The 144,179-nt window shown below is 42.6% G+C and overlaps 2 protein-coding genes across 2 annotated transcripts in view; one reads left to right on the top strand and one right to left on the bottom strand.

The window, feature by feature from the left end:
- Positions 1-55,540: 55,540 nt before the first annotated feature.
- Positions 55,541-106,186, bottom strand: MAP3K21 (mitogen-activated protein kinase kinase kinase 21). The gene is given in 12 exon segments (XM_032608445.1): positions 55,541-58,334; positions 59,863-60,648; positions 63,482-63,579; positions 64,499-64,649; positions 66,625-66,747; positions 74,301-74,541; positions 83,219-83,394; positions 84,209-84,357; positions 90,197-90,227; positions 90,230-90,341; positions 90,343-90,377; positions 105,273-106,186. Coding segments are annotated over 12 exon segments (3,162 nt in total). The 5' UTR covers positions 106,105-106,186; the 3' UTR covers positions 55,541-57,906.
- A 15,960-nt stretch (positions 106,187-122,146) lies between these two features.
- The window catches only part of PCNX2 (pecanex 2), a 279,402-nt gene continuing 257,369 nt past the window's right edge, over positions 122,147-144,179 (top strand). The window contains exons 1-4 of the mRNA XM_032608446.1: positions 122,147-122,325; positions 140,598-140,803; positions 141,981-142,101; positions 142,783-142,819. Of these exons, the coding sequence (XP_032464337.1) occupies positions 122,173-122,325; positions 140,598-140,803; positions 141,981-142,101; positions 142,783-142,819 (517 nt within the window). The 5' untranslated portion in view covers positions 122,147-122,172. The remainder of the gene's footprint in view (positions 122,326-140,597; positions 140,804-141,980; positions 142,102-142,782; positions 142,820-144,179) is intronic.

Raw genomic sequence — 144,179 nt, 5'->3', positions numbered from 1 at the left:
GTTTCATTATAACAACATTACTTTTTTAAATGTTCTTCTTCTGACTTGAATACCTAACGTAACAGTGATCAATCTTTTTATTTCTTTTTTGATGATCAGCTGACAAAGTGATTCGTTGCACCTTTAATATTCTTGAAAACAAAGTATTGGAGACCATCTGACTTGCAAAAGCATTTATTTCTAGTCTTTGGTGTCATTTCCTTTCTTAGTCTCTGGGACTATACCAAAAAGGATTAACCTTAAGTTATTCAATACCTACTAATTACACCTGGCATTCTTTCCCTTGGAGACATTTATTTAACCCAGTCTAGTGGAGAGGTTAAGAAACTTGAAATTTTGTTCATTTCAAAACATCGCTGTCATTTTTTTGAAAAAGAAATACTCATTATGTGTTTTTAAAAGATTTTCTTCAGAACACTGTTTAAGATTTACCTTCTGGAAACTATGGAAAACCTTCGCTGCGTCACCTAAATGCCAAATCCAATCCCTGTTATCAAACAAATCAGCAAAACCAGAATAACTTGTGCAAGAAAAATTGTCCTTGACTTTCCAATTCAATTAAACTTTACTTATATGCATTTCTACGTCTCCCCTCTTACTTCCGAATCCAACTCTAAGAGAGAGACAGACAGACAAGAGATAAAGACACAGACCTCTGTTGCTGGGAGAGTACAATACCTCTCCCTGCCATCTTTATTCCTTAGGACGTCCTCTTTTCTTTGCTCTCAAAGACTCTTCTTCAAAAGCAATAAATTCTTCCACAAAGACCAGAGGATGGAAGAGATAAGGGCATGCAGATAAAAACAGTCAAATATGTATATGTATAGCTGATTCACTCTGTTATAAAGCAGAAACTAACACACCACTGTAAAGCAATTATACTCCAATAAAGATGTTAAAAATAAATAAATAAATAAAAATAAAGGGGAAAAAAAACCCAGAATCTCTATGGCTCCACTCAACAACGTAGCTGTATTCAAAATATTTATGACATTGGCCCAAATCAATCACTTCTAGTACCATGCTTTGCTCTTAAAATAAATATGCATAATATACGAAAAGACTAGAATCCCCACCAGGATGGTTCTGCTTTAATAAAAGAGGCTGTGTCAATTATACCCCAATAAAGATGTTAAAAAATAAATTAATTAATTAAATAAAATAAAAATAAAAGAGGCTGTGTGATACTGTTATTTTGACTTGTCCCTTTGATTATATCCTAGAGGGTTTTAATTTTTATTTATTGTTTTAAATTTTATGTGGGATCCTAGTTCCCTGGCCAGGGATCAAACCCGCATCCCCATGAACTGGAAGTGCAGAGTCTTAACCACTGGACCACCAGAGAAGTCCCTACCCTAGAGGTTTTTAGATCCCCTGGGCAATGCACCATGGTAAATTTCAGGGTTGGTTATGGGCGTGTGGTTCTATATGGCAAAGTGGGCAGAGGGCAGTTTTAAAAGCAGGGGTGGTTAAAGAAGACTGGTACTATGCTTTCTAAAGCAGATCACTTTTAGATGGACTATATAAATGGAAGTCACACTGGAAAATGATTTCCAAGACTCTCCTGGAAAGTCTCCATGAGTCCCTGCAATCACACCTCGCCGTGGTTGGAAAGTACTGCCCCTCTTAATATCTATTCTTCTCTTCGTTATTACTAACAGAATCCCAATTTCCCTTGGGGTGGCATTGTACACAGCTAAAATATTCACCTGGCCAAAGCGCTTTGCATTATGACCCATTTTTGCTGATGAAATCTAAGCTAGGGTGGCCAGGGGTTGGCCTTGTCTCTGGAGCAATTGTTTTTCCGATAAAATGGGACCAACTCAGCTGGCATACCCCCTGGTCTTTCACTTTCCCCCTCCTTTATCTTTTTGGAAAGCAGACACACCCTTTGGAGGTGTAGCAGCCATCTTATAACCAGCAGAACAAAGCCACGTGTTCATAAAGGGGAACAGATTAATGGACAGAACCTGGATCTGGGTTGACAACCTTGGGAGCTGCTCCAGACCCATGCTGCCTACATCTAGATTTCACTGCATGAGAAAAATAAGCCCTACTTGTCTAAGCCTTTGTTGTCAGGTTTTTTATTTCTTGGCCTCAAATCCTAACTGGAACAAAGGACCCTTCTCTTACTCACCTTGGGCGATACATGATTTAATTTTCTGGCCTCAAAGATTTTTGCTTTAGGGAATTGCTGTAGGGAATGCTAGTACAATCATATTTACACAGTATTATAGGTATTCATTTTTCTGATCAAAATAAGATAAATTTATAAAATAAATGTTTTGAACACCAATCAAAACATCACAAGGTTTTTGTAGGCATCACATCTTTGTAACTTGTTCCTCGAAATAGTAGGTCAGTAAATATTTCTCCAACTGTCAACAGTGTCAAGGGTGAAAAGGCCAACTCTAACATTGTTTTTTTGCTCAATTATAGGGAATTTTAATGCATGTTTAAGGGTGACTTGTGAAAAGCTAAATTCAATTCTAACTATTCACGAAGTAGTTATAAATCACGATATCTGAGACGCTGCGAAATAAAATACAATGAAATATAATATATGAATAACTAGGGAAACATCACCTGAAATGAGAATGGTAGTTTGTAATTGAGGATTTAACACATTTATGAAAATTTACCAGTGAGCTTCATCTAGTGCTATCCCAAATGATAAAATTTGAAATGAATCACAATAATTATTCATTGGGGAAATGGCTAAATGCATTGGTAGAAATCTCAAAATGATGCAAAAGGAACACTCTCAGATATATAATCATCATCAATCATATCCCCGAGCGTTTCAGATGTATTTTGTCATATAATCTCTCAACAATTCTAAACATGGAATATTATTATTTTCCCTGTTTTACAGACAAGGAAACTAAGACACAGATGAATTAAGTAACTTGCCTAAATTTACACAGGTAGTAAGTGACAAAGTGAGACTGAAACCAAACCAAAGTAATCAGTTCCACTGATGATACGGCCGAGTCACCCCCAACTCCCAGAGATGACAACTGTCAACGCTGGGTATAACATAAAAACAGCCACCTGAATGTTGTGGAGAGTAAACAGAACAGGCAGCTTTCGGAGTAAGGCCAACACTTGGAAGAAGGAAATGGCATGGAGTTCGTTTCCCATTTTTTATGGCTTTTAGCTTGATGGCAGGCTACAGGTGCTACGCAGGGCAACTAAAACCCAGAAAGAAAACCCAGTCTTCTGTCTACTCAGTATTCTGTGATAACGTATATGAGAAAAGAATCTGAAAAAGAGTGAATACATATATGTATAACTGAATCACTTTACCGTACACTTGGGACTCACACAACATTGTAAATCAACGATACTCCAATAAAATATTAAAAAAAATAAGACCATAAATTTTCCTTGAAACATTTTTGCTGCATTCTACAAGCTTTTATATGTAGTATTTCCATTAGCATTCAGTTTCAAGTACTTTTAAATTTAATGCTATACTTTCTTCTTGATTCATCCTTGGTGAGTTGTTATATACGGCTGTTGAAAGAGAGAAGCAGTGTCTTTCCTGCTAAGCTGGAATGATGTAAGCCTGGGTCAGTTGGAAATCTCTCCACAAGAGGAGGGAATGAGGCTGACGGAGAGAGAAATGGAGGGCTTTGAAATGGTAAGAGATGGAGACTAAGAAAGAAGGGAGAGAGTAAGAGTGAGAGGGAGAGAAAGAGGGAGAGAAGCGGGGGTGGGTGGGTGGAGAGAGATTGATTCTAATATTGTAAAGCCTGTGAACACTCTAAAACCATATTGTATGGGCTTCCCTGGTGGTGCAGTGGTTGAGAGTCCGCCTGCCGATGCAGGGGACACGGGTTCGTGCCCCGGTCCGGGAAGACCCCACGTGCCGCAGAGCAGCTGGGCCCGTAAGCCATGGCCACTGAGCCTGCGCGTGGAGCCTGTGCTCTGCAACGGGAGAGGCCACAGCAGTGAGAGGCCCGCGTACCGCAAAAAAAAACAAAAAAAAACAAATAAAACCATATTGTAGATTTTCTGGTTATATACGATCTCATACATTCCCATTTTCTAAAATTCAGAGAGCTGTTTAACAGAGATTAACATAAAAGTAGAGGAAAGGGATTTTCCTGTAACACCAGAAGTATTTGGCCCTATGGGGCCTCTACAGGATGTGGCCAAGCTCTAGTACCTCAAATGCTGCAACACATTAACAGCATCCTCAGAGGGATGCACCCAGAAGAACTCTATGGGGAGAGACCCGTGCTTGAGAATTGGCAACTGTAGAAACAGTGTCAGCAGCATCAAGAAGCAACATAAGTGGTTAGAAAGGGTACAGGAAACTTTGGAGGAAGTGAGCGGTATCGTGTCTTTGGCACACATGGCAGGACTCCTGACATTCACCAGTCACTCATCCTCACAAGTTTATAATCACTGATGTACCCAGCTACAGACACGTCACTAAGAGGGGGATGGGCAGGTTTCAAAAGAGAAGAGGAGAAAATGATCAGACCCCATATGAAAGCTTAAGTGAGAAAACTTCTGAGGCCTCGGAGAAACAGATGGGAGCAGGTCATTTAAGGGCAACAGCATTTGTGGCGGTCATAGCTGTAAATGTGACCCTGCTTTTACTCTCGGACTGAAAAGTTCTGGGAAAAATGAGTTACACAAAGCTTCACTTTCCCAACTGGCAAAAAAAAAATAATAATAATAATGATGATACCCACGCTAAATATGAGAGCAATGTGCTCATCTTGAATCATGTGGAGATCTAAGACTCACGGAGCTACCAGAATTAACATGAGAACAATAAAGCTAGAAACAGGTGCTAAGCTTGTATCCTTGGGAGGCTTGTCAAACACTGAGCTGGGCCCAAGGTCAGGAGAAGAGTCAACATCTAGAGGGAACAGAACAGTCAGACCGTGAGGAATGATCCAAGGACAGAGCTGGCCGGGGCTGGCAGAAGAAGTGAAGTCCCCACTTCTCCAGACAAATTTACTGTAGCAGGGTCACATGAGAGTCCCTCACAAGGTGCAAGGGCAAGGGCCTCAACCCAGAATCTGAGTTGAAACAGGTTTACTTCCAAGCCAACTTGTAGAGGAAGAACTCTATAACTCTCTGACCTAAGAGTTAGAAGATGATTTCCTAATCTCGTCTTTCTAGATCTCTACTGAAGCTATAAAGCAAGACTATTTTTCTATTTTTGATAATGAGGATAAAATGAAAGAGGGTGAAAGCACTTTGAAAAGCTGAATGCTTTTAAAAAATAAGAAATCTTTATAAATAAGCCACTAATTAGTGTAGTGGGACAGTACCCTACTACTTGGGTGAACACTATCTCCCTCCCCTTTCTCCATCTCTTTCCTCTCTCCTCCTGGCCAAGGCACTTTCCTTTCTCTGTCACATTATATAAGCAACACTTATATAGTTGGTGCATTCACACACACAAGCATAACACACACACACACACACACACACACACACACACACACACACACCATGGCTGACACTCGTCTAATCCAGTCTGCACTGGTCTAGGAGTGGCTGCTTGTGGCTGATGTCTGTTCTGATTGACTATGTCCTTGAAGTGCCGGTGGTCAATTTTTAATGTCATCCTCATTTGTATGTATTGTGAGATATAGATATAGATATAGCTATAGATATATAGATATAGATATATGGGGTTTTTTAATTGGAAAAGAGATGGACTATTACTATTAAACTTACTACTACCCCAACATATGCCCCGCCCTCAACCTGAGACCTTTTGGTTTGGAGTTGAGGAACAGTTTACTGCTCAATTTGTTCTAGAACATCCTAAACAGAAGAAGTATTCAAATAAATAGTGGGACTGCAAACAGGATTGATATTTCTGGTACTCTTTTACAATTTACTAATTGTTGACAGGCATTTAGGCCATTGACAGGAGGACTTTAAGAGAAGCTAGTGATTCGTGGGTAATCTCTCCTCCGCTGGCTGCCCAGATCTTTAAGTGGAAGTTGAAATTTCTTTAGAAATGTATTCTTTAATACTTGCAGAGATGTGTTCTCTTTGTGTTAGAATATGAACTTTTGTAAGATGTAAGGATGAGAATGTTGTATCTTTGCCAAGATATAATGCTGATAAAGGGTTCGATTTAAGGAGTTTAGTTAATTAAATCATTAACGCATGTGAGAAAACTCGTAATGACTCAAATATTTTGGATCAGGGAATTCAACAGCATTTTATGATGCTTTTAATTAGAGAAGACACTGTGAAAGATATTTCAGTTTACAACTACCACCATAGTCAGTAAAATAAAATAGATCCTGGTAGTAAGAGCAAGTGTCCCCATGTTGTCATGAAAAAGATAATGGCTCCAAACAGCCAGTTAGTTGTGGAAGTGCTCTTTAAATAACTACCAGTTGTTATTTTCCTTCTGAAACCTTGTTACTTTGAAATGTAAATGAGTAATTAATGATCCAATGAAAGAAAGATTCTTGTCATTACAGAAATTCTCGTTGTAAATGAATTGGGCTTCAGCTACTCCCAAGGAAGATGTTATGTTTTTAACAAAAATGTAGGGAACTTGATTTTACTTAGAAGAGAAACTGAGTTAATTCTGAATATACGCTGGCTTTGAAAAAAATTATAATAGAAGGAAAGATATAATACCTTAAAACAGTTTGTCAGGGACTTCCCTGGTGGCGCAGTGGTTAAGAATCCACCTGCCAGTGCAGAGGACACAGGTTCGAGCCCTGGTCCGGGAAGATCCCACATGCCACAGAGCAACTAAGCCCGTGCGCCACAACTACTGAGCCTTCTTTCTACAGCCCACGAGCCACAACTACTGAGCCTGCGTGCCACAATTACCGAAGCCTGTGTGCCTAGAGCCCGTGCTCCACAGCAAGAGAAGCCACCGCAATGAGAAGCCCGTGCACCACAACGACGAGTAGCCCCTGCTCGCTGCAACTAGAGAAAGCCCGCGTACAGCAACGAAAACCCAACACAGCCTAAAATAAATAAAAAACAAAACAAACAAAAAACAGTCTGTCAGCCTGAAAGAAGGAAAAGGAGCCAATCACACAAATTACATAAATTGACTTAAGAAAAAATAAAAAACCTCACAGACCTAAAATGAGAGATGGAATCAGTAATCGAAAACTTCCCAACAAAGAATAGACCAAGATGAGATGGCTTCATTGGTGAATTCTACCAAACATTTTGAAAAGAATTAATCACAATCTCTCCAAACTCCTCCAAAAAGTAGAAGAGGAGAGTTCTTTCCTAACTTATTCTATGAGGCCAGTATTACCCTAATACCAAAACCAGATAGAAGTATCACAAGAAAAGAAATTATTGACCAATATCCCTTATGAATACAGATGAAAAATTTCTCAAGAAAATACTAGCAAACTGAATCCAATATCATATTAAAAGGATTATACACAGGAACCAAGTTGGATTCACTGCACCATGAATACAATGGTGGTTCAAAATAGAAAATCAATCAATGTCATAGGCCACATTAATAGAATAGAGTAATAAAACATGTGACCATCTCAATTAACACAGAAAAAGCATTTGACAAAATCCAACACATTTTCATGATAAAAACATTCAGAAAGCTAGAAGTAGAAGGGGACTTCCTCAAGATGATAAAGAGTGTTTATAAAAAACTCACACCTAACATCATAGTAAACGGTGAAAAACTGAACGCTTTTCCCCTAAGATCAGGAAGAAGCCAAGGATGCCTGCACTCATCACTGCGGGTCAACATTGTAGTGGAAGTTCTAGCTAGAGCAATTAGACAAGAAAAAGAAATAATAGGAAAGGAAGAAGGAAACTATCTCTATTCACATATGATATGATCCCATATTAAAAGATCCCAAATAATCCACAAGGAAGCTACTAGAACAATAACAATAAACAAATTTAGCATAGCTGCAAGGTACAAAATTCACACACCAAAATCAGCTTTGTTTCTATACACCTGCAACTAACAATCTGAAAAGAGAATTTAAAAAGCAATTCCATTCATAATAGCATCTAGAAGAATAACATACTCAGGAATGAATTTAACGGAAATTTATTTCATTTAACTTATTTTATTTAAATTTATTTCCTTTAAATTTATTTCAGTTTTCACTTATAACCTGAAAACTCCAAAACACTGCTGAATGTAATGAAAGAAAATCTAAATAAATGGAAAGACATCCCATGTTCATGGGTAGGAAGATTTAATATTGTTAAGATGTCAATACTACCCAAAGCAACCTGCTGTTTCAGCTTAATCCCTATCAAAATTCCAACAGAAAAAATAACAAACAAACAAATAAATGTACCTAGTAATTTCTGTTAGTGATAAATGCCATTGACATAACAGAACCAGGCAATGTGATGGGACTGACTGGAGAAAAGGGTAATTTAAAGTGGACGGTCAGGAAGGGCCTCTTGAGGGTGGTATGGAAGTCAGAGTGATCGGAAGGGGTGAGCCCCACAAATATAAGTGCAGATTCTCAAAGCTGATTTCATTACAACTCTTAGGAAAAACATGGCTTCCATATTGATACAACATACATGACTGAAAATCACGGTGGATAACAGAAATAAAGATCTAAGACTTTAATTATTAGTTCGCTGAGCTTCTTACATTTTCAGTTAACGGGAGGGAGATTGTGTAACTAAATCAAAATAGTGGATAATCTAACAGGCTTTGGTGAGCAGTTAAAATACACACACACGCTCATGTATTAAAAGCACCTGCTGTGTTCACATACAAGCACCTTCCCTTTGGCTTGGACTCCATGGTGAGCTGCCAAAGCACCAGATGAGCAATGGCAATGATTCAATGGTTATGAATATTCTCCAAAATACAATGCATATAATGACCACCAGAGTGGTCTAAAATCTGGAAAGCCTGAGGGTCATGCTTAGTCACCAGGCAGCTAGTTTTTAATTAATTAATTAATTAATGGCTGCATTGGATCTTCGTTGCTGCGCGCGGGCTTTTTTTAGTTACGGCAAGCGGGGGGTGGGGGCTACTCTTTGTTGTGGTGCCCGGGCTTATTGCGGTGGCTTCTCTTGTTGCAGAGCACGGGCTCTAGGTGCACGGGTTTCAGTAGCTGTGGCTTGCGGGCTCTAGAGCGCAGGCTCAGTAGTTGTGGCTCATGGGCTTAGCCTGCTCCACGGCATGTGGGATCTTCCCAGACCAGGGTTTGAAACCGTGTCTCCTGCATTGGCAGGTGGATTCCTAACCACTGTTCCACCAGGGAAGGCCCAGCTATGCCAGTTTTGAGAATATGGTACTGACAGGCAAAAGTGATGTGCATGCCAAGGGGATGAAATTCATTTATACATGCTTGGTCAAAATGTTATTAGAGAGAATTGATCCATTTTAGCAAACACTGCTTCCAAACTGGACGTGTCCCACTTGGAACCTTGGCACTATGTGTTGTTGAAACAGGCTTTGACCTGAAGTGGCACTGAGTGTAGATAGCTCCAGAATGCAGAAGACATGTAAGCCAGAGCTCTGGGAAGCCCCACCTGCACACAGAAAGCCAGGTATCGTGTACCTACTTCATACTTCATCTCCCAGCACTGGCTTCATGGCCCAGGACACAATGCTGTCAGGGACAGAGAAATGCTTTGTGCTTCCTTTGGGGCTCAAGTTACCTAGGAAACGGGCAAAATAATTTATTCACGGACATTCTCTCAAGAAATTGAAAAGGAATAATTTCCAAACAGGATTTAAAAGATGGGAGATGTGTTAGGACAGAGAACAGTGGGATTTTATGACAAGCTCTGCAGGTTTCTTTGAAGAAAGATGTTTAATGTGCTATGTATGGTTCATCACCTTCAAATGACCCCTTGTCACAGGCAGGGAAAACAGTTCACATGCATACCCTACTCCAGTCACGGAGACGAAGTGCCGTTCAGAGAAAGTTTCAGATGAGAATCTATGTGCGCTACTTACATTGAGCTAAATGCTGCTTCCAGAAAGATCTCATATAACAATCTAAGTTTTCAAAATATGTATATTGATGATGATGATTTCTGTAGGACAGGAGTGTGGCTGAGACCAGGAGTAGAAATGAAGACCTGCATATAAGATGCCTAAATACTTGAAAGTTAAAAGTGCTACCTTGATCTATATACCTTCATTAGACCCAGGAGGCCAGGCTCAAATTTAGAATTCTCAGACTCGTGGAATTTTGCTCTAGAAAGTGATGGCACAGGAGAGCTGGCCCCTGGCCCTACTCACCTCTCTTCTCTTCCATCACCAGTTCTGTCCAGAACCAGAGGTGCCTTTCATCCTTGTGTCACTGCCCAGCTTGTTTATTTTCGGCTCCACTTGTACATCAATTTCTCTGCCTAGAAGAGAAGCCAAGGATACTTCATATTTACCACCCAGGAAACTCAAGGAAGAGCAAGGTATCCAAGTAATTGAGTTGAAACAGATTTGCAATAAGGCTAACATTTGACTCTGTTTGATCTAAGAGGAAATCTTCCTGTGTTCTGTTTTCTTGCCTTCAATGTAAAAAAAAGGATCAGATCACTGTTACTGTCAGATTGTTTTATTATTCATCCCAAATGTAAGAAGGCTTAGATTATTGTGAGAGGTAATAAAATATGGCAGGGACAGGAGATAATGATAGTTCTTATTGCTAATTATCTTCCGTGTAACTGAACTTTAAATAAACTTATTGGGATTAAAAACAATTACTTCAGGACTTCCCTGGTGGCGCAGTGGTTAAAAATCTGCCTGCCAATGCAGAGGATACAGGTTCTGAACCCTGGTCCGGGAAGATCTCACATGCCGCGGAGCAACTAAGCCCTCGAGCCACAACTACTGAGCCTGTGAGCCACAACTACTGAAGCCCATGAGCCTAGAGCCCGTGCTGCACAACAAGAGAAGCCACCACAATGAGAAGCCCGCGTACCACAACAAAGAGTAGCCCCCGCTCGCCGCAACTAGAGAAAGCCCCCGTGCAGCAATGAAGACCCGATGCAGCCAAAAGTAAATAATAAATTTATTTTTAAAAATTAAAAGAAATCTGACACTTGTTCGTTGACCACAATTTTAAAATGAGTTTAAAATTTATGAGGCAGTTATTCTCCCTCCCTCCCCCCCAAAAAGGTAACATTATTTTGGTCTGTGTCCAAAGGACAGAAAGTAAGATTATAGATCAGTATAATCTTAAGCACAGTATAAACTGTAAACTCCCTGAGTGGTCCCTGTAAGCAGTTCAACAGGGGTGAGGATGGGGTGGAATCCTTTATCCTAAATAATTTTCGAATTTAAGTCATCGTGACCACATAGGACTGGATCAGTGGTTCTCTTAAGAACTCAATTTCAAGGTCTCTTTATTTTTTTTTTTCATTTTTACTGTCGCTGTGTCCTTGTAATTTCCACAATTTTACAATGAACTGCTCTAATGTAGATTACTGAGCATTATATATAACATCTACTCTAGTCTTAGTCAATATGTTTTGGTAAATTCACAATAAAATGCACTTAAAATCTTGATTGCTATATAATATAAATATATGATATATAAAAATATAATTTAAATACAAAATAATATTAAAAATTCTAGAATTATGTAAGAGAGAGTGAAAAAGGAAACCAATATTAAGCATATTTCACTCTCTTCATTTTCTCTGGGTTTCCTAACAACGATGGCAAAAGGAAAATCCACAGATTGTATAGATGCTATTATCATTTTAATGAGCACATTAATTTTTCAGGATAGACAGACATTCTAATTTTGGGCACTGAACTCAAAAGAGGAATAAATCGCATTCATTTTATTTAAAAGTTTTAAACAATATAAAGGATCATGTGCTTTTATTAGCATGTAATTGACATATATATATATTAATTTCAGGTGTACAGCATAATGATTTAATATCAGTAACTATTGTGGAATGATCATCACAGTAAGTCTAGTTAACATCCACCACCATCCATAGTTACAAACTATTTTTCTTATGTTGAGAACTTTTAAGACCTACTCTCTCAGCAACTTTCAAATACATGATACAGTGTTATTAACTACAGTCACCCCGCTGTACGTTACGTCCCCAGGACTGACTGACTTTGTAGTTGGAAGTGTGTACATTTTGACTCCCTTTACCCATTTCAGCCCACTGGCTACCTCCACCTCTGCAACCCCCAATCTGTTCTTTGTATCTATGAGTTTGTTGTTCTTCGTTTTCTTGGATTCCACATAAAAGTGAGATCATACGGTGCTCGTCTCTCTGTCGAACTTATTTCACTTGCCATAATGCCTTCAAGGTCTATCCATGTTTTCCCAAATGGTAGGATTTTTTACAAATGGCGGTGTCTTTTTGAAATGAACCTCACTCACTGTATCAGCTTGGGCCACTTTATTAGCTGTTGGTGCACGAGGAAGCTCTCTACCTTTAGCAGTGCTAAATTCTGGATACAGTTCCCTTTGCTGCTTTATATTCTCTCCCCGAAGAGCATTTATCCTCTTTACCATTATTATTATTTTATTATTATTATTTTTTTTAATTTTTCTTTTGTGGTACACGGGCCTCTCACTTGTTGTGGCCTCTCCCGTTGCGGAGCACAGGCTCCGGACGCGCAGGCTCAGCGGCCATGGCTCACGGGCCCAGCCGCTCCGCGGCATGTGGGATCTTCCCGGACCGGGACACGAACCCGTGTCCCCTGCATCGGCAGGCAGAACACTCAACCACTGCGCCACCAGGGAAGCCCTTTACCATTATTTTTGATCTAACGATGCATTTTAATTTGGGGATCTTCTTGGAAATTTTATTTTAGAAGGCTGAAGAGGTATTCCATTTAAAAGTTTTATTGTTTTTGTGGTGTGCCTAAAGAATAAGAAACATATCAGGGAAAATAAACCCCTCTTTTTTGCTCCCTTACTTCTGGGCACTTTGGGATTTAAAGGTCACTTTGATCTTCCTGCCATGACCATCACCATCATTTTTATGTTCAGCTCAGTGTTTCCCTCTCTGTTTAGGAAAGCATGTTGCCTGGGTATAAGAACTTAATCTTTTTGGTTTTATCCTGAAACCTTCCCTTTTTCATCCAGATTCATTTTCCTAACTGGCTGGGGAAAGCCACAGGCTCTGTCCTTGAGAAACACAGGGCCATATGCTGTTCATCTGCTCCCAGGAAGCGGGAGTGAGCGCCACCCTCGGGGGGGCTGGGATTCTGGCACCAAGCAGTAGCCAAGAGAAGGCCACCTGCTATGCGAGGAAAAGCTCTGTCTCCATAAAGACTTCAGGGGAAGATCCCGGCAACTGCCTAGTTGGGAGTTGTCCTCGAAGTGAAGGCCGTGGGAAATTCTCACTTGCATCTGAAACTGATCAGTATTCTTTCTGCAGTGTCACCTCCCACCATCAAATGAGGCCACCAGTTCACGCATGACCCTGTTTTCTGAAATGTAATCGCTACTGATCTGTAAGGGATGCTTTTGCAACCATGAAAAAGAGCGATGAAATACCCAAATGATTGCTTATTCATTTCACATGCTCTTTGCGCCCTAAATATTGAAACCTTGTTTACTGAATGCCTAGCATAGACTAGTTTCCTGCTACATGGTTGTTTCCAGGGACCCTTTATCCCCACAGCTGTTGCAATATATCAAGAAAGGCCAACCTGACATGGTTTGAGCAACTTTTCTCATTTCCCTCTCTGGAACATCAGAGCCCTGGCAGTTGGAAGCAGCAGAAAGAAGCTAAGCGATTTCCATTCCAGTACAGAATACCTCCCAAGGATGTGGCTTCATTTAAATTTTCCCCTAAGGAAGTCCATTTTGATTGCTGGTAATATTATAATATGTTACAGTTGAAAGAATCAACAAAGTGTCCTTTTCCTTCTGGAGTCTAAAGTATATTGAGATTTTCCAAGTCAGAGCACACTGTGGGATCTTAAAAGTAAGTCATTAGCCTTGCGCTGGCTCACTTAATCAGACTGCCTACTCCGACGCTGTAGTCTTCAATTGAGTGGGAAATGAAACTTGGCACCTTCAACAAAAAGAACACCATCAATATACTCATTTGTGTGCCAGGCACTGAAATCAATATTCGCTTGCTAGATTCTTTCAGTCCGCTGAAAATTATACCTATGTATCCTCTGTTTGCTTATTTCTCCTTCAATTTGATATAAGGTTTTGGAAGAATTAAAATAGCTAGCTTTCTTACGGTTTCTGCTACGTCATCACGAAAGAGAAGCTGCACCACGTGCACAGAGCGGAACCACAGCGTGGTAGGTCAATCCAAACAGCATGTCGGTTCTTAATCTCCGATAAAGTCATATGTACTTGCTTTGGTGACAATGTCATCTTCTTGACCCTTCTGGGAAAATTTCAGTTAAGCAATGAAAGGTTTATCTAGGATACCTACCATACTATCCAATCTCTAAGAGGATTGCTCAAACGGAAGGACAAAAGTAAGTCTTCATCTGTTTAATCCCCCAGTTCCAAGCATACAGTGACTTGAAAAGAAACATTTGTGCTTATGTACACATGCTCGTGCACACACACCCACACAGACACATTCTTCAAGGCTTTGTGGCTGGCTGATGGGAGGCTTAGCTCTGCTGCTATAAACAACCTCCTTGCTGATCACTGTCTCCGTGGTATCCATGTGCAAAAGGTTTTGTTTGCAACTGGGAAGAAGGAAGAGTTGAGTGAACAGCAAGTCTCAGGGAGGGGGAGAGGAAAGAGGACGATGCGGGAGCCAAGATCCATGGCACCTGTTGGCCTCTCCCTTTGCACTGAGCTTCAGAAACTATAATCAGGAAGGATGAGCCACAAAGGTAAGCCAGCTGTTTTCATGGGAGATTTTTGGAAATTTTCAGAAAACAGCAACAGAGATTGAAGGAGCTGTTTTTTATATAGTTTATTGAAGACTGTGGGCATACACAGAGATGCTCGGGGGTCTATGTAACATGAAGTATGGCACTGAGATGGCATTTCTCCCTACACAGAAGCCAGAAGAGGTCTGGCACCCCAAGGGCTGGCCATCTGGCAAGCACCGTGAGATCATTTTCTTGGCCTCTTATAATTGAAACCATGCAGAGGTGCTGTGGTGAGTGGAGAGAGAAGGAGAGAGAGAAAGGATTGATTTTGTATAAGGAACTGGCTCACACAGTTATGGAGGCTGACAAGTCCCGAGACCTGCAGTTGGCAAGCTGGAGGCCCAGGAGAGCCGATGGTGTAAGTTCCATTCTGAACGTTGGCAGGCTTGAGACCCAGGAAAAGGCCAGTGTTTCAGTTCTAGTTGGAAGGCAGGGAAAAAAAAAAAAAAAGCCCTGATGTTCAGATGTCCCAGTTTGAAGGCAGTCAGGCAGGAGACCTTCACTCTTACTCATGGAGGGTCAGCCCTTTTGTTCTATTCAGGCCTTCAACTGATTGGATGAGGCCCACCCACATCTGCTTTACTGTCTACCTGTTCAAATGTTAATCTTATCAAAAAACAGGATCACAGACTCACCCAGAATAATGTTTGATCAAATGTCTGAATGCCTCGTGGCCCAGTCAAGTTGACACATAAAATTAATCATGACACTGCATATAGAAAGTTGGGGGTCAAGAGGTCTTTTTATGTCTTTAACAGTGTCAGTCTCTTTTCCTCTAGGCTGGCAGGGTTTTTGCCAATACACATCTCTCAAAATGTGGGTTCTCCATGAAAGTAATTTCAGTAAACTTGCATGTGGCAAAAGGCACAGCCATATACCTTTCAAGATATGCCTCTTTCTAGCCTTCATTATGGGTACGTTTGAGAAATCAGGCTTCTGTGGAACCATGTCCATAATCTTTCTAAGAGCCCTTCTGTCCAGATGAATGGACCTATAGGTGCCATGTTAATCCTTTCAGATGTCTTAACCAAGAGTGTTTCAGGCAGACCCTTGATGTCTTTTTACTCCAAGGCTGTGTCATGTTAGTAGGAAGAACTAGTAGATTTTGTCTTTGCCCTGAGGCTCTGTTATAATGATCCCAAGCTTTGACTTTGTGAGAAATTTCTCATTTTGTAATTCTGCCTCACAATTTCTAGACTCCCTAAAATTCTTCTCCGTTCTATTTGCAACTAACCAGTTCTTCCCTGAACATTTTCCTCTTACCTATGGTACTTTACCATGTGCACCTGGGAGCAACCAAGTCCTGTTCTGATATTCTCCCTTCAAACTTCCTCACCCAAGACTAAAGGTTCCATAGGTACGTTTTCTTTTTTCCAAATTTCCACCAAGTAGTTTTATCGAATGCTTTCCCAAAATGTAATGGGCATTACCATTTATTCAGCCTCCTGGAACCGTTTCCTCGATTTCTGCCCCTCACTACCAAAACTCATTCCACAAAATTTTAGGTTCATGTTAGGGCAACACCCCAATTTTCATATGAGTTGGCAATTACCACAATAAGGATGCATTTTTTAAAAATCTCAAAACTCACTGGCTGAAAAAACAATAATTTGTTTTTATAGTTCCAGGTCTGCGAGTTGGCTGCAACTCTGCTGATCTTGGCGGGACTCCAGGCTCCAGGTTCCAAGGGTTAATGTGGACTCCATGCAGCTCTCATCACTCTCAGACTAACAGCTACCCAGGGCATGTGGTCTGTTTTATTGTCTCATTCTCAGACCCAGGCTGAGGGCAGGTGGGTACTTGAGGCGTATTCTGCTCATGGTGGGTCAACCAGAGTGCAGGAATGCCAGCCCAAAGACACAGCCATATTTTAACCCTCTGTTTGAGCCATGTTCACTAACATCTCATTGACCAAAGCAAGTCACATGGCAAAACTCAAAGTTAAGGAACAGAGAAGTGCACTCTGCTAACCTGGAAGCCAGGGTGAGTTTGCCAATGGATAATATTACTACAGGTAACTGGAAAGTTGGGACTAATTATTCAATCTACCTCAGTGCTAAAGAGATTTTCTCTCTGTGTGTGAGTCTGTCTCTTTGGGTCTGCCTGTCTTTCTCTGTCCCTCTCTCTGTCTTTGGAAATATTAGGAACTTACAGGTCCTAGACTACTGAATTTCAGGTTCCTGAGACATCCATGTCATTTTGCTTTGTTTAAAGTGTGATTATTCTAGACCAACTTAACTTTCATCAATGCATCACCTGTGGTTTCTCTTCTGCCATATATGTACCTTTTGCAATATATGTGAACCAAAGCCAACGAGTTTAATTCTATAATATTAGAAAATAACTTTTCTTTTTTTTTTTTCGCGGTACGCGGGCCTCTCACTGTTGTGGCCTCTCCTGTTGCGGAGCACAGGCTCTAGACGCGCAGGCTCAGCGGCCATGGCTCACGGGCCCAGCTGCTCCACGGCATGTGGGATCCTCCCAGACCAGGGCATGAACCCACGTCCCCTGCATCGGCAGGCGGACTCTCAACCACTGCGCCACCGGGCAAGCCCCTTTTCTTTCTTTTTTAATGATTTATTTATTTAATTTTTTACCACACTGTGCAGCATGTGGAATCTTAGTTCACTGACCAGGGTTTGAACCCGTGCCCCCTGCATTGGGAGCGTGGAGGCTTAACCACTGGACCACCAGGGAAGTCCCAATTTTTCTTTTTTATTGAAGTATAGTTGATTTACAATGTTGTGCTAGTTTCTGGTGTACAGCAAAGGGATTCAGTTATACATGTATTCTTTTCCATTATGGTTTATTACAGGATACTGAATATAGTTCTCAGTGCTATACAGTAGGACCTTGTTGTTTATCTATTTTATATACAATACTTTGTATCTGTTAATCCCAAACTCCTAATTTATCCTTTCCCACCATCCCCCATTGGTGACCATAAGTTTGTCTTCTGTGTTTGCAAGTCTACTTCTGTTTTGTTCATTTGTATCTTATTTAGATTCCACATATAAGTGATATCATATGGTATTTGTCTTTCTCTTTCTGACTTACTTCATTTAATATGATCATCTCTAAGCCCATCCATGTTGCTGAAAATGGCATTATTCTTTTTTGTGGCTAATATTCCATGGTATACATATACCACATCTCCTTTCATGTGTCAGTGGACATTTAGGTTGCTTTCATGACTTGGCTACTGTAAATGGTGCTTCAATGAACATTGGGGTGCATGTATCTTTTCAAATTATAGTTTTCTCCTGATATATGCCCAGGAGTGGGATTGATGGATCATACCGTAATTCTATTTTTAGTTTTTTAAGGAACCTCCATACTGTTCTCCATAGTGGCTGCACCAATATACATTCCCACCAACAGAGTAGGAGGGCTCCCTTTCTTCCACACCCTCTCTAGCATTCATTATTTGTAGACTGTTTGTTGCTGGCCATTCTGACCGGTGTGAGGTGATACCTCACTGTAGTTTTGATTTGCATTTCTCTAATAATTAGCGATACTGAGCATCTTTCCATGTGCCGATTTTAGCCACCAAAATTCTAAAGTTATAAGTCGCCTTTTTCACCCTCTGCCAGCACTCATGTTCGTTCCCCAGCCATTGTGTTCCACAGCCTTTCCCAGATGGATCCACAAGTTTCTCTCCAAGAGTCTCTGACTATCCTAACTTCTGAGTCATCTAGGGCCAGCCCGTGGGATTTGGAATGATGTCACTCTCACAGACTGGGAACACTGGGGCTCCATTCCACCTGCTAGGATCCTCCTGAGAACGAGACTTCTGTGTCCCCAGCAATCGATTGCTCTTAGTCACAGCTGTGCCTGCCTCTGCTTCTCTCCATCCAAGGTGGCCTGGACTGGGGGGACCGGGACAGAGGGTACTAACTGAAAGGGACACAAGGGAACCTTCTAGGGTGACAGATATGTCCCAGCATCACAGGCATATCCTATGTAAAAGTCATTAAGCTGGGCGCTTAAGATACGTTTTACTACATGTAATTTATTCCTTAATAAAGCACTGGAAAAAAAAAAAAAAAGAAAACGAAACAAACCAAAAATCTGCATTATTAATTTCATGAAAAGTAAAAACATATTAAAAAGAAAATGTAATCATAGGACACTCCCTGTCATCTGGACCTAGCCTGGCTGTGAACAATAATGGATAAATACACGATATATGGATTCAACCAAAAATCTATATTGGCAGGATGGGCAGAAGGGCAGTGTTTGTGTATAGCAGAGGATTGGGGGGGGGGGTGAGCAAAGAGAGCTAAATCCTAATATTTTGTAGTAGGAAGTCAATAGATAATATCTAAAGTCAAATAAACAAATACACAAGAACAAACAAAACAGAACAAAATGGCCTGGACCTGAAGGACCCCTTACCCACCTGCTCACATTCTAGTTGGTTCTATGCAGGTGCCCTTCTAGGCATCCTTCTCCTCCTTGGCTGGGTTAGTACCTCATCTTGATATATGAATTTTTTGACTGGGGTCCCGCTGGCCAGGCTCACTTCCCACCACTTTTCCTCACCAGAGCGGAGGTCCTCTGACCAGCCGCCAGGGATATTTTGCCACAAGCAGACAGACCTAAAAGGATCAAAACTGATATGTGTCTGTATCTCAAATATTGGACCCAACAGATTTCCTGACTGTTCTTGAAATTCCCCACACCCACTTCACTCCTGCCCTCTGGGGTGGCCAGCCTTCCAGCTCTGCCAGTTTCTCTTTGACAGATCTTGTTTTTCAAGTCCAGTAGGTCCCACATGGTTGACTCATTGCTTAACAAAGTCATTATTTACCCCCATGAAGGCCATAGTTCTGCTTTCAGCACTCCCTGTCATTTTTAAGAAATGTATTGAATGTCTTAGGTTGTTCTAGCAAAGGATTTTGGATTTTCTAAACATAAAGGGTTTGAAGTTCCTTCTCCCTGGAAAATAGCTAACTGTGGCCCTAGAGCATTCAGGAATAATCTTATAAATGTAGCCTGTGTTATTGGGGTAAAGAGTGCTAAGTAGCATCACTATGGGAATGAAGACAGACAGGCACAGTGGGAAGTGTGGACCCCCCCCCCCCCGTGGAGGGGAATGATGACAGGAAGGGGAGAAAAACAGGGTATTCCTTGGGTGCGATTCAAATGTTATTTTGTGTCCAGAGGGCAAGTGTAGCAGGTGGAATGTTAATAGAGCTCAGAACTCCTGTGGTTTCCATTCTTTGATGAGTGGGATGAGAACAAAAACATTAGCCAGTTATATTTTCCCTACTGAGTTCAGCACAGCAATGAATCTAGGTAGTGTGGGCCTGCGGTTCATATCATTTGGGACATCTCTTTAAGAAAACACTTAGCAAATTAATGGGGCTTCCCTGGTGGTGCAGTGTTAAGAATCCACCTGCCAATGCAGGGGACACGGGTTCGAGCCCTGGTCCAGGAAGATCCCACATGCCGTGGAGCAACTAAGCCCCTGTGCCACAACTACTGAGCCCACAAGCCACAATTACTGAAGCCCATGCACCCGGAGCCCATGCTCCACAGCAAGAGAAGCCACTGCAATGAGAAGCCCGCACACCACAACAAAGAGTAGTCCCTGCTCGCCCCAACTAGAGAAAGCCCAGCAACAAAGACCCAATGCAGCCAAAATAAATAAATAAATAAACAAATAAAATGAATTAAAAAAATTTTAAACAACAAAATTAGTTTGAAAGCAGACAAATTCACTGAGTTGTCACAGAATCACTCAGAGGCCACATGAGTTATCAGTGCTTGAACTAGTGGTTGGAAACATGCATTTTCAACCAATTTATTTTGGGCCCATTTACCTTGCTCCAAAGATAAAATTAAAATTCATAAAAACATTGCCAGAGGCACACCAAGACACATCTGAAACAAGACGATGCCGAAAGAAGCAAAATACTCCGTGATGACTCTCCCCCAAATTAGCAATAAGCCCCTAGAAAATTCCAAAATTTGAACAAAGCTACTAAAGCATAAATTATTTGAGGAAAACAGCATAAAAGTTATAAGGGAGTAAAAAAATGAATGACTGAAAATATTTCTTTTTACCAATTAATCATTTTGGGTTTTATTATTTATTTTGGTTTTTTTTTTTCTTTAAGTAAATTCTGTTCTCTGTCCAGTGCTCATTGAGGAGAAAGGGAAGAAATGGCAGAAGCAGAGTGGAGAGTTCGAGAGAGGGACAGAGATAGGGGTTGGGGGAGAGACAGAGAGAGAAGAGGAAACGCAAAAGGCCGAAGAAAGATGTATACCATTTGGAAAGTGAAGCAAAAATTTATGAGAAATTCCACACACATACCAACATGCACACACAAACTTATTTGATAATAGAAGCCAGGTCTCATGGGGCTACAGATGGATTTTATTTTTTTAAATAAATGTATTTGCTTATTTTTGGCTGCTTTGGGTCTTCGTTGCTGCACACAGGCTTCAGTAGTTGTGGCTCGTGGGCTCTAGAGCGCAAGCTCAGTAGTTGTGGCGCATGGGTTTAGTAGCTCTGAACAATCTTCCCAGACCAGGGCTCGAACCCGTGTGCCCTGCATTAGCAGGCAGATTCTTAACCACTGTGCCACCAGGGAAGTCCCACAGACGGATTTTTCTTTCCATTTTTCACCTGGCATTTAATGGAAACAGCTATCTGGCCTGCTGGCAGATGCCCTCCTGGTACCTGTCCCACGAAGTTCCTGGGCATGAACTGTTCTCACACAACACAGGCCCAGGGCAGTCGGGGGGCAGCTGCTGACCCCAGCGTGTCCGGCCATGAAACTGAACAACCAGCAGCTCGCTGCTGCCCCAGGAGAGCTAGGATTTACTCCCGAAGGTGTCTTCTTGCCCCGCTTTACACACAGCAGCTTCCACTGTTAAAAGGATATGCCTGCTGAGCACAAATGACAGTGGCAGGACCACATTTCTATCTCCTAGCGTTTTACAAATAGACTCAGAACTGGCAAAGGGGACTCTGGAGCTGGAAGGCCTGTTGTGAGTCTGTCACAGTGATGCAGGTGGGAGACCAGGAGAACCTCAGCTGCGGCAGTGGCTCTGGGGAGATTTAAAACACATGAAGGGCGCAAAACTAGCAGAGCTTGTGACAGCAACCAGGGGACAAATTGAAAAAGCTGTTTAGATATTTAGCTTCTCAGGTATCTATTGCTGGATGACAAGCCACAGAGAACAGTCTGAAGATGAAGGAACTTGCTGACTTGATACAGATGCTATAAGGAAAGCCCATTTTACAGAAACAGATCCATAGACATAGAAAACAAACTTATGGTTACCAAAGGGGAAAGGCGGGGAGAGACAAATCAGGAGTTTGGGATTAGCAGGTACAAACCACTATATATAAAACAGATAAACAACAAGGTCCTATTGTATAGTACAGGGACTATATTCAATATCCTGTATAAACCATAATGGAGAAGAATATGAAAGAGAATACTTACATATACATATAACTGAATCACTTTTTCTATGCCAGAAATGAACATTGTAAATCTAGTATACTTCAAAAAAAAAGAGAAAAGAAAGCCCGTTTTTTTTGTTCTTTTAATAAATTTATTTATGTATTTATTTTTGGCTGCGTTGGGTCTTCGTTGCTGCGCGCGGGCTTTCTCTAGTTGCGGCGAGTGGGGGCTACTCTTCTGTTGAGGGCAATGCATGGGCCTTTCCAAAAAATTCTGGGGGGTGATTATTTTATTGCTCAGGTGCCTCCCCCAGCTCCTTCCCTTTATTTATAATAAATAAATAATATTTATTTATTTCATTTTTTCTTTTGGGCTTCAGAGAGAACAGGTCTCCTGAAGACTGAGGCCTAGACCCTACGTGGTGCTCCTCTATTCTCTCTCTGAAATTAAGGTAAATTACAGTGTAAGCCACTTCTCCTTCTATCCCACTCACCTGAGCCACAAGAAGGAGCTAAAGAGTACATGAGTCTCACCCCAAGATGGAGGAAGTAAGGCATCACCACCTGGGGGGCTCAGCCATGGATGTGGTATTAACTGGCAAAATCCGGAACAGAATTCAGTCAGATATTAGAAAGAACATTTGCAAAAGAAGGTTATAAAAACAATTTCTCAGTGTATCTTGTGGAAATGATTTTTTAAAAACTTACATTGGCCATCTGTATTTAGATGAATGGGTCTGAGTGTAATAGTTATAAATGGCAATACTTAGTATGCTAATATTATATGGATCATGAAAAAAAAATGTTCTCTGAGATAATAAATAAGTAAATAAATATAGTTTCTCGGGCTTCGCTGGTGGCGCAGTGGTTGAGAGTCCGCCTGCCGATGCAGGGGACACGGGATCGTGCCCCCGTGAGCCATGGCCGCTGAGCCTGCGCGTCCGGAGCCTGTGGTCCGCAACGGGTAGAGGCCACAACAGTGAGAGGCCCGCGTACCGCAAAAACAAAAAACAAAAAAAACCCCCAACAGTTTCTCTTTTTCCACCAAGCGCTCTATACCCTGGGTCTATATTCCTCTGGGACGCCAACAAGTGCAGGACCCAATTCACTAGTTCCACTCGGCATGAGTTCCTCATCCTCTGTTGGCCAGACCTTGCCTTCCCCAGAAGGAGGTGGATTCTCGGCCTGTCTCACCGGGAGCCACGGAATCTTGGCTTCCTCAGATGCCGCTGTTCTGACTTCACCCATATCCTCAGCCTTCTCATCCCCAGCACGCTTCCCACTGCAGTCCCTCGACAGTCGGAAAGTCCACTGGTCACACAAATGTTAGGGTTCTGGTTCCTTCGTAATTAATAAATTGGCTTTCCGCCTTTCGGATCAATCTTCTGAGCTTAGTTAATATATACCTGCTTCTAAGAGCCAAGTGGCAAAATTAAATATCCAAGCCTGCGGGCGGAAGGCAGGGCCTGGCAGAGCTGCTGAGCTGCGGAGGGCCTCCGCGTGAGGTCTGTGGGGAAACACCAGGCGGTCTTCGAGACACCGCTTCAAGGACAGATGCAGGAGGGCAGTTTAAATTTTTCTGCATGCTTATGCTTTCTGTTTACAAGTGCACGTTGTTCCATCCGCAGTGCAAATTCCCCACAGGCAGTAATCGGCCCTAATGGATCTTAAATTCTCACTGAGGGGGAATGACTGTTCACTGGAGACCAAGTTTTGTGTTTCTAGTTGTTCTGACCCAAGAAATGCAGTGTTCATGTGGCCCGGCAGATGCAGACAACAGCAAAGAGGACCTTCGGTCTGTGGCTCTGGTGAATTTGGTCCTCCATCAACACCGGCCTTTTATGGAGCACTTCCTGTGTGCTCAGCTCAGAGTTTATCTCAGTTAAGTGGCAGAAAATAGAGGAGGCAGAGCTGGGATGTTGATGATGGGCTGATAAGGGGAGCTGAGCTTAGAAGGCAGTAACCACGGCTCCGTTCTGTAGCATCCAGACAGAAGCATCACACGGTCAAGTGTAATACAGGAAGAAAGATACCCACGGCTTTTTTTTGTTGTTGTTCTCTCAGTTTGGGAACTCCACTTATGTGTGTATTTTTAAAAGTTGAATAACATGTGATTACCACGCACACATTAAACAATAGGAAACGTCTAACCACAATCGCTGTGCTCACCTGTCTCCTGTGAATATCCTCCCTCGTCAGGACAAAGATACCTGGTCATTCTTCTAATGGCAGCACGGCATTCAGGGGGCTTGGGGTCCTTGGCTAAAGGCACAGTGGACTCTCCTGTCCAGAGCTCTGCTTCCCCTTCCTTTATCATTGATCACACTGCTTGAATGTAGGAATATCACAGGGTCAGAGGCCCACGTGTGCTGATAGGCATCTGAGGCTTTGGCTGTAGGTTTCGTTACCCCCAGACCTGGGTTCGCCTCTTGGTGGGTGTCAAGCCAAAACACACAACCAAGCCAAAGATCTGGAGAATAAAGGATTGATTACTTGCAGCAAGGAAAGAGAACACACGGGATCTTATCTAAGGCAGTGTCTCCTGCCAACAGCAAAATTGGGGAAGTTTTACGCTAAGGGTCCATGCATATTCATGAAGGGGCTGAGGCCTAGACGGAGGCCAAGCTTTAGCGGATTGAAGTCACCAGGGTCAGAAAAGGTCAAGCTCATCACCCCTTAGGTTCCAGTTGATCGGGTGCTTGAGCTTCAGGCTAATCCTTACCATTGAAACAGGACTGGGTGTATTTACACCTGCTATATTATCCTTGCTATTGTTACTGCTCTTGCCTGGTCATAGCCTTTTGTTCCGACATTCTTTTGTTTCCTTAAGATCCTTAATTACCGAGACCTATTCAAGGGCAAGCACTGTGGCCAGGCTTAGATCACAAAATGGCTTAGGCCCCAAATGGCTTCTCTTATGTCAAGAAAGCCATGTCGGGTTCCTTTTCTCCAGGGACCCCCTACCCTGTGTGCTCACAGTTATGAGTTCAAGGGTGGCCTGCCGGCCCAGAAGCCTGGGTCATGGTGTGCTGTTTCCGTCTGCCCTCGGTGACTGCAGATCAATGAATTCATAGTTCAGGGGCCTTGTCATCCTCACTTTTTACTTGTTTCCTACTTCCAGTTATTTTCGTTCCTTAGTTTGGCCCCTGCTCCCCACAGGCCCTGCGAACTCCTTCCCAAATCCTAAGGCTCAGTGGCCAACGGAGGAGAGTTTTATTTTTTGAGTGGGCAGCTGATCTAGCCTCCACCTAAAACTGAATTTGAAATCTTCCCAGGGTTGGGGGTCTGAGTAATCTAAACACAAAGTGAGACAGAAGGTTTTATCGTAATCCATTTTCAGTAAGCGCAGTATTAAATATTCAGCTTTTCAGACACAAATGGGCAGAGCCCAGGCAAGCCCAGTGATAAGACATTTTCGGACGTTAATTATGTTTCCTTTTTACTGAAACTCTCACAAGCAAATTCTGTGAGATCAGATGGAATTTTCAGTAGACTTTTCCAGCCAATTTTGTCATGTTGAAAAGCATAATGATTTTCAGCTTGCCTTAAAGCTCCAGTGAGATAATTACCTCTCACTGACAAGGTCAATGGACAGCTCAGGATCTGTTCATTTAATTCTAAGACAATTTCAGCTGCTAATACTGAGCTCCAAAGGAAATGATAACAAAGGGGTATCGTTTGTATAGGAAAGTACAGGTTTCTTTCAGTGTAATGAAGTCTGCATGGCCACAACCCTCATCCTTACCCAAACCCTTCAACTCACCATTTACCCTGGAGGCAAAGGACTGTTAGAAGAAACTGATTGTCACGTTTCATTCCCTTGCATGTTGGAGGGAAAGGAAGGATAGATAGGACTGCCATGGACTTGGCCTTACCTGGCCCATGTTCTCAGACTGATGCTGAAAACTCGGCCTCTGTGCACCAGTGCTGAATCAAATCTCGGAGACAGAGTTTTGGGTGAAGTAGAAAAGAACAGCCTTACTGCTTTGCTAGGCAAAGCGGGATCCAGTGGGCTCGTGCCCCACAGTACCTCTGTGTCCCAAACTGGGAGGATTTGGTGAGGAGTTTTATAGCAATGTTTCAAAGGCAGAGCTGCTATTAAGGATCCGGGTGTGTGCAGGGCCTGCATTTTTAAAATCTGGCCCCGGGTGGTCTCCGGATGAGCTTCTCTGGCTCTTGAGGAATAAAGAATGCTTCATCAAGTAGTTAACATCTTCCATTTGTTGGGGGTTTTAGTTCTGCAGAAGAGCGCAAAGCTATTGTTACAGTATATCCCTTGAGGGGGAACCAGGACCCTGCCCCAAGGCTGCACTATTGTTTCTTGACTGCTTCTCCCTTGTCTCTGCATCCCCTCCCTTCCCTGATTAGCAACTGCTCCAATCTGCCCTTTGGGACTCAGGGAAGGTCAGGGAGGCTGGAGTCTGTTCCCTACAAACAAGAAATGGGGGACACAGAAAGGCTTCCATGTCCAGGAGCCCCACAGGGTCCTGCTCAGTTTCAAGATCTACACCCAGAGAGCTGATCAGGCCCTGGGAGGAGCAGGCATGTTGAAGGCCAGCGGGCATCCACTGGCCCCCACCAACGCCGCCCCGGTGTGATGTAACAGCTGCTGCCCTTGCAGATTTTTTCTCAATCCAGCCAGACTGATTGGGGAAAAACAAAAAGAGTGGTGATAATGTCATGAATATGTATTTGCTACTCCTCAGCCCACAGAAGGCAGAGAGGAAGATGCCAGAACAGAATATGGGGCATGGAGTCCAGGTTTGCCATTTACTCTCTGTGATTTGGGGCAAAATACCTAAAATCTCTGAGTCTCAAACGCTTCATCCTTTTTTTTTTTTGTTTGGCTGCTTTGGGTCTTTGTTGCTGTGCAAGGGCTTTCTCTAGTTGCGGCCAGTGGGGGCTACTCTTCGTTGCGGTGCGTGGGCTTCTCACTGCGGTGGCTTTGCTTGTTGTGGAGCTCCGGCTCTAGGCGCACGGGCTTCAGTAGTTGTGGCCCAAGGGCTCTAGAGCACAGGCTCAGTAGTTGTGGCGCACGGGCTTAGTTGCTCCGTGGCATGTGGGATCTTCGTGGACCAGGGCTCGAACCCGTGTCCCCTGCATTGGCAGGCAGATTCTTATCCACTGCGCCACCAGGGAAGTCCCCAAATGCTTCACCCTTAAAATGACTAAAGTGTGTACAGTTGGGAAGGATTCAAAGAGATAATGAAAATGAAAGTACTTTATACAGTTTAAAAACACTCTGTGCATGTCAGATTTGTATAATTGTTGCTAAGGAAAACATCCTTTGCCAACAGTTCAAAGGCTGCCAACAGCCAAGTAATAACCTTCTGGCTCGAAGGCCAATTCCAAAGGAAAGCTAGTTTCCTCCCTGAAACAGGTTGTAGAAATTTAAGTTTATCGAATTAGTCTTATAATATGGAGTCAAATACCACCCAGGCAGCCCCTGTCTCATGAGGGTGCTCAGCTCAAGATTTCTTCTGGGTGTTTTAGTCTCAAATGCGTAGGTGTCAGTCAGGGTTAGGGGTTGGGGGGAGTTAACTTACAAAAAAGACTAGGGGCTTCCCTGGTGGCGCAGCGGTTGGGAGTCCCCCTGCCAATGCAGGGGACATGGGTTCGTGCCCTGGTCCAGGGAGATCCCATATGCCGCGGAGCAGCTGGGGCCATGAGCCACAACTACTGAGCCTGTGCATCTGGAGCCTGTGCTCCGCAGCAAGAGAGGCCGCGACAGTGAGAGGCCCACACACCGTGATGAAGAGTGGCCCCCGCTTGCCGCAACTAGAGAAAGCCCTCGCACAGAAACGAAGACCCAACACAGCCAAAAATAAATAAATAAATAAATTTATTTTTAAAAGTCTATAAATGCACCTGGAGTATTTACTTAAAACACGTGCGTGCACACACACACCCACCCGATACACTGGGACGAATGTGCACCGCGTGGAGAAAGACATGAGCAGATAGATTTATGTTGAAAGGCAGAGGCTCAGGAATTTGGTTAACTAGCTCTTCCTCATATCCATTTTATTTTTCTCTTGGGGAGTTTTCTATTTCTGTCAACCACTGTATTTTTGGTGGAGAGGCACCATGGGTAGAGTGTATGTTATTCTCAAACTTAGGGGTTTAGGTGACCTATTGTTTATCAGAGGGAAGGCTTTTCATGAGCAAAGGAAACAAAGCATGAGAGAAAACAAACACACTATTGAAATGGCAGCTTCAGCCAAGCTGCAGCTGTGTCTCACAGCGCCCAAAGCTCCAGAGGTTTGTTTAAGGAAACCGAGGCTTCAGCAGGAAATAAGGAGTGTCCTGGGAGCACCAAGACAGGATAAATCTTTGCATCACTGTCGCTCCTCTATGGCCTGAGCGAGGAACCACTGAGTGGAGAGAAGGCATAACCAAGACCCCAAGCAGATTCCAGAGTGGAGACGGGCAGAGACAGAGCCAGCAACCTGGGTGTGAGAGCTAAACGTCCTGCCTTCCACGCTACCATATTTACAACTTAAGCTGATGGTAATCAAAGGGGGTTCAAGTGAACATAATTTAACCCATTTCTGGTTCCTGTGTGATATTTGTGGAAAGGGTAAATTTATCTGAAAGGCTAAATCTATTCTGTCTTTGAAATCCTATTTAAGGCTTAAAATATTAGGAAGACAGAAAGTACAATAGCCCAAACTGCATAAAAAGTTAATTAAAAATTCTCACCAAGAAATTCCCTGGTGGTCCAGTGGTTATGACTTTGCACTTTCACTGCTGAGGGCCCGGGGGTCGATCCCTGGTCAGGGAACTAAAATCCCACAAGCCACGTGGTGTGTCCAAAAAAAAAAAAGAAATTCTCATCCAGGTTGTTAACCGTACAAAAGGAATGAATGCTCAGTATTGAAAACACTGAAAAGTCATTTATTGACTCATTCAACAGATATTTCCTAAGCATCCATTAGGTGTCAAGTCCCAGATATTTTAAAAATGCTTATAAACAACTTGGGGAAAATAGATGATTCCAATAGAGTTTGCTAGGTGTTTTGACACTGGTGGGGTGAGGTGGGGTGTCAGGAAGGAAGAAAATTTCTTCTGCCCTTCTAGGTTCTTCTGGTTGGCCTAAGAATTAACTGGCATGAGACAGATGAACAGGAGAAAATCAAGCAGAAGTTTAATAAGACGTATGCATGGCAGAGACCCAGGAGAACTGAGTAACTCACCAAAATGCTCCAAGCCCTCACCTTAAACACCACCTTCAGCTAAAGACAAAAGAGCAGGGATTTGGGACTTGAAAGGGGAGGAAGGCAATTGACATGGAGATGAAAAAGCAAATGTTCTGCAAACAAATGTTTGCTGGGCCAGGCAGAGACAATGGGACACGGAGTGAACTCTGATCTCTAAGCCCTGCTGCGTTTCCCCACCACACCTAGGCCATGTTCTTTGCAGATACCTCTGGAGATAGCTCTATTCTGGGAACTGACCCTTTATCCAAATTCTTCAGTCAGCTAAGAGGGAGGGAAAAAGAGAGACTTCCTGAGTCTTCTGTCTCTTAAAAATAATCAGCCTAGGGAACTTCCCTGGTGGCGCAGTGGTTAAGAATCCACCTGCCAATGCAGGGGACATGGGTTCGAGCCCTGGTCCGGGAGGATCCCACATGCCACAGAACAACTAAGCCCGTGTTTCACAGCTACTGAACCTGTGCTGTAGAGCCCACGAGCCACAGCTACTGAACCCCGTGTGCCTAGAGCCCGTGCTCCACAACAAGAGAAGCCACCATAATGAGAAGCCCGTGCACCGCAACGAAAACCCAATGCAGCCATAAATAAATAAATTAATTAAAAAAATAATCAGCTTAAATTAATCCTTATGCCAAAGAGACACATTTTGGGGTGGCAAATTCTGCTCCCCTATAAGGGAGAGATGAGGTGGGCATGGAGGGGCTGCTGGGGGTTTCCCAGAGGAGAACAGATCAATCCTGGGCTCAGGCAGGCCAGCATGTGACCAGAAAGGGAGCTTGCTTCGGAAGGTAAATCCACACACTGCTTCCTTCCTTGAGAAAGAGCAAGAACTGAACTAAACAGTGTGCTCAGTGAGTCAGTCATTTAACATTCTTATCTCGTCACAAGCCACTAACGGGTTGTCCTAGACCAGCAGCTGGTGTGTGGCACACTTTTTTTTTTTATTGGGGTGCGTGGGCTCTGTAGTTTGTGGCACGCAGGCTCCAGGTGAGGCACGCGAGCTCAGTAGTTGTGGAATGCGGGCTCAGTTGCCCTGCGGCATAGGCGATCTTAGTTCCCTGACCAGGTATCGAACTCGTGTCCCCTACATTGGAAGGCGGATTCTTTACTGCTGGACCACCAGGGAAGTCACTGTGTGGCACATATTTTGAGCACTGTAGCGAAGGATGACTAGGAGATATTCAGGGGAGAGGGAGGAGGGCATCCCACAGAGAGAAGTCTGGGCAGAGTCAGAAGGGCCTCCGCAGGAGAACAACTGCACAGGATTCGGGGGATGTGAGGGTGAGAGGCCAGAAAGTCCAGCAATTCAGGGGCCAAGCTTGTTTTAAATGAAGGGAGCAGAGACAGAGAGAAATCTTGGTCCTACCTTCAACGCCGGCTCACACCAGACTCCTGTGAAGTCTTCCTAGAGAAAACATTCTGCAGAAACTCTGAGAAAAAGGAAGTGTCCACAGGAAAAAACTGCACAACCTAAAAGTAGAGAATTATGTTTTATTTGGTGGACTTGCTGAGAACTTAGGCCTGGGAGACACCCTCTCAGATAGCTAGAGGGATAGCTCCAGAGAGGTCAGGGCTGAGCCAGGATATACAGGGGTTTTTGCAACAAAGACCAGGGAGTCAGAAAGTCTGTTAATTACAGTTAATTAAAGAAAACCAGACATCTCAAGTTAATGAATGTAGCGCTTCTCTCTGTATGGGCAGATGCAAGAGTCTGGGCTCATTGAAATCATTTCTCTGATAGGTACCTCAGCTGCCGAGGACCCGAGGACGGGTAACCTGTTCTGTCCCATCCTGAGAGCTCTCGGGGTGCACCGTTGGGGCTGGCTGCAGTGGCTGCGGGCTCGATAGCAGCGTTTGCTGAAGATTTCTTAGAGTAGCCTTGGAGGCCAAATGCCCCCTTCATTCAAGGGAAATCTTACATTTAAGAAGGGAAACAAGATCAAACCTAACAGGGACACCAATGGGCCAGGTTTTGGTCTTCAAAAAATGCAGTTTCTATCTTCTTTGTTGAGTAATCAGTACTAAGGAAGTTTAGCTACTTTACAGAGAAAGGGAGGAGGAGAGAGGGGGAAAGCCACCTTTGTCCACAGTCCTGGTCTCTGAGACTGGACATCCAGCAACCGTGTGTGCGGAAAGGATGGGGCTCCTGGGGGGCGCTGCCACACACCTTCCTGACTGTGGCTGGAAGTGCCACCTTTATGAGTCCTTCCCTTTGCATTATGCATGTTCTCGCTAATAATTACTTTTTAAAAAAAAATAAATTTATTTTATTTTTGGCTGCGCTTGGTCTTCGTTGCTGCACACAGGCTTTCTCTAGTTGCGGCCAGTGGGGGCTACTCTTCGTTGCGGTGCGTGGGCTTCTCACTGCGGTGGCTTCTCTTGTTGTGGAGCTCGGGCTCTAGGCGCACGGGCTTCAGTAGTTGTGGCTCAAGCGCTCTAGAGCACAGGCTCAGTAGTTGTGGCGCACGGGCTTAGTGGCTCCGTGGCATGTGGGATCTTCCCGGACCAGGGATCAAACCCATGTTCCCTGCATTGGCAGGCAGATTCTCATCCACTGCGCCACCAGGGAAGTCCCCTAAAAATTACTTTTTAAAATCCAGAATCTCCCTGGAAAATGACAAAGCTAAGCTTGATTTCATTTTAAATCAAGAGACTGAGTTAAAACTCATTTATTAACTGCTTTCCTCCAGGATTGAAGAGATTTGCTAGGTGGTTTCACAGGCTCTCTGGGACAGAGGTGGAAAGTTAGCAAGTAAAACACACACACAACAAACTTCACATACTCTACTCTGTGCCCAGAGCCAATGTTGAGAGTGTCCCTGTGACACCCCTATGACGACTTTGATACTTGTTTCCCCCCACCCTCTGAAGCACCTGTGCCTTCTTGGGGTTCACGGAAGTGTTCTTCTCCAGATGCTGCAAATATGACTCACGTAGGCCCTTTCCAAGAATATTTAGCTCTCAGCTGGTTTCACAGGAAATCTTTCTATTGTTCAGACTTCTAAGAAATAGGACACCAAGTGACTTCCCTTTTTACTCCTGTGTCTCTGGGGAACCGGCGCTCAGGAGGGACAGGCAGGGCTCTGTGATGTTCTGGGAGCACGTGAACTGGAGAATGGGCTTGTCTCCTTCGGGGAGGCCGTTTGCTTCCCACCAGGCCTGGCATGCAAGAGAGAGAATACAGGCGTTTAAAAAAGAGATGTTAGGGCTTCCCTGGTGGCGCAGTGGTTGTTGAGAGTCCGCCTGCCGATGCAGGGGACACGGGTTCGTGCCCCGGTCCGGGAGGATCCCACATGCCGCGGAGCAGCTGGGCCCGCGAGCCATGGCCACTGAGCCTGCGCATCCGGAGCCTGTGCTCCGCAGTGGGAGGGGCCACAGCAGTGAGAGGCCGGCGTACCGGGAAAAAAAAAAAAAAGAGATGTTATCTATTATAAAATGGACAGTGCTTCAAAGACAGCCCTGCTTTCCAGCCTGGAGGGCACGTGGAAAATGCAGATCCAGAAACGCTGGGATTCCAGGAAGGAATGATACCTTCTTATTTCTTGTTGGGTGAAGGAGAACTCCAGGGAGATTGGGTGTTTGCCCATTAAGCTCTCCCAGGGCATTAGAGACCAGCCAGGATGGCAAACCAGGGAGCTGAGCTTTGCCCTCCAGGTGGGGGAGACGAATGGCAGTGTTTTGCTGAAGGCAAAGAAGAGGAAAGTGTGGCATTAGTAACTGTCCCTGAGTTACCTGCTGAGCCATCCAATCATAGGAAGTTAGAGTTTCCAGGCCCTTTCCTCTCCAGTGGGTCAGGCACAACCCTGACAAACAGTTCCTGCTGAGTGGAGCTTGGCTTTCCTGACTAGATCTTTTTCCAGAAATGTCTATGCATATGAAGTATTTTGCAACTAAAAGTTTTCAATAATTTATCCTAAGTGCCAGGCACTGTGATAAATTACTCCCCAAACATTATTATTATCATACCCATGTTACAAGTTAGTGTTGGGGCCCCAGGTAGGACACCCCAAAATGTGCCTCATGGCATATTGATTATTTTGAATTAAAGTGACTTAAGAAGTGGCCAGTGCAAGAGGGACACTCTGACCCTCCTTTCTGTCTCCCTGAAAGCAGGAAATAAATATCTCAGGTGAAAGGTGTACTTCCTGCATCTGGAGATGGAAGGACACCCTTATCACCAGAGATGGCCGAGAAGCCTCTATAAACAAACTTGTGACCTTCCTCAATTGACCCCAAGCCCAAACTCTGTTTGGATTCTTCACTCATTGGGCACCCCAAACCTCAGTTTTTTTGTCCCATCAGTTCCTCACAAATTTATTGTTTCTTTGTCTAAAAAGTACAAAAGCTGTCCTCTTTGGCCGCTTCTTAGGTCCCATTTCTCTGAGATCTCCATGTGCCCGAATTAAAATTCATTTCTTTTTCTCCTGTTAATCTGTCTTGTGTCAATTTTATTATTAGTCCAGCCACAAGAACTCAAGAGGGGTAGAGGGGGAAATGTCCCCTTCTCCGACATTAGGAAATCAAAGCTTTGGAAATTTAAAAGTTGCCCAAGATAAATGAGTGAGTGGCACAAATGGCTTTTGTTCCAGAAACCACCTGTTTAACCTCTCTGCTCTGCCCCTCAACAAGGAGAACTTCAGACATCCTTTGTCTGCCTTTGGGGCCAGCCCTCCACCGCCAGGGGGATCAGGAGACCCTTTGTGGATCGTTTCCCTTCCTACACCAAACGAGGCCCTCTGCTCTTAAATAGTTCTCACACCTCAGATCCTGCTGTGGATGGTCAAGGAGAGGTACCAATTCTGAAATCCCATCAAACACCCGGCACCTCGGAATTTCCTGGACTTAGGGCTTCAGTATCTTTAACCGGTAATCACTCCACTTTTGGTTCATGGTGAAATCTGTAAACACATGAGGAATTCTAAAATTCAATGTATGTTGTTGATCCCACAGTTGTGTCCTTCTCCAGCCTTCCCCAAACCAAAGAACATTCTTTTAAAAATTTAGAAGTAATGGCTTTTTCTCTCTCTTTTTTTTTTTTTAAAAAAAGGCCTAATATCTTCCTTCTAATTGATACAAATTATTGTTACAACAACCTGGTAGAATGGAAAGAGCTCCAGGTTAGGAGACAAGAGGCCTGAGTTTTGTCCCCTGCTCAGCACCAACACACCTTTGGACTCACGGCCCGTTGCTTAGATGCTCATGAGGCCCCATTTTGTCACCTGTATAATTTGAGGGATGGATTAGGTGAGTTCGCAGCGTCTTTTCAGCTGGGCCATTCTACCATCATAAACATCAATTATCAAACAGCATTTTAAGGGTCTGATAAGCATACGTCTATCAGGTGATAAATGTCCTGGTGGCTTGATGGTAGCCATATTCCCTCTGAGGATCCATTGTATGCTAACTAGGAAGGTTTTTTCCTCTCCCAGAACACCTCAGCTTGCTTCTCCAAGCTGACAAGAAGAAAAAGCACACACAATGAGTAGCTAATGCATACCAGGCACTGTATTAGGCTCATGACATGCAGTATGTCCTCACATCAAAGGTGAGGGCTAGAGACGATCAGCTCTACTATATTCACTTGTTTAAGAAATATTTCCTGGTGGGAACGTAAATTGATACAGCCACTATGGGAACAGTGCGGAGGTTCCTTAAAAAACTAAAAACAGAACTACCATATGACCCAGCAATCCCACTACTGGGCATATACCCTGAGAAAACCATAATTCAAAAAGACACATGCACCCCAATGTTCATTGCAGCGCTATTTACAATAGTCAGGACATGGAAGCAACCTAAGTGCCCATCGACAGGTGAATGGATAAAGAAGATGTGGCACATATATACAATGGAATATTACTCAACCGTAAAAAGAAACAAAATTGAATTATTTGTAGTGAGGTGGATGGACCTAGAGTCTGTCCTACAGAGTGAAGTAAGTCAGAAAGAGAAAAACAAATACCGTATGCTAACACATATATATGGAATCTAAAGAAAAAAGCATGATTTTGAAGAACCTAGGGGCAGGACAGGAATAAAGACGCAGACATAGAGAATGGACTTGAGGACATGGGGAGGGGGAAGGGTAAGCTGGGACGAAGTGAGAGAGTGGCATGGACATATATACACTACCAAACGTAAAATAGATAGACAGTGGGAAGCAGCTGCATAGCACAGGGAGATCAGCTCGGTGCTTTGTGACCACCTAGAGAGGTGGGATAGGGAGGGTGGGAGGGAAGGAGACGCAAGAGGGAAGAGATATGGGAACATGTGTATATGTATAACTGATTCACTTTGTTATAAGGCAGAAACTAACACACCATTGTAAAGCAATTATACTCTAATAAAGGTGTTAAAAAAAAAAGAAAAAAAGATAAAGCAAAAAAAAAAGAAATATTTCCTGAGAGCATCCAACATGCTGATGTTTTAGGTTCTAGAGACACAACAGTAAATGAGAGGAACCAAACTATGACATTATATACACATCAATTTAATCCCCAAATACTTATCAAATACCTACCATATGTCAAAAACTCTGCTAGTCGCTGGAGACACCACAGTGAGCAAAACTCTGACCTCATCACGTTGACAGCTCAGCAGACTAATGAAAGGACAACAATGATAATGTAAGAGTGCTCTGGAAACACCAAAGAGATAGATAATAGAGAGAAAGGTACCTCTACCATCATCTGGTCAAAACATGAGTTAATCAATATACTTTGAAGTTACAAATATGAAACGATCTCTTTGCTTGTTTAGTCAAGTACAGGATTCCACCACTTATCTGGCTACTTTTAGAACATAAACTTAGGTAAATAGTAATATCTATAGCATCTCCACCTGTATATCTTCACTTTTCTCCCTCTTCCGTTATAAATGAAATCACTTTTGTTCACAAAATGAAATCACCTCCTTTTGTGAGAAAGCCCTGATACACTCATTGTTCAAGGCCTATTCTTCAAGATATTGGATTCCAAACAGCCTTGGGTCCTCATCAACACAGTTTACCATGAATTCTCCAAGGTCACGAACAGAGCAACATTCTTCTTGATTCAGCTCGGTTTGAAACTACTGGAAAGTCATCATCCCACTTTACACTCTCTTCAGGGACCCTCAGTCCCTGGCTACAATGATGGATCAGATCTGGGAAGTGAGTGAAAGCTTTGCAGAAAAGTGAATCCTTAAGCTGGCTCTTGAGGGATGTGTAGGAGTTTATCAGGCGGACAAGGTGTACTTTGGTAGCAGGAGAGGGAGGAGACTGAGGCCGGGGTTGGAGGGAAAGTAGGAAAGACAGTCCAGGCAGAGGTAAGAGGCTGCATGATGGCCAGAGCCACGTAACCACAGAGCAGGTTGAGGGAGACACATGTCCCTGAGTTCTGGGAGTGAGAGAGACGTGGAGACATGCTCAAAGCATCAGCTGCTGCTGGTACTGAAGGAGCCCCTGCTGCTAAGGGAACATCTACCAAATTCTGGACCTGAGGGGAGTCACTGAGATTTTGAACCAAAGATTTTAAACAGGATAACATTATGTTTTAGGAAGGTTCACTGTATCACTAGAGCAGTATTAACATTTCGTTGCACGTGTATACGGCAGTTCACTGTTCTAGCTGTCCAGACCTGCTCTGTCTTCCCGCTGTTTAATTTCCCTTTGGCAGTAACTTCTCCAACTCCCAACCCCGCTAAACGGGAGTGGCCTGTGTTTTCCTCTCAAGTGGTAAACACCTTTAAGGGAAGCCGGAACCAAAGAGCGAATTTCACTATTGAAAATAACTCTGAGGCTTAATGCTTTTGTAAGGCAAAGAGCCACCCACTTGATTTTTATCCATCTTATGAATTTTGATTTTTGGGGGGATGTGAACTAAAAAACAGTGAAGGCGTGTTTTCTGGTTTCAAAAGGAAATTATACATGTAAAATCAGTGCTTCTGCCCTAGACCACTGAGCAGACTTGCTGTATTGCATGCTTTTAGTGAATAGACATAATCTTTATCTTAAGTGGTATAACTTGAAGGATCTCTTTTGGATAAAGGTATTAGTCCAGATTGATAAATGAAATTGTTCAGTCTGTCTCACGCTGGTGGGTTTAGTTTCTAAGATACTGAAACTTAGGCCGGGTCATGCCTATTTACTACATTTGTTTTTCTTTCAAAAGCTCAGTGATTCCCAAATAAGTGGATCTTGGCAACTAATAATACGTGCCTTACTTATCCAGATTTCAGGCAATTTTAAATGATCTGATAAAAGATTTTGCAGACATCTGGGGAGATTGTGCTCAGCACTGACAAACAAGGGCCATTCTCATTTCAGAAGGAGCCCTCATGAGCCTGTGCCTAGTAGATGCTCATTGGTGCTCGCTGAGAGCACAGTTTGCCAGGAATCAGTATTTGGGTTGAGAGTCTTTAGGCTGGTGAAAGAATGTACTATAATTAGGTAATTAGAGAAAGGAAATACTGCAAAACAAGTCAAGGAAGTACCATACTGCCTCAGTTCTCAGCTAAAATTTGTCTTGATATACTATCGAGCATGAGAAAACTCCTACCCCAAAGTATTCCTAGACGATGAAATTCCATAGATAGCCCTGGTATACAAAGCACACTCTAGACATTTGGAATTTACCAACAGATTAACAAGAGCACCGACTGCCCTTCCCCTTTCCCTCCCTCTGTGCTTTCTTGGTCAATTCCATCCTTCTTTTCAAGTTCTTCCTCTGCATTCCTTTGAGGAGAGTGTTTCTCACTTGGCTTTCTTCTACTTCATCTTTTTCATCTTCTCTAACAGTGGCATCATTTGTGACAGCACCATGGTGGGTGTTATGGAATTCTAAGTGTCTCATTAAATAGTGCTTCTGGTATAAGAAAATCAAGTTTGAGACAAAGCCAGGCTTTTTGGTATTTTATTTTGATAAATATTCTGTATTAATCAAGCAATTGAGAAGCCAACATGATGCCAACTTTTTTATACTCAACTCCAAGGGTGACTGAGGTAGTACCTTTAATATCACAGCGATAAAAATAAATTAAATTTAAATTATTGGAATAAATATAATACCCCAATAACTGAGTTTTTTCTAATACAAGAGGACTTTTTTTTTTAAAGAGGGAAAGTTATGTCACAAATCCATCTTTTACATGTAGCTGTTCAGTTTTCCTTGCACCATTTATTGAAGAGACTGTCTTTTCTCCATTATATATTCTTTACTCCTTTGTCATAGATTGACCATAAGTGTGTGGGTTTATTTCTGGGCTTTCTATTCTGTTCTGTTGATCTATGTTTTTGTGCCAGTACCATGCTGTTTTGATTACTGTAGCTTTGTAGCATAATCTGAAATCAGGGAGTGTAATACCTCCAGCTCTGTTCTTTTTTCTCAAGATTGCTTTGGCAATTCAGGGTCTTTTGTGGGTCCATATACATTTTAGGATTACCTATTCTAGTTCTCTGAAAAATGTCATTTTTATAGGGATTGCATTAAATCTGTAGATTACTTTGGGCAGTATGAACATTTTAACAATATTAATTCTTCTAATCCATGAATATGAGATATCATTCCATTTCTTTGTATGATCTTCAATTTCCTTCATCGATGTTTTATAGTTTTCAGAATATAGGTCTTTCACCTCCTTGGTAAGTTTATTCATAGGGTTTTGTTTTGTTTTTGGTGTGATTTTAAACAGGATTGTTTTCTAGGTTTTGGATAGTTCATTATTAGTGTATAGAAAAGCAACAGATTTCTGTATATTAATCTTGTATCCTGAAACTTTGCTGAATTCATTTATTAGTTGTAACAGTTTTTTGGTGGGGACTTTAGGGTTTTATATATACATTGTCATGCCATCTGCAAATAGTGATGGTTTTACTTCTTCTCTTCCAATTTGGATGCCTTTTATTTCTTTTTCTTGCCTGATTTCTGTGGCTAGGACTTCCAAAACTATGTTGGATAAAAGTGGTGAGAGTGGGCATGCTTGTCTTGTTCGTGATTTTAGAGGAAATGTTTTCAGCTTTTCACCACTGAGTATGATGTCAGCAGTGGGTTTATCATAAATGGCCTTTATTATTTTGAGATATACCAACATATACCCTCCCTACCAACTTTGATGAGAGTTTTTATCATGAATGGATATTGAATTTTGTCAAATACATTTTTCTGCATCTACTGAGATGATCATGTGATTTTTATTCCTTCTTTTGTTAATGTGGGGTATCACATTGAGTGATTTGTGAATACTGAACTATCCTTGCATCCCTGGAATAAATCCCACTTGATCATGGTGTATGATACTTTTTATATTTTGTTGAATTCAGTTTGCTAATATTTTGTTGAGAAGTTTTGCATCTATATTCATCAGAGATATTGGCTTTTAATTTTCCTTTTCTGTATTGTCCTTGTTTTGTTTTGATATCAGGTGGCCTCACAGAATGAAGTTGAGAGTGTTCCCAGCTCTTCAATTTTGGGGAATAGTTTGAGAAGGATAGCTATTAGCTTTTTTCTTCATGTTTGGTAGAATTCCCCTATGAAACCATCAGGTTCTGGACTTTTGCTTGCTGGGATTTTTTTTTTTTAAATTACAAATTCAATTTCACTACTCATGATAGGTCCATTCAGATTGTCTATTTCTTCCTGATTCAGTCTTGGAAGGTTGTAATGTTTCTAGAAATTTGTCCATTTCTTCTAGGTTGTCCAATTTGTTGGCATATAACTGTTTGGAGTAGTCTCTTATGACTTTTTGCTTTTATGTGATATCAGTTGTTATTTCTTTTCTTTTACTTCTTATTTTATTTGGGTCCTCTCTCTTTTATTCTTGATGAGGCTGGCTAGATGTTTATCAGTCTTGTTTACTTTTTCAAAAAAGCCAGCTTTTGGTTTCACTGATCTTTTCTATTACATTTTTTGGTCTCTGTTTTATTTATTTCCTCTCTGATATTTATCATTTCCTTCCTTCTGTTGACGTTGAGCTTTATTTATTTATTTTTTCTAATTCCTTTGTTAGAAAGGAATTTCGTTAAGTTGTTTTTTGAAAATTTTCTTGTTTCTTGAGGTAGGTCTCTATTGCTATAAACTTCCCTTTTAGAACTGCTTTTGCTGCATCTTACAGATTTTGGAAAGTTGTGTTTCCATTTTCATCTGTCTTGAGGCATTTTCTGATTTCCTCTTTGATTTCTTCATTGACCCATTGTTTTTTCAGCAGCATGTTGTTTAGTGTCCATGTGTTTGTTTCCTATTTTTCTTTCTGTAACTGATTTCTAGTTTCATACCACTGTGGCTGGGGAAAAATGCTTGATATAGTTTCTATCCTCTTAAATTTGTCAAGAGTTATTTTGTGGCCCAGCATGTGATCTACCCTGGAGAATGTTCCATGTGCACTTGAAAAAATGTGTATTCTGTTGTTGCTTTTAGATGGAATGTCTCTCTCTCTCTCTCTCTATATATATATATACACACACACACACACATTTGGTCTAATGTGTTACTTAAGACCAAATTTTCCTTCTGAATTTTCTGTCTGGATGATCTGTCCATTGTAAATGGAAATTTCTAAGTACCTAGAGGTACCCAGTAATATAGAAATTTGTTTTAGTAGCAACAGTCTTGTGGATTATTGCTCTCATTAGCCTCTGCTAACTCTTTAAATTGCCTATGTTAAAGACCATAGGCAATACAGACAAGAGTATAGAGACCAGGGTTATACTAATCAAGGACTCTGCACACTTGAAGGCTTTCAGGAGTTCTTACATCTTCTTTGAGGAAAAGAAGTCTTTTCCCATTTAAAAATATTATGTTCTCTCTCTCTCTTCCTTTCTGTATTTAAATTGGAATAAATCTTCATTCTGAAACTATTTTGTGAATTCTATCCCATCACTTGAGCCAACTGGAGCCTAGGGAATGATAAATCCCAACTTGACATTTCTTTGTGTGAGTGATCTTCTTGTATCTCTCAACCTTGCATACGATTATCTTCCCCAGCCTCCTCAATAGGCTCTTCATTGCCAGCAAAGACACAACCAGATTCTCTAACATTATGGGTAATAGCCTGATAAACACCCAGAGATGGTTCTTCCACAAATGACAGCACCTAATGAGGCTCTGGCAAGAGATACTTTTGGTGATGCTGTTTTAAGGAAATGCCAGGAAAATGCCTCCTGTGGTAACTTACGAGTATGAAGGAGATCAACAGAAAGCTTTCATACGTCATGGCAATTTTCAGATGAGTAATTAGATTTTGAAATTTAAAGAAAAATAACCACTTTTGTTCATGCCTTTAACTACATGCTTAAAGCAATTTCAAAACGCCTTCAACTAAAGATCTAATTGTAGCTGTGCACAATTAGTCATCACTAGAGAACTTTTCCATTATTATTCTTTTCTCCAGGTAATTGATTTGAACTACTTGAGTTCATATGCTTGAATAGTGTCGTGAATGGATAGAAGCTTGGGAAAATTTTTGGCCCAAGAGTCAAGGAGCAGGAAAGACTGGGAAATATACTGTTTGAGCAATTCAGTAAACAAAACAGTTGAGAAAGAATTCTGTGTTGGATATTATCTGTTGCAGCCAGCAGCATTCCTACTCCTTTCTATAGTCTCTCCTGTCTTATAGCAGCTGGATGCCTGGGAATTGTATACTCTAGGCTTCTTGATAGGAAGGTTTTAAATATAATTTTACCAATGAGATTGACTCATGATAGCTTTAGGAATTAGAAGGGAGTTAGAACCCATTCCACTTTGTCCATCAGACGCTGTGGAAATACGGGTTCTGCATAAGATCAGCGTCTTTGAGATACCTGATCAACACTGTCTCTTGGACATGGGCAGAGGCTTTCTGCAGATTTCTGACTGAAAGGTGACAGAAGCTATGCCCTGGCTGTAACCAAGCCTGCAATGGTGGACCTGAAAGATTGTGTAGATCCCCAACTTTTACTTCTCCTGCCCTTCCAACAGTTTTGTAAGAACCTAATTCCCTATATTAAATCCCTTTTTACTTGAAACACTTATAGTCGTTTATGTTCCTCCCTCATCCTGCAAGAGATCTTATTTAAATTATTTTCAAGGGTCAAATGTTAGCACCTCTTTTAAAGATTATATATCATACATTATTGGGACTTCCCTGGTGGTGCAGTGGTTAAGAATCTGCCTGCCAATGCAGGGGACATGGGTTTGAGCCCTGGTCTGGGAAGATCCCACATGCTGTGGAGCAATTAAGCCCGTGTGCCACAACTACTGAGCCCGAATGCCACAACTACTGAAGCACATGTGCCTAGAGTCCGTGCTCCACAACAAGAGAAGCCACCGCAGTGAGAAGCCCACGCACCACAATGAAGAGTAGACCCCGCTCACCACAGCTAGAGAAAGCCTGCATGCTGCAACGAAGACCCAACGCAGCCAATAATAAATAAATTTATTTTAAAAATTAAAAAAAAGAATATTTGTCATACATTATTAAAAGACAATCTAAATTGTTTGGAAATAATTTCATGCTGTTTGCTCGTATAAACCAGACGTTTTACTTACAAAAATTAAGCCCTTTTCTATCATTTTACTTTAACTTCGTGGTTCATTACAGAATTAAATTCTCCAAGAATTCCTTCCTGACTGGTCGGATCCCTATTTGCTAAGGATGATTAAGTTTAAAGCAGTGATTCCCAAAAGGGGAAGGGAGATTTTGTCACCGCCCCCACTCTGCCCCACCCCACCAGGAGATGCCTGGAGACATTTTTGGTTGTCAAATTGTGGGAGAGTGTGCTATTGGCGTTTAACGGTACTGCTAAACATCCTACAATGCACAGGACGACCCCCAGCAAAGGCTTATCAGACCCAGAATTTCAATTGTACTGAAGCTGAAAAATCCTAGTTTAAAAAAAGGACAATCTCCTGCAATTTTACGCCTATTGATTCTAAGCTAGGACTCTTCCGTTGATTTTTTACTGTACCCTGCAAATGACTCATTTCCTTCTTGCTTTGCATCTGATAAAACTCAGCACTTTGGCTCCCTCTGATTCCCACAAAGTCTGTTCCTTATCCACTTAGCCTTTCCTCTTGTGGAGACCTAGTTCCCACCAGGTATTCCATGGCCCGTGACTACATGTTTCGTTGAGACATGCTAATTGGGCGTGGGCAGCTGTCGTGGTAATCCACGTGGACAAGACAGAAGGAGAACTTCTTCATTCATTTCTGTGTACAGGATCATGGAATTACAGGAGGGAATCCTAGAGAATGTCTAAACATACATTCCCCCTAGGTATGAGGAAACTGAAGCCCAGAGAGGGAAATGTACTCCCTCAGAGCTATCTATTTCAAGATTGCTAAAATTCTATCTGATAGCATTCGCAGGACTTATAAAAGCTCTCATCTATTCCAAGACAGAATGTTCCTCAATAGAAGACTTAACCAAAGATGGAAGAAATATTCTACTCAATGCCAAGTCCACTTGGGACCTCCCAAGATCATTTATGCTCCCAACACATCTCAACTCAGGATTAATCCAGCTTTGAGAGGGAGGTTCTCCATACTCTTTGGGTTAAATACACCTCTCACCTCAGGACAGAATGACAGAGAACGTGTGTTAGTTCTGAAAGCTCACCATGCCCAATTCAGACCTTGCTGTTCCTTCTCCAAGGAAATCTGTAAGAACTCATTAGTTAACATTGCTCCTGCTTGAGTTTCAGTCTTCTTGACTATATATATATATATATATATATATATATATATATATATATATATATATTTAATGGAAACAACTTAAACACCTAAGAGTGGGAAAGAGATAAAAATAAGTTTTTTTTTTGTTTGTTTGCGGTACGCGGGCCTCTCACTGTTGTGGCCTCTCTCGTCGCGGAGCACAGGCTCCAGACGCGCAGGCTCAGCGGCCATGGCTCACGGGCCCAGCCGCTCCGCGGCACGTGGGATCTTCCCGGACCGGGACACGAACCCGTGTCCCCTGCATTGGCAGGTGGACTCTCAACCACTGCGCCACCAGGGAAGCCCCAAAATAAGTTTTAATATATCAATATGATGATCAGATTCGCTGGCATGAAAAAAATTATTGCAGAAGAATTTTTATTGGCATGGAGAAATATCCATAATATATTCAACGTAAAAGGAAAACAGATGTTCAAAGGACATGTAGTGTGACCCCAAATTTGATCTAAAACAGTATGTATACTATGGGAAAAAAATACAGGAAGAAGATGAACCAAAAACACCAACAAGGAGTTATCTCTGAGTATTGTGATTACAGGTGAGGTTTTTCCGCCTCTGCACTTTTCAGAACTTTTCAAATTTCCTGAGAGGAAACTTTTGCAATTTTAAAGGAACCTTTTATTGGCCATGTTAGCACAGAAGAGGCCAAAAGAATAAGGACTGAAAAGGGATACAGACCTTTGCAATCCAGAGGTCACGGATTTCCTTCAAGGCTACAGTTTGTGTGGAGGGGAGAAGCCAGGTTTGTAAGGGATCCAAAAGCCAGCAATTAAGAAGTGGGAGAGCGACCACAGACCACAGATACCTAAGAGAGAAGTTGAAATGGGGAAAAGGAAGATGACTGCCAGAGATGGTGTTGGGGTCCAGTAAGATGACAAATTTTATTTTATTTTATCTTTCTAAGAGGCAACAAGATTCACTCATTTTTCTTTTCTTTTTCTTTCTTTTTCTTGTTTTTTAAGATAGAGAAGGATCCTGTATTAGTCAAGATTCTTCAGAGAAACAGAGCCAGTAGAATATATATATTCTATCTATCTATCTACCTATCTATCATCTATCTACTGAGAGAAACACCCAGGATAATGTTTGACCAAATATCTGGGCACTTTGTGACCCAATCAGGCTGATGCATATAACATTAACCATTGCAGACTCAACAGATAGAAAGAAACTAAATGTGAAAAGGAAGGACCTGACTGATGGAACAAAGTCCTGAGAGGGAAGGGGAATCACAGGGTGAGACGTGAGGGTGAGACTGTTCAGAGGAGGTCTTCACAGAGATAAACAGAGCACAGAGAGGCAAGCTAGGGCACCTTCAAGGAAAATAAGGAGTTTTCAAGCTTCAGAATGAAAAATGTCCTTACTATTATTTTTTAAAATAAATTTATTTATTTATTTTTGGCCACATTGGGTCTTCGTTGTGCACGGGCTTTCTCTAGTTGAGGCAAGCAGGGGCTACTCTTTGTTGCGGTGCGCGGGCTTCTCATTGCGGTGGCTTCTCTTGCTGCGGAACACAGGCTCTAGGCACACGGGGCTTCAGCAGTTGCAGCGTGCAGGCTCAGTAGTTGTAGCTCATGGGCTCTAGAGCGCAGGCTCAGTAGTTGTGGTGCACGGGCTTAGTTGCTCTGTGGCATGTGGGATCTTCCTGGACCAGGGCTCGAACCCGTGTCCCCTGCGTTGGCAGGTGGATTCTTAACCACTGCACCACCAGGGCAGTCCCAAAAAGTGTCCTTATCTTTAGGGATGTGAACTCACTAAATTCATTTCTATTAAGTATGAAAGAAATGATTTTTTTAACGATTCATTTGCAAATCGGCTATCACAACCACAAAAGTTAACTGTTTCATTTCTGAACTGTATTCAGTCTCTGAAAATGCTAAAGAAGAAGAAATGAATTATCTGTTTCCTTGAGGCTGTCTTAGATTGTCATTTTCATTAAATTTTATTTTAATTCCATGTATTTATCTAATTAAATATCATTTAAAGAAGCCTGAGTGTTCTGTTGAAATTCATCTCTAGAGCAGACCCAGAGTTCACAAATTATGACTCCAGCTTCGTGACTATTGCTACCATAGGGAAAGTTAATACCTACAAAGAATCTTCAAAGATGAGAAAATCCTTTATTTGGGTGGAGTAACTCTGAAGCATTCCTATGCAAGAGAGAAAGTTCATCAGCAAGATGATCTTATAGAGTCCTATCAAATTATCCACATAGAATATAGCTGAGCATTTTGTGCCAAACCTGCAGAATCTCTTTAGCAATTCGTCTTCTATCTACTAGCCTACAAGTATCTAGAATCACTTTAAGACTCCTGCCGCAGCTAATGGGATATCCTGAGCATCTATTTTTCTGAAGAGAATAATTTTGTCACATTTGAACACTTGACCCAAGTTATAAACATAAGCGTAGCTCACTCCTGCATGTGTACGTTGACTGTTTACTCTGTCCAGTTTGTTCTCTGTTCATCCCAGTTCATCAGATATAGCCTTGCAAATGTGCTTGCAGTTGCCAGAGTAAAACACACTCAAGCTGGCTTAAGTGAAAACATTGGATCACACAACTGAAAGTTCTTGCTGTAGGGCTAACTTCGGACGTGGATAGATTCAGACCTCCAACGACACAGTTAGGACTGTGTTATGTTGATACCTTGGCTCTGCTTACACTGAGTGCAGAATTCTGTTTTCAGTGTCTAATGATGGTGGGACACCTAGTACTCGAGATATTTGATTCAATCCTGCCTATGCTGGAGATACACATTTGGAGATTTGACCTAGCTCACAGCTCTGAAGCTCCTTGCTCGTCTCCCTCTTTGGAACAGATGTATAAAAAAAGATCACTTTATAAAGATCATCCTTGTATAGCACAGGGAGCTATAGTCAATGTCCTGTGACAAACCATAATGGAAAAGAATATGAAAAAATATATAATATAGATATAATAATATATATGTATAACTGAGTCACTTTGCTGCTCTACAGAAGAAATTAACATAACATTGTAAATCAACTGCACTTCAATAAAATAAAAAAAAAGTGAAGATCATCTTCTTGTTTCTCTGTAACTGTTGCTGGAAAATCATTTTCCTCCCCTCTCCTCATCTTTCTAATACTTTCTCAAATCACATCCATTATTTTTCCTTTTTCTCCTAAGGGTATAAATTTGGCTGTAATTCTTCAAATAACCAAGCTAGGTTGGTGGTCCTTGTCTTGTGAAATAATATGTATGTAGTATCATCTAGTGTCCAGAAAGCAGAAAACCCAAAGCAAGCAAGGCAAACAGGATGCTTCAATTTTTGAAACAGCTGAGTTTGGGCAAAATACAGATTGGAGGAAAAATTATGACCAACTCCATTGATTTGACTCATGTTTATACCTCTAGAAATAACGACCTGTTCCAGAGAAAAAGGCCTGGTTTATTGAAAAATTCAATACTTATTAAACCAGAAAATGTAGAGACTTTTCTAGTTTTAGAGCTGTCCCACAAGCAAGTCACATGATCAAACTTACTTTAAAAAAAATGTATTCTTGTAGGGTAATCTGTTTTTCTTTTTTATTTATTTTTGGCTGCATTGGGTCTTTGTTGCTGCGCGAGGGCTTTCTCTAGTTGTGGTGAGCGGGGGCTACTCTTCTTTGCGGTGCCCGGGCTTCTCATTGCAGTGACTTCTCTTATGACGGAGCACGGGCTCCAGGTGTGCGGGCTTCCGTAGTTGTGGCACACGGGCTCAGTAGTTGTGGCTCACGGGCTTAGTTGCTCCGTGGCATGTGGGATCCTCCTGGACCAGGGCTCGAACCCACGTCCCCTGCATTGGCAGGTGGATTCTTAACCACTGTGCCACCAGGGAAGCCCTCTTTTTCAAATAACATGTTTTCCTACAGACTTATGTAATAACATTGGATATGCATTTCCTGTGGAAAACATTCCTTAATAGACTAAGTTAAAACTTCCTGGAGAGACAGTGCTCCAGAAGGAGGAAACTACCTCCTAGGTACATGTCCTCATCAGCGGTCTGTTTCTGGTTATCTCTACAGATGTGCCCTGGGGCTTTCTCCTGCTACTAAACAAACAGTGCCAGGATGAACTGACACCAGGAGGGAAATGACATTGCAGACACGGGTCCACACGCCACTGGTAAGGGAGTGGCAAGAGGCTAGATGGCCACTGAGGTTAGAAAATTAACCAGAATGTCTAAGATCAGATAATGGCAAAATATAATATTAGTTCCCTGTCCTCTGGTTTTAGGCATATGCAGAACCATGTCTGGCTTGTGCCTTTATGCTGTATCTTCCTTCACACTGTAGCAAAGCACAGAAAGAAGGAAGAGTAATGAGTAGGGGCGTGCTCTAGGTCATGGTCATGCTCATTCCTTTGACTCCTTTGGCGCCGTTGGGATTTCCCAGGGAGGCGGAACTCGAATAGGGCTGCTCCTTTGAATAAAATTGTTGAGCATCATCCACTTACAGTTAGGAGGGAAAGAAGTGCTGATAGCTCTAGGGAATGGAGTAATTCTGAGACAATATTAGCCTAAAAAGTTTAGCTTTATGTTCTTAAAAAGGTTTTAGTATTTAGTTCTTTAAAAGTTGTTATTGGGCTTCCCTGGTGGTGCAGTGGTTAAGAATCCACCTGCCAATGCAGGGGACATGGGTTCGAGCCCTGGTCCGGGAGGATCCCACATGCCGTGGAGCAACTAAACCCGTGTGCCACAACTACTGAGTCTGCGTGCCACAATTACTGAGCCTGTGTGCCACAACTACTGAAGCCCGCGCACCAAGAGCCCATGCTCCGCAACAAGAGAAGCCACCACAATGAGAAGCCCACGCACCACAAAGAAGAGTAGTCTCCGCTCGCCGCAACTAGAGAAAGCCCACGCACAGCAACGAAGACCCAACATAGCCAAACATAAATAAATTAAATAAATAAATTTTAAAAATTGTTATGGATTAAGGGAAGATATTTGGGGAGTTTATGTTATCTTCCATTGCCTTGTAATCTTCTGGGTGTTTCTAACCTAGGTGAGCCATCCGTCCTCTTTCCATCACCTTCTGCATTTCTCACTCTTTCCTGGAGAGCCTTCTTCAGGTTTCTTCTCTTTGCCTTCCTCATCTGACCCATCCAGCATCTTTAACTATCACCAGAATTTGAATGACCACAGAATCTCTGTCCAACTCCAACCTCTGTCTCACATTTCACCTCCACCCGACCGCTGAATGTCTCTAGAATTTTCCATCACTCAGAACTGCAAACTTTGCCTCCCCGCCCCCGCCACCAAACCCTTATGTTATCTAAGCACCAATTTTCCTCTCAGTGTTTTATTTCTGATTGACCCACAGCTTCCCAATCGGCTAACTCTTCTGTCCTAACTGACCTCTAGCTCTTTTTTGCCAGTTGTCCCTGATTTGGAGATTGTAATCTTCATTTCTTGGGCTTCCTTTCCTCATTATTCTTTCTGTAAGACCTGATAACATCAGTGCCTCTAGTCCCCTCTCTATTTTACACATCACCGTCATATTCAATATTTGGAAGCATTTTCCAGTCTGTTATGGAACAAATTGCGTTGCCTCCACCCCCCCACCTAGATTTGTATGTTGGAGGCCATATGATCAGGCCCCCAAGATGGCTGTACTCTTGGTATCTGTCCATCTCCTGCGCGACCCGACCCGTCCCTGCCTAACCCACACCTACACATCGGACTGACCTTCCCTCTTCATCACAGAGCCTGATCAGTGAATGCCTACACACCTGCCCGCTGCTATCATTAGATAATGATAGTTTATCAAAAGGAAGTCATCTGCCCCATGAAGGTTGTTAGCCCGAGGGGCGATGAGGGGCGTGCCCCCTGCTGGTTTCCCTGGTAATCGATGAACCAAGCTGACGTCAACTCCCCCTGTAACTGGCACTCTCCCCCTCCCCCCCGGGGGGGCAAGACTGCTGCAGTGTCCTGCCCGCCAGCTGCTGCACATGGTGTGGCATCGCTCCAGGACCTTTCTTCAGATGTGTAAGGTGCCCCACATCCATTAAGCCACGGATGTCTCTGTCTCTGACTTCCGGGCTCTTCCTTCAGTCTCGAGGCTGGGCAAGTACAGGCTTGCAGGCCAACAGGTGCAGAAGCCTAAAAGCCAGTATCTCAGAATGTGACTGTGTTTGGAGACAGTCCTTCCGGAGGTAATCCAGTTAACCTGAGTCATTGGAGTGGGCTCTAATCCAATGATTGTGTCCTTACTATAAGAGGAAATTGGGAAAACAGACATGTACACAGGGAAGGCTACAGGAAGACACAGGAAGAGCTACAAGCCAAGGGGTGAGGCCTCAGAAGAGACTGACCCTGCCAACACCTGGGTCTCAGGATTCTGCCTCTAGACGGCCTTCAGCTGCAGCATCAACTCCTCCCTGGGTCTCCAGCCTGCCAGCCCACCCTGCAGAATTAGAACTTGTCAGCCCCTATGGTTGTGTGAAACAATTCCTTAAAATCAACACCCCTCTCTCTAAAGTACGTGTACGCACATCCCATTTGCTTTGGTCCTCTGGAGGACATTGACTAGTACACACTACAAATTAAAACCTATAATTGTTTTTCTTAATGCCAGATTCAGTGCCAGATCTTTAGACTAGTAATCCAAGTCCTTCACAATAATATCCCCAAAGTCCCATTCCAACTATAGTTTACGTTACTTTCTTTCAATTATCCTTTGATCAACATGCTAACAATAACATTGATTGAAAAACCAACTATTTAACATTTAAGAAACATTTTTTCCTGTGGTCTAAGTGCATAGACTGGACTCAGACTGGATTCAAATCCAGCAATTTACTTGATTTCTCTAAGGCTCAGTTTCTTTATCTGTAAAACGGGAATAATTCATCCGATTATTCTGTAACTAGTTATTGAACAACTACGGGTGACACAAATGCATTCATGATGTTGCTACTTTTTTTTTAAAGCTATTTTTAAAAATCATTTATTTAAAAAATATTTATTTATTTTTGACTGCATTGGGTCTTTGTTGCTGCGTGCGGGTTTTTCTCTAGTTGTGACAAGCGGGGGCTACTCTTTGTTGCAGCGCACAGGCTTCTCATTGCGGTGGCTTCTCTTGCTGTAGAGCACGGGCTCTAGGCACATGGGCTTCAGTAGTTGTGGCACGCAGGCTCAGCAGTTGTGGCTGGCAGGCTCTGTAGTTGTGGCACACGGGCTCAGTTGCTCTGTGGCATGTGGAATCTTCCCGGACCGGGACTTGAACCCGTGTCCCCTGCATTGGCAGGTGGACTCTTAACCACTGCACCACCAGGGAATCCTCCATGATGCTGCTACTTTAAAGACTAGTCAGCGGACGCGTCCACCTCCCAGGTGCTGGTGCTGTTTACTAAGAAGAGGACTAGAGAAGAGCAAATTTAGGGAAGGAGGTGAATCACGAGTTTTATTTGGACTGTGTTCAGGATGAAATCCCTCTTAAATATCCAAGAGGAGATGATAAGTAAGCAGCAGGATATGTACAAATGGAGCTCTAAGATTGGAACGGGGCTAGAGATGGAAAATTGAGAGTGATTTGCCTTGAAATGCATTTAGAGCCATGAGATAAACAACATGAATTTAGATGAGCCAACAGGAGAAAATGCTTCAGGAGTTAGTCAGCAGCTTTGCAAAATATTAAAGAGGTTCCATTATGGGATGGCTGCTTGAGGAGCTCTGAGGACCCACTCTGCAAGGAAACAAGCACAACTGCTGAAAGCTATCTTAAAATTTTTTTTCTTTTTAAGTCTCTGGAAATTGTCTTAAGGGCATACAGCAAATAACAAAATATTTGTTCAAAAAGAATACACTAGGGCTTCCCTGGTGGCGCAGTGGTTGAGAGTCTGCCTGCCGATGCAGGGGACACGGGTTCGTGCCCCGGTCTGGGAAGATCTCACGTGCCGCGGAGTGGCTGGGTCCGTGAGCCATGGCCACTGAGCCCGCGCGTCCGGAGCCTGTGCTCCACAACGGGAGAGACTGCAACAGTGAGAGGCCCACGTACTGGGAAAAAAACAAAAAACAAAAAAACACTAAATCTTGCTAAGAACAGTTGAACCTGGCATCTGGGCTATGACCTGCTCCCTCCCGCCTATTCTTCCACCCTGACGGAGCTCAGCTTGACAGAAGCTCCATTCCAATCAGGTTTGGCTAGAAACATAGGACTCCCCTCCTCCCCCCTGCCCCCCAATCAGCTCCCAATCAAGGGAAAAGCTATTTCACTGGCAGGCACAGGACAGCAGCATTTCTCATCCCCTCCAACTCTATATTTAAGAGGCTCAATTCCTGGGAGTGTGCCTAAGAGGTCAAGGGCTCCTTTCTCCATCTAGCCACCCCACACAGGGTGGAGGCTCTCCACCAGTGAGAATGCTGGCTTCTTACACGCCCTCACACCAGTGCACCTGGAGAGCAGAGGCTCTATCTACTCTGTGAGAAGCAAGCCAAGGAGACTACAAGTTACCACTCCACCCAGGGCCCAGAGTATGGCCCAGATATACTGCCCAGAGCAAGACGCATTACACAAGAACAGAACTACCAAGCTTTCATCAAAGCAACTGACTTTATCTGAAACAGAGTGTGGGGAAGTTCAAGCCTAAGGGAACTCTAAAAAAAACCCCACACCTCTTAATTAAGAGCAACAAGCGAAATCATAGTCTAGCTAGTTCACCAGATAGAATCAGGCAAAGAGCCAGCTAAAAAGAGCCCACCTGGGGTCAGAACAAGCCTTAAAGACCGGCCCCCAAACCGCCCCTGCTTGAAATGAATTGGAATAGGCTGTGGAGGAATTTGTGTCCCAGGGAATAATAAAAAAAATAGAGTAATCAGCCAGCAATTATGGAAGCCTAACAGCTTGCTGTAATACCAAGTGAAGCCAGACAGCTTCACAGAGAGATCACAGGAAGAGACAGTCCAAGAGAGCTGTGCTAAAATTGTGTCATCCCAAGGTAGCTGTGTGCACATCAAGGCTGAATCTTCTGAGGAGTGACACCAAAGACTTCATACTGTGGGGGAAGAGATTTCACTGAAATAGTCCAGTCAAATCACTAAACAAACAAGCAAACAACAACAAAAACAAGACCTAGAGAGAAGGTGAGGGGAATCATGATACACAGTTGCCACAATGTATTACCTAAAATGACCACTTTTCAACAAAAAGTGAGACATACAAAGAGACAGGGAAGTGTGACCCATACACTGGGAAAAACGGAGGCAACAGAGATGGCCTGTGACAGGGTACGGATCTCAGATTTAACAACATGAAAGCTGCCACTGTACCTTAGTTCAATGAACTAGAGAAAAATGCTTGAAGGAGGAACGTATGATGACAATGTTTGGTCAAAAAGAAAATATCAATAAAGAGATAAAAGTTTTAAAAAAGAATGAAATGGAAATTACGGAGTTGAAAATACAATAACTAAAATGAAAAATGTCACTAGAGGGGCTTGACAGTAGATTGGAACTGAAGAAAGATAAGGGAACCTGAAGAGAAATCAATATAGCATATGTAATCTGAAAAAAAAAAAAAAGAGAGAAAAGAATAAATAAAAATGAATGGAGCCTCAGAGAAATGTGGGGCACTACTGAGTACACCAATATACGTGTAATGAGAGTCCCAGGAGAGAGGAAAAGAAGCAGAAAAAATACTTGAAGAAATAATGGCTGAAAAGCCTACCTTTGCTGGAAAACATCTACACATCCAAGAAATTAAACAAACTCCAAGTACGATATATGCAGAGATCCACACCAACACAGACCATGGTAAAAACGCTGAAAGGCAAAGAAGAAATCTGGTAAGTTCCAACAGAAACAAGTCACAAGCTAGTGACTCTGCAGGGAGCACTTCTCACCCAGCAGAGGTCCTGACTTCCTCCAGCTGCCTCCTCTGAACCCCCCAGGTTAGATCTGCTCTGCCAGTGCTACCAGAACAGCAACTACTTCACCTTTTATAACCCGCATTTCACTCGTAGTCAAGCTTGGCCACGTAATTTGTAGGGCCCAGTGCAAAATAAAAATGAGGGGTTCCGGTCCAAAATTTCTTAAGGATTTCAAGACAGTGTTAGCAAAGCATTAAAATCAAGCTCAGGGACATCCTGAGTGTGAAGCCCAATCCGAACCCATGAAGCTGGCTCCGCTTAGCTTCTCAATGTTTTTCTTACTAGATCTTAAGAACTATGCAGCCAAGTACCCAGGTGGTGTCTCTCTTGCTCATCACTGAATTCCTTTAGTCTTTCCCAGTGGCTATCACAGTAGGCACTTAATGAGTCTGCAGCATATTCAACTTACTTATTTCTTGCTAAACAACAAGAACAATTAGTTTTTGCTCCACTGTATGTGGCACTTATTACATTGTTTCATTCATAAACGCCTCATCTTTCACTGTGTTTTAGCATGTTGACCTTTTCAGAAGTAAAGAGTACATACAGCTTAAGCCCAATTATTTTATATTTATATGGCAGTTCTTAAATAATTTCATCCTATTTATAAACCCACTGAAGAGAACACTGCTTTTTTTCTGAGTTGATCTGTTGGATATGCAGGTTTTAGTACTTTCTATTTCATTTCACAATTACTTAGGAAGTATCCCACCGTATTAACCACTGTTAGCTTTGTTTTTAAGTAAGTACTCAGCCATTCTAGAATTTTGAACTTTCTGCTGTGTGAAACACTACCTTAGCTTTGGATTCCACAGAAGCCTCCATCTTCTATACTATATGTATGGTTACAACAGGTGTGAACAGGTAAATGGTGGTGAGTCTTTGGAACTTTATCGAACTTCTCTGTGCCCGTTTCACATCTAACGAAATAGGGATACTACTACCTACCTCACAAACTTCACTAAAGAGAATTATAGGAAGTGCCTGATATGGGCACCTAGGAGAGTCCTTCACACTCAGCAGATATACGACAGACATTAAATTTTTCTCCCTCTTATACGATAGGGTGTTGCCTGGATCTGCATGAAATGCTACCATCTACTTCTCTAATTCACCGAAGTTTTTATTGCTTACCAAGAATCACCAGATGTTAGGTGGGTTTTGAAATTCTTCTGATTTAAACATGCTAATAATCAACATGTCTCATTAATCACAGTGCTCTAGCATCAACTGAGATATACTTCATACATTAACTCACTCTGCCAAAAGGTGCGTGCTGAAAAGCTGGAGTTGCAAAATTCTCACGATGAAATGCAACGTTTCAACGTAACCAAACAACATTTTAAATAAAGTATTTCATTGAATCCCGTGATTCATATCATGATCCTTCAGTTTAATGAATTTAGCAGGTTAATACCTGACTTACTAATAATCTTTATTAACACATTTTCCTTATTGAATACAAAATGAACCATTACAAACTACAGCCACACTCATCAGGAGATCAAAGCCACTGAGCGAGTAGACGAGCTATAAAAAAAACTTTATTAAAAAAAATAGACAACATATGTAAACATCTTTTTCAGTCACAAAGCTTCATAATACAGCGTATCAGGCCCAGGCCTCAAATCTCTGCAGTGGGAGCACCTTAACTGTTGACTAATAGTAATCGGCTTAATTTATCTTCCAGTGAGCTATTAAGTCTATGTGAAAATAAATAACCAGATTCCGCTAAGTATACCTATACACATAGAAAATCGCAAATGTACAACAGATCTCAGCAAAAAATGACTATCTGCAGTGACATGTGAGATCGAGTCCTTATATGACAATTATCTTTTTAATGTAACTTCATTTCTAAAGTCATCATAAAGTAGAGTTGACTAAAATAAAGCTAAACAGGAACAGAGTAGAGGGACCACACAGACGGACAGCCATCACTCCCCTACCCTCACACAGAGTGCCACACACACACACACACACACACACACACACACGATGTTTTGGTAGAAGCAAAACTGAAAACACAGTTTCTGTATTTCGTGTTTCATGTATTACCGTAGGCATGTATTTCGTTTACTTTTAGCTGGAAGTTACATGCCCTCATATAACTGAGTATGAAGTAGCCAACCACAGTTTCAAATGTGATACAATTTTGAGGAAACCAAATCTCTGTTATGTAATTCAACGGCCACCCAAAAGTGAAGCCAAATCATAGAATGGACCATAACACCACAAAATGTAATTAAGGAACCTGAGATTGTGCTTCAAGAATTTCCTTAAGGCAAAATGCGCTTATATTAAAATAATCCTTTCGTGCCCTGTTCATCATTTGCAGTGGCATACTTGTTAGATGACTAAGAGGTTCTAAAATGGCCAAATAATATAATTTTCCTCCTCTTTGTTTCCTACTATAGGTAGATACTTTATCACACCTGATTAAATCACTGACCTTCCAGTTATTCAGTAAACCTTAACCAAGGTAAAATTTTAAATGAAATATCAAGTAATGTTTGCAATTACAGTTTTTCACTGTAGGGAAGATTTTGAATGCTTATTGTGTGTCATCTGAATGACCATATTCTAGGGAGAGAAGCATAATAGATTTAACAAAAGCACCCAGGCAAGTTTACCAAGCTCCTGGATAGCCATTTCAGTAGCTTAACAACTCAGTAGTTTATCTGTATCATAACTCTATGAGTTATAGAAGTGACTCATAAAATAATTTAAAATCAACCTGATCTGCTATCCAAAGATTCACTTTATAAACCCACATCTGAAAATAACTTATATTTCTCCATTCTATCACATCAGCTTGTCCCACCCAACAGATATCTAACATGTATCTACAATTAAGTGAGTAACTACTATTCTAAAACACTTAAATTCTAACCGTACTGCTGTTTCTTGACTTTGCAGTGTTTCTAACTGTATTTGAGATTATTAGGATGATTATGCATTTAAATAGAGAAAAATAATATTAAATGACACGGATTTTCTTCGGCACATGACGCACGTATCGATTGATTTTTAAAAACTCTACGACAAAAGGAAAAGCTTTACGCTTCTGGATACCAGATCAATGGCTACTGATGAAGGAAGCAGGAAGATCCTTTCTACAGGGAGAACACACAGGGTAGCGCCTCTCAACTGTATACAGAATATGGTCTGAGTCAAATGTCAATGACTGGCTTTTTGAAAAATCTACTTTGGAGTTCTAATGGATAAAATTTTTAGAAGTTACATTCATTAAAACTTTTACAAGTTACATTCAGTAAAATTTTCTCCAAGAGAGAAACAGTGCATATTTTAGGTGAGATTTGGACATACTTATACATTATAAGCCTACTGCTGGGTTTGTTAGGTAGTTCAAATAGGACTCTCCATCTGTTCTAGTCATCAAGTTTTTTTTACATAAACATCTTTACTTGCTAACATCACATTACTCTTGGCTTCTTGTTGCACAAATAACAAAAAAAGGGAAAGAAATGGAAAAAGGTAAAGGAAAATAGAAAACAAAAGGAAGGAAACAGGAAGGAAGGAAACAAAAATGGCGTACTCATTACAATTTCTGTGTGTACTAATAGACAAGGATATAAATGGGAGCAAACAAAGCATTTAAAATTGGGCTTAAACACAGATTTACGTTGTTGCACATTTGTTTTACACGTGTGTAGTGTGTCAAGCTCCTAGGTAAGAATCCAGTGGAATAACAATACAGTCAGCCAACCGCAATCACATGTATTTTTGGAGAAGTCAGACATCCATTACTATTTTAGTAATATGGCCACAGCTTTCAAAACACAGCAGCATAAAACAATTCAAAGGTAGACACACTGTTTTCATTTGTTCACCTTAAAAAAAAAAAAAGCTTGAACAATATAAGGCACTTAAGACAGAAATTCTTTCTCCAGTTCGTACAGGGATGGTCGGCTCATTCTGCTTCTTGGCCCGCACAGAGGCACCGTGCAGTCCCTGCTCTGGCCTTCCACGTCGGCATCCAGTAAGGAAGGCACGTGGGGCTTAGTTCTCTCCTTGGCACCGAGGGGACAGTCAGGGGCTGGTCCTGGACCGCCCACCACAGGGCAGGCCTGTGCGGGCTGAGACTCTGTTCTCTGCGGGAAGGCCTTCGGGGCACCTACCTGGCTTCTTAGGTGGGGAGGACGGGGCAGAGGCACCATATGGACAGCTCTCTGTTTTTCGGGCGGGACCTCACTTGGCAGGTCACTATGGGCTCCAGGCGGCGAGGGGGGCGTCCCCCAAACCCACTCAGGGGGCAGCTGAGAGGCTCCGGGGGCTGAGATGAGAGCTGCACCAGCTGGTTGAGGAGGCAAAGACAGTGTGTGATTAGAAAGACAGTGATGTCGAAATCAATGGACAGCAAGGAAAATACCCAGGATGACTTCCCTTAGGTGACCACCTTAAAGTGAGCTTTCACGAAAGAACCTGAACACAAACCTTACCTTTAGAATTGTTAGCAGAGAGTGTTTGTTTTTATGGAAAAGTACTACAAGGTTGGAAAGACTGCTTGAACCTATGGAAACGACACCTGTAAAGAGCTAAGTCATCATCATACACTTAGGACAATGATTATTAGAAGTGTTTTATTAACAGGATAGATTTCACAATGGGTTAGACTGGACTAAAGTTAAGACTTAAAAATGACGGTGAATATGACTGAATTCACTCTCAGAGGATGATTTGAAAAAAATTAATGAAAATAAGAAAGCAGATACATGTTTACATGTTACACCCTCCCTTTTTTGTTCTGAAGAACTGACTTACTACCACTGTAGCAAATAATCATTGGCTTCAAACTAAGAAAAAAAGAATGTTTTCTTATGGGATTCTTGTGCTAGGGTTTCACCGTGTGCAATTATAAATTACTAATACTTTATTGCATCATAAAAGGGCAATAAACCAATTTATCTAAAGACAATGAACAATAATATGAAAAAAAATCTTGTCTAGGTGTAGCACTTAAAGAGATAAACGAAAAGATAACGCAAACGAAAGCAGTTTCAGTTTTTTTTTTTTTTTTTTCAGTTTCAGTTTTAATATACTTTATAACCGATCCTAGCATAACATTTTACAAACTAAAAAGCATTCTTCATATACATTATCTCACTTAATCCTCATGATCTATATCAGAGGTAGTTGTAATTATCTTTAAATACAAAAGGAATAATAGTCATTCCCCACACAGCACCTACTGTCCATTTGACTTTTACACCCCCTAAACTCAATCTCAACATAAACCTGGGCAGCAAAGCCAGGTGACACTGTGTCAAACGACTAGTTTTACTGCCAACTCTCCCTCTAATTATTTGGTTCAGATTTTGGCAAATGACTCTCCTTCCTACCACAAGGGGCTTGGGGCAGTTATCTCCATGTGCTTTTTCTGTTTTTGTTTTTTTTTTTGCAGTACGTGGGCCTCTCACTGCTGTGGCCTCTCCCGTTGCGGAGCACAGGCTCCGGACGCGCAGGCTCAGCGGTCATGGCTCACGGGCCCAGCCGCTCCGCGGCACGTGGGATCTTCCCGGACCGGGGCACGAACCCGTGTCCCCTGCGTCGGCAGGCGGACTGTCAACCACTGCGCCACCAGGGAAGCCCCTCTTTCTGTTTTAATATGCTGTTATGTATTTAAGTTACTGAAACTTAATTATACTCCTCCAAGGATCCAAATGATAAAGTCAAACAAAAGAGTAGGGTAAAATTCAAAGATTTATGTGAAAACAAATTTGTAAATGTAATCGCTTGGAGAAGATAAAATCAGAGAGCCATACAGTTTTACAGTCTATCCTCTACGGTGGTGTTTGGTACTTTCACCCACGAATGCAGCCTACCTGGGGGCTGAGAAGCACTTCCATCAGACATGGTCCGTCGGTGATGTGCTGCTCTTTCTTTTGAAGAAGCAGTGTAAGATGCGTCCGCACGTGCTGGAACTGTGAAGGGAGGAGACAGGTTTCCCCACACACCACGATGGGTCTCCAGTCCTGGCACGGGGGTTGACTCCTGATCCCTCCTTCCAAAGGCAGGGCAAGGATCTGGAATGGGCACCTTGGGGTCACAAGGGACATGTGTGCTGCTCTCGAAGGAATCTTCGCCATCAGTCTGCAGCAGGCACTTGGTGGAGAGAGACGGCATGGACAGGAGGTTCGCGGCGCTGGACGGAGGGAGCGGGGATGGGCTGCTGGTCCCCTCGCCTGCGGCTGGCAGCCTAGTGGCAGAGCTGGCACTGCTCCGGGACTTAGGCGCCCGCTGGAAGATGCCCTCGCGTTTCTTCCTTTCTTCCTTGGGCAATGGGTCTTCAGCAGCCTGCGCTTTCGCGAGCTCTCTGATGTCCAGGCCCAGAGCCACCGACGCCAGCAGCATGGTGCAGCCATACAGAGCAGACTCCGTCTTCTTCCTCTGGGGGGATCTGCTCAGACTGTTTGGAGGGGTCCCCTGAGGAATGCTGGTGGCAGGGCTCACCGGGGTTCTCTCCTCCCAGCTTTCGGGTTCCACCAGATTCTCTCTCTGGCCATCTTTCCAAAGAGGGAGATCGATGTAGGCTTGACTCGGTGATTTTATCTGCTTTGGTTTTCTGTGTTCCAATCCATCTGGGGCAAGTTGTGGCTCTTCACATGCCCCTACAGAGAAGTATAAATACACACAGGCTAGGACCATTTTACCGTAAAAACCATGCAAGCTATACTGTAAAACAAGGCTGAAATCTAATAAATACATATTCTAAATCAAAACACATGGAGTCCTTTGCAGTTCAGCAAATGGTTCGTCCAGGAGGACCCTAAGGAAGGGGCGTCCAGGGTGCAATGACTCAGCTCCCTGCACAGGAACAGGCGAGCAAGTCCTCTGCTGTTTCCTGTCCTTCAGCAAGTGGATCTTCACTGGCATAGAAAACAGAAACTTCTATAGAAACAAAGTCATCAAGATACAGAAATGCACACGCACAGACAGCAGCAGGAGGACACGTCAGACAAAATGTGCCCTTGCGTGTGACCTAGATAACTGGGCCACGCCCTGTTGCTACAGGAACCATCCTGCATAGAGCAGTGAATTCTTGGCACACTTCAGACTATGGTGGTGCCCAGCAGCCTGTTTCAACAAGCTGCCATTAAAGTGTAGGGGCCCCGCATCAGGAGAAGATTCTCCAGAGGTCAGAGCCCCAAAGGGTAACATATTCTGCTACTGGAGAGGAAGCTATAATTCTTATCACTTAGGGCTTAACCACGAACGACTGAAACGACGAACTCCCTCACCTGGTGTCCAGATCATCCCCGACAGAGACACCCATGATTTCTGCAGCCTTGTGTCCACTGCACCTAAAATGTACTCGGTTCGCTAGACCAGCCAGATGCCAGCTTTTCTCCCAACAAGCCCGTGCTCTTCCCAGCTTTTCTCCCTTCAAGCCCAGTATCTTCCTCTGCTATCTTTCTCCCCGTGTCCTCCTCCCACTGTCCCATTTCCCTCAGACAATTCTATCTCAAAATCCTGCCTGGCCCTAAGAAGGCCTGACACTGCCCTTCTTCCCACATGTGATCTTGGCTTCCGCTGAAGCCTCTCTGGTGTCGTTCGGTTTCCTCCGTTTTCTACTTTCAGGTCACAGCGGCTGTGAGCATCCCTGCAGGTTTCATCTTGTGAGGGGTCTTCCCCAAATAGTGCCTTCATCAAGTAGGCACGAACTGCGCTTTGATGGGTTGAATGCACGGTACATGTAACGAATAACGAATTATTAAGCCATCATTTTTTTTAAAAAGAGGGTAAATGCTGTTGACAAGTAAAAGCCATAGGTTTCGAAGCATACTGAGCACTTCCTTTCCCACACTTTCCTCCTGAGCTGTCATGAATCTACGTGGATCCATCACAATCTTTCCCAGTCTTTCTATGACGGATGGCATGCATTCGCAGCCCCCAAACCAAGGTGAATGTAATCAATATCTACATCAGATCCAACTGTCCTTTTCGGATTCACTTAGGCATTCAGGAGATACTGAAGACTTGCTATGCACCAGGCCCTGGGAGTAGAGTGGTGAACAAACCAGATAAAGTCTTTGCCTTCGAGGAGCTGACATTCTAATTTGGGGTGACAGAGAACACACACATTACTGGTGCCCATGCAGACCAATAAGGATTTCAGGGAAGAGCGATGCATAAGTAAAACTGGGTACTAAGATACAGGGATGGGGTGAGACACCACTGCAGCTAAGGCGGTCAGGGGACGTTTTCAGGAAACGCTTGGGCTGAGACAGAAACACTTAGAAGGATGAGGCCCCACAGATGGAAGGAGGGGGACCTTCAAGCAGGACAGACTGTGTAAACCTTTTGCTCAGTGATCCTTCCAATGAACTACAGGGTTAACTTAATGGAGACCCAGCTGAGTCAGCCAAATACATCCTTTTATTTCCTCCAACTGTCCTGTGGAAGAGTTATTCATAGGATCAAAATATTCTAAGAAAGAATAAAAAAAAATTCAGGGAAAAAAAGCAAGAAGACTTTTTTTCAACAGTCACAAATAATGAAACTTGCACTACAGAATTAACAGTTTTATTACTATTAATTGTTCTTCATTAGTCCTCAAACGCCATCTGACGATGAATCGTAGTGTATAACGAGAGACCCTCATGCCTTTACAGGCGAGAAAGAGGCAGAATACAGTAATGAATGTGACATCAGAAAGCATCTACCCAGGGATTACACAGCACCTGCCTTGTGTTTACCTGAAAGTATTTATGGAGATATTTATGCTGAAACCACACGCTTGTGATGAACACAGAAGAAGAAAACTAAACATGGGCAGTAGGTGATAAGGTGCTTGTAAAACTGAGCATTGCACCACTGATCATAAGTTCAAGAAGTTTATACCGTGTTTTGCTAAGACATCTCTAATTTGACCACAGTACCAGAGGGCTGCCTTAAATTGTCAAGGATAAAGACCAATTTGCTTTTCTTCAGAGTTAACCCATCATTGAAAATTTCCAGCAACTTCCAAATCTCTTCAACCTTTTAATATCTGAATATTGAATAGGAATACTGAACACTGAAAGCGATGATGGTTCATTTAAACTAGAGATTCCAGTGTAATACTCTCCAGCAGTAGTTTCCCACAACTAACCCGTCTGACAGTATTTCATCAGGTCGTGGGGTGGGAATATAATCTCAGCAGAATTTCAGGGCGCCTACATTTTCATATTTACTATTTCCTATACTACAGTAATTTGGTTCTATATAATAAATTATACTAATTTTTCTGGTGAAGAATAAGAGTTACAAATTCCTAATAAACAATGTGGAGCCTAATTACTTTCCGCCACGAAGACTGACAGGACAGAAGATAACTTTTGAGCTTAGTGTAGCCACTGCGACTCAGTATGTGTGATGCTGCTAACCTTTCCCATGTCACTTCTAGAACTCTCAGAGGCTCAGTATAACTCAAGCAAATTCTATTTCCTGAAGCACATTTACCTGACTGGTCCACAAATAATGAAGCCAGCGGCATGGTTTTCTGATTTTTTATTAAGACGGTTGACCAAGGACTGTTGCCATCTGAGAGAGGTCTTATTCTACAAGAGAAAAATGTTTATTTTGATATAATAGAACCATATGACACACAAATTAGGTTTTGGTGGATACATGCTAACAATATTTTTAGGTAGTAAAGAGAACATATTGGCCTCTATGTTTTAAAGAGCTAACAAAGTACAGATAAAACCTTAACAAGAGACAGAGAAGCTTTTTAATTGCTTAACTAAATAATAATTGATTTAGTAGGATAAACCCATCCTAGAAATGAAATTATATTCAGGTATCTCTGTATTACTCTAATTGCTTTTTTTTTTTTTTAAAAAGTGTCCTTATATATCGTGCATGCCTCCTCCAGCAAACCTTTGCCTTATTTTTATTTATTTATTTATTTATTATTTTTTATTTATTTATTTTTTGTGGTACGCGGGCCTCTCACTGCTGTGGCCTCTCCCGTTGCGGAGCACAGGCTCCGGACGGGCAGGCTCAGCAGCCATGGCTCACGGGCCCAGCCACTCCGCGGCATGTGGGATCTTCCCGGACCGGGGCACGAACACGCGTCCCCTGCATCGGCAGGCGGACTCTCAACCACTGTGCCACCAGGGAAGCCCCTAATTGCTTTTTAAAAGTTAGGTCTGGCCTGGGCTTCCCTGGTGGCGCAGTGGTTGAGAGTCCGCCTGCCGATGCAGGGGACGCGGGTTCGTGCCCCGGTCCGGGAGGATCCCGCGTGCCGCGGAGCGGCTGGGCCCGTGAGCCATGGCCATTATTAAGCCTGCGCGTCCGGAGCCTGTCCTCCGCGGCGGGAGAGGCCACAGCAGTGACAGGCCCACATACCGCAAAAAATAAATAAATTAATTAAAAATGAATAAATAAAAGTTAGGTCTGGCCAGTGCAATATTTAAAACGCACTGCTATTTATCACAGTACACACTGAAATGCCACCAGATGTCACACAAGTACCTTTCTTTGCAGTCAGTTCTTTCTTTCATTTGAATGGAATTTGGACCCCAGGTACAACCCTTTTTCTTGAAATTCCTTTTTACATCTTCAAATTCTTCTTGTCGACAGACCGTGTTCCTGCCCCAAGTTTTATTGCTTTCATCTGAGGTCACTAAACAGAGAACATCATCACTCATTAACCAATTAAAAAATTGTTAAGTTAAAATGAATCAAATCAGTTGTAAAACTATCTTAGTCGAAACGTGTAAACAACTGAGAAACATGAAAACAACGAAGAAATTATTTCTTTCACCCTACTGCTGGCAAAGTTCTATCTCTGATAACAGCAAGAAAAGTGAACTAAATTAAAAGATACAAATTTGAGGTAAATTAGCCATAAGGAGTTATTTATTTATCTATGTATTTAACATTATGCAACAGTTAGGATTTCATTTTATTTGGGGGAAAAAAGGTCAAATTGAACAGTTAACTGAAAACAAACTTAATACTTAATTTTTTAACCAAATCAAAGTTTTGAACCTAAGGAACAAAGGTATATTTTAAAATTGTAATTTAAGCCAATTTTTCATTAGTCATCACAAGTGTTTGGCTGCAATTACCTTTAAAAATCTGAATGTATGTAAGTTTCCCCACGTCTTGCCTTATTTCATCCCCTCTTGGGCGGTTTACACTCACGTCTAACACCCACGTGTTGCTGACACACACATATGCCAACCCCCAGCCTCTCTGTGCACTGACAGTTGGCTTGGGAATCACTGGGAGAGTGGCTGTTATTACTACACACTTAGAAAACAACCCCGTCACACACCAGAGGTTCCAAAAACACAACTGAAAACATTATGACATACCTACACAGGGGGTAAAAATATCCCCTTTGGGTCTAATTGAAACTCTCACAGTGCGAGGATGCCAGATGAATTAGTATATTTATTTTTTCCACTAGGCTGAACACTCTAAAATCAAAATACTAAGTGGTATTTTGAAGGACAGATCTTCCCCGACTTACGACGGGGTTTTATCCAATAATCTATCCTAAGTTAAAAATATCATAAGGTGAAAACGTGTTTGATACACCTCACCTACGAAACATCATGGCTTAGCCCTGCCCACCTTGAATGTGCTCAGAACACTTACACTAGTCTACAGTTGGGCAAAATCATCTAATGCAAAGCCTATTTTATAATAAAGTCAAATGTCTCATGTGACTTACTGAATGCTGTACTGAAAGTGAAAAACAGACTGCTTATGTGGGTACAGAGTGGTTGTGAGTGTTTGGGTTGTTCACCCTTGTGATGGTGCACTGCCCAGCATCACGAGAGAGGATGGTACCCAGTATCACTGCCCAGGAAAAGATCAAAATTCAAAATTCGAGGGCTTCCCTGGTGGCGCAGTGGTTGAGAGTCCGCCTGCCGATGCAGGGGACGCGGGTTCGTGCCCCGGTCCGGGAAGATCCTACGTGCCGCAGAGCGGCTGGGCCCGTGAGCCGTGGCCGCTGAGCCTGCGCGTCCGGAGCCTGTGCTCCGCAATGGGAGAGGCCACGGCAGTGAGAGGCCCGCGTACCGCCAAAAAAAAAAAAAAAAAAAGTTCAAAATTCGAAGTACGGTTTCCACTGAATGTGAATCACTCTGCACCATCACACAGTCAAAAAACCCTAAGTCGAACCACCCTAAGTGGAGGGCCGTTTGCATTAGTTGGTCAACACGGACCAAATTCAAGCTAAATTTCAAAAAGCAAAATATTTTTTTCCTTACAAAACAATGAAACGAATGGAAGTAACCTTGAATTCCTGATTTCAGCTTTCAAAATATCCATAAAGAGGCTACTGATATAACTAGGTCATGCAAATGTTGCAGGCAGGCGTTTAACAAAATGTCTCACGATACTATTTCACTTTCTGCTCTGTGGCTTGGTCACATCACCGATTGCGTGGAATCTAAAAATCATTGATTGTGAGAACAAGAAAATGAGGCTATGGAAGATAAAACCAAATCTTGCTTTCCAAATAGTTCTGACACCTCCTAAATATCACAGGGTTAGAACCGGCTATGAATGTCTGCTTCAGCTGGATCCCAGTCGGTTAGTGACAGAAAGCCGCCCAGAAGCCCCCCGTGGGGGAGAAAGCTCACGCTGTATTGCCCGGAGTCGGGGGATCACCGTGGGGCTGCTCGGTGTACTGAAGCTGCTGCTGTTCAGGCTCCTCCGTTTGTCCAAGTTGGGGGAGGCCTGCACGGTTATTTTGTGCTGGAAATCTGTCAGATATGGGGAAAAAAAAAAAAAGAGAACTGAGAGTCCATGGTTTTCGGTTATTCCCATAGCCCCAGCTTTCGCACATGGCAATAAAAGCAGAACGGCCAGACAGTAAGAATATGGTGTATCTCAGAGTCTGTTCCTAGTTTCTTACTTATCTTCCATTCAGGGCTCATGTCCATAAACAATGACTCAGAGTCATGACGCATGAGGCACGGTGAGAGACACATGCTCACAAGGAAAGAAACTATTACTGCATATTGCAGAACTCACGGTTTTCCGGGCAGAAAGTTACCTTCGTGCAGTCTGATAGAGTTGAAAACAAAATCGAGATGGGAGACACCCTGGGTTTACATGAGTCCTGGTTCTGTCACTAACGGACTACAGACCCCAAACTAGTCAGGAGCCTCTCGGCGCTGGTCCCTGTGGTTGTTGGCTAGAACAGCAGACACCTCCCAGGGTTGCCGTGGTGATTAGAACGGAAAGCGGACGTTACGCGGGGCTCCGGACATGCTACCCCAACGTTTACTACTTAGCCTGTCACATTTCCACATGACCATCCACTCTTCATCAACCTTCCTCAACATTCAGGTCTGTTTCTTTGGGTCTTCCTTTCCTGATGCAGGCTCCCATGTCACAGAAACTTACATTAAGTACATTTTTATGCTGTTCCCCTGTGGATCGGGCTTGTGTCGGTTTAATTTTCAGACCCAGCCAGGGTCAAGAGAAACTCCCCCTTGCCTGCAGTTGAAAGCGTTTTGTGGTCACGCTACGTACATACGATGGTTACTAGTACCTAACTGCAATATAGGGTAGCTCTCATGCCAGAGATGTGCCAAGAACTATGGGAACATACGGAAGAAAAGTCATATTACCAGAGGAAAGAAGAGGGTGTCTGGGAAAACTCTGTACGCTGCCAGAAAAATTATCAGAAACTTGGAAGCAGGTAAAAGAAATTACCGGATGTTCTTTCAGTGCAGTGCCGAGCTTACCCTCTGACTGATGTTCTATTGACTGGGCTATTTTTACAACTCAGTAGGAGCAGAGGTTAACTTGTGGATTTTGTCTGGTGATGATGCAAATAACTGCTGTCCGGTGTAAAAGAAAATCCCAAAGGTTATGATTTACAGCCATATTGGGTTTGTATTTAGCCTAGCAATCTAATCCTAACATTTCTTTACTAAATTGACCATAAACACTTAGGCCCTCAAATTCTCATGCGAGCCAATTTTAACTGGTTCCCTCATTAATTAATAAGTTGAATAAAATCATTGACACATGTTCATTTCACATATGCAAGACAGCTATAATTTGCCTTTTTGAAAATTAAAGAACTTTAAAGAACCACCTGGTATTTGAAATGAGGAGTTCGAACTTGGTAGGCAAGACATCTATCCAATTACTCATGCTAGGAGTTTGAAACTTTTCTTGATATTGTGTTCTCCCTGACCCACCATATACAGTCAAACACAAAATATCTTGTAAAACTCGTTATATATTCTTCTTAGAGTTATAGTTGAGAAATTTATATTCTAGGTTCTGGAATCAGCAAACTCCAGATGTGAATGAATCCCAGCTTATCACTTACTAGCCATATGAATTTTGGGAAAGTGACTTAATCTCTTTGAAGTCACAGCACCTTCATTGACAAAAATGGAAAAAATAATTATTCCTATTTCACAGGACAGTTAGGAAAAATTAAATACAAATAAATACAGAAAATACTTAAGTACAGGGCTCAGGACATAATAAATGCTCAACACACGAGTGATGCTTTCTGTTCTCTCCATTTCCGCTGCCACCATCATTTCACGCCGAGGCTGCTACAATCCCTAGATCAATCTTTCAGCATCTCTGTTTGGCCCCTCTGGTCTACCTCACAGCAGGCAGATGTCTTTTTAAAAATGCACGGCTGACTATCATTCCCCTGCTTAAAATCCCTCAAAGCCTTTTCATCATTCTTCAAGTTACAGGTCAAAATCATAACATCCTCTCCAGTCCCCTGCAAATCAGAGTCTGGGCTCCTCGTGCCACCCTAGCCTCACTGTGCCCTGCTCTCCCATCACTCGCCATGGTCTACACCGGGGGTCAGCAAACATTTCCTAAGCAGTGCCACACAGTAAATATTTTAGTTTCTATGAGCCATATGGTCTGACGGAGCGAGAAAGCATTCCCACAAACACATAAAGGCGTGTGTTCCAATGCGACTCTATTATGGACGCTGCAGTTTACCTTTCCTGCAATGTTCATGTGTCAGAAAATCGTTTTTTCTAGTATTTAAATGTTCTTAGCTTGTGAGCTATACAAAACAGGCGGGAGGCTGGATTTGGCCCAGGGGGCAGAGTCAAGCCACACTGGTCTTTTTTCAATTCCTGGAAGAAACCAAGTTTCTTCGCAGGTGTTCCCTGCCTGTTCCCCTCGTGTTTGGTAAATTCCTACTTCGAGTCTCCATTTAAATGTTTCTTTGTGAGGAAGCTGTCTGTGATCTCCTTAGACCAGGAGACATCTCTCTACTAATCACTGTCACAGGACTTTTCCTTCACAGTAGTTAATAATTACAGCAAAAAAAAAATAGCATTTGTTTAATTATTAGCTTAAGGCTGTCCCCAATACAATGTCAGCTCTCTATGTTGGGGGGAAGGAGTCAGCTGCCATCACTGTGACCACCCCCAAATGTGCACAGGAGAGGTACGTAGCAAATCCTTGCAGAATCAATGTCTTCTCTGTTTAAGATTACAAGTAACACATATGCATTAGTATACGGTATTTGTTTTTCTCTTTCTGACTTATTTCACTCTGTACGACAGACTCTAGGTCCCTCCACATCTCTACAAATCTCTGCAAATGACCCAATTTTGTTCCTTTTTATGGCTGAGTAATATTCCATTATATATACACGTGCCACATCTTCTTTATCCATTCCTCTGTTGAGAGATGCTTAGGTTGTTTCCATGTCCTGGCTATTGTAAGTAGTGCTGCTATGAACACTGGGGTGCATGTGTCTTTTTGAATTACGGTTTTCTCTGGGTATATGCCCATATATGTGGAATCTAAAAAAATGGTATAGGTGATCCTATTTGCAAAGCAGAAATAGAGACACAGACATAGAAAACAAATGTATGGATACCAAGGGGGGAGGGGTGGGATGAATTGAGAGATGGGGATTGACGTATATACACTATTGATACTATGTATAAAATAGATAACTAATGAGACCCTACTGTATAGCACAGGGAACTCTATTCAATGCTCTGCGGTGACCTAAATGGAAGGAAATCCAAAAAAGAGGGGATATGTGTGTACGTATAGCTGATTCACTTTGCTGTACAGTAGAAACTAACACAACATTGTAAAGCAACTATACTCCAATTAAAAGAAAAGATTACAAGTAACACAGGGGCAGAGATCATGTTGTGAAGACAAAGCGAATGGAAATGACGTGCCAGATGGGAGGCTCTGTCCATCTACCATCTACGTGAGCAAGAAAGACTTGACTGGGCAGAGCAGTTAAGGAAAGGAAAGAATGGATGCAAGAAAGCAGCTCATCAGGGCAGATGACGAACTGAACTGGGGGGAGGGGAAGCAGGTAGGAAAAGAAAGAAATATTCTTATCCAAAGATATGAAACAGTTTAGACTGAAGCGCGTTATAAAGGTTCAACTAGCCCCGTGGTTTGTCCACACGCTGTGGATGAGCCTCCAGCCCAGAGCAGAAGGAGGGCTGCCCTTGCAGGCCTCCGCACTAGAACACAGAATCAGGCCACGGCATCTGAATGGCAAACCATGGGGAACAAACGATGGGAGGAGAGATGCCAGGCACAGGTCAGGGAAACAGCATGGAAGGCTTTAAGGCCAAGGGCGAGTTACAAAGGCACAAGACTGGACTTCCACAATCCCCAAGATCTGGAGTGTTTCCGGTCTTCTGAAAAAATCTAAAGACTTTCACTCAGGGGGAAAAAAAAGGCGCTCTGTGCTTTAAACATAAATAAAATATTCTTTATGATAAACATCCTTGTCCCTATGAAATGGGGAAAGCTTGATTCTGTCCTAGTTACACATTTAGGAAAACGGGCTGAACTGTTAAGGGGCCCTGGCCAATGTCCAGTTTTTCTCTGGACCGCTTGCTAGACGTGTTCTCAAGGTATCTGCTCATGGCAGGTTATCGTGTGGGCCACAGGCTTTTGAGTAAACCTGTACTTGCATTTCCCCTGGCAATATTTATGTTTCATTAAGGACACTGACACGGCTCAGTGGGAAGCATCATTTTTACAGCAGAAGTTGCAGTATTCTTTGAAGAGTCCTGGTGGAGCTTTTGCCTTCTCTCCCTATGGGTGTGCACACACTCACGCATCCCAGGCAGGACTCGGGCACTTCTGAAATGGCTGAAGTGAGAATACCACGGCTTTAGAGACATGCCGACTTCTGAAAGCTTCAGAACCTCTTTGACCGGTTTTATATGTTCTAAAAACACAACTTTGGTTCAGAATAAACATAATACAGCAGGAGTGATACAAAGTGGTAACAGTATAAAAATATCTGCCATGAGCGTTCTTTCTCGTTCTACAAATTCCAAGGATGCACAAAATATCATTTACAAACTCTTAGATGATGCTGTCTCATTTTATAAGCATTTCTCTTCCTTATTCGCTAGCTTTGCAGGATTGCCAGCAGGAATAATTACATTTGAGTTTTCTGGCAGTAAGTCACCATAGCTATAAGTAGCCATAAGATTCAAAGCTACCATCAGTGATTCTGAAGGACAAAATTACAATACTTAGATAATTATTCACATTTAATAACAAATTTTTGAAAGATCCACAGGCATAAATATTAAGAACCAGTTTGTAGGAGTCTCAAATATGTTTCTGAGAAATTCTTTAAGCCAGTTACACATGGAAAAAACCCTGCAAAAGGGGTTCAAGTAATTTGGTATGCTGAAAGGAAAGTATCACCACCGTTCAATCTATCACCTATCAGCCGTTTCTTCCTTAAAAATGAACCATTATAAAAAAAAAAAAATGAACCATTAAATAGTACTAAAATCTGGTACCTCAAAGAATTTTCTAGCAGATGATAATATCAGAATCAGCTAACTCCCATGAACTTAATAAGGTACAAATAATTGCTTTCTCTACTCAGCAAGATTCCCGAAGGAGAAAAATAATTATTTTTATAGTTATCATTCTTTTCTTTGGATCTTTGGATGTGTGTCCTACTTTGGGATGTTGGGCAAGTAACCCCTGGGTGTGTATGTGTGTGTATGTGTGTGCGTGGGGAGGGGAGTGTAGAGCTGGGGGATTCGAATGAGAAAAATAGTTTCCCTAGTGGTACCAGTGTCACAACAATGTAGCACCATCTTGTGGGCAGAAGAGGTAACTGCCATTCTAAATTATAGAAGCTGCATGCATTTCATTCCTTCAAAATGGATCAGGATTAGTAGATTTTATGGGTTATGTTTTAACCAGAATCTTTTATTAAGCGGCAGAAGGTATTTTCTATTCTCAGAAATAGAAAAGGCAAATAGTACAATCCAGGAATAATATAAATCTAGCAAAAACGGTAAAATATATTCAATTTGCGCTGAATAAATGCAAGGTATTAGGCCAACAACATTTGAGAAGAACCACCTCGGGAATCCTGAGATATTTTATTTAATCACTCTCCCAGGAAGATTAAAGAATCACTGGAATGATTTCATTGTTTCCCCCAAGTTTATTTTCCATCAGTTTCTAATTAGCTCCCCCATCCGAAGTTTTGCAAGGCAATCAATAAATATTAATTATGGTAACACAGTCACAGTGCAGATAGAAGAATGCTGATACAGCTCAGGACTGGAGAAGAAAACTCTCACTGAGTGCCTCTCTGAATTTTTCTATCGTCTATATTGAAAGCAGAAGCCTCGTCATACAGAAAATATTTTAAATTATGTCTGACATATCAGACCGTCCAGTGAATGGTCCTTCGAGTTACACTTTGGCTAAAAGCAAATATTAGAAAAGAACCTGGAAAAGTACCTTTTCTGCTCCCAGAGAGGGCGAAGGTAAAATGAATTAAGGACCCATTGCCTGTTCTCACCTCATCAAAACACATAATCGATAATGTATACTGTGTACTCCTGGCTACCCCATTCCAGCAATTTCCTGATCAGTTGAGGACTTCTGCCATAACCTAAAAGACCACAGTATGCTGCAAGGCCTCTAGGATTTTGCAGTAAGTATTTTTACAAGACAATTTACACATACTTTATATAAAACAAAACTTGTTACTGTTATTTAAGTCAAATTTCCACACCATTATCAAACATCTCAGGAAAACACTAGAATCCACGAGGAGCAATCTAAGATGTAATACATACAGAGAGAGACACACAGAGAGGTAGTAACAGATATATAGACCTTACTGCACATTCTATACAGGTGCAGCCAGCTCTGAGTCCTGTCACTGTCCTTCCCTGTTAGAAAGAGCTGCAAAACACAGGCAGACATCTGGTGTCCCCTTAAGCAAAGTATAACACATAACATCAAAGAACTTGATTTTGTGAACTAACATATGTTTGCTCTTTTGTATTCTGTTTAGCTTCTCCTAAACACGTATTCCTTCTATGTTATTGTCACAATGGTTTAGAAATATTTTTAAAAGTTTCCCTAGAATTACTGGTTCGTTCTCATACCTCAACGATTTTGAACCCTCAGATGAAAGTGGGCGTGTAACCGAGGCACTAGATACACTTTGCTGAGGGTGTGAATAGCAACCTTAGTGCCCCAGATCACAGCCCCGCGATCCTTGTGGAAGCAATAACTTAGTGATAAAACCTACGTATGTTCAGATTTTAAAAGGTAATTGTAGCCAAACAGTTGTGATGACTAACGAAAAGTTGGCTTAAATTACAATTTTAAAATATACCTCTGTTCTTTAGGTTCACAACTTTGATCTGGTTAAAAAATTAGGTACTGTTTTAAATTAAATGTTCAATTGGACTTTTTTCCCCCCAAATAAAATGAAATCCTAACTGTTGTATAATGTTAAATACGTAGATAAATAATCAGCTCTTTGCTGCTAATTGACCTTGCACTTGTACCTTTTAATTTATTCCACTTTTCTTGCTACTACGATTAGAGACAAGAAGTTTGCCATGGGTAGGGTGAAAGAAATCATTTCTTCACTGTTTTCATGTTTCTTAATTGTTTACACGTTTTGAGTAAGATAGTTCTGGGCTGGATTTTCACCATGCTGAGTGATGCCGGTTCAGTGCAATCAGCTAAAGAGAAATTAATTCTGCTTTGATTTCCAAAGGAGTAAATCAATGTCTCCACTAACAGGAGAGGATGCTTGGGGTGGGATTCGCAGCACCCAGTGGCCTGCGGTGCACTCCCTCCCTAGGCTGTTTCACCCGTGAAAACTCATTAGGTCGTTACTATGACCACGAACTGAAGCAAGAGAGGAAGATCTCATTCGTTGGAAGCTTTAAAAGCTCACTCCCCCAGTTGTGATGAAACAAAGAAGCGCGCGGGAGGGATGACCACCCGGGTCTTAGGGAACATGGGGACAAGATCGTACCTGAAGGTAAACTTATCCGACGCCCGTCTTTGAGCTTCAGGCGGCTCCTCTTAAACTTGCCCTTCCTCTTCTTGACGTTGGGCCTCTCCTGGCTCAGCTGGAAGATGAGGATGTTGAGCTCGCGCTCCAGCACGTCGATCTCCCGCGCGGCCAGCTGCTGCTCCCGCCGCCTGAGCAGCTCCTCCTGTGACTTCTGCTGCAGGGCGGCCCGCGTCAGCTCTTCCTCCCTGGACCGCAGCTCCTGCCGCAGGGGACAGCGTCAGCGTCACCTCGGGCTGCCGCGTCCCGCGCAGCTCCGCCGCCCGCCCGCTGCAGGTCCCCCGGACCGCGCCCCCTGCAGCCAAAACGGGCCGCGCTGGACCTCAGCACATCAGGGACTCGCACGCGCACAAGGCTCCCTCTGGCCCTTCTAGGGTTTTTTTGTTTCATCGTTTTGGGGGTGTTTTTTAGGGGGGCTGGGCGGGGGGGGGGGCAGATTGGCTTATGTAATTGATGGCTCCTGCTTTATTAGGGGCCATGAGCATCATTAAGTGTCAGGTTTTGAGCCTTACAATGTGGTTTCTCAGATTTGCCCTTCTTCATGGAAGGCTCTTTACGAAATTTTTCGGGTTTTTTTTTTTTTGCGGTACGCGGGCCTCTCACTGTTGTGGCCTCTCTCGTTGCGGAGCACAGGCTCCGGACGCGTAGGCTCAGCGGCCATGGCTCACGGGCCCAGCCGCTCCGCGGCATGTGGGATCCTCCCGAACCGGGGCACGAACCCGCGTCCCCTGCATCGGCAGGCGGACTCTCAACCACTGCGCCACCAGGGAAGCCCACGGAAGGTTCTTTATGAAATTTTTACCCACCTTTTTCCAAGCCCAACTCAAAAGAAGGCAGATAAGCATCCCCTGAGGGTGAGGCACAGAGGGCTCATCCTGTGACACGGGCAGGCTGCACCTCATCCACAGGGACGCACACAGGACACCTGGCCACAACGTCAGGTGTGAAGAGCGTCAAGCTGTGGGCCCCAGGTCCCATCTGTCTGTGGCCCTTCTGGTTTTATGGCCCGAAAAGAGTCATCACACTTTGTTATCGTCTCTGGCTTGTACAATCACCTGACACGTAAGACGTGCGTCAACACACAGCGACCAAGTACCGATGTGAAAGTCCCATTAAAAATGAAAGCCAAAAGGGAAAGCTTGACTAAGTCAAGGATAGTTCTTCTTGTCGCAAAGACTGTGGTGGTTCCGATGTCTTTCCTTAGGGTATTTAAGAATCTGCTTAGGGAATTAACACACCGTGGTGCAGAGGTTAAGGGGAAAAACAAGGCGAACGTGACAGGGGTCAGGTGAAGGCCCATCAGAAATGAACACGCAACATCGCTAAAACGATAAGCTGCTGGAAAATACAGTCAGTACACAGAGAACTTATCAGGATCCCACGGATGGGTGGAAACCGTCACTTTATACACAGATATCATGCATTAGCTAACAAAAGTCCCTCTGTCGTGATACTGACTGATTAAAATGTAACTTCCTCTCGGTTTTGGTTTTAGAATGATTGCACTTGTAAGAAATAGAAAATCTATGAAGAATACTTTTATTCCTATTAGAGAACATTTATTCAGTAGTAAAACTGAGAACTCTATTGTTTTTTAATCTACATCCGCATTCTTATTTCATTTCTGTAAGGTGTTCCGTCCTGTACCAGAGACATAAATATTCCTTTCTGTGCTGAACTGCTTTCTCTTCCCGACTAGCCTGCCATAAATCAAGCACTCCCATAGAAAGCAAGGGATCTGCAAACTTTTAGTTCCACCGCTCCAGACAAAGCTAATCTTAGGATATCCTAATGCCAAAAACTTTGTGAGAAACTCCGCCTTCTCAGGTGGAGCTCTGGGCTGTGAGCTTTGAGAGCTATGAGTATGGTGTGAACATGTCACACTCTATTACAAGCAGGCCGCTTTCCAGAGGCCACCTCAAAAGTACTGATGTGTGAAGAGACAGTGCAAGACAGAGGCTCACGGAAGGAACGAGAGCTGGGCCACGGGACTGGAGTCATAAAGGAAAATAAACGTGGAGGGCCATCCTCCCACAGACAAATATGATAATATCAAGAAGAAAAGGAGAGCCCTAAAAATAAAGGTTCTTTATTCAGATCAAACCAATTCTGAACTTACGGTAATTCTACCAAAGTGGACCGAAAGTCACCTCTGAAACATTCTTTAGTTTTTCTAAACAACCTTCGTAAACGAAATGGCAGGAGAAATGATTTTCTTAAGACCAACTGATATTCAAATTACTTCTGCTAATAAATATCAGCTGATGTTACAGAACAGTATTTCTTCATTACATTGTGCCAGATATAAATGACTATTTATTACTTGAAAAGAAAAAAAAGAAAATGTTACCTGTTAAAAAAAATTCTGGAATCCATTATTTAACTGGTGGCTTTTTTCAACCAGTTTGTCCAAATTGGAGATTTTACTGTAGTGTATTTGGGGACAGAGGCTCATTTCCAGTCAGCTTCTAATTTCTAACTCATTACCGTCTGCCCTTTTGTTAAGATATTACTTTTCAGTCGTGTAGATAACAATCCAATTAGCTATTGTGAAATGAAATGGCATGAGGAAGAGATAAAGGCAGTAAATTCACTTAGGCTTTTTGTGTTACTGCTACAGTAATTGCATAAGAAACCATTTTAAATTCCAGGTCCCAAACCAAAATGTGAATCTCCTTGCAATGACTTTATAAATTAAAAAAAAAAAAAAAAAAATCACTTGCCTAAGACTTCATAAGAGAAAAAAATATCATCAAAGAGAAAGCAGCCAAAGTACTCTTCCTTCTGAATGAATTTTAAAACATGCAAAAGTGTGTTAAAAAAAAAAGAAGTCTGGGGTGTTAGAAGCCCTTTGGATACTTTGAAATTATGAAGCACACAAAAACATTCTTTTGGTCGCTGGGATCACTCCTCAAGTACTACGTGTTTAATTGCTCGGCACAGGCCACTTAATAATGGAAAATCCAAATTCCTGGCAGTAGGTGTTAATCATTAACAGTGACAGGCCTTCGTACAGTGGTTCAAAGACAGGTGCACGCACCCAGTGCACAGAGACAGACACACAGAGATAAGAAGCCAGGAATCTGGGGAGGAACCGGTATCTACGGAGGCTACAGTTTACTGAATAACACAGAGCACGGCCAAGTCACTGACCATTAATTCCAAGTCTGACGCCTCCTACCTTAAGCAATCAGTGAACAAGAAAGGGAGATAGAGCACGTCTACTGTGCTTTTGACTCCATCAAAAAAGATGCAATTAGAAACCCTGGGGAAAAAAATAAAGGACTATATATTCTTTAATTGTAAATCAAAGGCTCACAAGATACCATAAATGCTGTACTTCAAAAAGCACCGCACAGAAATCACGTAAAAAGAAAAAGTAAAGATACCACTAGAACGAAAGTGAATCCAAAGGACAACAAAGAAACTACTTTTAAGACTTCAAAATGGAGAAAGAGGAGCCATCCATTCTTTTCTTTTTTTTTTTAACATCTTCATTGGAGTATAATTGCTTTACAATGGCGTGTTAGTTTCTGCTGTATAACAAAGTGAATCAGCTATACAGATACATATGTTCCCGAGTCATCCATTCTTGAAGCATCCTTTTTTTGATTTTTACACCACATATGATAAGAATGAACTCATTGAATGTGCCTCTATCCTACAGTTTCATAAATAATTATCAAGAATTAAAAATAAGAGTTTAAAATAATAATAGTTATTAATAACACTGCTTCCACACTTAAAATTCTGTGATTTCAAGTTTTATCCTTCCTCCAAGTCCTCTCCCATTCCCAAATGTTTTTACTTCGGTTATTAAACATCTAATTTTAGAATTCCTGAAAACCACTTGGGGAGGTGTATAAAAAACAAAACAAAAAATAGACTCTTTCCTCTGTCATTTTAAGTCAACGAAATGTATTAAAGTATCTAAAAGACATATGAATAGTATCACTGATAGTAATCCTTCAAAGAACTGCAGGATTTAAAAAGTAACGCGCTCAGTCCTTTTCCAGTATGACTATGGCTCAAAGCCCCGTTTCCCAAACGCCTGGGCCGGGGATGGGGAGGGCGGTGCTGCTGGGAGCCTGCCCGGCTTCCAGCAAAGCCACAGCTTCCTCTGCTGTCAGGCTAGCACTGTTAGCGCCTGTGAAGTGGCACGCAGGCTCTGAGCCCCGGGGGGGCCTCATTCGTGCAAGCCCACACCACCCCAAGGGACCGAGACAGCATCTCTGTGACACTTCACTGTGGGACGCGCTGGCAGAACGGTCTTGGTCAGCAAGTGGCAGAGCCCCAAGCCCTACGAGACAGCCTGGCTGGAGCCCTCGGTCTGAACCACTTCTCTGGACTGCTGGAGATTCCGGCATTCCGCTAAAGATGTAATATAACGAGGGGGCAGGGCCGGCCATAGGTTTGTAGACGTCCATACAGTCACCCCTGTGGTCTGCCTGAATTCCTGGAGGGCAGGGAGCAGAAGAGCTGAAGCAGAGTCCACTGCACTGTGGACCACCGGCTCAGCTCCAAGTGCTGGCAAGTTGTTGACTCAGAGACCAGATAGATCTTCATCCCTGGAGCCTTCAGCCGAGAGGTCCTCCTACTTCTGGTTCTTCTGAAAACAACCTGAAACACAGTTCCTCCCTCCAAGGTCCTTCCAGCACCGAGGACAGCCCTGCGCTCCCCGCCCCTTTCCTGTGTTCACTTCTCTTCTCTGTAGGCTCAGATGTGCAGGCTCCTCTCCCGCCTTCCTGGCCGTCCACCTGGGGAAGCTCTTTAAAACATGGTGCCTATAATCAAACGTGATGCTCAGGATAAGATCTGAAGAGACTCAAACGGGACTGACTATTTTTTATTATATGAGCTCTATGTACTTATCAGTGGGGTCAGGGTCTAAGGTTGCATTTGCCAGTTTGAATTTTTAAACCCACAAAATACTGAAAAATCTAAGGAAGAGAGTGAATTACCTATAAGTCTGCTATTTGAAAAATATGGCTTACCAAAAAAAAAAAAGAAAGAAAAAAAGGATTTTAGCAGCTCACAGATTTCTCTCTAACCTTTATTTTTAACTTAGTTAAAATTATGAAATATTTAAAATATACTACGATTAGAGAGAATAGCAAATACCCATGCACTTACTATCAACACCTAATAGATGCGAAATTTTTACCATATCTGTTTCAGGTCTGTTAAAGTCCTAGGCGCATCATATCTAATCCTATCCCCTCCCTCTTCAGATCTGCTGTCCTTAAGTTGGTTTGTATCCTTCCCCTGTCTATACTTTCAGTCTTTTTGTACATTTGAATAATATTGTTTTTTTTTTAAAGTACTTGATCCATCACTACCATTTTCTTTTTGTTTTTAATTAATCAACTTATTTATTTATTTAGGCTGCGTTGGGTCTTTGTTGCTGTGCGTGGGCTTTCTCTAGTTGCGACGAGCGGGGGCTACTCTTCGTTGTGGTGCGCGGGCTTCTCATTGTGGTGGCTTCTCTTGTTGCAGAGCATGGGCTATAGGTGCGCGGGCTTCAGCAATTGTGGCTCGCGGGATGTCATGGAGCACAGACCTAGTTGCTCCGCGGCATGTGGGATCTTCCCGGACTAGGGCTCGAACCTGTGTCCCCTACGTTGGCAGGTGGATTCTTTTTTTTTTTTTTTTTTTTGCGGTACGCGGGCCTCTCACTGTCGTGGCCTCTCCCGTTGCGGAGCACAGGCTCCGGACGCGCAGGCTCAGCGGCCATGGCTCACAGGCCCAGCCGCTTGGCGGCACGTGGGATCCTCCCGGACCGGGGCACGAACCCGCGTCCCCTGTATCGGCAGGCGGACTCTCAACCACTGTGCCACCAGGGAAGCCCCTAAATAGTATTGTTTTATAAATTTACATAATGTGATTATCCTTCTGCAACTGCTTTTTCTGCCCAGTATTATGCCTGAGACTTACTCATGTTGAAACATACAGCTGGAGTTTATTCATCTTAAGTACTGTACAGATTTCCACTATATGAATATACAGTCGTTTAGGCACCTATTCCCCTATTAATGGATATTGGGGTTGTTTTCAGTTTTTCACTATTACAAACAATACTTCAGAGTGAATAACCTTAACCTCCTTGTGCATAACGTGTGGGAGTTTCTCAAGATTATATAACCGGAAGTTAAACAGCTGAGTCGTCTGCCTCTTTCATAGCATAAGATTCAAAGAAGGACTCATGGCATTTATCCACTTTTAAATTCCCCTTTCACTTAAAAATGTTCACTTAAAAATATGACAATAAAATAATAATTGCTAATATCTCTTACCTATTAAAATACATATTAGGAACATGTTAAGAAACTTTACTTAGGTATTTATTGTATTTACTGAATGTCTACCACGGGCCAAGTACTTTGTTCAGTGCTGTGGATGAACACGACCAAGAATGAAACAGTATAGTTCCTGAACTTAACCAGCACAAAAGGCAGACCAAGGACATTAAAGACGCAGATAATAATAAAGTATGACTCAGTGTGGGCATGATAAGGGAGGCGCAGGACACTGTGACACACTTTACGTGGTACGAGAGGATAAGGGAAGGGAGCTCTGGGAGCCTGAGAATGAAGAAGCAGCACCTGTGAGGAGGGGATAAAAGCCAGGGCGGGGTCGGAGGCAAGAATATACACTAGGGCCGAAAGTCAGGAGCGTGGCGTTAAGGGAACTTGAAGGAATTCAGTCTGGCTGGAGGAAAAGTGAGGTTCAACGTGGAAGGACAAGGAAGTTAATGAGGAAAAGGAACTGGCCACTGAAGTGAGGCGGGTGTGATTTGCGTTTTAGAAGGCTCACTGGTGGCGGCGAGGGGCTCAGTTAGGGGAGCGAGGCTGGGTGCGAGGCACCCGGGTAGGGTGCTGCTGCAGTTATGCAGGTGATGAGTGGGGACAACAGGGGTCAGGGGAGTGAATTACCACTGAAGGCCTCTGTCACAGAGAAGACCACATCTTCAAGACCTTTGAGACTGGGTACCTAAGAGAACAGTAATCTCATTACTCCACAAAGGAAGCAGACGGAGGGAAGGCAGAGGTTGGTTGGCAAGTGTTGCCAAGACAGTACATCAAGCCCCCCTTTAAAACCCGTCAACAAGATCCAAATCCCGAGCCTGGCCGTCAAGGACCACGCAAGGATACACAGGCTGCCGTGTCCATCTGCGTATCCCAGCGCTCTAACACTCTTCCCAGCACGCAGCAGACATTTAATACGTTTGCTGGAAGGAAATTCTAACGCTGAAACTCAGAAAAATGCCCCCAAAGACAAGCTCTTAAACTGTATTTTTTTTCCAGTGAACAATTTGCCCTTTGGGGAATACCTATGACATACATTGTATTTGTTCCCAATTCAGCCTGATAACAGAAGCAAGCTGCTCACGGATAGAATCTGGACATATGATATCTTGGCTTCATGCACAGAAGTATATACACTAGCTCAAGAAATGTTTGTACATATGTGTTCAAACCACATCTTTTCATTCCCTCTTTTGCCCTTTCCTCTGCCCTTAGGTTGGCTATAGGCCTTCAGTATTACTGTCAATGTGAAAGTCTAGTGACATAAAGGAGAGCCATACTACGTAAGTCAAGGTAATTTAACATGGAGAAGGACTCAGCTATGTCATAATCCCATGTTTTCCATGACGTACACTGGAATAAGCAAAGGGACTCTTTATTTAGCAAAGCATTGCTGCCTACTGAAAAAAGAATTCTATTTTAGAATCACAATACATGAGGTATAAAAATTCCTTCCTGGACAATTACATGGCTTTGTAAAGGTTATCAATAACCTGCAATGTTGTATTTTAGCCCAGACATTTGTTGCCAAGCACAAGAATTTAACCTACTGAACAATTATACACCTCAGACAACCGGAATAAACCTCGAGTCATCAAAATGCTCAAGTATTACAAACCTATCTTTTAAGAAGTAAATACTGCCTAATACTTACTTACTATGCGTGAAGCATAGTACCATGCCCTGACCTTGGGGTCTTCAGTGACTGCTGACAGTCAGTTGTCACCAGGAACTCACTTCACAACTACCTGCCTTCCAATTAGGTGTGTTTCTGCTTCTCCTACTTCACACTTTGTATGTGGTTAATATATATGCAGCTTCAGCACATTTAACATTCAGGTTTATTGTCTTTCTTCTTCTTAAAATACATAAACCAACCAGAGCTTCACTCATCATAGTAAGAAATTCAAAAATTACACAATTTCCCAGCTTCTCCAACAAAGCAATGCCTGGAGATAAAAGGGCGGGGGGAAAGGAGGAGGGACTGGCATAAAAGAAGCTTTAAAAGACCTAACTAAAAACACGAAGCCCTCATTTAAATTCTGATTGGCACCAACCAACTGGAAGAAGACATCTTTGAGGCAAACTGTGACATTTAGGTATGGAGTACCAGACGGTATTGAGGAATTACTTATTTTCTTAAGATATATAATGGCAAGAAAGATATTTTAAAAAATTCCTACCAGTTAGAGATGCATACTGAAGCATTTAAAGGTAAATGACGAGAGTCTAGGTTTTAAGTTAAAATACTGCAGTTAAAGAAAATGATAATGGGAAAAAGAAATGAACAAAATGACAGAATGCTGACAATTATTGAAGCTGGTTAATGCATACTAAGTGTTTAGTATGCCACTCTCTCTCCTTTTTAAAGAATTTTTTACGTTTGAAAATTCCTCTATTGTTTTCCAATTATATGTTTTGAGTACACTTCTGTTTCATTTTGTTTTGCCTGGAAGGAAAGAATCAGCAAGTCCGAAAATATTTTAACACAATGCTGACAGCGGTTCTTGACTCAAGTTTTCCACAATCCTCCGTAAGCGTGAGCACATTATGTAATTAATATGCATCACTCACCTTTTCCTTTGTTCTCAACTCATCAAACATCTGTTGAATTTCCAGCTTCCAGTCATCTTGCATGGAATGAAAAGATTCTTGAGGCATTTCAGTCATAACTGCCTTTTCAATTGCAGTCAATTGTTCAAGAATTAAGGCAAATGATGGACGAATATGAGGGTCCTGTTGCCAGCATTCTAAAATAAACAAGAATCACAGTAAGTCCACTTCTCAGCGTAGTTCAGATTATCAGCCCCACGTTGACTGTGTCTGCTGAAGATTTTAAACGTCAATTGATAATGATTTGCAAATTTTATTTTATACAGTGTCTGTGTCAGCAGCCTGTGTAATAATTACTATTAGACGAGGCTCTTGTATTCTGCATTATTTGACATTAGTATGTGGATGTGTGTTTTCTCTGCCTTACCATGTACCATGAACTCTGTCCACCTAAGCTGCCCTGGCCACATGACTTACAGATACCGAGTTCTATAACTCAACCCAAGAAAACCAAAGTCTCTAAAATGTTACAGTCACAAGAGAGGTTCTAAGAAATAGTCTAATAAGTAAGGTAACCTGCTGCTTACAAAAAGAGTTACTTAACAATTTTTAAAAGATAAGATCAAAATAGATAAGGTCATGGCAAAACCATGCCAGTTAAGACTGTAAAACATTTCTGATCATTAGGTAGAATTAAAAATAGCACATATGGAGCCAATTCAATATTGTCTTTGAACTCTGCTAGTGTATTTGATGAAAAGTTTATTACCATTCAACTGAATTTTGTATAAATGAGTCACTAGATTGTTTTTAAGTTACTTAGTTCATCAAAACTTTATCTGACATCTTAGATCAAAGACATGGCTTCTAATTCTTAAAATAGTATAATCTAAAATCGACTGAAAATTAGAATCACAGAAGATACCTTTTTGGTTAAAAAAATATACAGATATTCTAATGAGCAATTCCCCTCACCCCCATAGACACACAAAAACAGAGATGCCCAAATACCTTTCATGAGCTTGGCAAACGGCTCAGGGCAGGTGGAAGGAATGGGCAAAGTGAGCTTATTGACTGCCACCCCGTAGGCCACAGCAAGACCGTCAATGCCACGATAGGGGACCTCTCCCGTGAGCAGTTCCCACAGCACCACTCCATAGCTGGAAAGCAGAGTTTTCATAAAGTTAAACGGGGTCTTTTCCTCATGACACAGTTGGTGGGAGAAACGTATCAGAGCCTTCATCCAGCCCCTAATGAGAATCTTCTCTTCCAACAAAGCCCATGTGGACCCTTATCCCAACACGAGGGGCGGGTTCTTCCAGTGAACATTCCAGACACATGCAGATACACTCCTTCCCGAAATCGGTTATGCCTTCATTACAGGAAATGAAACTACTTAATGGATAGGAAAGCTTAGGAGCAGTACACAGTTGAATTAAACAGGGTCCAGAAGCAGGACACACTTGAAGAGCAATGTGGTTGTTCCGATGTTTGTCTTTCTGTCTCATGTTTTCCACACCTATTGAGGATCTTCAGGACACTGAAGATTCCAGCCCCATACGACTCACCACAGGACTGAAATCGAATCAGGCTACTTTTTTTAAAATATTTTTTTGATGTGGACCATTTTTAAAGTCTTTATTGAGTTTGTTACGGTATTGCTTCTGTTTTATGTTTTGGTTTTTTGGCCTCGAGGCACGTGGGAATCTTAGCTCCACAACCAGGGATCGAACCCGCACCTCCTGCATTGGAAGGCTGAGTCTTAACCACTGGACCGCCAAGGAAGTCCCATGCTAACTGTTTTAAAATAGGTTTTTGAAATTGTTTCTTTCTGCCCCTCCCTTTATATTTAGGAGATGTGTTACTAATGTTTCCACCTAATGCCTAATAGTAACGGACAAAGAAATCCTGTGGGTTTTCCTGAGCCTCCTGGGAGGACATAACAGGTCTTCTTTGAAATGGAGGAAGGTGAAGTGAAAGGAGAATAAACAAAGAACAACTGCAGCTGCCATGCTCTCCAAAGCATCAGCAGATGTGATGCAGGTTCACTGCTGCTTCAGTTTAAGGGCAAATGCGATTACACACAAGAACGAGAAAACACACAGTATAAAAGGATCTCTAAGGGAACTTTTAAAATGAAGCTAGAAGACCAAATTTCAGTATACACCTATACTAGACAGTCTCAGACACCCCAGTTCAAGGCAATACAGAGGAGCACAGAAATAAGCCTTGTACATCATATACGTTTATTCTCTTCTACAAAACCAGTCAGAACATTGGCTTTCCTTTATCTTCTTCAAAACACAAAGTACACTCCAATTATCTTTTGACATAAAACATCGGTCACTCCTGACACTCACTTGACTTTAAATTAAAACACATAAGCATATAAGGAACAGTTATATTTGCTTTATTTTTAAGTTCTGTTAACATAACTAGTATGGTCCTATTTACTTTTCTGATCTTTTAAAACTTCATTCGCTTTAAGTTAAAAAAGAGTTTGAAATTTAAAGAAGTAACTTAATTCTCATTTCATTGCCTAAGGAAGGCAAAACAGCTCAGAATAACACCAAAACCCCCAAAAACCCACATCATTTAAATTTGCTTTGGAACTGATTTCTGAGTCTCATTTGATTATCTCACCGATCTTAAGAGATGTGGGTATTCACAGCATCACAGATACAATAAGCCCTCCGTGAAGAAGACCTGGCCTGCAACAGGCCTCTCTGGAGCCCAGGTGGTCACCCTGGCCATCATCACTTCATTTTCAGACCTCTCCACTAGTGCCCAATGGACTCTGCACTACATACTGAAAACATTCATAAAAGGAAGGCAGAAACAACAGAACGTGCCCTAAATTCAAAGGGCCTCAGGGATCCTCCCACTGATATTCCACGGCCCTAAAAGCAGGGGCGCTTCCATCCTGAGGCCCCTGAGCCTAGGGCTCCCTCTCCAGCAGGGGGCGCAGCACGGCATCACTGAAAGACAACTGGACCTACAAGCGGCACACCTGAGGCTGAGCTGTGGGGACCACTACTCCTGTTGCCTATGTCTCCACTCACACCGCCCTGAAGCTGATCTTGAATCACTGATAAAGTACCAGTGACATTTCCTCTGCCATCTCAAAGCACTGTTTTATGTTTTGTTTAAAAAGGAATACATAATGCAGTACCTGTAAATTATATAATGCTATAACTATTAGCAATTAAGGTGCAACCAGGGTTTTTCAAAGGCTACCTGCTTAGTATCTTGAAAATTATCTATGGTATGGTGCATTAGCGAGACACATTCTTAATTTCAAGAGTAAGTAAACTGAACTCATAGATCAATCAACAAAACTCGTCTCAGTGCAGGGGACCAAAAATTATTAGAATAACTGAAAACTGAATGAGTTCAAAGAAGCTTCCTTGCTATTCTCCTTAGCAAATAACAAAATTGAAACCAACAATAACAACATACCTTTGCCTCTTGGAAGTTTCAGAGAGTGAATAATTCAGGATAGGTCATTTTTCCAGAGAGAGGTATTCTGGTAAAAACCAATGTGAAAAAAAAGGGAGCTATTCTGATGGGACAATTTTTAAAGTGTAATGCATATTTTTCTGCTCTCTGAAACTGGGTGCGATATAGTATAAAAAGCCCTCTCCTGGGGACTTCCCTGGTGGCGCAGTGTTTAAGAATCCGCCTGCCACTGCAGGGCACACAGGTTCAAGCCCTGGTCCGGGAAGATCCCACATGCCACAGAGCAACTAAGCCTGCGTGCCACAACTACTGAGCCTGAGCTCTAGAGCCCATGAGCCATAACTACTGAAGTCCATATACCTAGAGCCCGTGCTCCCCAACAAGAGAAGCCACCGCAATGAGAAGCCTGCGTACCACAACGAAGAGTAGCCCCCGCTTTGCCACAAACTAGAGAGAGCCTGTGTGCAGCAACGAAGACCCAACGCAACCAAAAATAAATTAAAAAAAAAAAAAAAAAAAAGCCCTCTTCTAGGAATACAAGTAGTCTAATGATTAAGGGCTGTGGTAGCAGGAACACAGCTCTTAGGCCATGGGACCAGAGTCTGCTACTCACTCACTAGTTTTACAACCCTGAGGAAATTTCTAAACCTCTCAGTGCCTTGGGTATGTACTCTGTGAAACTGGGGTAATCACGGGAGACCATTGCAAAAGTTTCAGTGATAGCATCTGTCAAAGTTACCTCGTAGGGTAGTAACTGGTAAGGAGGAAAGTGGGGCGAGAGAGGATGATCACTAAATATACCAGTATATATAGCAGCCCCCAGCACCACAGACCAGAGCCGTGCTTCTTGAATGCAATTATTTCTATGGTATATATGAAGGAGGTTCTAAAGCAAAGGTCTGTGCAGTTCAGAGGGACGACCTTCCCTGCCTTCTGCATCCTGACATCTAGGACTCTGCTTGGGCTTTAATATATCCATGCGTTCTGGAGATGTGTGTGGACGTCTGGCTCCACAACCAGGTGGTTCTGGAAGCCAGCAGATTCCAGTCCTTTTCATAGCGTTTCATGCTTTCGTTTGCTCCTAGCGCTCACTCTGTTCTCAGCTGCCTTTCTTTTTTTTTTTTTTTTTACCAGCTTGGCACCCCTCTCCCCTCTTCTGCTTAGAGGCTTCTACTGAAAATCAGATAACCGAGCTCATATAATTGAGAAATAGAAATGAACAGATTTTGAGGGAAGACCTCTCTCCATGAGTGTCTGGACTTCAAGACCCATATTTTGGCTCATTTTAGAAATCTGTTTTTTCTTACTTTTGATTCTATGTTTACAGTAGGTGAGGTCGCTCTAAAGCATTTATATAGATTGTACAGCGTTCGTATAGCTTACAGTTACATAGTTTATTTAAAAGGCACACATAGTAAAATGGTTACAGTCTTAATTATTCCAAATGTTAAAATTGATTTATATTTTATTAGTTTTCAAGGTCTTGAAGTATAATTTCTTAAAATAATCACCTATTTCACTGAAGTATTTTGGCATTACATGGTCAGAAAATTATTGTGATTAAGTCAAGGAAAACACATGTAATATTTTATAAAGACATATGTGGCTCAGTCTCCACCAGCAGAGTGTAAGTCATTAGTAAGGGGTGAGGCTCAAGCTTCTGTGTTTTTCAAAATGGCCCTAAGACACTATAGAACCCCTGGCACAGGTGAAAAATTTTCTTAACAGTCATAAGTAGAACAATTAAATTAGAAGCCTGTATTTATACACTGCTGGTGGGAATGAGAACTGGTGGAAAACAGTCTGGCAGTTCCTCAAATGATTAACCATATAATTACCATGCGGCCCAGCAATTTCACTCCCCGGTGGAAACCCAAGAGAAATGAAAACTCATGTCCTCACAAAAACTTCTTCATAAATGTTCAGAGCAGCATTATTCAGAATTGGCCAAAATGTGGCAACAACCCACATGCCATCGACTGATAAACGAATAAGCAAAATGTGGTATTATCCACCCAATGGAATATTATTCCGCAATAAGTAAGAATGAAATTCTGATACATTCTATGACATGAACCTTGAAAATATGCTAATTGAAAACCCAGTTGCAGAGGACCGCATATTATTTGATTCCATTTATAGGAAATGTCCAGAATAAGCAAATCTAAAGATACAAAATGTAGATTAGTGACTGCCTTGGCTGGGAGGGATGGAGTGTTGGGGTGATGGCTAAGGGGTATATGGTTTCTTCTTTGGATTATGAAAATGTTCGAAACTGCCTGTGCTGATGAAGGTAAAAGCCATGGAATTGTAGAGTTTAAATGGGTGAACTGTATGATGTGTGAATTGTATCTCAATAAAGCCGTTAAAAAAACAACAGAAAAATCCTGGAATTTTAATACTAGTCACACAGCATTTTATGAGCATTAAATGAAGGCAAGTAAGCTCCTGGTGCATTGTAACTGTAAACAGAGTGACTTTTCTCTGTTGTTCTGGTATGGATGGTGTCTTTACCCCCTAATGAGACACAGCCGAATGGAAAATCCACTAACCTGGGATTCCATTTTGGTTCAGCTCTCCATTCCTCAACCTGAAGCTTTAACCTTTAGAATAAGGCAATCCAATAAAAGGAAGGAGGTTATCTAAATTTTTCTCAAACTCCTTCCATGCTAATATTCTGTCTGTGAGTCATGACGGAATCAAAATTTCTGCTTAAAGTGAAATGTATGTTTATTTACCAACAGGCCCTTACAAAAACAGCATTACTGTTTACTCAAGTTATAACCAGTTTTATCAAACCTCAGATTTAACAGTTTCTGTTATCAAATGGAAGTCATAGGACAATCAAAATCTCAAGTTACCCATTCTGTTGTGATTACAACAATCTGGATCCAAACCACAAAAACCTTCTTCAAAAAGGCCCATACAGATCTTCCTCAACTTACAATGGGGTTACGTCTGGATAAATCCTTCGTAAGTTGAAAAGATCATAAGCTGGAAACGCATTTGAGGCACCTAAAACTACTGAACCTCAGCCTGGTCTTTCTTAAAGGTGCTCAGAACACTTACATTAGCCTACAGTTGGGCAAAATCATCTAAACACAAAGCCTATTTTATAATAAAGTGTTGAATATCTCATGGAATTGATTGCATACGATACCAAAAGTGAAAAACAGAATGGCTGTCTGGGTCCAAAATGGTTGTAAGCGTATCAGTTGTTTCCCTCGTGATGGCGGGGCTGACCGGGAGCTGCAGCTCACTGCCTCTGCCCAGCCTCACGAGAGAGGACTGGACCACGTATCACTAGCCTGGGAAAGATCCCAATGCCAAATCCCAAGCACGGTTTTCTAGAGAATGCACATTGCTTTTGTGCCATTGTAATGTCAAAAAAAAACCTGTTAAGTCAAACCACTGCAGACTGGGACTATCTGTAATGGTTATGCTCAGAATTATTGAGTAGCTGGGGACTCATGTAAAGGACGTGTAGCAACCAGCTTCTGCAGACCACCTGCAAAAACAAAATGTGTGGTGCTTACCCACCTCCAGATGTCGCTTCCCTTGGAGAACAAGAGGACTTGATGACTTCCGGGGCCATCCAGGCATAGGTGCCTGCTGCGCTCATCCTGGTGGTCCTGTGCCACTCTCTCGCTAACCCAAAATCTGTAATCTTCAACGTCTTATTGCAGGACGTCATCATGCTCTATCTTCTCCAGCAGCAATACTGAAGAAGAAAATCAAAGGTGGAATACTTTCATATTTGTATAATTTTTCAGTTACAATTTTTCTTTGGTTTTTAAAACACAATCTTCACTACAGTTGGCAGAGTACTGAGAATGAATCTGCATTTTACCATTTTATCTTACTTACATCTTGTTTTTCATAACCTTTAGTGGGTCGTTTGTGCCTAAAGTTACAAGTTTAAAAAAAATCCACAGGGCTTCCCTGGTGGCGCAGCGGTTGAGAGTCCGCCTGGCGATGCAGGGGACGCAGGTTCGTGCCCCGGTCCGGGAAAATCCCACATGCCGCGGAGCGGCTGGGCCCGTGAGCCATGGCCGCTGAGCCTGCGCGTCCGGAGCCTGTGCTCCGCAGCGGGAGAGGCCGCAGTAGTGAGAGGCCCGCGTACCACAAAAAAAAAAAAAAAAAAAAATCCACAGACACAGTACAGCTTTAGCACTCTTTATGAGAAAGTAAATGATTTCTAGGGGCAAGAAACATTTACTGAGATATCACAGGTAGAATCAGAAGTCTATGAAAGTTTACCTGATAGGAAGAAAATATTTACATTGTTTTTCTTCCAAGAAATTAGGTCCTGATCTAAATGCAGTCTCTCTACTGAATGTTTCCGAGAGCACTGCAAATAGACGGCATATTACCATAAATCATTATTACTGAAGATTATCTTATATTAAATTTGCAAATTGCTTATAGATATGTTAACTCATGAGGTATTTTATGAGATATGATTGCTTACCAAAGATTGAAATGCAGCAAAAAGTAAAAACTTCAGAGAAACATTATCCAGTTCCTGGTTTCCCCAGCCCCCAGCCTCCTGACAAAATACAGAACGCCCAAGAGCAGCTTTCAGGAACCGAGCTGATGCCGGGACTGCCCTGAGCTCTCTGTGCAGCAGGAGCTAAAACAACGGAGCTTCCCATCACTGCCCACCTGCACCCGCCTGCCCCGCCCTTCCCGGGGCCTTGGGTTCCTCTCTCCCCTGGTTGACTTCTCTGCCTATAACGAAGCAGAAATGTCTCCCCGGTTTTCCATGAGGCTCTAATGCAGCTCCATATCCACGCTACTCCTTCCTATTTGCTACAGAAGAAACGGTTTAAACCTACTGTTTTTCTGACTTATCTCCTCACCCCTTCCTTAAAACCCAGCTTCCAACCTGCAGCGCAGTTGTTCTAGTTCAACCGAATGCCCCGCAGATGGCCCGTCTCCCACTTTCCTGCCACCATGTGACTTCTGGCTTCACTGTCCCAAACCTGAATTCCAATCGTTCTCACTGGACTGGGTGCTGTCCCTCTCTCCTCTCTCGCCCACATGCCACCCGAGCAGATTCATCTTCCTATAGTGCGTGGCATTCCTTTTATTTTTTTAAACCTCTCATGAATAAAACTACCGATACATGTCACAACAGGGATGAATCTGAAAACCATTCCGCTAAGAGAAAGAAGCCACACATGAAAGGTTAGGTACTATGATCCCGTATGACATCCTGGAAGAGGGACAGAAATCAGACCAGCGGTTTCTGGAGGCTGAGGGGAAAGGTCTGACGGCAGCGCTACACGGGAGAGTTTTTCCGGGTGATGCAAATTCTCTCTTGGTGGTGGTGGTTACAGGATTATATACATTTGTCAAAGCTCATCAAACTGAACGCCCTCGGGGGGGGGGGCGGTGAATTTTTATATAAATTATACCTCAATAAACCTGCATTAAAAAAAAAAAAATTCCATGGTTCCCCATAACACAGGGAGAAGGTTCACACACTCCAGAACCTGGGCTATCACAGCCCCTAGATTCGCACAGCGACCTGCACTTCAAACTATGCCCCGTGCCTCTACGGACGAGCTTGCTCTGCTCAAGGCAGGCCGGCTGCTCATCCAGCCCAAATGATACCTGCCTCAGCGACACCTTCCAAATACCCCCCAGAGCCGGGAACCATCACCTCCTCCACCCTCCCGTGAGCTTTGTGTTTCTGTGACAGTTCTACGAGGCACCAGGTACCAGACTGTGTGCTTTCATCAGACTCCTCCACTGCTGTTAGCTCTGAGACAGTGAGTATGTTAAGTGTGAAACAGGGGGCGTACAAGCGAGGGAGAGAGAGTGTGTGTGTGTGTAGGCGGTGAGATGGCAGGGAGAGGAAGACAATGGTGAGCGACTCGTGCAATTCACGCTCACCCGCGCGCACCCACTCTGTGTCGTGTCTGATTCAGTGCAGGTGCTCAGTGTTTGCAGGTGAAATTAACAAAAGGGGCCCATTCTTATGTTTGTCCTTGGCCCATGCCACTTCCTACCTAATAGAAATAAGAACCAAGTCCTAAGAGTCACTAGCCATCGTCAGTATTCACTATATTCCTTGTACTTTACAAGTGCTATTTCATTCAAGCCTCACAAAAACCCCAAGAGACAGGTCTTCATTATCAGAGGATAATTCGCACTGAAAAAAATTCAGCAACACTGAATCCAACTGAACAGTAATCCAAACTTCACAGTTAACAGAATATATGTCTGTGGGGCGGGGGAGAGTTGTTATTCAGGTTTCACCTTGAAAAATAACATAAAAATCCGTTTATTTTATTCTTTATTTAACAACATTTTGTCATCGTTGCAACTACGCACTAACCCTTAGAAGGACAAAAACGAGCAAGTGTGGGAGGTTTCTTAGACGAAATTATCCAGACAAAATTGGAGACTAGCATGAGACACTTCATGTCTGATCTGTGGAATGTGATCTTAAGGGGGACCGCTTGCCCAAATGTTATAGGAATAATGAGCATTGACTGAGCACATTCTGTCTGTCAGGTACGCTTACAGGTATTTTAATCAGATAATCCCCACCACAATGCTATAGAGGTGGATATTATTAATCATCTGTACTTGACAGATGAGGAAACTGAGACACAGAGATGTTGAGTAATCCATCCAAGGTCACGCAGCTGAGGTGCAGTGCCGCTCAAGCAGTCTGACCCCTGGGTCCGTGGTCCTAACTACTGCCTGCATTGCTCAGGTGACAGCTTTTACCAATTTTTCACAAGCGATTTCTTTATCCTTTGGAAAGCTCTCTGTATGCAGGTGCCCATTCTCTTCCTTTCTGATTTCCTGCCACTGGATAGTTAGCATCTGATCTAAGTGGAGGCGCTGTGGCATAGTGATGGAAGCATGCACTCCAGGGCCAGACTGCTCGGTTTGGACTCTGTGCTTCTGCTTCCTTGCCTGTCATGGGAATCATGACAGGACATACATCATAATGTTGTAGAGAGGAGGAAATAAATACATGTAAAGTGCTCAGAACAAGGTCTGAGACGCAGTAAGCATTTTGTAAGGATGACACATACGTATACCTACACACACCCTTTACTGATGGGCTTGAAAGTGTGTTTAGCAAACCTTCAAAACCACTTTCACGGATGTCAGGAAATCCTATCACTTTGCAAGGCCTGAAATTTCACTTTGCAATAGATTCACATTCGTATCATCAATTTAGACAGTCACAGAAGTCACAGAGTTAATGCAACTGGAGAGAACCAACATGAGACAACTGAGTGGGGACTTATTATAAGTTGCCAGTACTGAGTAAATACTGCTGTGTTGTGATGTTCCTTTCCCCAAGCGATCGTCTAACTGTAAGATTTGGAGAGCAAGCACCTCCTTCTATCCCCTATCACCTAACGCAGTACCTTCTACATCAAATGGCCAATGGAATAGTTTCTATTAATGATAATTATCACCAGTTCTAATAAGATTATTGCCTACCATTTATTAATCCTCTTCTATGTAGAGCTGTTTCCACTCACATAATATCTCATTGGATCCTCATGCCATTCTATGAAATGGAAATTACAGTCTCCAGTTCAGTTCAGAAATGTTATCCCAGATCATACGGCTACAATACAGGGCCACGCTTCAGATCCCACCTGCATGACTATCTTTCCAGTCTTCTGTGCTACATATAAAGCTACCAGTTATGAAAAGGGGGCAGAACAACCAGAAATTTCAGTTTGTTAATTTTTGAATTTTCCTTCCTTCCATTCAGTTTAAGGAATATTTATTTCTCAGTCCTGATGTCTCATGAATATCAAGAAAAATAAATATCTAATCCTTTAAAACCCTGTGTACTTAAGCCACAGAAACAAAAAATAACAGATAGATTAGCTACTTCATCAGCTGTATTACATTTTTCCCCCTTATAATACATACTAATTTCACTTTTAAACAATGATATCCTTACCACCAAAAAGACTCCAAATTAATGATCAAGATGGCTTGCCGTTCTATAAAACTTTGTTTTCCAAGATACTTTCACATACATTATCTCCTCCTCCTGAAAAACACCCAAATTAGGAAGGCATGAGGAAGCACTGATTAAAATGGGCATTAAAACCACGCTGTGTCCCCAGGCCCCAAGTAAGGCCTGGCAGCCCTTAAGGAACAAAAAGCTCAGAAAGCCAACTCTAAAATAAATACAAACGGAACTCCGGGCGAGAACTAAAAGCTAAATATTTTAAATTGATCGCATTTCTCAAGCAATGCCGAGGCAGAACGCAGTATTAGCAGCCTTTGCGTCGCAGTCTTTAAAACACCTGCCCTCACCCGGAGTCCAAAGTTTCCACGGGAGCTTTCAACTAACAGAAAACAAGTTAAAATAACACTCTGAACGTCAAAAGTTTAGAGTTCCATGAAAGGCCCATTGTTCTGGATTCTATTTCAGAGGTGTTCAGCAGAATTCCTCAAATTCCTTATCTTTGGGGCAAAGTGACCGAAACCAGAAATAGCCAGTGTCCCGACAGGTCACGTGACCGGGCACCTGGCCAGGTTTCAGCCGAGGACAGGCTGGCGGTGCTTCCGCCTCCTGACCTCACCAGGAAGAGGACCTCCGGGAATGACCATGCTCAGAGGGGCACATCCACCTTCTGGGCCACAGAAATGGTCAATTCTCGTTAGCGACCTAGCGACCAGTGTTTCAGCCCCCCGCTTGTGCCACGTCCGTAAAGATTTTTGACCCCCGTTAGCCCCATTCTGTAACAATCAGCCTCTACAACTTGTGTTTTGTCTACTTATTCAACCATGAGGCACTCGATTTTTCCGGCTCCTTTGAAGTTTCACTGTGGAATTTTCCGAATTATAGTATATAATGTATATTTTTAAAAGCAATTACAATGTGTCCATTCTATTTCCTCAACATTTATGGGAGTGCTGGTCCAAATTCCATTTGAGTCAAATAGGTTCATTTTAATTAACCTTTAACTAGGAATATGTTATCCAAAAAAAAAGGTCATAAGAAAGAAATCAGTTGAGAAAAGCAACAATGTGAAAGAAAACACTAACAAAACACCTGCGTCTCAGTCTAAGACAGGAAGGTTACCCTGTGAATTTCAACTCTGAAAACAATCAACCATTCATTTACAGGGGAAAAAAATGATAACTTTCTAAGTTTACCAAATAGCACCGATTTTCCTCACATTTCTTCCGTCTGTTCCCGCACCTACACCACTCATCTGCTCACCAGTCTCTGGAGGCCTTCATCCTGATCTTCAAGTCCCTTCTCAACCTCGGTCTCCATGATCTTTTCAGCTCTTCCTGGACTCTCCGAAAAAAACCCTACACTCTACGATTCTGTGTATTAAAAGCCACTTCTAAGAAACACAGCATTGCGTCAGTGTCTCTGAGCTCCTGGTGCCTGCTGCATGGACTGCCTTCCCCTTGCATCCTCCGCAAAACCATACCTGGCCTCCATTTCCCACGGAAGCAACCAGGCACCAGCCCTGGATTCGCTGCACTGCAGCACTAATTGTGAGACTGCCTTCAAGTCCACTGGCCTTTGGAATCTCATTTTCTCCTTCTGGTAAAAACAAAACAAAACAAACAACAGAAAACAAAATGTGCAGCTTTGTCACTGTCTCCCTGTTCCAATATTATATGAGCCTGTAGATATCGACACCATGTCCCCCTGGGTGCCTTCCTCATAACCTCACTAGAAGTTCTCTGCATTTCTAACGCACTTAAAGCTGTGCCACTCCCATTACTACACTTAAACACTGCCTTATCTCACTTGTGGGTCTCACCTCTCTAACTAAATTGTAAGCAACTGGAGGAAAGAATTTGCACCCGATTAATATTTGTTTAATATTGGTTTATTTCTACTGCACAGCATCTACCTTTTTTTTTTTTTTTTTTGCGGTACGCGGGCCTCTCACTGCTGTGGCCTCTCCCGCTGCGGAGCACAGGCTCTGGACCCACAGGCTCAGCGGCCATGACTCACGGGCCCAGCCGCTCCGCGGCACGTGGGATCTTCCCGGACCGGAGCACGAACCCGCGTCCCCTGCATCGGCAGGCGGACTCTCAACCACTGCGCCACCAGGGAAGCCCCATCTACCATTTTTATACACTCAATAAATAGTTGTTACATGAGTGAGTGACAACTGGAAGGGGAAGAATGAGCAGGAAGAAGATGAATTAGTATAAGCCTTTCCATGTCAAGTCAGCTACTGATTATAGAAAACCGACTCACCTGTGCCCTCAACAGTAGAGACTGTTTTAGAAATAATGACAACAAAGCAGTTATTTGGATATTGATCCATCAGCAGTGACTGACACAGCGGATCATTCTTCCCTGAATCACATCCTTCTCTGGCTCCCCAGCATCACAACATTCCCCCGTTTTCACTCTAGCTGCTCCTTCTTCTGGTTCCTTCCTGGCTCTGGGGCCTCTAATTGATGGTGATCCTCCAGGACTCAGTCCCTGACCTCTGGTCTTTCCTATGAGCACTCAGTCCCCAGATAATCTCAGCCAACCTCAGGGCTTTCATGCCACAGACATGCTGCCAACTCCCAAGTGATCGCCTCCACCCTGGTTCTCTGTCTGTTCTCAAAACTGCAGCCGTGTGGTCTGCTACAATGGCACTCAGAGCCTGGGCCTCAGCCCAGACCTCTCAAGTGGTTGACAAGACCCTGCGTGGTCTGACCCCCTTCTGACTCCATGGTGCCCTGTGATTCCCTTTCATGATTCTCCTGTCACACCAGCCTCCTGCTCTGGGGAGCAATTTCCATTCCCTCTACGAAGGTTTGTCTCCCCAGATGACCCACTGTCCCACTTCTTCAGGTGTTGCTTCCTTTTCCGGAAGGCCTTCCTTAGCCATACACTCTAAGCCGTCAACGCCTCACCCCAACATTTTCACCCTCCTTTCAACTTTTAGTTTTTCTACTGAGCACTTACCACCCTCCACCATACCACATCTTTCACCATTTACCCTTTAATGTCCATGTTGCCCACTGGCATGTAAATTCCACGAGGGGAGGAATTTGCTTCTGCTTTGCTCACCACTGACCACCCAGAGCCTGTAGCGTCCCTGGCACGTAGTATACAGTCACCAAATAACTGTGATGTGAATGAATGAGTCAGCTCGCTAAACACAAGGAGAGAGACTTCTGCAAAGTCCAGAGAGACGCGGTCAGCTAAAACACAGCTTCACATTGCTCTTAACACCAAAAGCAAACGCCGTGGTACAAAGCTTTTCATGGACACACACAACACACGGTTTTATTGAGAAAACTTCCTACATTTCATTGTGTGAAAATCTAGCTATTTCTGTCAGCGGAGTATTTTCGATATTTTGTCAAGGTATGGAACAAAGTAAACTGATGAGGAAGGAATCTTCCATAACGTGCTCCATTAACATATTAGTAAACGGAAAGTAACATAGTTGATGTTAGAGTCAGTATTTGCAGAAAACCTGAAACAAAATAACTCCTGAAAGTCAATTAAGCCAACAATCACTCAAACAACCTATATGCAATCAAGATACTTCCCCCAAACGGCAAGTGATGTGCTCTTTTTCAAAGAGCATAAAAAAATGTCCTAGTAGTTAACTCTGGTAGTGAAACAGTTACAACTGGTAACTCAGTACCTCCTGCCTTCTCCCTGACCCTCAATTTATCAACCCAAGTTACAAGTAGACCTGCCAAAGCGTGCAGATGGCAGTACTCCCTAAAGGAACAAAGCTCAGGCCTGTTTCCTTGCACCACTGGCTGGCCTGGATCAAGTGAGCCAGATGAACTAAAAGACCCTCACACCCAACCAAGATGAATAGATGTATGACCATGTGGCACTATATTTTGCAGAATGAATAATAATAAAGTCCTTGGGTTACAAAGAATTGTAGAAAACTTTAAGGTACCAAGGAGTTCACACACACACAAATTAGGAAACACTTAAAGCCCTCAGAGAGCTTCCAAACCATATGTAAAAATGAGTATAGTCACCAGCTTACATTTAGGTTGCATCTTACAGTTTATTAAATACTTTGACAAATACCAGGGGTCAGCAAACTATATCTTATGGGCCAAACAGGAGACTTAAAGAGTTGCAAAAGAGACTAGATGGTCTGCAAAGCAATCATATTTATCATTTATCATCTGGACCTGCAGGGGAAAGTGTGGTGATGCCAGGCATATACTCTCTCACTGATCCTCATATCACCCTATTCAGAAAGTCGGGGCCCATGAGCCTATGGCTGGAGAGTAGTAGAGTCAGAGCCCAAATCTTAGATGCCACAATAGCACCATTTGTCCCCCCAGGTCAGTGGGACAAATGCTTGGATAATCCTTTCCCCAGAGACACAAGCCCCGAATAAGCCACCCCGTACCCTCACTTAGTGCCTACTGTGACCCAGCCATCCAATGTCACCAGACAGTTCACTGGTTGTGGGATACAGTCTGTGGCCATGGTGGAATTTCTATACCAACCCAGAGAACCATGAGAACGGACCCACACATCTGGTCCCTTGGACAGCAGCTTCCAAACTTGGCTCTGCACCCGAATCACCCAAATGCTTTTTAAAAAAGTATCTTGCTGCATCCCAAGCTCAGGATGGATTGATGGAAGCATAGGGTGAGGTTTGTATTAAAGCAACTCAGTAAAACATTAATGGTAGAATCTAGGTGGTGAGTACACAAGTGTTTACTTAAAAGCTCCTTCAACTCTGTATAGTCCAAGATTTTGAAAATAAAATGTTAGAAAAAAATGCATTGCTTGTTCCCAACTAAGGCAACCAAATCAGAATATCCAAAAGTGAGACAGAGAATTTTATTTTTAGAAGTTTATGGGGAGCTTTTGATGCTACATTAGGTGTGGGAGCAACTACTCTGGAGTGCCATTCTCCATCAGCAGAACGGGCCATCTGGCCTAGGGGTTCTCAAAGTATGGTCCCGGGACCCGGAGCAGCCCTAAGGTGGCGACAGATTAAATGCAGAAGCAGATGTGAATGTTCATCTGTCTTCCTTTATGTCATCAAAGTGAGCTTCAAAAGAGTAAAGCAATGCCACTCTCCTCACTAAATTTGTTTTGGAAAATAAGGGTTTCCCCCTACATTAACATGTAACGGATCTATTGTTACTTTTATATTAAATATCTTTAGATTTATCATTTAAAATTTCTAATATGGTAAATATCAATAGCTAGAACCCACATCAACAAAAGCTCTTTGGGGTTCTGATAACAAGCATCTGAGAACTGGTAACCAAGTTCTGGGATTAGAGGCCCTGGATTCAATTCTCTGACAAGTGGAGTGACCCTGATCAAGTCAATTAATCCCTGGCCTCAGTTTCTTCATCTGTAAAATGGGGATACTTAAAGTACCTACCTCACAAGGTCGCTGTGAGGAATAAATGAGGATAAAGTTTGGACAATACCCAGCATCTAGTAAGCATTAAATAAATGTCAGCCATTGTTTCTGGTACTACTATCATTTACTTAAAGATAAAGCAATACTTGAAGAAGATGAATTTTTAAAAATAACTAAATTCATACTGATTCAGTCAGTTGTACAAATTTGTTTCAGTCTCCAAAATAAAACCAGCACAGTTGGCCCAGCCTCACCAGGAACCCTTCTTCTGGCCCCTAAAACTCCTTCATTCCACCTTTTGGGAGCCCTTCAAGTACCACAGAGGGTTTGGAGACAGTCACACTGAAATTTGGAGTTAATAGTGAATCTGGTCATTATCTTCTAACTCTGGTGCCCTAAATTCGTCCATTAAACAAACAGTGATTACAAAAAACTAGGCTCTGGTCATAAATGGGAAATAATTTATGCCAAACCAATGTCCAAGTATTTTATTTTCTATTTCTGCCCTGATAACCTATGATAGATACAGTCATAAAGCAAATTATCCCAAGTTTATATGTTTTTCTTTGTAGATGTTTGTCTTACAGCAGATCAGAGCACTTTCCTCCTCAGAACTGTCAATGGCTCGCTCTTGCTGTGAGACAGTCCACACCTCTCAGTGTGGCATTCAAGGCCATGTTGTCTGGCCACTTGTTAAACGCCTGTCTCCTTCCCGACAAAAGCCCGTCTTGCTTTCTTTCTAGCCACACCTGACTCCTAACTGTCCCCTAAAAAAGCCACCTACTTTCATGCGGAATCTACCCAATTGCCTAGGAAGGGATAAAAAAATATTAAACAGATTTTTCCCTACAGTATCGGAAGTCAAGACTTTCAGGCTCAAGGAGGTTGTATCATTTGCCCAAGGTCACACAGCTTGTAGAGGAAGACACCGATATTCAAACCCAGGTCTGACTTCAAAGCCAAGGCTCCTTCCGGTGCTGCACTATTCTGGAAAAGTTCAACCCTCATAGGCTAGTGTGGGAAAGCAGGAATTACAGACGGTCTTCTGAAATGATGGAGATTTCCCCTCTCCTCTTTCCATTCCCATACTTTAACGCACTTGACAGTGACTACAAAGTGATCAGAGATGCACAGTGAAAAGTGAGCATAACCCAGCACTAAATTACTGCCCCTCCTTTCAACTATAAGAAATGAAAAGTGGACTATTTATTTTTTAATATGCAAGCATAAAAATGGTAGGGGAAGATGTGGTGACCTGCTCTGCTTTCTCTTCTTTCAAGAATACATCTTTAGCCAATTCTGTTTCACAAGCTGGTTAGCTCTCTGTCACCACTGGGCTCTCTGGACTGATCTCCCTGGACCCTTGGAATAGGAAGAGGCTGTGGTATGAAGCTGCACAGACAGGAGAAGGGAGAAGACGCATCTCTCTTAATAGTAGCGTAATTAATAGCTCCTCCGGATCACTCTTATGAGCTTTTTGAGCACCTTATCTGGAGATCACGTTGGCTATAATCTTCTCAAATAGTTCCTTTATTAACACTGCCCTAATGAGAGAAGCTAAAACAGAATTTAGATTCCTTTTGTAGTTTGTTCTAGCAAAAGCTCTAAATTGCATTTCATAATAAGTATAACTATGTCTATTTATAGACTGTAGATGTCCTTGTAGATAATTATATAGATAATAATTACTCTCAGAGGGCTAAAAACAAAATTGGGATAAAAAGATGCTTAATCACAAATAAAAAGTACACAAATAAGCAGCTACCAGAGTCTCTGGCTCAGTTTGTCATGGAACATTTATTTTCTGCTTTAAAAAAAAAAAAAGGTAGAACACAGTAAGCAACATTAGTAAGAAAGGAACCATAAATCATGCCATGCAATTTTCTTTTAGTCCTGAACTACACCAGAATAAACAAAACACTTAGGACTAAATTCTAATAATTCAAACCCCCTCAGCAATTCACATACTGTACCATTTTCTTTTCACTCCATCCTGGTAACTTCCCTGAAAACCACTTCCATTGCTACTGCCCTCAGTCAAGTCAGTGTCTTCTCTGGCCTGGAGAACCTCCCCAGCCTTCGCTCAGGCCAATTACTAGTCCATTCACCAGAGCGGCCAGGGTAATCTTGGAGACACAGACATCATCCTTCTCCCCTTTGCTCTCCACCCGTCACCATGCTTTCTTTTCTCTACAGCACTTCCTGATATTTTCATGACTGCCATCTAGCTTCCCTATCAGACTAAGCCCTGTGCTGGAGGGGACACTGTTTGCCATCTGCTTTGCCACTTGTGTCCCGGGGCCCAGAAGTGCCTGGTACAGGGTGGGCCCTCAAAATCTGTTGAATAAATGAGTTCCAGCTCGTGATGATTTTTCTCTGCTCTGAGTGCATATAAAACTGGCCCTTTTCACAGTAACTCAAGGTTGCTCTGTCTGGCTCTCTAGTTGTGGTATACAGATTTAGCAAAGCGTTTTCTATTTACTTTGCATCTGGGAGTGACAGGGCCTAGCATATTTAAACGACATAAATGATGCTTAAAACTTGCTAATGTGGCTCAACTTTCAATCTTTTGCTGTTAGAGAAGGGACAAAGTTGCTTGTACCATCACAAGATCAGCTTTTATTTCAACATAAACACTGTCTCAGACTATATGACAGAAAAAAAAAGACCAACGAGAAAAGATAAAAGAAAACATATTGAGAGCCATATCTTACTTTGATAACTTTAAACATTTGCTTTAAACAATAATTTCTACTAGCTCGGGTCCAAGCAGTCCTATACTGGCTCTTTGTTACAGGAGTAGACTAAAGAATAAAACTAAAATTCAATATTGATTTTTAAAACCTTGTTTACATTATCATTAACTCACTACCACCATTAGCAAATAACCAATGAAGTCAAACAAAATACACTGTAATAGAGTCTCTGCTGTACTCAAACAGTCTGAACAAGAAGTTATGGCTTCAGGTCTTCCCTGGTGGCACCGTGGTTAATAATCCACCTGCCAATGCAGGGGACACGGGTTTGAGCCCTGGTCTGGGAAGATCCCACATGCCGCAGAGCATCTAAGCCCGTGTGCCACAACTACTGAGCCTGCGCTCTAGAGCCCGCGAGCCACAACTACTGAGCCCGCTGTGCCACAACTACTGAAGCCCGCACGCCTAGAGCCTGTGCTCCACAACAAGAGAAGCCACCGCAATCAGAAGCCCGCGCACCGCAACGAAGAGTGGCTCTTGCTCGCTGTAACTAGAGAAAGCCCGCGCGCAGCAACGAAGACCCAACGCCAAAACTAACTAAATTAATTAATTTTAAAAAATTAAAATAAAAGAAGTTATGGCTTCATATATCATAAGAGGGTCCCAAAGTATCTGCATTTATTCATTGAATAAATAACGCCAGATCCAAGATAAGGCAATGTGCTAGATGCTGTGATCTGCACCTTTTAGGCCCCATTCAAAATGCTATGTTGCAGAAATCAAAAACCTATAAAAGTGGTCATATCGTAACAAACATTTGGCTAGGTGAGTGACCTAGCCAATTCAGTCTTTTTAAAAAGTACGGTACTTCAAGTGCAAAGGCAACCCTGCCTGACAATGACAGGAATTAAAATGCTCCAGGAAGTTTGGCAACTTATTCTGAGGGTGAAAAGTCTTTCGAAGACCAAGTTGCAGCATATAATGACCTTCAGATTACATAATATCTCCCAGAGACACAGTAGTCTACTCGTTCCACCCTACAAGTTTTTCTGGTGTCAGTAAAAACTATTTAACCACGTTATTAATCCACGGTCGTATTATTTCTTTTCACTATTTAACAGTATTAGTCCTTTTAAAGTTTTTCACTTCTACGTTGGAACATGGATTAATCTAGCCTCCTTATGCTTTTACAAACACTAGCAAACTTGCTCTTCTTTGTGAACAGGTCACATGGACCTCAAGCATGACTATGAAACAGCCTAAGCATAATACAAAAGTAATAGTTACAGACCCTTTAATTCTTCCATCTAAGGACGAGTCCAACCCAAAGAGTTTGCCTGTGTTGGTGATTCTTTTTGTTTTTGTTTTGGCTGAGCCCCAGGTCATGTGGGATCTCAGTTCCTGGACCAGGACCAGGGATTGAACCCGTGCCCCCTGCAGTGGAAGCTTGGAGTCTTAACCACTACACCACCAGAGAAGTCCCTGTGTTGGTGATTCGATGTCCTGAAACAGAGTAGGTCTGTAAAAGGCGGGGTTCCATGTCTATCACAGAACCGTGGCAACTGCGAACAACCAGAGCAAGCAGACTGCTCCTGCTGTCCTTAAAATACCCGGTTCTACCGGAAGCTTCCGGCAGACAAAGGCTCACAGGACTTCACTGGGGAGAGAGGCTTATGGGATCCATGGACAGGACACTCAGAATGTGAAGTGACCTGCAATACTGAAGAACAAACTTTAAGCAGCTAATGCTATTATATCTTTTCGATGAAACGTAACAGGATTTGTGTTTAGTTCATTTGTCAGTTCCTTACTGACATCTGGAAAATGCACCCTGATTTATAAACAAAGTGAATGATATAGGCCAGGTCTTCAGGATTTCAAGTACCTGCACAAGGACAATGAACCTGCTCTGAAATCCACCCCAAAGTGCATGATGGCACAAATGGTGTTTCTGGGTCTGAAGACTATTCACCAACACTCAAGCCACCGAACCAATAATGAAAACCTACTTCATGGGCAGAGACATCTGAATGAAAACTCTTTGTTAACGTCAAAGGACACGAAGCCATATTTAAAGCGGGAAAGGAGAGACCTCAACACAGCGCTTGTAAAGCTGAAGCAAAGGGCAGTTTGCTGTAGGCCACTAGGCACGACGGGGGGCCATGGGTTCCCGAGGACGGCCTCGGTTTGCAAAGTTCTATCCAAATGAACCACATATTGTACCCAAAGGCCAAACAGCACCGTGAGGTTTCCAGAAAGCCCCGATATTTTACAACTGTGTCTTCGGAAAGCAAGTCTGATCTGCCTTTCTAAAAAAGGCACCTGAAAGAAACCCGGCAAGGTAAGTGTATCACCTGCCCCAAAGCAAGTAACCAGGGTATAGATGGCCCTCTGAGCCCCGGAAGGCCGGCTTAGGAGTGGCTGCCGGCGTCGGGAGGCCGAGCCCCGCCTCCTTCCCCCGAGCACCTGGCCCCGCGGAGCCCGCCCAGCGCCCGCACCGAGGTGGGCTGCGCTGGGCGCGGTTGCGTCCTCCGCTCCCCCTCCACTCCCCCCCCCACCCCACCCGCCCTTACTTACTGTTGCTGGACTTGAGGTCCCGGTGCAGGATGGGCACGACGGCCTCCTCGTGCAGGTAGAGCATGCCCCGCGCGATCTGCACAGCCCAGTTGACCAGCACGTGCGGGGGGATGCGGCGCGCGCGGCGCGGCCCGGGCGCGCGGGGGTCCGGGGCGGCGTTGGCGGCGGCCAGCGCGCGGTTGAGCGCTCCGCCGCGGGCGAACTCGAGCACCAGGCAGAGGTGCGGCTGCCGCAGGCACACGCCGCGCAGCTCGATGATATTGGGGTGCCGCAGCATGGCGAAGAGCCGGGCCTCGCGCCGCACGCTCTCGGCCGCCGCCGCCGCGTCCTGGTCCGGGTCCCGGCGCGCCGCCTTCACCGCCACCTCCTGGCCCTGCCAGGTGGCGCGGTACACCTGCCCAAAGCCCCCAGCGCCGATGAGCTCCTGGAGCTCCAGCCTCTCGAAGTCGACGTGCACAGGCGAGCCGGGCCGCGGCGGCGGCGGCCGGGCGGGCGGCGGCGCGGGGCGGGTGGCCGGGCGGCACGGCGCCACGTAGTTGGCGGGGAAGATGCCGAGGCGCCGCTGCACCTGGCCGGCCCACCAGCCCTCGTCGCCCGACACGGCGGCGTCCTGGGACAGCACCTCCACCAGCTGGCCGCGTCGCAGGCTCAGCTCGTCCTCGCCGCGCGCCTCGTAGTCGTACAGCGCGGCCCACAGCCCTGCTCCCGCCGAGGCCGAAGCCGAGGCCGAGCCGCCGGAGGAGGCGGACGACGACGACGCGGAGCCGGCGGGGGCGCCCGGCGCCGGCGACCCCGGCCTGTCAGCCGCGACCTCGGCGCCCGGCAAGGCCATGGAGGGCGACGGCGACGGCGAGGGCCGAGCGCGGGGCGGCCGGCTCAGCCCCGGGGGCGGCCGGGGGCGCGCATCATCCGGCAGGGTCACCGCCTGCGCCCGGGAAGGCAGGGAGGAGTCGGGGCTCGGGGACGGCGGGTGTTCACGGGCCCACTACCCGGAGGCCACGGCTTCAGCCCCCGTTCCTCCTCGGATGCCTCTGCTGCTGCAGCGGTCCCAGCGGCCGCCGGGGCTGCCGCTCCATGGTGGCGCGCTGGGCCTGCGGACGGCCTGCAGCACGCTCGGCCTAGCCGCCGCCTGAGCCCGCCCCCAGGGTCCGCCCCGGCCCCGCCCCCGCCCCCTGGGCCAGACACAGTCTGCGCCCGCCCCGTCCGGGTCCGCTCCGCCTCGCCCCTCCCCCTGGGCCCGCCCCGCCCCCTGGGCCAGACACCGCCTGCGCTCGCCCCCTCCGGGCCCGCCGCGCATCGCCCCTCCCCCAGTGGCCGCCCCGCCTCCAGGGACAGCCCACCTCACCTGGGCCCACTCCGCCCCCAGGGCCCGCCCACCGCCCCCGGCCCGCCCCGCCCCCAGGGCTTCAGGCAGCCCTCGAGGCTCGCGCTATGCGGCTTTGGGTGTGCCGCGCCCTTGTGTCCCGGGAGGCGGAGTCAGCCCAGGGCTGCGAGAGGTTTCGGGGAAGTTGAAATTAAGCCCAAGGTCAGGCTCGGAGACTACTATTCTCCACTCTTCTCTGGAAGCCGGTGGCAGCGGGTGAAGAGGATCTGGTGTCTTAGGCGGGACGGAGAGTGGGCTGAGCGTCGCGGTGCGCCCCGGGACAGGTCCAGAACAGATGGAGAGCGGCTGCGGACCGCTCACTGGGCGGCGTGCAGCCCAGGACTGAGGGGTGACGGAGCACCAACCAGTGAGCCGCGGGTCGGCGGGGAGCTCATCCTTGGTGACAGATAATCCCGCGTTTGTCTTTACTGTCTGCTCAAAAGGGAAAGGACCTGTGAACCCATAGGTTCGGGTGTAGAAGGCATTGGCAACCACTGAGTGCTCGAGCCCCTGGCCTTACATATTCCCTAGGGAAGGCGAATAAAGCAAGAGAGTCTGTTCACAGAAAGTTGAGTCCTCGCCGATGTGCTGACTCTTCGTTTACCGGGTGTACGTCAACATCCTGGGAAGCAGGGCCTCCACCCTCCTCCATTTGCTCTGGGTAGCGATCGATCGCCTTCTGACAGTGTCAGAAAGTGAAGCTTTTATGCTTGGAGGCTAGGACAGTTTCAGGTCTAGGGATAGGAAGGAACTTTGGGATTTTCTTGTATGAACATGTTTTCTTCTCTGTAATTTTTGCATTCATTAATTTAGAAAAACCTTCATCTTTGAGGGTTTACTGGTGATGAGGTCTGTGGAAGGGAGTACCATAATTAGTTCTCCTGAAACAGACTGCCACTGTGAGATGTAGCCAGCCTCGCTTCCTCTGCGGCTGAAAGCAGCAGTGCACAGCCCAGTGTCACAGGGCCTTTCCCTCTCCACCCTGTTATCCCTCCATGCTACCCCTATTTACAGTTCCTGCTACAATCACGACAGGCCACGATATCCACACACCCGTGGATCTCTTCTCTATACTGATGGAGATGTTGGACAAAACCTTCCAGTTGTGAATACATCTAATTTAATTGATATTTATTTAGCACTTACTCTAGCCTAGTCTCTAGGTGTAAGAGACTAGGCTAAGGATTGGAGGTTACAAAGCCCCAGATCTAGAGAGTAAGAGAGAATAAGTAAGTGCCAGGACAAAAGAATAAGCCAGGTGTCCTGGGCTCAAGGCAAAGGAACAATCCATTATGCCTGGGTTCTCTGGGGGATGCTTTGCTGAGTGTCATTTGAGCTGTGTATGACTAGGATTAATAGAAAAAAGGAAGAAGGGAATTCCGACAGTGTGAGCAAAGGCATGTGAGTACAAATAAACAGTGGGCTCAGTGAACTGCTAGAGGTTGAGAGTTTCCTGTGGCAGGAGGTGAGGCTACAAAGGTAGAAGAGAGTGCAACTGTAAAAATCCTAAAGAAATGAGAATGTCCTGTAGGAGGCCAGCGTTTCCTGAAGTGTGCGTCCTTTACTACCAGAGAACAGAGACACTATTTTGCTTTTATAAAGATAGGACATATAATAACATTGAATTGCATGATAAGAAAGTCATTGCCTTTGCAGTTTTCTTTCAGTCTTTCAAATTATACCATTTATTGGCTGTGTGACCTTGAACAAGTTACTTCTCTGTGGCTCAGTTTTCTCATCTGTAAAATGGGAATTATATGAAATAGTACCTACCTCATAGGCTGGCTGGGAAGACTAAATAAATTAATAGATGGAAAGGCTTGTGAAGGTGCTTAGCACGTAGTAAGTCCTCAATAAATATTAGCTCTTATTGTGGTATATATATACAATGGGATATTAGCCATAAAAAAGAATGCAATAATACCATATGCAGCAACATGGATGGACCTAGGAAACATCCTATTAAGTGAAGCAAGCCAGAGAGAGAAAGACAAATACCACATGATATCACTTGTAAGTGGAATCTTAAAAAAAAAAAAAGGGATACAAATGAATTAATATATAAAACAGAAATAGACACATAGACATAGAAGACAAACTTGTGGTTGCCTGGGGTGGTGGTAGGGAGGAGGGATAGACTGGGAGCTTGGGATTGGCATATACACATTGCTATATGTGAAGTAGATAATCAGCAGGGACCTACTGTGTAGCACAGAGAACTGTACTCAGTATTTTGTGATTGCCTGTAAGAGAATCTGAAAGGGAATGTGTATATATATATATATATATATATATATATATATATATATATCACTTGGCTGCACACCTGAAACTAACACATCATTGTAAATCATACTTCAATTTAAAAAAAAAAGCTGCCAGGATGAGCTGGTCACCCTGTGTGTAATGATCTAACAGTATCACCACATCAGGGCGTCAGTGACAGGCCATTAAGGCAGTAAACTAGGTGTTATTTATCAGGGTATCTTTGGTGCAGATGCTGTGCATTTAACTTTTTAAGCCCCCCTCAAATCATTTGGGGAATGAGGCTGGGAATGGATAATTACACTGAGAAAAAAATATTAGCTCTTATTATTAATACCCTTTCCAATGAAGAGAGCAAGCAGTTCCTCTGATCAGCCCCTTTAGCAAACCTAGTTTCTAATTATTCTGTTTTTCTAGTATTTACATGTATGGTTGGCCACAGATAGCCCCAGGTTGCAAGTTTTGTTACCACATGAGTTTTGGGGCCACCTTACAAGATGAGTTTTGGTTTTCAGAGCTTTTTGGGTTCTAGAATTGTGGATAAGGGTTTGTGGGAAATGTTCAAGATAACCCCGCCCAGGTTTCTAGCTTAAGCAATTAGGTGGATGGTAATGATGTTAAATGACCCAGGGAATAGTTTAGGGAGAAGGCTTTTTTTTTGGTCATGTTGTATTTGGGATGATTTGGGGACAACTAGTTATAGAGTAGGAATGTCAGAGAATCAGGAGATCAGAAAGGAGAGCATTTATGGTGGGAACGGAGTTTTGGAAGTAATTCTCTAAGCCAATGTCAAACACTTGACATGAACTATTCGGGCCACATAGAGAGCAGGGGGACCCAGTGTGTGCTTCTGTGTTAGAAGCCCTGTCCACACCTGGCAGACATCCACCCTGGCAGACTCTTCCTGCCCTTCACGGACTCTCTGCTGCTTTCCAGGACCTCAAGCCTCTCAAGTTCCAGAGGGATCCGTCCTCAGGGCCTTCTAAATTAGCTAAACTTGACCCCTTGCTTGACTCACACACCTGATACAGAGAGGGGTACCAAGTGGTTATCACTCTCCACACCACGATTCAGAGACTCATCCTGTGGACCCCCCTTGAACCTCCAGCAGTACGATCTCCTGGGACCTTTTCCCCATTTGGGACCTCTGAGCAGGAAACTGTCCTGGCAGGGAGTCTGTCTGTGCTTGATCATTCCTAAAATTCATCATTTGTTACTTTCACATCTGTTTTTTTTAACCCTCTGAATCTTACAGCTGGGGAAGTAGCATAGGTGTCCTGTGCTACTCAGAGGTGAGTGCTGTAGCCACGCCCACTCTGTCTGGCCCTGCTCATTCCACCAGGAAGATAGTAACAAAAGAAGAACAGAATATGAAGACAGAACTGGAGTGACAAATATATTTGAATACAAGTTGATAAAAATAAGAACCAAGGGGGAAGACTTTGAAGAATCAGACAAAGAGGGTAACAGGTTGGTGTTAGTGAAAACAGAGGGAATGGCCATATGGATTTGCTCTCTTCAAAGAAAAAAGTTGTGGGGACTTCCCTGGTGATGCAGTGGTTAAGAATCCGCCTGCCAATGTAGGGAACACCGGTTCGAGCCCTGGTCCGGGAAGATCCCACACGCCACGGAGCAACTAAGCCCGTGTGCCACAACTACTGAGCCTGCATGCCACAACTAATGAAGCCCAAGCGCCTAGAGCCCGTGCTCCGCAACAAGAGAAGCCACTGCAATGAGAAGCTCACGCACCGCAACGAAGAGTAGCCCCCGCTCCCCGCAACTAGAGAAAGCCCGCGTGCAGCAATGAAGAACTAATGCAGCCAAAAATAAATAAATAAAAATAAAGTTTTTTTAAAAATCAGCTTTAGTTGTGCGCAGGGAGAGAATTTATAGTGAAAAAAATAAAGACTAAGAAAGTGGAGATGGGGAAAATTAATCTAGAGCTGCCCTTGCCATCCAGGATCTTAGAGAGTCAAGATTAACAAATAGGACGAAATAGCAATGTGAGAGGGACATACTGCTTGGAGTGTGTGGAACAGTACAGCAGTTGAAAGGCAGTGGGGATCTGTGAGAAAGAGGGTGACGTACAAAGTGACCAACTGTCCCAGGTTCCCGACACAGGCCACTCAGGGCTAAAATCCCAGGATGGTCACCCTCACGGTGAGATGGTGTAACAGAGGAGAGAGAACTTTCAGGGTTGGTGGGGTAAACAAGTGGATGGTAAAGACAGGATCGTAAGAGGATGAAGAAGAAAGCATAAGGAAGAAAGGACAAGGATTTTGGTGTTCATAGGCTATTGTCATGACTCAAAGACAGGAAAGAATATTTTCTGGAGAAAAGCTGAGAAAGGAAGCCGGATTAGAAAGGACTTTAAAAAATGAGCGGGGTGTCTGGACAGGAGGAGAGATGAGAAACCCTGGAGGGGTGAGAGAGAGGGGTGAGGAAAAATATTCCCTCAAGAACTATGTGTAAATTCTTTAAGACATGGAACAATCTTCCGGATAAAAAGATGGTTCTCAGAATTTTTAGTTACTTTTATCAGACCTTCATACTTCTAGGTGTAAAACAGTATATTAGGAAGATTAACAGTTCAAACTTTTTAAGACAATAAGCATTTTGATTGATGCCCTGGAACTTTGGAAATGCCAGGTCTCATGAATTATTTACCTTGGATTATATTTGGGAAATGGTGTGTGTGTGTGTGTGTGTGTGTGTGTGTGTGTGGTGTTTCACCAATGTGGTATAATTTGGTATAACAGCAAGAGTCTGCAGACAGTCCTGGGTTCCAATCTTGACTTTGTCATTACTTGTTACATGACTCTAAATGTTTTTCCACTGTCTCTGCAAAATGGTAGAACAAGAGTATCTGCCCCATGGTATTGTTCTGAAGATTCATTGAGCTAGTATATTAAAGCATAGCACTTAATTAGTGCTAATAAATGTTAGCTCGTATTATTTTAATATTCATTACTATTCATAGAGGAGCCATTAGAATGGAAAATTCAACAGAAAGCATATTTATCCTTTTTTTTTTTGGCTTCCATTTGGTATATTTTCCCATATAAGTTCAATTTCACCTGCCAGAAAAATTCTAAAATTTTCACAGGGTGTTCAGAATTAAAAGTTGGGATGGTAATTTCCAAGGGTCTTGGGCATATGACATCATAAAACATAATGCTTTTTTTTTTTTTTTGGCGGTACGCGAGCCTCTCACTGTTGTGGCCTCTCGCATTGCGGAGCACAGGCTCCAGACACGCAGGCTCAGCGGCCATGGCCCACGGGCCCAGCCGCTCCACGGCATGTGGGATCCTCCCAGACCGGGGCACGAACCCGCGTCCCCTGCATCAGCAGGCGGACTCTCAACCACTGCGCCACCAGGGAAGCCCAACATAATGCTTTTTTAGTAAACCAAATTATACATATTTGCAAGTAATTTTTATTATTATTTATTAACTTTTATTTATTTACTAACTTTATTTATTAACCAGTATTTTTGATATTCATTCATCATGGACCATGCCACAAGAAAGCCAAGTAATAATAGAGATACTTTGCAATAGTAATAGAACAGAATATATACAAAAACTAGGTTCATCTTTTTTTTTTTTTTGAGTGTCAGGCAGTAATCTAGTTACTTGGGATATTAAGATGAACAAAGCAAAGAAAGTTCTCTTTTATCATGGAACTTATATTTTAAAGGCAGTGGGCGGGAAATAGAATAAATATGCAAGTTACATTGCATATTAGAATTTGATAAATGCTGTGTAAAAATAAAAAGGAAAGCAAGAAAAGATGCATCAGGAATGGGGGCAAAGGTGGAGTGAACTGGGGCATTTTGTGGTGGTCAACAGAGTAGACAGGATGGCCTCGTTGAGAAGGAGAGATTTGAGCAAAGACTTGAAGGAAAGAAAGGATTGGACAAGCAATTATCTGGAGAAAGATTAAGTGAGCAAATAGCACAAAAGAGTTCACAATGTACTTTGACTTTCCCGTTGTCGGGGGAAGCCCAGCTCATTGCCTCAATGTTGTAGCTGCGGAGTTACAAGTGAGTGTGGTGAGCAAAAGGCAGCATGGAGGACTTTTTGTTGCTGTTGTTTTGTTTTTTACTTAGACTACTTTATTTTTTATTGAGGTACAGTTGATTTACAATGTTGTGTTAAGTTCTGCTGTACAGCAAAGTGATTCAGTTATATATATTCTTTTTCATTATGGTTTATCACAGGATATTGTACATGGTTCCCTGTGCTATAATCCGGTTCTCTGGCTTCCATTGCATGAGTTCAAAGATGTGGGGTTAAATGAATAATAACAATGATGACAATGACGATGATGATTTATCAGTTATAGTAAGTTAACACTTACTGGCATGTTCTCTAAGTGTTGAAGCTTTGAATTCAGTCTGTGTGTCCGGTTGCTGTTTATTCCCAAAGTTTCAGCTGGCTTTCAGCTTTGGACAGAGTCATCATGATTTTTAGAATTTCTGTAACTTTAATCACTGGACAGGACTGGCCCCTTGCCTGTCCACGCTTAAAGTTACAGATTCCAGTCAGGGCTACTCAGATGCACAATGAACTACTTCACTGAATAATACAACAATGTAAAAACCTGAGTGGTTTCAGAAAGCCAAGGTCTTTTTTAAACTCTTTACGATATCCCTTCTAAAGGAAAGCTACAAAGCTCATGACCTTGGACCTGAGATAGGAAGGTTGCCATTCCACTCCGAGTTGCCATTTTTGTACATTCTGTCCTATCAGAATTAGCTTTCTTTTATTTGTAATTTACTAGACTCTTCAAATATAATGACTAATCCTTCATAAACTGCTAGAAATATTAAACAGAGGACAAAGATGATTAAAAAAAAAGAGCAACTCATCCTCCTAAGATTGTAGTGAATAAATCATAGACTAATGGGTTTATACTTGCTATGTTTCATTTTTATTTAGTGCCATCAGCTTGCTAGTTACATTACAAAACATACAGTAAGTTCATGTTCTTGATCAGAATGTCTAATTCTTGGACTCATGGCTCACAGACTCATGAGTCTGTTTTTGTGAGCTGACTTTTCTACTCTGAACAAATTTACTCTGTTGTGCTCTTTTATGGTATTCATTCTATGGAAATGATGGTTTCCTGCACATCAGATCTATCTTGGGGGTCTAACCTTCCTAAAATAGACTGAGACACACAACAAATTTACACCACTGACCTTTTTAGAGACCTTGAGCTTTGGTTTCAACAGCCCAATTTTTTAATCTACATATAAAATTAGAGGAATATTAACATACTCACTTAAGAATACGAGGAGTACCATGAGAATTAATGATAACAAAATTAAACAGCTGTTTTGAAATTCTTAGAAGAAAACCACAAAATAAATCCAAGAATATTTTTCTTAATTACTGCTTTCAGCATATGCTAATTCAGCACTGATCTACATGGTTCAAGGTTCTTTGATGAAGTAATCGCTTACTCTAAGTCTTTTTAAATCTCTGCTGAAATTTCTTCAGAAATCTTAAATCAACCCAGCTGACCTTTTCTTCCTTTAAACATAAAGGTGGAACATACCAGTTATAAGCACCCTGCTTCCATCCATTCCTGCTGCCACGATTTCTCCTGCCTCAGTGTTAGTTTTAATTTCTGTAAGAATTTCCAGGGCCCAAAGCCACAGCATCTGTGTCATCACGTGAACTTCCTGATTTTCTGGGTGTTATTGTTATCTTTTAGGTTGGTTTTATTAACCTGAAGGAGCTGATGAATGTGAAGTACTTTGAAAACTGAAATGTGTCCTGTAAATGTCAAGTATTGTTTTGTGGTTGCTACGTACAGGATTATTTGAAGTCTTCCTAATCTTTTCTCAAGTCACTTGATAGAGTTGAGGGTTCAGTGAGGGAAATCCTCCAGGGAGTATCTATTTCAGGGAGGATTTTCTTCTCTAATAATGCTCTTGGGCAAACTGGTTTTCTATAATAACAGTAAGAATACCATTAAAAAAACAACGACAACAAATGCAGCCTCTCAAAGATTAGAAATTTAACATCTTAAAAAAATATTAACAAATTATGGTATATTCAACAGGTAGAATCTGAGCCCCAGCTTCCACTTATACTGGATATTGATTTTCCTTAATATTAGGTTTGGTACTGGAAACCTTATTTTTCCTTCTTTGATGGATTCTAAGTCTGCTTTTTCAAGTGAAACTAATATTCTTTTAGCAGTTTATTATTCCCTTGACTAGTTGTCTCCATCTTTTAATATTTTCCATGTTTAGAATCCATCTAGAAAGAAGCTAGAAAATCTGCTATGTGTGTGTGTTCTAATTTTTTTTGCAGCCATATTTTAAAAAATATTTTCTTACTGTGACTGAGACTGACATCTTTTCAGACATTTGAGTCATTTGAATTAACCTTTCTGTGAACTGTCTGTTCTTTCCCTTTGTCCATTTTTGGTTGGTCTTGTCTTATTTCTTGTTGATTTTTAGGAGGTTTGTGTGTATTAAATGACTTGTCTATATGACTTAAATATGAGGTGCACATATTTTTACTGGTGTGTCTAGATTTTTTCTCTTTGTGTGATTTTTTTTTTGGCTGTTGTTGAACACTTTATTTTTATTTATTTAACTGAAGTATAGTTGATTTACAATGTTGTGTTCATTTCTGTTGTACAGAAAAGTGATTCAGTTATACATATACATGCAATTTTTTAAATATTCTTTTCCATTATGGTTTATCTGTGATTTTTTTTTTTAATGAAGGTGTTTTCTTTTCTTTTTCTTTTCACTTCTATGTAGTTGAATCTTTTCCTTTATGGATTCCAGGTCATAGTAGAAAAGACTTCCTTAATTCTTAAAAATGATTTTCCATAAGTTTTTGTTTAGTGTTCCCCCCTCAACCCCCCTCCATCCTTCTAGCTCACTGACATTTCTGTCTACTTGTGCCCTAGGAACACAGTATTATAGTATTGGTTAGGGCTAATCTTCCTCACTAATATTCGTTTCCAGAATTTTCCTGGCAATTCTTGTTTATCTCTACGGGACACAAACTAACATCATATGTGTAAGCAGGTCCCAGATCAAGAAACAGAGCACCAGTAGAAACCCAGGATCTCCTTGCTCTTCCTTTCAGGACTGTCCTGACATCATAAATTAGGTTTCCCTCTCTTCAAATTTTATAGAAGTGGAATCATATTGTGTGCACGCTTCGGAGTTTATGGTGCTCAATAAGCTTGTATTCGTTAAGATTCATCCCTGTTGTGGTGTGTATTTTTAGTTTGTTCTTTTGGGTTTCCTAAATTGGGATTATGTTAGGTGTTGCAAACTAATTCACCAAGGCTTTGTAACATTGACTCTTCCAGGCTCACAACTTTCTATGCCCTTCTATTTGTTTAGTATTTTCATTTGCTTGTGTCCTTTGATAGCTCTTTAAGGTTTTCGTCATGTGGATATCTTCTCTAATACTTTGACCAGTGTTCCCAGACCACATGAAATAATGATTTTGATAATGGACATCCTAAATTTACCTCCTTTAATGGGTACCCTTTCGGTGATGAATCATCTTTGTATTCCTGGAAGGAATCTCTCTTTGGTTTTTATGTGTTGCTGCATTCACTTTGCTAATATTTAATTTGGATTTTTGCACGAATATTCATACTCATGATTGGGTATAGTTATGAGGTTTTATTTTGATTTTTGGAATGTATGTTATGTTATCTTCATGTAAAGGATTTGGAAATGTCTTTCTTCTTTTTCAGTGTTCTGAAACAGTTTAAATTACACTGGAATTATAAAAGTTTATGTACAAATCTGCTTTGCAAGAGTTTGGGTCAAGTGCTTCTTGAATGTGTACCATTTTTATAATATTCTCTATTTCTTCCATAAGATCATTGTTGCTTTAGATTTTCTCTTTTCTGGGGTGAGATTTGGTAATTTAAGTTTTCTAGATAATTACCCATTCCACCTAGGTTCCCACATTTATTTACATACTCTGTAGCAAAGTATTCCCTTATGATTATTTAAATTTCTTTCTTTTCTATTGTTTTCTCCTTTTTATCTCTTTTTGCCTATTTATGCTTTCTACCTTTGCTTCTGTTCAGATGAGCTACTGATTTATCTATTTTATTGCCCTTCCCCTAACAAAACTTTTGTGTTTTTGTATTTATTTATTCTATTGTTTTTCTTTTTTCTAATGATTAATCTCTGCATTTATACTCATTACTATTTTCCATCTGCTTTCCTTGGGTTTGTAGTTGTTATTCTTTTCCTTGAGTTCAATGCTTAATTTATTTTCATTGTTTCTTGTGTTAATTAGGGTAGGCTAAGCTGCAGTAGCAAATGGATCCCCCATTTTGGTAACAACGCAATAGAAATTAATTTATTTCTATTGTAATTTATTTCCAAGTAAGAAGCAGGCATTTAGGCTGGTGAATCAGCTACGCCATGCTGAGGCCATTCAGGGCCCTGGTGTTCTGCTTTGAAATGATTCAATTTTTTTTTTTTTTTTTTTTTTGCGGTACACGGGCCTCTCACTGCTGTGGCCTCTCCCGTGGCAGAGCACAGGCTCTGGACACGCAGGCTCAGCGGCCATGGCTCACGGGCCCAGCCGCTCCGCGGCATGTGGGATCTTCCCGGCCGGGGCACGAACCTGTGCCCCCTGCATCAGCAGGCAGACTCTCAACCACTGCACCACCAGGGAAGCCCCCATTCAATTATTTTTTGCTAAATGCAACCGGGAACAGTCAATGTGCACACACATTCTTTCTTTTTTTCTTTCCCAATTTTTTTCTCCAGAGTCGTAGGCTCAGTAGCTGTTGGTAGGTCATCTGAGTCCCTGAAGAGGACACTTTTACCAAATAATTTAATGCTGCATAACTTGGGTCTCCATCTTTCCAGCCTGCAAGATGTTCCCTTGCTCCTCACTTGCTCAACAGCTGCTAAGCCAATGCCAACTCTTTTAGGTTTTATTACATTTGTACACTATTTCAAGGTAATAATTTCTGTGTTAGGGTAGGTTGTGCTGCAGTAACAAGTAAACTCCCAAAATTTAGTCCTTTCTTCACAGAATAAAAATGTATATCTTGCTTATTGAAAGAATAACTGGACAGGAATTCTTGCTTTATGCAGTTGTGTTTACAAGCAGATATAAGAATAGAGGGGTTATAAACAAAAATATATTTGTACTTTTTTTATATGTACTTGCGTAGTTACCTTTACGGGTGCTTGTTATTGCTTTGTGTGGATTGGAGTTATTGTCTAGTGTCGTTTAATTTCAGCCTAAAGACGCCCTTTTATCTTTTCATAGGGTTCTGTAGGGTGGGTCACTGAGCTTGGGATGGAGGAGGGGTGAGAATGGCCCCTGTTAAAATGTCACAGACCCTACTGTCGTACCTAAGTTCAATAGTTCCTCTTGGATGGATGATTTGCAGTTCAATCTATGGCTTTGGTTAATTTTTAGGGTTCTGAAATGATTGTTCTTAGTTGCTCCGCCTGTATTTTCATTGCTTTTGTGGGAGAGTGAGTTCACCAAGGTCCTCCTCTGATTGGAGATGTCAGTTGCCCTAGGATCTATCTTTTTTTTTTTTTTTTTTTAAACATCTTTATTGGGGTATAATTGCTTTACAATGGTGTGTTAGTTTCTGATTTACAACAAAGTGAATCAGCTATACATATACATATGTTCCCATATGTCTTCCCTCTTGCGTCTCCCTCCCCCTAGGATCTATCTTAATGTTCATTTTTCGTTGTCATTTTTGGGGTAGGGGCATGATGCACCCTTTTAACGTTTAGGTAAAGTCCTCTTTTATTTCTGAAAAGTTTTAAAATTAGATTTTAGAATATACTTTGGGTCCTATTTCTATTCTGTTCTTCAGGGACACTAATTTGTATATAAGGTTAAAAAATTGTTTTAGATAAATAAAGGCCACAGTGGCCTTCAGAAGACATGAAGAGACTAATCAGGTGAAAGAAGAAGTGTCCTTTTGGAGGCAAGCTTACCAGAGTATTGAATTCCCCCTCGTTTAAAGTCTTTTCTTGCTTTGCTGTGTCAGCCACGGGCTCTATTTTACTGCCTCTGATGCAGCGCTCTGGTGCCCCCTAGTGCTACAAATGAGTAAAGGCCACTCTGCTTTTTTTTCTTCACTTTTTTCAACAATAACAACAATAATAATAACTGGCGTTTTCTACTTCCAACTTGACTGTTTGAGTTATAATATGCAGTTAAAAGAACCAAAAATGTGTTTTACATTATATGCTTACTCTTAGGCAGAATGAGGCATATTTGGGAAAATCTCAAATGATCTTGGAGTGAAGGGTTAGTATTCTATTCATTGGGAATTTTTCCTAAATGCAGTCTTGTTGTCCTTATTTCCATACTTCTTCATGGCTACTGACTGAGGATGAGCCTATCTTTTCTCTGCTCTCTCCAAATTCTTTATGGATGCTCTATGAAATCCCTGCATCATTATAAATAATCTCTGCATCACCTCCGACTCCTACATGAAGGGCCAACCCTATGCCTGCACTCCTCTGTACTCCTTCTCCACGTGTGTCCTCCACGTCCTGACGTTATCCTCTCTACTGTATAATTCTACCTCCATTAGAGATACCTTACTCTAGGATTTCCCTGGTGGCGCAGTGGTTAAGCATCCGCCTGCCAATGCAGGGGACACAGGTTCGAGCCCTGGTCCGGGAAGATCCCACATGCTGCAGAGCAATTAAGCCCGTGTGCCACAACTACTGAGCCTGCGCTCTAGAGCCTGTGAGCCACACCTACTGAGCCCATACGCCACAACTACCGAAGCCCACGTGCCTAGAGCCTGTGCTCCACAACAAGAGAAGCCACCACAATGAGAAGCCCGCGCACTGCAACGAAGGGAAGCCCCCGCTCATCGCAACTAGAGAGAGCCCGCACGCAGCAACAAAGACCCAACGCAGCCAAAAATAAATAAATAAATTAAAAAAAAAAAGAAATACCTTACTTTATATTTCTGACCTCTTAAAAAAAAAGCTTTACAGGTTTATGATTTTCAAGGTAATATAAAAAGTTTCAATAATAAAACATAATCCATCCAAAAGAAGTCAAGAAAGAAGAAAGAGCCAGCCACTCCTGATTTAAGAAGCAAGAGAACTTACATACGAGGCTTGTCTTGGGTGGCCACAAGACAGGTAGATCTCCACGCCTGCCCGCCAGAAACTTAAAGAGTTTATATAGAGGCCTTAATGGGGTTCAGTCAGGTATACAATCCATATGGTCTCAACCACACATTACTCTCTCAAGGCTGCATCCTTGAAGTGGCTCCTAGCATAGGAATGGTGGTCAGGATGTACCTTCCAGCAGTACGCCTTCCATATGGGCATCTCCGGGAGGAGACATATATTCAATTCCATTGTAGCATACAGCACATTTAATTGCAAGTCTTTGTTGATTTGCCTGTCTCCCCTTGTAGTCTGTGAACTCCTTCATGGTAGGGACTATATATTTTTTGTATTCGCTTTCTCTCCTTCAACAAAATGCCCGGCACACAGAAGGTGCTCAATAAATATTCCGACGAATCAGGCATGAATAAAGGATGAATGAATAATCAGAATGAATAAATGCACTCCTTCAGTGCAAGAATGGACCTATTTCTTCTGGACCCAAGCACATGAGAGCAATCCTTTAATGTGGGTCTTTTCTGTGGAACCGATCGATTGATTGATTGATTCATTAAACATGTATAGAGTGCCTGGTAGGTTTCAAGCGATGAGTCCATATAAAATCAAGCATCCTCTGTACCTTTGAGAAAATGATTCTTTCAGTACAGAAAGCAGTGTTGTTATATTTTGGTTAGTCATTCCTACAGATGAATGCTGAGTAGATTAAAGAGCGGTTAAAGCTGAAGGCTTACACACCAGCGTGACATTGGACTTCCACGTCCCAGACCTGCTCCTCAGGATGGCCCCCCCTTGTTTCACTTCCGCATAAGGAGGCTTAGGCCTTTACTGGGCCTGCCTAAGGCGGCCAAGAGCAAAAGCTGCTGCAGACCAGAGCATGGCTGGGGCATATACAGGTGCACATATCAGGTGAGGTAAGCATGATGCAGAAATGACATGTTTGGGGATCAGAGCGTCTTTCTCATCCTCCTTCTTCCCCAAAGGCCCTAACTCACACAAGCCTAATGCTGCTCACACGTAAGGAAGTCGTGTTCCCTTTTCTCTCCACGCGTCCCAAAGCCTGCTCGCTGCAACAACGTGAAGCTCATTTACTTTAGGTTATCAGTGACTAATAATGACAGCTTCCCCTCCTCATTCTAAGAAAGCAAGTTCCTCTTTATTTCTTCCCTGTCGAAAACCTGCTTTCAGAAGAGAATCTGAAATTTCTCTACTATAAAAGCTTAAAAATTATTAGTTCAGTGATACCTTCTAGTGGGTCTTCCTATCTAAACAGTATACCCGATTGATGCCTGGGATTATGTTCTAGGAAATATATAAAAAGGCAGGTAGCCTAACTGAAGCTCCTGAAATTATTCCCAAAAGGTGGTTATTTTCGTTATCTGCCAGGATGGACAACAGCAAGGGAGGAGGAGAAGAGGTCAGGGAGGAAAAGATATCAGGGTCAAGGGTGCAGGTAGAGCTTAGCTAGTAGAACGTCTGGGGTGAGTGGGTCAGTTATGGGGAATGAAGCTGTGCAGGCAGTGCTCAGGGCAAGAAATTACATTGAGGAATGTGTGACAGGAGCTGGAGTTACATAACTATTTTGGTGCAGGCTGCAAAAAAAGGAAAAAGCAAAGGACCATGTCCTGGTTTGTCTCTTCTGCACGAGAACATCTTTGATTTTTAAGCTTTCCATGCTCCCTTATAGGAAGATGAGGTGAAGAGGTAGGGGGGAGCTGCCAGAGGTAAGAGAAGAGGCTGGAAGGACTCAGAAATTCTCACCCTCGCGCCCCCCTCGCCGCCCTCCCCCAAGGAAGGCCAACGGAGTGACTCTAGGCGGGCGCTGGGAGGAGCTTCTGGAGCATCCTCCCAGCAGCCGCCTCTGAGCACCATGGGAAAATCCTTCCTCCCTCGGACATGGCGCTCACCTGCCCGGCGGCAGCAGCCGGCTCCGGCGCCGCGGTTCGCGGGTGCGGGCAGAAGAGCAGTTGGAGCTTCGGTCGTGGGGCGGAAGGAGCTGGAGGGGGCGGCGGCGGCGGCGGCGGCGTCCGTGACGCCGCGCGAGGGCCAGCGTGTTAAAGCTGAGAGCGTCCGGGCGGCGGACGGCTGGCAGCGGGCCGCGCGGCGCGCGCCGGCCCCGGGGCGCAGGCATGGCGTCCCGGGTGCTGCTGCTGCTTCGGCAGGGCGTGTGGGCCGCGCTCACCGGGGGCTGGTACCACGACCCGGACCAGAGCAAGTTCACTAACAGCTGCCACCTCTACCTGTGGCTGTTCTTGCTGCTGCTGCCCCTGGCCCTGCACCTGGTGAGTGGCGGCGTTCAAGCCCTGGGGAAACCTCCGAGTCGGCCTCGGGATGGAAAGGATTGGCAGTGATTCCCTAAGAGGCGGTATGGGGAAGGTCTTCAGGAATTTGGGACAGAGAAAGTAAAGGGAAAGGAGAAGGGGCTCTCCGGCAGGAAAAAGAAGTAGGAAGGACTCTGGGGGCTCTGGGGCTCATTAAGAATTGATACCAGCTGTTCCGATGAGTCAGACTCTGCGTGTCGCTGTGGAAGGTTGAACCTGTTTTGTCTGTGAACCGTCCCAGGCCTCTCAGCGGGGTACCTTGCGGTAATGTTTGGTAGAAGCTGCTGTGCATGATAGCCAAAAGGCAAAAATGAAGTGTTAAAAGCAAACCTGTTTCCGTTGTTGATCTTTTACCCCCTTTCCTCCTATTTTTTTTTTTTTTTTTTTTTTTTTTGCGGTACGCGGGCCTCTCACAGCTGTGGCGCCTCCCGCTGCGGAGCACAGGCTCCGGACGCGGAGGCTCAGCGGCCATGGCTTACGGGCCCAACCGCTCCGCGGGATGTGGGATCTTCCCGGACCGGGGCACGAACCCGCGTCCCCTGCATCAGCAGGCGGACTCCCAACCACTTCGCCACCAGTGAAGCCCCCCCCCCCCCCGCCTTTCCTCCTTTCTTGTCTTGCTTTGGGAAGGCAGGTTCTATGATTAGTTGCTCAATTTGCAATTTCCACATCGCTGTGTAAAGAAATCTGTAGAAAAATGTAATGATGGATAAATCTAATGTAATTTATTTGACCCTTTAGTGAGGTTACACAGTTGAGTGCTTGCTGAGTAACTACACAGATGACCTTCTTAGGTAAACAAACCTTATTGAAACAATGTTTAACCTTATTTGAAAAGCTCTACAAGCAGGGTGTTTCATGTCATATTAATGTTTAGAATCTAATTTTGATATGTCTATTGAAGGTCTTTATTCCTAAAACATCATTTGATCATGTTCTCCACAGCAAAAATCTTCAGTGAGTTTGCATGGCTGACAGAGTCCCAGTTTGACATTAGAAGTTGTCTGTGATTTGGCTTGCATTTATTGTTTTTCTGGTGGTTTAGCCACAGGATCAGAATTCTGGCTCTGAAGTCAGGCTGCCTACGTGAAATTTTGGGTTCACCTCTTACCAGTTCTCTGACCTTGGGCAAGTTACTTTTACCTTATCTGATTTTTAAAATTTTCTTACCTGTGAAATGAGAAAAACACTAGGACCAGATGTGAAGTGTTGTTTTAGGGATTAAATAAGCACCTAAAGCTATCCATCTTTCTGGCTTGACCTGGGATTGGACTCAGACCTGGTGTAAATTTCCGTTTTGCTACTTATGAGCTGTTTGACCTGATAGTTGACCTATCTAAATCTTTGTTTTGTCATTCTTAAAATAGATGTGATAATGACCATTTCATGGGAAAAATAAATAAATTCCATGTAAAAAGCATTTCATACAGCGGCTAATCCATGGAGACCCTTTAATAAATGGTTTCTTTTTAATAAATGTAAGTTTCCTCCTCTTCTGTGACCTTGTTCATCCTGTTTCCTTAGCCTATAGGGCCCAGGGGCAGCACAGCAGAGAGATGAGGAACACAAGCTTGGGTTCAGTCCTGGTTCTTCTGCTTACTGGTTGTGTGAGCTCAAGCAAGCTTGAGCTTTCTGGCGTGTAAAGCAGGGCTAAGAGTACCTGCCTTATAGGGTGCCTAGGAGGATTGAATGAATGAATGGAGAACTGAATGAATTAATGAACAGTTGATTGAATGAATGCATGAAAGTACTTCTCAGTACTGACTTTATTTTTTCCCCATCATTCACTTGCCAAAATCGAAAGCCCACTGGAAAGGACATCTCTGTCTAGGCTTCCCTGATCCCACTTATCTAGAATTAATCTCTCTTCTCTCTTGCCCTAATACCATTCTGTATTTCATGTCAGTACTATGGCACATTTTGAATTCTGTACTTCGTTGTTGGAACATGTATTTACCTCTGCTCCTGGGTCGTGAGCTTTTTGAGGACATGGTTTTTGATTTTGTTGATTCATCTTGGTTTTCCTTGTTGTACCTAGCAAAGTGCCCTGCATTTGCCTCGCAATGATCTCACACATAATAAACTGGTAGAAATAAAATCAACCTGCTTCTCTTTCTCTTCCAACCAGCATTAGGTTGTCTACCTCACAACATATTTTGAGTATTTCCCGATAATGATCTAATCCCACTCCTTAGCAACAACCTGAGTAACATTTAATGTATATCCCTGCAGATGTTTTTTTATGAGTACGGGCTCATTTTTACATAACTCCTTTTAAGATTTGATGTAGGCATATGCTCGGAACCCTTAATTTCTGCCTAATTATGATTCATTGAGTAGCTTGATTTCTACTTTATATTTGTAAATAGGAAATTGTCCTTAGTTAAGGTCCTCTTTAATGATATTTCAAAATAATTTTTGGCTAAATCTCAAGAGTTTAGAAAGCAAAAAACTGACACCTTAAATATTTAATTCTTACATCAAACCAGTTATACTAAAATTTCTATATTTTTATGCCAGTGTGCTTTTAACGATTACAGAGTCATTTTATGTGAGTGCATTTATTACATGGCTGCTTTTTAATATATAGCCTATCTTATTGAAAAAAATGCAGGTAGTCCTTTTCTTGCTCTGGTCTTCCGGTCTCTGAAAATAACCTTAGAAATAAAAGACCCTTCTTCCCCAATGCAGGGTTCTGTTCTCTGGGTTTTGATGCCTAAATATATTTTTCTGCACTTCAGTGCTGCCTGTGATTTTTAACATCTTTCTCAGTTTGTTCCACTTATGAGAACTTGGTCCAAAAAGATCCCTGGCTGCTTGCTGAAGCTCTGTTATTTAAGGGGCCCTGAACTTTTCTGGGTTTTGCACCATTCGATTTAAACATGTTTAGTCAAGACAGTTCCACTGCAGGGAGAATCCACCCTTTTATTTAATGGGGACCTTGAATATGTAAATTAAAATTTTATTATTAATTACTGAGGCAAACTGATCTCTAAGCCCCAGCATTTACTTAGGTCTGGTTGGAAAATAAGTTATTTATTAGCATTTATAAGCTATGTATTTTTGAGAAATGCTCAAAAGTACGCACCTAAAAACATTAGGTCTATTTAGATAATTTGGGAAGAGTTTTACTTTGTTTTATTATCAGCCTACTTAAAAAAAATTTATTTATTTACTTGGTTGCACTGGGTCTTAGTTGCAGCAGGCGGGCTGCTTAGTTGTGGCAGGCGGGCTCCTTAGTTGTGGCTCACTGGCTTCATAGTTGTGGCATGTGAACTCTTAGTTGCAGCATGCATATGGGATCTAGTTCCCAGACCAGGGATCGAACCTGGGCCCCCTGCATTGGGAACTCAGAGTCTTAACCACTGTGCCACCAGGGAAGTCCCATATCAGCCTACTTTTAATTTGGACCAACGGAAAGATGCATTTGTCATTAGAGATGTTTAACCTTTCATTTATTACACATGTTCATGTACTTATTATTTTGAGATAACCAACAGAGATTCATGTAGAGCTTTAGGACAGGAGCATCCAGGGCATGATTCTGACCCTTAAGAAGCTCTGACAGCACCAAGCTAGTGTCAGAAGATGTCCTTGCTCTACTACCTGTCAATTGTGTGATCTTGTGCAAGTCTCTTCACTTCTCCGGGCCTCAGTTTTCTCATCTGCAAAATGGGGATAGCGAGTTTTGCTTTATAGATTTAAGCAACTGAGATCCAGAGGGAGTGGGTTACTTGCTCAAGGCCATGTAAGTAAGAGTAGTGATATTGAGAATTTTAGCTGAGGTCCTGTCTTCTCCAAGTCTGTGGCCTTGTCAGAGCACTGCGCTGCTGACCTGCTGTGCACGAGGGCATCTGAACTCCCTGAAACAGTGACCCCTCATCAAGGGAAGTTCTGATCATACTGGTGGTAGTAAGGTCAACCTGAGTAGTGGAAAAAATGAGGTGGAGCCTTCACATTCTTCAAGACCCCGTGTGGGGCAACGTTATATATGATTTTCACACAGAAAACCTGTCCTTTATTTTATGGCTGTAGCTTTTTGCTTCCTCTGATTTTCTTGTCTGTTAGCCAGACTTGCTGTGTTTCCAGTTCTGCTTTTTAATTTAGCTTTGGAGACTTTTTTGATAAGAACCACGTCATTTCTAATTGCTATAATTATAGTAAAATGGGATTATCTGTCTTGGGGCCACGTAGCACCAGATATACAGTGGGTGCTCTGCACGCACTAGCTGTCATTGTCACACCTAGTCGGTGACTCTTTATCACGGTCTGTGGCCACTCACCATTTGGGTACATAACTATTTTTCTTTAGGTCTTGTATGTCTTTGGCCACCCCTTTCTTCACTCCTACTTCTAACACAGAAGATGAGTTTATGTGAATTATGGAAAGGTGGTCTGTCCAAAAAGACACCTTTCCTGGCTCAGGACCTGGGGACTAGAGTTCAGCCACCATTTGACCCTGTCAGCTGGAGGCATTCTTCCCCGGGCCATGGGCTTCCGGACTCGGGCTGAGTGCCATCCCATGCGGTTGTCTTAAAAGTTTTACTGCTGCAGTTGGTTGTTTGAACTGTGTGTATGAAGGGCTTGGCTCCGTGGGGACTTTGCTTTCCTGGTGGAGGCACTTTTACCAGGGATGTCCCCCTCCCTAGGGCATCCTAGGGCAGTCGTCTTCAGTCTTTTCAGTATGGCCTTTCTTGAGTGATGTCGCCACCCTCCTGCAAAATTCCTTCTGCCTCTCCTCATCTTCTGCCATTTAGACACATGGTTGTCTGCCAGCCAGTTGTGTTTTGTGTCTGTGACAAAAGAACGGGTACCTGCCTTGTCCGAGGATGTCGGCCTCCGCAGCACTCTCCAAAAAGAGTACCCTTTCCCCCTTTCCTTTCCGTTCTAGTATTGCAAGTTCATGACTCATTTTCTGGTGGTTAAATTTATGTCTCTGACCTCACTGGCACTTCCCTTAATTTCTCCCAGTGAGTGACTAGTTTTATTTTGATGCTGCTGTCCTTAGATATACTGTGATTTTTTCCAATCGTAATGTCTAATGCTTTATTTAATAGGCTTGGTGTGATTTATGTATTTACTTAAATTTTTTTAAAAAATGGAAATATAGTTGTTTCATGTCTTGGCTGTTGTGAACAGTGCTCCTGTGAACGTAGGGGTGCATGTGTCTTTTTGAATTATAGTTTTGTCTGGGTATATGCCCAGGAGTGGGATTGCTGGATGGTGGGATTTATTTTATATGGCAGGTGATACTTATCAGGTGATTATTGTTTTCTGATTTTAACCATTTGGTCTTTCAGATGATTCCTTTTACAAGCCACCCAACTTTATTCCCATTTTATCTACTCTAAATCTCTTTTCTACGTCCCATGAAAGTAAAAAATGGACTAGCTCTTAATGGTATTCAGATTTTTTCCTTTTCTTCTGATGGATTTTCCCCTTTAACAACATCATCATCATCATTATTATTATTATTACAGGTAATAATAACAGCCAACACTCACTGAGCACAGATAGACTGACACTGTTAAAAGAGCTTGGCATAGGGGCTTCCCTGGTGGCACAGTGGTTGAGAGTCCGCCTGCCGATGCAGGGGACACGGGTTCGTGCCCCGGTCTGGGAAGATCCCACATGCCGCGGAGCGGCTGGGCCCGTGAGCCATGGCCCCTGAGCCTGCGCGTCCGGAGCCTGTGCTCTGCAACGGGAGAGGCCACAACAGTGAGAGGCCCACACACCGCCAAAAAAAAAAAAAAAAAAGAGCTTGGCATGAACTAAAGCATATCTTTCTCACAGTAACCCAGAGAGGCACTGTCATTATTCCCATTTTACAGTTGATGAAACTGGCATGGAGAGGTTGGTTAAGAAGCTTCAGGATCCATGGCTAGTTGTGACCTAACCAGAATTAGAGGCCAAGCAGTTGGAGCTGGTACCCCCTTGGCCATTCCATATTGAATACAGGTAATTTCACAACAGGACCGTCTGTTTTTTGCACATGGGCTTGAGGAGATCCAGAAACTGAACAGGTGCAAAGAAGTATGTAGGAAAAGTTAACTTTCCTCTCACACTTGTCTCTAGTACCTCATTCAAGAGGCAACCACCACACACAATCTTTTGTGTGTTCTTCCAGTGACATTTTTTTTTTTTTTTTTTTTTTTTTTTGTTTTTTTTTTTTTTTTTGGTACGCGGGCCTCTCACCGTTGTGGCCTCTCCCGTTGCGGAGCACAGGCTCTGGACGTGCAGGCCCAGCGTCCACGGCTCACGGGCCCAGCCGCTCCGCAGCATGTGGGATCTTCCCGGACCGGGGCACGAACCTGTGTCCCCTGCATCGGCAGGCGGACTCTCAACCACTGCGCCACCAGGGAAGCCCTCCAGTGACATTTTATACACATGTGAATGGAAGTGTGATGTGGGGCTGCTAGGTTTAATCCCAAAGCAGCCTTCTTTGTCATCCACTGTCCCATTCAATTTGCCCTGTAGAGGAGTTCTTTCTCTACTCTTAGATAAAAACGTGCAAGCCCCAGGACTTCAGGTCACAGGTAATACAAAGTCTTCTAGTTGCTTTAAGTAACAAAGCACAGACTTGCTGGGGATTTCAGAATGTCTGTTTCCATATGGTGATCCAAGCAGGAAGGGGTATGAGGATGGCAAGGTCTTTTTTCACTCTTTTCCCTCACACACTGGCTAACGTTCTGATGCCTTTGGCATAGAAGAACAGGAAGGTGCTCTGTTGACAGGCACGGTGGTAAGCTGGCTCCCAGCCCTTGAAGCGTGGCTCACGGTCCCAGCTGACTTCCTCTGGCGAGGTCCTTCCACGTGTCCTGCAGAGACCCTGTTCTCTTTTCCAGGGCTCTCCCACCCACAGTTTCTTGGAGGAGGGCTGCTGCCTCTCTATCCCACCTAGTTGCTTATTCTTTTCACAGTTCCTTGGCATGTGGTGGTCCACCCCAGCTTTCCTCTGCTCCAGCGCCCTTTTGGACCTCTAAAGCGAACTCCTGGGTACATGCAAACACTCACATATCCTGTCCCCGAACTGACTCTGGGAGAGCAGGTCAACACCAACATAGCAACTTCTCCTTCATCCCTCCATCCGAGCAGCTAGCCAGCCAGTCTCTCATTTTTCAGCTCTTCTGGGAAGAACCGGACATCAGACTCCTTGCCCAAATTGTCGGGGACCCATAGTAAGTCTTTGAGTGGCCCCACTGAAGCCTTCCTCTCGACTATGGGGGAGAGAGACACAGGGCTCACTGAACACCATGGTCCCCTCCAACAGTTTTCACAGGTCCTCTCATTCTGGACTCTATTACATCCTCGCTTTTGGTGAGGGATTTTAGGGTCATCGCACTCATTGTCATAACCCATGTAGAAGTTTCTGGATGTGGTTTGTCCCAGAAGTTGCACTGAAATCTAATATCTATCCCACATTGGCTCTTTGGTCAACACTTTCAGTTGACTATTTTGTTGTATACGTATGCAACCGTGTATCTGTATGTATCCTTGTTTTTTGCACTTTACCTTTTCTACTTTTTCTTGGAGAGCATTACATAAAGGTCTTCTTCATTATTTATTTATTTTTTAAAAAATTTATTTATTTGTTTATTTATTTTTGGCTGTGTTGGGTCTTCGTTTCTGTGCGAGGGCTTTCTCTACTTGCAGCGAGCGGGGGCCGCTCTTCATCATGGTGCGCGGACCTCTCTTGTTGCGGAGCACAGGCTCCAGACGCGCAGGCTCAGTAGTTGTGGCGCACGGGCCTAGTTGCTCCGCGGCATGTGGGATCTTCCCAGACCAGGGCTCGAACCCGTGTCCCCTGCATTGGCAGGCAGATGCTCAACCACTGCGCCACCAGGGAAGCCCCTTCTTCATTATTTTTAAGGTCAGCATGGTATTCCACTGTGTGAGTAAAGGGTGATTTATTTGACCCGTCCCCTTGAAGAATATTTACGTTTTTCAGATGATTTTAAACCTAATGCTAATATTTGGCTATTTGCATTGTTTCATTCAGTATTTGAACACTTATATATCAGTCAGGATATACTGATTTGTGCTGATATAACAAATAGCCTCAAAATCTCCTTGGTTTTACCAAGTTTATTTTTTTTGTATTCGTATTATGTGTCCAACATGGTTAGTGGGGAAGGGGAGCATGGTTAGCAGGGGATCCTGGTCATCACAGGCATGTAGGTATCTAGGCTGATAGAACCCCCAGTTTGGGTAGTTAGGGGCTCTGCTCCCCGCCATCCTCACCCCATTACCCTGACCATTGCCAGTCACCATGGTGGATGGAGAGAGAGGGTGAAGAGCATGGACTAGCTCTTGAAGCTCCCACCTGGAAACGGCAGATACCTCTTGCACTCAGACATCTTTGTTAGGGCAAGTTGCATGGTCACATCTACCCAAGGGGAGGGGAAAGTACAGTCCTACTGTGTGTCCAGGGAAGAACTGGACCTATTCGTTGGACAACACTTATGTCTACAACAACAGACTGAGTGCCAGGTGTTTGGCTGGATGTTGGGAAAACAACAGGCAAAAGATAGACTGGTATCTCTCCTTATTAAGTTAACAGGTAAAGGTAAACAGGCATGAATAACACAATGATTACTGTTATTACAAGGGAAGTACAAGGTGCTATACAGTAAAGACCTTATCCTGGCTTTGGTGTTTAGGAAGGCTTAACAAAGGAAATAACTTCTAATCTGGAACCTGATGAATGATTAGTAGCTTGTCAAGCAAAGATGGTAGACCAAGAGAAGGAGTTTGAGTTTCAGTCTCAGTATGGTAAGACACATTGATGAATTCTTTTTTGGTCAAGTTTGAAGTAGGATATTATTTTTTATACCCCATTTTTTTTTTTTTTGCGGTATGCGGGCCTCTCATTGTTGTGGCCTCTCCCGTTGCGGAGCACCGGCTCCGGACGCGCAGGCTCAGCAGCCATGGCTCACGGGCCCAGCCGCTCCGCGGCATGTGGGATCTTCCCAGACCAGGGCATGAACCTGTGTCCCCTGCATCGGCAGGCGGACTCTCAACCACCGCGCCATCAGGGAAGCCCCCCAATTTTTATTTTTCAAAAATTTCTAGTCTACAGAGGAGTTGCAAATATAACGCAATGAATACCATATACCCTTCACTTCGATTCACCAGTTCTTAATGTTTTGCCACATTTGCCACATCACTGTCTTATATATTTATACATTTAAAATTTTGCTGAATCATTTGAGAATAAATTGCAAACATCAAGACACTTTCCCCCTAGAAGCTTCATCATGTGTCTCTTAAGGAGAAAGGCATTCTCCCACGTAATCATCACACTCAAAAAATGAATGTTGATGTAATGCTATTGTCTAATACATAGTTCTCATGGAGATTTCCCCAGTTATGCTAATGATGTCCAGCGTAGCTGAGCTTTTTGTTTTGTTTTTCTGGATCTAAGATTCAATCGAGGATCATGCATTGCTTTTAGTTGTCAAGTCTCTGAATTGTCCTTTATTCTAGAACACGTTCTTCAAGTTTTTTTTTTTTCTTTTGTGGCAATAAAAGTTGTTTTGCAGAATGTCCCACAATTTGGATTTTTTAATTGTATCCTTGAGATTAGGTGTTTGATTATGCATTTTTTGGCATGAATACTACCTAAGTGACGTGTCCTTGTCCTGTATCACATCAGAGGCACCCAATGTCATTGCCCCTTTGGTGGTGCCAGTACTTTTGGTCATTGGTCAAGATGGTGTTGGCCAGATTTCTCTGTTGTGCAGGTACCTAATTTCCTCTTGTATTTAACAAATAATCTGGGAGGAGAAGCCTGGAGACTGTACATGTTATTGTATTCCCCCAAAATTTTTACTCATGGTTGTACCAAAAATTGATGATGCTTACCTAAAATAATTACCAAAATGCTGGCTGAAAAATGGTGATTTTCTATTTATTCATAGGTATTCTTCTGTGAAGAAAAGCTGTCCTTTTCCCCCGCCTTGTAGTTTTGTTGTGTTTGTTAGTGTGGTCTCATAGATTCTTTTTTTTTTTTATTATTATTCAATGGATATTATTCATTCCTATCATCATTCTTTTTTTAAATTTAAATATTTAATTTATCTCCAAACCAGAGTTTTTAAAATAGAAGTATAGCTGATTTAAAATTTTATTTTAGTTTCAGGTGTACAGCGTAGTGATTCAGTATTTTTACAGATTATATTCCATTAAAAGTTACTACAAAATAATGGCTGTAATTCCCTATGCCGTACAATATATCCTTGTTACTTATCTGTTTTACACATAGTTGTTTGTATCTCTTAATCCCCTACCCTTAACTTGCTCCTTCCCTTCCCTCTCCCCACTGGTAGCCACTAGTTTGTTCTCTATGTCTGTGAGTTTGTTTCTGCTTTGCTTTATACATTCATTTGTTTTATTTTTCAGATTCCACATAAAATGATATACAGTATTTGTCTTTCTTTGTCTGACTTATTTCACTAAGCATAGTACACTCTAGGTCCATCTACCTTATTGCAAATGGCAGAATTTCATTTTTTTATGGCTAATATTCCATTATACACACACACACACACACACACACACACACACACACACCACATCTTTATTCATTTATCTGTCGATGGACATTTAGATTGCTTCCATATCTTGGCTGTTGTAAACAGTGCTGCTATGAACATTAGACTGCATATATCTTTTCGAGTTGTTTTTTTCAGATATATACCCAGGAATTGAATTGCTGGATCATATGGTAGTTCTATTTTTAGTTTTTTGAGGACCCTCCATACTGTTTCCCATAGTGGATGCATGAATTTACATTTTCACCAACAGTGTACAACAGTTCCCTTTTTGTCCACATCCTCTCCAGCATTTGTTATTTGTGGACTTTTTGATGATGGTCATTCTGACAGGTGTGAGGTGATAATCTCTTTATGGTTTTAATTTGTGTTTCTCTAATAAGTAGCAATGATGAGCATCTTTTCATGTGCATGTTGGCCATCTGTATATCTTCTTTGGAAAAGTGTCTATTTAGGTCTTCTGCCCATTTTTTGATTGGATTGTTTGTTTTTTGATATTGAATTGTATGAGCTGTTTGTATATTTTGGACATTAACCCCTTGTCGGTCACATTGTTTGCATATATTTTCTCCCATCCTGTAGGTTGTCTTTTTGTTTTGACAGTGGTTTCTTTTGCTGTGCAAAAGCCTTTAAGTCTAATTTGGTCCCATTTGTTTATTTTTGCTTTTATTTCTTTTGCCTTAGGAGACAGACTCCAAAACTATTGCCACTATTTATGTCAAAGAGTGGTCTGCATATGTTTTCTTCCAGGAATTTTATGGTTTCAGGTCTTACACTTAGGTTTTTAATCCACTTTGAGTTTTTTGTTTGTTTGTTTTTTTATTTTTGTTTTGTTATTTTTTGGCTGCACCATGTGACTTGTGGGATCTCAGTTCCCCTGCCAGGGATTGAACTGGGCCACATCAGTGAAAGCCCGGCATCCTAACCACTAGCCCACCAGGGAACTCCCTATTTGGGGTTTATTTTCACATATGGTGTGAGGAAATGTTCTAATCTCATTCTTAGAACATTTAGCTGTCCAGTTTTCTCAGCAGAAGAGACTGTCTTTTCTCCATTGTGTATTCTTTCCTGTTTTGTCATAGTTCAAGTGTGTAGGTTTACTTCTGGGCTCTCTATTCTGTTCCATTGATCTATGTGTCTGTTTTTGTGCCAGTACCATGCTGTTTTGATTACTGCAGCTTTGTAGTATAGTCTAAAGTCAGGGAGTGTGATACGTCCAGCTTTGCTCTTTTTTCTCAAGATTGCTTTGGCAGTTTGGGGTTTTCATGGTTCCATATGAATTTTAGGATTATCTGTTCTAGTTCTGTGAAAAATGTCGTGGGTATTTTGATAGGAATTGCTTGAAATCTGTTGATTGCTTTGGGTAGTATGGACATTTTCATAATATGAATTCTTTCAATCCAAGAACACAGAATATCTTTCCATTTCTTTTTATCATTTTCAAATTCCTTCATCAATATTTTATAGTTTCCGGGGTCTAGGTCTTTCACCTCCTTGGTTAAGTTTTTTCTTAGGTATTTTATTCTTTTTGATGTGATTGTAAAAGGGATTGTTTCCTTAATTTCTCTTTGTGATAGTTCATTATTAGTGTATAGAAAAGCAAACGATTTCTGTACATTCATCCTGTATCCTGCAACTCTCCCCAGTCTTTTTGATATTAAGTTTACCCAAAATTTGGCAAGTGGTACCTTTTTCCAGCAGTTTTTGAGTCCTTTGGATATGTCCTCATCAGCTTTTGAGCATTTTCTTGCTTTCTAGCCCAACAAGTTAGTCCACACTTAGCTTATACATTTTCTGCCCCAGCCCTGGAAAAACCAGTCATTACTCTAAGGAGCCCTGATCCTTTTGGTGGGAAGTGGCATTTGGAATCCAAGATTTGGGGAAGCTGTAGTTATATTTATTGCTTTGGGGTTGTCTTTGCTTCTAGGCCCTTTCAGTAGACAGAGCTAGGGGAGCATATTTACCTATCTATCTAGCAGTCGTCTACTGAGAGTTGTTCTGAAACCTTTATAATCTGATCCAAGTTAAAGGATTTTTCTTTTCCTTCACCTGCTCCACATTTGTATCTCCTTTTTTCCCACAGTGAGAACTCTGGTTGCCAACAATATCATTTTTTCAATCCTAAAATATACACAGGAATTACTACTCCCATACCTCTACCAAAAGAAAATCTTTTGGTTAAGTCCAAGATTGTTTTGTGTTTTTGTTATTATTATTATTTTAAGAATATAGCAATAAGGTGCTGTGAGAGTATTGTTTTCTAAAGTTACTTGGATTAATTATTTAAAATTTTTTTATTGAGATATAATTGACATATAACATATTAGATTATGGTTTATGATGTAATGATTCAATATTTGTATAGGATTAAGTCCTTTTTTAAAAATACTTATTTTATTTATTATTTATTTTATTTATTTATTTGGGCTGCACTGGGTCTTGGTTGCAGTATCTTCGTTGCGGCATGTGGACTTCTTAGTTGCAGCATGTGGGATCTTTAGTTGCAGCGTGCGAACTTCTTAGTTGCGGCATGCAAACTCTTAGCTGTGCAATGCATGCGGGTTCCAGTTCCCTCACCAGGGATCCAACCCGGGTCCTCTGCATTGGGAGAGCAGAGTCTTACCCACTGGACCACCAGGGAAGTCTCTAGGAATAATTTTTTATATTTAATTTTTGATTTGTCTTTGTTGTTATGCTATCCATTTGCTATATGGTTGGTTTCATCTGTGGGTGTTTAATTTTAGTTTTTTTCCCTCCATCTTTGTTTATTTAATAATTTTGGGAGGTATAAAACAGGTTAAAAAACACATTAAAAAGATATGCCAGTTTACTTTGTCAAAAAATGTCTCTGGCTGCTGGGCGGAGAGTAGATTCGAGAAAGAGCAGGATAGAAGTGGGAGGTTCAGAGGCTATTTTGTTGGTCCAGCCCAGAGATGATGTTGGCAGTAAAGATGGAGAAATGTGGATCTAGTTTGATAAGATTTAGTGATATGTTCATTTTTGGGGTGGAGAAGTAAGGATGAAATCAAGGGTTATGCCCAGTTACCTGGTTTGAGCAGCAAGTGTTTGGGGTACCGTTGACTGAGGTGGGAAAGTGTATGTAGGAGAGGATAGTTGGTGACAAAGGACATTAAACTAAATACCTAATTTTAGACATGTTAGCTTGGAGTTTCCTTTTAGATGTGAAAGTGGAGATGTTGACTAGGTGGTTGGATTTAGGTGTGGGGAGCTTAGATAAGCAATCTAAGCCAGAGATATGGATTGGAAAATCATCAATATAGAGATTCCATTGACTGCCAAGGGACTGAGTGAGAACATGTAGGAAGAGAGAAGAGCGCTGAGGCCCCAGGAGCTCTAGACTCAGATGTACGGCAAAGAGGAGGTGTGAGTGAGGCAGGGACAAAGCTAGGAGAGTGTGGCCTCTTAGAAGCAGAAAGAGGTGAACATTTCAAGAAGTGAGCAACTGTGTTGAGGGCTGCTGAGAAAATTGGATTAAATTGTTGTCTTTAGAGACGTTGACAAGAACATTTTCAGTGGAGTGTTGGGGAGTAACAGCCAGATTGCTGTTAACATCCATCATCCTTTTCAGAATATCATTCTGAGAAAGGTTGCCTCCTATGGTTAATAAGGATGTGTTAAAATGCTAAGTTCATGGAAACAGGAAAACATTGTGATTTACCTTAGAACAAGTAAACCTCTATTCAAGATCTGAATATACCTTATATCAGGGGGAAACATCTGGGATCGAAATTAAATACAAATTTAAAACTGCTCATTCATGACAGATTTCTCCTAAACCCTCTTCCTTTCCTTGCATGCATACTTATAGGAGAGAAAATTCTGGAAGCTGGAGATCTTTTGTTGACTGAGCATAATGAGGTCAGCAGAAAAATGGCCTGGATAGGAATTTTCAGTGATGTTCCTGGGATTGTAGAATTGGGAGAATATGCGCAGAGCTCTAATTATATGGCATAAAAAAGGGGACATTTAGAGGATGCTAGATTCCATTTGGAGGGTCTACTGAAGGGGGAGAGGCTTTTAAAGGAATCATGAGAGCAGAGAATTTGGGGAGGAATAATGTGCCATGAGTCATGTGCTGTGAAACCTTTCCTCTCGCCAAGGAAATTTTCAGTAAAATGTCTATCTCTTACTAGGGTCTGGTGCGGTGTAGGGGCTTTCCAGTGGTGCGACAAAGTGCTAAGTGGTCCTTCATTGAGGATGAGACAGGACCTGTTCTCACCTGGGTTGCAAACTAGTTACTAATGTTCATGTCAACTTCAACTTCAAGCTTCTTGCCTTCTCCTAATTCCAACATTACTAAGCTTATGCTGTAGCCCATATTTATGAGAAGAGTGGCAAGTCAGTTTTTTTCCAAATGAATTTCCCCAGTATCCATATATAATCTTTTCTCTCTCCCCCTTCTTCCCTAGCCTTCTTTTCCCAATGCCTTAGGGTTTTTATCTCTAATCTTGAATGGAAGCTTCCCCATAAAATGGTACCCCCCAATATTAATTTAGGTGAAACCATGCTAGCTGCCATGCCCCAAATCTCAGTGGTTCAGTGAATCAAAGGTTTATTTCTCGCTTCTATTACATGTCCATCTTGGGTCTGTAAGGGCCTTGTCCCACAGAGTCACCCAGGAGCCCAGGCTGAAGGAAGCTCTGTTGTCTTGTAGATGGATCTGGAAAACGTGGCCTCTGAGATTATCAACTAAAGAGGAGGAGGGTGGCATGGAAGAGGCACCAGCTCATCATTGTTTAGGCTTAGTAGTGACTGGCCACTTCTGCTCATGGCCCGTTGGCCAAAAGTAGGCACATGGGCCCAGCCTGACTGCAAGAGAGGCTGGGAAATGTAGGAGAGCCCGTGGGATATTTAGTGAGCACTTTCTCTGCTACCCCTACTAATTGGAATACTATGAGACCCAAGCTACATTATAATTCAGACAACTTATGAATATAATTTGTATATGACAGGGAATTCCTTGGTGGTCCAGTGGTTAGGACTCCGTGTTTATGGTGCAAGGGGCATGGGTTCCATCCCTAGTCGGGAAACTAAGATCCCACTAGCACAGCCAAAAAATAAGAAAATAAATAAAATAAAATAATATAAAATAATTCTCCTTTAAAAAATAATTTGTATATGACAGTTTGCTAATCTATTCTCATAGACATTTGCTGGGGTTTATTAAAAACTTTTTTTATCTGCCTTCTTTTTCTCCCCACTTTTACTAAGAAGTAATTGACACACGACACTGTGTAAGTTTAAGGTAGAAATCCTGATGGTTTGATTTACATATATTGCGAAATGATTATCACAGCTAAGCATGGGCTTAGTTAACATCCATCATCTCATATAGATACAGTACAAAGAGAAGAAAAAAATTCTTGCGATGAATTAGGATCTACCCTCTTAACAACTTTCCTATATATCATACAGCAATGTTAATTATAGTCATCATATACATGGCATCCTTAGTACTTATTACTCTTGTAAGTTTAGACCTTTTCACCACCTTCCTTCAGTTTCCCTCCTCCCACCCTCCCCCCATCTCTGGTAACTACAAATCTGATCTCTTTTTCTGTAAGTTTGGTGTTTTTCTTTTTGTTTTAAACTAATATAAATTTGTATTTCACTTATATTTAAATAAATTTCATGTAAGTGAGATCATACAGTATTTGTCTTGTCTTTCTCTGACTTACTTCACTCAGCATCCTGTTGGTTTTAGCATTTGCTGGGTTTTCTTGCTTCTTTATCAGTTTCTTCAAACTTACTCTCTAGCTTTAGCCTACATTTATTGATATTATTATTTTTAAAATTTATATTTTATTGAAGCACGGTTGATTTACAATGTTGTGTTAATTTCTGGTGTACAGCAAAGTGATTCAGTTATATATACATACATTCTTTTTCGTATTCTTTTCCAGTATGGTTTATCACAGGATACTGAATATAGTTTCCTGTGCTCTGCAGTAGGACCTTGTTGTTTAGCCATACTATACATAATAGTTTGCATCTGCTAACCCCAAACTCCCAATCCTTCCCTCCCCCAGCCCCCTCCCCCCTCCCCCCTCGGCAGCCACAAATCTGTTCTCTATGTCTGTGAGTCTGTTTTGTAAATAAGTTCATTTGTATCATTTTTTTTTAATCCCACATATAAGTGATGTCATATGGTATTTGTGTTTCTCTTTCTGACTTACTTCGCTTAGTATGGTAATCTCTAGGTCCATCCGTTTTGCTGTAAATGGCATTATTTCATTCTTTTTTATTAGCCTACACTTTTTTAGACCTGAAATATACATACATGTTAAGGAAAAGTGATGGGGGCTATTAATGGCCTCTCCTCTCTGTCTCTCTTCAACTTGGCTATATGTTCCTTGAGGTTCTTCACAACTTCTCATGAGGAGGTACATGTGTAAATGTGGAACTTATCTGCTTCCAGGGAGGGGAACTGACTTTATATATTTCTATCCATCTGATATTTATCTTATTTAATCATTCTGTCATTCACTTATTTATGAATTCATATTTATTTGTGGACTTTTATCCGCATGAAATGAAAACAAGTCAGTGATGGTGAAAATTCTTCACTTCAGCTTTTACTGTAGGTGATCGTTTCCTCTTTCTTGGTTGTTCCTTTGGCTTGGCTATTCTGCTTTAGGAACGGTCTTACCCAGATGGTAAATTGTTAGATAGGACCAGGGCAGGTAGTGCAGGGGCTGCATGGGAGCAGAAGGGGGCCGGGCCATGTGGCCTCTGAGCCTCGCTGTGTTCCAGGTTGCAGCACTGACTGGAATCATTACTGGACTTATGAGATCCTTCTGGGAGATGCATTGCTAAAAGGGTCTCGCTGTTTATTGAGGTTGTCGTTAGTATCATCTTGGGACCCTCAGGAATTCATTTCTATCCCAGAAGATAAGAATTTCATTTAGGAAGGACCAGAGAACCTGCCATGGTCCACGGTCTGTGAGAGAAATAGGAAGGGATGTGGGGTATCCTACAGAGTGGGACAATTACATGGATCCCAGTGATTCATTTTGTTTCTTGAGGGGATTGGACAGAATTGAGCTGACCTTCACCATGATCTCCATGCAAAGATCCTTTGCCACTTTTGGAAATGTCCCTCTGCCTTTGAGAGGCAGTACACCCTCTTATGGCCCCTGCCTACATCATGTCACTAGAGAAGTCCATGGCTTGATGATATTAACCCAATGGGAAATCAGGGAGGAAAGCAAGGGGGCATTACACTAACCTTTCTCCTTCCCTTTGTTCTCTGCAAGGCCGTTTGTGTTTTGTTGAAGAAAACAGCATCTCAAAGGCCCTCCTCTGGCCTTGAAGACCATATGCACGGAAGACCAGACTAGCCTGTAGAAAAGAGCTGGTAGAAAATGGAGACTCTCACTATAACGTATCTTTTGTTCCATGGGGTTCCTGTCTGCAAATCACATGTTGGTCATTGCAGCTAGTACCAGCACCTGAAAAATAAGAAAGACTTAAAAAAAAAATAAAAAGGTAGTAGCTCTTTCTCTTCAGGTATTACGAACAGGAAAAGTTATAAAACTAATAAAATTTGAAATCTCGCCCAACTTATGCTCAATAACTAGTTTTAAAATACTTTTAGATTTAAGACCAGAGGTAATCCTACAAGCAAATACATTTTTTCCTTTCTTTTCTCTTCTCTAGGCTTTTCCTCCAAATGCCATCACTGTATTTTTTTACTGCAGCTCAGTGACGATATTCTTCACAATAATCAAATTGATCAGTTATCGCCTACACCTCATGTTTGATAAAGGAGAAGTGATCCAGCAAAGGCCCTCCAGAAAGAAGGAAAAGCCAAGTAAAGACAAAGAGGCCATCAGTGACCACATAACCAATCATAAAAATACAGGGTAACATTTCTCATTAATGCATTAGTTCATAATTTAAAGGTTTTAATTTTGATTAAAATAATTTTTCTCATGTATGAGTTGTTTGTGAAAATATGCCAGGAGAGGCAGACACAAATATGTACATTTTTCTCATATTTAAACATACACTTAGGCATAAAAATAATGCCTAAGTTGATAGGCATTTTATGATAATGCCTTACCGTTGATAATCCAGACGGTTTAACTGACTATTTAATAGGACCTTATGCCATGCTCTGAAATTCATTTGCATTAGGCTTAGTGTAGCAAAATATTTCACTTCAGTATTTTTATCTCATCATCTCAATGCTTAGTGCACGCCAGAGTATTTTCAGAAAGAACATTTGTGTTTGTTAATATAAAAGTAATACATTGCATAGAACTAAAATATTACGAGTAATTCCCAAGTGAGCATTCATCACTATTCTTGGTCTTATTTCTGATGGTTCCTTAAGAGAGCATGTCTTATTTTAAAGTAATGTTTATTAGCTTTTAAAAATAAAACTTGTATACCGTGAACGCTTCCCCTTTTTTATACATATATATTTTTTTATTGAAATATAGTTGACTTATAATGTTGTGTTAGTTTCAGGTGTACAACAAAGTGATTCAGTTATGTGTGTGTGTGTGTGTGTGTGTGTGTGTGTGTGTATATATATATATATATACATACTTTTTCAGATTCTTTTCCCATATAGGTTATTACAAAATATTGAGTATAATTCCCTGTGCTATCCAGTAGGTCCCTGTTGTCTATCTCTTTTATACATAGTAGTGTGTATATGTGACTCCCAAATTCCTAATTTATCCCTCCCCGTCCTTTTCCCCTTTGGTAACCATAAGTTTGTTTTCTAAGTCTGTTTCTGTTTTGTATATAAGTTCATTTGTGTCATATCATAGATTCCACATATAAGTGATACCATATGGTATTTGTCTTTCTCTGTCTGACTTACTTAGTATGATAATCTCCAGGTCCATCCATGTTGCTGCAAATGGCATTCTTTCTTTCTTTTTTTATGGCTGAGTAATAGTCCATTGTGTATACCATGAATTGGACAAAGTGGAATCAAGGAAAAAAAATTGTTTGAGGACTAAGGTCAAAAGAGCCATAGTTTTATTTGATAATATCACTGCCCCTGTGTTTCTCATGGTGGCTTAGCAATAATGGGCGGATTAACAACGGCAAAAAGGAAGAGGCCAGTCGAACCCTCTCCACGCCTCCCATCCACGGCAGCTCCAGAGGACAGAGCATAAACTCTCATCATTCATCTGGGCTCCTGGTTAGTGGTCTGTTTTCTGTTTCACTCTCCTCATGCCGCTGGAGTGTTGATCATGGAAGTGTGCAATGGTGGTGACTGCAACTTATGTGCACTGGTTGTAAATACTGGCCTCTTGGTGGCAATGACCTGAGGGGAGCACATGGACCATGAGATAAACACCCAGTCACCCGTTCCAAGCACACCCACCGGCCTTCTCTGCAGTCTGCCTGCCCTGCCGAGACTGCACCACGGCCAGAAGAACCCATAAGCTCACCTTCACTGCCCTCTCCCTGGTCCTGTCTGTCATTCATCTCAATCATCGTATTTGCAATGCTTTCCCCTGGAATCCACTCCACCACTCCACATGAAATCATACTTAAATCACCTTTATTCTAGATTCACTTTCTTGGGCTCTATTCACTATAGTCTGAAGTAGCCCATTAGTTTTTCTCCTTACTTTCTTAATTACCAAACTCCCTTTTCTCACAGCACCGTGGGCTTCATTGGATGTCTACACTCTAGATATTTTTGTGTCCATCTTTGCTACCCGTTTTCTAAGTGGACACTCTGTTGTGTCTTTCCCATGTGCCATTGAGAGAAACAGTGGCTGCTGACTGCCTGGAAGTGGGCAGGGAGCTGAATCATGTTGATTGATTTTTTTTTTTTTTATATTGATTGATTTTTGTTCTTTAATTTATTTAGGAGCTGCCAGAACAGGAAACAGTGGAAGATCTCAAAGGTAGAGTGCTTGTTCTCATCATTTAATATTTTATCACAGCATTATCTTCAGTGAAGCAAAAAATAATTTTCATAGAGCAGAATGCCAGTGAATTCATTCAGAATTACAACTGTACCCAAGATTGCAGTTTTGTTTTACCTTCTTCTCTTTAGCTCTTCATTTTCATTATTTCTTATCAGAATTTGTGTATCATGTCTACGTTCAGACTGTGATATTGTATTGATTATATTTCATTGTCCTTTCTGCAGTCTGTGACTCCTTTCATACAGCTCATAATAGCAGATATAAAGTAGGATAAATTCATCATCGACACAGTATACTTTTTATTACAGTACTTACACTGAAAAATGACAGAGGAAATGACATTGCATTCTGTGTATATGCATTTCTGTCAAGTTACAAATTTTGTTCCTGAAATTTTCTTTTAACCCTCCCACCACAAATATTTGTTTCACTTTTTTACTAAGATTTCATTTTATTGTCTTTTTTTTTTTAGTTATTTCTGAGATACATTTTAAAGTAATAACTAGAATTATGACTTATAACATTATACCAGAACATACAAGGTTTTTAGAAATTTCATGTAATGTCTGAAACATTTATATTAACATATTTCCATACAAATAATACAAAGAAAGTTTAGTATTAGTTTTTGTTTGTTTGTTTGTACTGCAGGTTCTTATCAGTCATCAGTTTTATACACATCAGTGTATACATGTCAATCCCAATCGCCCAATTCAGCAGACCACCATCCCCACCCCACTGCGGTTTTCCCCCCTTGGTGTCCATACGTTTGTTCTCTACATCTGTGTCTCAACTTCTGCCCCGCAAACCGGATCATCTGTACCATTTTTCTAGGTTCCAAATACATGCGTTAATATACGATATTTGTTTTTCTCTTTCTGACTTACTTCACTTCACTCTGTATGACAGTCTCTAGATCTGTCCATGTCTCTATAACTGACTCAATTTCGTTCTTATTTATGGCTGAGTAATATTTCATTGTATATATGTACCACAACTTCTTTATCCATTCGTCTGTCGATGGGCATTTAGGCTGCTTCCATGACTTGGCTATTGTAAATAGTGTTGCAACGAACATTGGGGTGCATGTGTCTTTTTTTTTTTTTTTTTTTGCATGTGTCTTTTTGAATTACGGTTTTCTCTGGGTATATGCCCAGTAGTGGGATTGCTGGATCATATGGTAGTTCTATTTTTAGTTTTTTAAGGAACCTCCATACTGTTCTTCATAGTGGCTGTATCAATTTACATTCCCACCAACAGTGCAAGAGGGTTCCCTATTCTCCACACCCTCTCCAGCATTTGTTGTTTGTAGATTTTCTGATGATGCCCATTCTGA

This window comes from Phocoena sinus, chromosome 16, assembly GCF_008692025.1.
Source record: "Phocoena sinus isolate mPhoSin1 chromosome 16, mPhoSin1.pri, whole genome shotgun sequence".
Classification (NCBI taxonomy): domain Eukaryota; kingdom Metazoa; phylum Chordata; class Mammalia; order Artiodactyla; family Phocoenidae; genus Phocoena; species Phocoena sinus.
This window is presented reverse-complemented; position numbering and strand designations above follow the sequence as displayed.